The sequence below is a fragment of the Meriones unguiculatus genome, chromosome 19, assembly GCF_030254825.1.
Source record: "Meriones unguiculatus strain TT.TT164.6M chromosome 19, Bangor_MerUng_6.1, whole genome shotgun sequence".
Taxonomy (NCBI): Eukaryota; Metazoa; Chordata; class Mammalia; order Rodentia; family Muridae; genus Meriones; species Meriones unguiculatus.
In genome coordinates this window covers 4,195,835-4,340,013 of record NC_083366.1, presented here as the reverse complement: position 1 = coordinate 4,340,013, position 144,179 = coordinate 4,195,835, and the positions used below count along the sequence as shown (strand labels likewise).

At 43.4% G+C, this 144,179-nt stretch overlaps 2 protein-coding genes across 2 annotated transcripts; one reads left to right on the top strand and one right to left on the bottom strand.

Annotated features, from left to right (window-relative positions):
• The first annotated feature begins 66,893 nt into the window (after nucleotides 1-66,893).
• On the top strand, nucleotides 66,894-85,304 carry LOC132649163 (neurocalcin-delta-like). The gene is made up of 3 exons (XM_060372358.1): nucleotides 66,894-67,286; nucleotides 81,835-81,940; nucleotides 85,144-85,304. The coding sequence occupies exons 1-3, from the start codon at nucleotides 66,909-66,911 to the stop codon at nucleotides 85,239-85,241; spliced, it is 582 nt and encodes a 193-aa protein (XP_060228341.1). The 5' UTR covers nucleotides 66,894-66,908; the 3' UTR covers nucleotides 85,242-85,304.
• A 7,775-nt stretch (nucleotides 85,305-93,079) lies between these two features.
• LOC132649324 (grainyhead-like protein 2 homolog) lies at nucleotides 93,080-140,517 on the bottom strand. The gene is made up of 10 exons (XM_060372991.1): nucleotides 140,496-140,517; nucleotides 139,966-140,060; nucleotides 121,548-121,706; nucleotides 116,818-116,905; nucleotides 116,302-116,441; nucleotides 114,055-114,086; nucleotides 107,738-107,832; nucleotides 104,619-104,704; nucleotides 94,908-94,972; nucleotides 93,080-93,194 (listed from the first exon to the last, which is right to left on the bottom strand). Exons 1-10 carry the CDS (start codon nucleotides 140,515-140,517, stop codon nucleotides 93,080-93,082), a joined length of 897 nt encoding a protein of 298 aa, XP_060228974.1.
• Between the last annotated feature and the right edge of the window lie 3,662 nt (nucleotides 140,518-144,179).

Genomic DNA, 144,179 nt, shown 5'->3' with positions numbered 1-144,179 from the left:
AGAAGATGGAAATTTTTTTTTGCAGACAAAATCCTTTTGAAACTCATTTAACACTGTGTGTATTTCCCTGCAATTGTATCAAGGGAGCCTTTCACTTTGTACCTGATTCAAGTTCATCATCGGGAGAGCACCAGCTTCCATTCTCACACTGTGAGGAGGGCAGACCAGAGAAAATGCGTACACTTCTTAAACTCTCTGGCAGAACAAATATCTTGCACCCATGCCACTCAGACATTTAGGGAGAGGTAAGCCACATTGGATCTGAGCATTAGAATGTGTGTTTCATGACATTTACAGAGAATTCCAGGCATGCTCTGTATCTCTGAACTTCTTAGTGCTTTATGTACCTTCCGATTGCCTTGACATTATCTCAGCTACAATTACCTGCCTATCAAAATCAAATATTGGCTCATGGCTTATAATTACAAGAATAAGCCTAAGGCAGCAGAGCTTAAAATTAAGTTGAAATAGATGATTTGCCAATTTCAGAAACCAGAAATGGCATCTTAAAAAAAAAAATCAGGTCTCGGAGCTGGGAAAAGCCGACTCCCTCTGATTGTCACACCTCATACACCAGTGATAATAACATAATACTGAGGCCATCTTTAATGCTAAGCTAAAGCACAGGAGAAAGCTCTGCAAAAATAATGAGAGATACACCTCTTGAAATCCTTTACACAGGGTGTAATCACTTCCAGAAGAGATCTCTGCTTATTGAGGTCCAGAAATTGGTGGATTTGGAGGAATTAAATAGGTAAATGAACAACTGGACTTCAACGTCCTCAAATTCATGAGCGCCTCAAGATGACATTTGCTGAGGCTATGCATTACTGAAATACAGCTGTAATAACCATTGACACAACCCTGAAAAAACGCTGACAAAATATGCCCTCAAAAACAAATCATGGAGAGAGGGACAGAGCCAAGATGGCTACTAGCACACACAGTTTCTGAGCGGTGGAATACCTGAACTTCTGAGTTGGTGAATGGAAGGACCTCTAACCCAGGAAAACAACGGTGAGGCTTTCTAAACAACAGGGAACATCGCAGGAGGTGAAAACGTTGGTCTCGGGTCACCCGGGGGACTTGTTTGGGGAAGGAGAGAAACGACCCTTTGATCTCACTGCACTCTCCTCCCCCAGACCTCCTTCCTCCTCGGCACAGCGGCACAGCGGCACAACAGCACAGCGGCACAGCGGCACAACGGACTCGTCTTTCTCAGCGAAGACCTAACTGCCTGGGGTATACAGCCGCTGAGGCGGAGCTCCAAGCCCTTTAGTGGCAGGCAAAGGCCAAAAGTACGTGTCCTGGAGTCCCAGATTCGCAGGGCGGCTGCACCATCCTCCCAGGGCCCGAGTCTGCTAGACTCCATACTAGCTCTGCAGGATTGCCATCACTGACGGTACGGCCCGCCCAATCCCACAGTGACAGAGAATACGCTATATACTCACCAAAACCAAGCAGAAACGTCATACAACCTGGACACACCAGGCGCTGGGCCTCCCAAGCTTGGAGAGCACAGTGAAGAGACCCCAGGACTTCCCAGAAAGCATCGGGACTAGCGACCCAGTCTCCAGTTACAGCGGGACTTGGCGGCAGAGCAGCACTGAGCTGGCGGGGCACAACAGCCCTCCAGTTTAAGACTAACCAGGGCCAAACCAGAGAACTGAGAGCCTGATTACCCCATCCCTGCTGATGTGACCACCCTGAAATCTCCAGCTGCAGCAAGACCTCAGAACCTGGCAGTGACAGCAGAACAGAACTGGTGGAGCACATCAAAGAAGCAGGGCCAAACCAGAGAGCAGAGAGCCTGGATACCATGATTTCTGCCAAGTGACCTGCCTGTAAGTGAGTGCACCCTTGAGAATCTGCAGATCCCCAGATCCTGGGTCCTTCTAAAACAGAAGCCAGGCATTGAACCCCCTCCCACCCACATACCCACTTTGGGAAACAGAGGGGCACTAGGGACATTGAAGTTCCTGCTCTGTGGGTCTACTTGAGGAGTTAAGGCAGTTAATGCCAGAAATTGCGCTGCGATCATCACTAGCGCCTGCAACATATACAGTGCAGAGCCCCTCCCACACACTCAAGGGTTCAACATTAGCCATCACTCTGTCCCTCGAGACACATGTCCACACACACTTACACACACACACACACACTTACACACACACACACACACACACACACACATGCATGCTTCCATTTACCCCGTTTGTGCCTGCGTACTTTCCTCCCACAGGTACAGCTAGTCCTCAGCACACTCTGAGAGTTCTCAGCTTCCTGAAGAACTCTCCAGACGCCAGAGAGAGACAGTACCAGTCTGATCTGCAGAATCCAAAAACAAACAGGGAAGGTTTCAGATAAGCCAATGGCCAGGGGTAGGTGAAAGAACACTTCCAACATAAATCAGGACAGCATGACTTCACCAGCAAACCCCAAAATCGATGGATACTCCAATCCAGCAGAAGAACAGGAAAATGATTTTAAAGCCATGATTGCCCAATTATTTGAGGCTCATAAGGAGGAAATGAACAAGTCTTTCAAAGAGTTGGCCAGTCAATTGGAGGTAAAGAAAGAAGAAATAGACAAAATCCTTAAAGAAACACAGGCAAACATAGCCAAACAAATAGATACACAAGTAGAGAAAAAATTTGTGGCATATAAAAAGGAAATTGAACAAAGAAATAGAGGCCATCGTAGAGAGACAGGAATCCAAATTCAAACACATGAAAGAAATGGTGCAAGGCATGAATAACAGAATTAGAATCAATAAAGAAAACACAAAATGAGAAAACCCTTGAGCTGGAGAACTTGGAGAAAAGATCAGGAACCACAAAAGTAAGCATCACCAACAGAATACAAGAGATAGAAGAGAGAATCTCTGGAGCTGAAGACACACTTGCAGAAATTGATACTTCTCTCAAAGAAAAAGTAAAGTCAGAAAAGTTCCAATAACAAAATATCCAAGAAATCAAGGATGCTATGAAAAGACAAAATCTAAGAATAATAGGAATTCATGAAAAACAAGACTCCAAACTCCAAGGTCCAGAAAATATTTTCAAGAAAATCATAGAAGAAAATTTTCCCAACTTAAAGAAAGAGATGTCCATAAATATACAAGAGGCCTACAGAACTCCAAATAGACTAGACCAGAAAAGAAACACATCACATCACTTCATAGTCAAAACACTAAATCTACAGAACAAAGAAAAGATATTAAAAGCAGCAAGGGAAAAAGGCCAAGTAACATATGAAGGTAGACCTATCGGAATCACACTGGACTTCTCATCAGAAACTATGAAAGCCAGAAGGGCCTGGGCAAGTATCATGGAGACTCTAAGAGATCACAAATGTCAACCCAGACTACTATACCCTGCAAAGCTTTCAATCAACATAGATGGAAAAAACAAAATTTTCCATGACAAAACTAAATTTATGCAATATCTACACAGCAAACCAACCCTACAGAAGATCCTAGAAGAAAAACTCCAATCCAATGAAAACAAATTCACCCAAGAAAACAGGGCATACAGATAATATCCCAACAAAAATGAAAAGAAAACAAGCAATGAAACAGGGTTAGATCACCGACTCCATTCCAAAAGGAACTAACATGCATTGGTCATTATTATCTATCAATATCAATGGACTCAACTCACCAATAAAAAGACACAGGCTAACAGAATGGTTACGGAAACAGAATCCAACATTCTGTTGCATCCAAGAAACACACCTATGCAACAAAGATAAATACTACCTCAGAGTAAAGGGCTGGAAAACTGTTTTTCAAGCAAATGGTTCCAGAAAACAAGCTGGAGTAGCCATCCTAATATCTAATAAAATAGACTTTCAACCCAAGTTAATGAAAAAATAAGGAGGGCCACTATATTCTCATCAAAGGAAAAATCCAAGAGGACATCACAATCTTGAATATCTATGCCCCAAATACAAGAGCACCAACATTCGCAAATGAAACATTATTAAAGCTTAAATCATGCACTGATCCTAATACCTTAATAATGGGAGACTTCAACACTCCACTCTCACCAAGGGACAGATCAACTAGACAGACACCAAATAGGGAAATAAAAGCACTCACAGAATCCCTAAATCAAATGGACCTAATAGACGTCTACAAATCGTTTCACCCAAACTCAAAAGAGTACACCTTTTCAGCACCACATGGAACCTTTTCCAAAATAGACCATATAGTGGGTCACAAAGCAAGCCTCAACAGATGCAAAAGGATTGAAATAATCCCTTGTATTCTATCTGACCACCATGGACTAAAGCTAGACATCAACAACAACAGAAACAACAAAAAGCCAACACGCACATGGAAACTGAACAACTTACTACTCAATGAAGCTGGGTTAAGGAAGAAATAAAGAAAGAAATTAAAGACTTCCTAGAATTCAACGAAAATGAAGGCACAACATACCCAAATTTATGGGACACATTGAAAGCAGTGCTCAGAGGAAAATTTATAGCACTAAGTGCCTGCAAGAAGAAATTTGTAACATCACATACAAACAACTTAATGGCCCAACTGAAAAACCTAGAAAAAAAAGAAGCAGATACACCCAGGAGGAGCAGACGGATGGAAATAATCAAACTAAGGGCTGAAATCAATCAATTAGAAACAAATAAAACTATCCAAAGAATCAATGAAACAAAAAGCTGGTTCTTTGAGAAAATCAACAAGATAGACAAACCCTTAGCCAAACTAACTAAAAAGCAGAGAGAAACTATCCAAATCAGCAAAATCAGAAATGAAACTAATTCAAGATCAGGTAGAAAGACTGAATAGCCCTATATCTCCCATGGAAATTGAAGCAGTCATAAACAGTCTCCCCTCCAAAAAAAAAAACCTGGACCACATGGCTTCAGCACAGAATTCTACAAGACCTTCAAAGAAGTGCTAACTCCAATTCTCCTCAAGCTATTCCACAAAATAGAAACAGAAGGAACACTACCAAACTCATTCTATGAAGCCACAGTCACCTTGATACCTAAACCACACAAAGATCCAACAAAAAAAAAGAGAACTTCAGGCCTATCTCTCTTATGAACATTGACGCAAAAATACTCAATAAAATACTTGCAAACCGAATCCAAGAACATATCAAAGATATGTTTCACCATGACCAAGTAGGCTTCATCCCAGGCATGCAAGGGTGCTTCAACATAAGGAAATCCATCAATGTAATCCACCACATAAACAAATTGAAAGGAGAAAAACCACATGATCATCTCCTTAGATGCCGAAAAAGCATTTGACAAAGTCCAACACCCATTCATGTTTAAAGTCTTGGAGAGATCAGGGATACAAGGCACATACCTAAACATAGTAAAGGCAATATACAGCAAGCCTATATCTAACATCAAACTCAGTGGAGAGAAACTTAAATCAATCCCACTGAAATCAGGGACAAGACAAGGCTGCCCATTGTCTCCATATTTCTTCAACATAGTACTTGAAGTCCTAGCCAGAGCAATAAGACAACTAAAGGAGATCAACGGGATACTAATCAGAAAGGAAGAGGTCAAAGTGTCACTATTTGCAGATGATATGATAGTATACATGAGCGACCCCAAAAATTCAACCAGAGAACTCCTTCAGCTGATAAACACCTTCAGCAAAGTGGCAGGATACAAAATCAACTCAAAAAAATCAGAAGCCCTCCTGTATACCAAAGACAAAAAGGCTGAGAAAGAAATTAGGGAAACAACACCCTTCACAATAGCCACTAATAACATAAAGTACCTTGGTGTGACTCTAACCAAGCAAGTGAAAGACCTGTTTGAGAAAAACTTCAAGTCTCTGAAGAAAGAAATCAAAGAAGATATCAGAAGATGGAAAGATCTCCCGTGCTCATGGATTGGTAGGATTAACATTGTGAAAATGGCATTCTCCCCAAGCATGGTTGGATACCATAAAAAGCTAAAATGATACACTCAGGATGCGAGGCTAAGCACTGCACTCAGGGTCAGCCGCTTTGGACCCAGAGAAGAGCATGTCTGATTGCATGCGGGTTGATGCCCCAGGTCCCGCCTCTGAGAAAAAGGTATCGGACGGTCTGATGCTCTTTGGGTGGACGACACCTAAATGAACATCTGTACAAAGTCCCAATTTATTTCTAATATCAGAGATCTGACCTCTACTCTTGCCTGATGCGTCTAAAACAAAAAGGGGGAACTGTAGAGAGCTGCGGAATGCTATGCCTTAAAGATGGAGCTGGTTTCCGCCTTCCACCTTCCTGATGGTGAGTGCTCTCTGTCACGAACAACTCCACATTTGGCTAAGGCCGAGGATCTGGCTTGCTTCCATGTATGTGGACCTATCTGCATTGCCCCCGTGGCACGCCTGGGTTGGCTACCCAGAGGCTATTTAAGCTGTGGGCTGGCTTTCCCCGGGGTCCGAGGATTGTTCAATGTTCCTGAATAAACTGCATTGAAAAAAAAAAAGAAAAAAAAAAAAAAGAAATGGCCATCCTGCCAAAAGCAATCTAAAGATTCAATGCAATTCCCATCAAAATACCAACTCAATTCTTTACAGACCTTGAAAAAAAGATTCTCAGCTTCATATGGAGAAACAAAAAACCCAGAATCTCCAAAACGATCCTGTATAACAACAGATCATCTGGAGGTATCTCCATCCTTGATCTCAAGCTGTACTACAGGGCAATAGTAATAATAATTGCATGGTATTGGCATAGAAACAGAAAGGAGGATCAATGGAACCGCATAGAAGACCCAGAAATAAACCCACACACCTATGAATACTCGATATTCGACAAAGAAGCCAATTCCATTCAATGGAAAAAAGACAGCATCTTCAACAAATGGTGCTGGACCAACTGGATGTCTACATGCAGAAAAATGAAAATAGATCCATATTTATCACCCTGCACAAAACTAAAGTCAAAGTGGATCAAGGACCTCAACATAAAACCAGATACTCTAAATCAATTGGAAAAAAAGTGGGGAACAGCCTAGAACACATTGGGACAGGAGACAACTTCCTGAAGAGAACACCAACAGCACAGGCTCTAAGAGCAACAATCAATAAATGGGACCTCATGAAACTGAAAAGCTTCTGTAAAGCAAAGGACACCATCATCAAAACAAAATGACTCCCTACAGATTGGGAAAGAATCTTCACTAACCCTTTATCTGACAGAGGACTAATATCCAGTATATACAAAGAACTAAAGAAGCTGAAAAGCAGCAAGCCAAGTAATCCAATTAAAAAATGGGGAACAGAGCTAAACAGAGAATTCTCGACAGAGGAATATCGAATGCAGAGAAACACTTAAAGAAATGCTCATCCTCATTAGCCATTAGGGAAATGCAAATCAAAACGACCCTGAGATATCACCTTACACCCATCAGAATGGCCAAGATGAAAAACTCAAGCGACAATACATGCTGGAGAGGATGTGGAGAAAGGGGAACCCTCCTCCACTGCTGGTTGGAATGTAAACTGGTACAACCATTCTGGAAAGCTATCTGGCGCTTTCTAAGACAAATAGGAATAGTGCTTCCTCCAGACCCAGCTATACCACTGCTAGGTATATACAAAAAGTTTGCTCAAGTACACAAAAGGGATACTTGCTCAACCATGTTTATAGCAGCTTTATTTGTAATAGCCAGAACCTGGAAACAACCCAGATGTCCATCAACAGAAGAATGGGTACAGAAATTGTGGTATTTTTCCACAATGGAATACTACTCAGAAATCAAAAAGGAGGAAATCATGAAATTTGCAGGCAAATGGTGGGATCTAGAAAAGATCGTTCTGAGTGAAATATCCCAGAAGGAGAAAGACAAACATGGGATATACTCACTTATATAGACCTATAAGATATGATAAACATAATGAAATCTATACACCTAAAAAAGATAATCAATTGATCAATCCTCATTTAGAAAGACAGATGGGATGTGCATTGAACGTATGACAGGAGTCTACTGAGCGCATCTGAAAGACTCTAACTAGCAGTGTTTTCAAAGCAAAGACTCATGACCAAACCTTTGGCAGAGTACAGGGAATCATAAGAAAGAAGGGGAGTTAGTCTGATGGGGAAAGGATAGGAGCTCCACAAGGACCAAATATATCTGGGCACAGGGTCTTTTCTGAGACTGACATTCAACCAAGGACCATGTATGGATATAACCTAGAACCTCCACTCAGATGTAGCCTGTGGTAGCTCAGTAACCAATTGGTTTCCCAAAGTGAGGGGAACAGGGACTATTTCTAACAGGAACTCAATGACTGGCTCTTTGGCCTCCCCACCCCCCAAGGGAGGAGCAGTCCTGTTAGGCCACAGAGGAGGGCTTTGCAGCCAGTCCTGAAGATACCTGATAAAACAGGATCAGATGAATGTGGAGGAGGTCCCTCCCCCATCAGTGGACTTGGAAAGGGGCATGGTGGAGATGAGGGAGGGAGGGATGAACTGGGAGGGAATGAGGGATCGGGACACGGCTGGGATACAGAGTTAATAAAATGTAACTGATAAGAAAAATTTAAATTAAAAAAAAAGAAATCCAATATAAACATATCTGGCATATGGTAGGTATTCAATAAAGGTTATTTAAATCTAAAAAAACAAAAACAAAAACAAAACAAATAAAAAACCGAATCATGCCTCAAAAACTTCTCCTCAGGGGATCAAATACATCAATACTGCCTTCACTAGCTTCTCAGTCTATCTTAACAGTGACAAACACTTGAGAAATGTGTCCATTCTGTTAAGTTCAGAAAACTCCTAGAAAAATTTTGGGGTAAATGCCAAGTGTGTTGGTAGCTTACTTTAGTAGGACAATAATGACTGAAAGTCATTAAGCAAGAAGAGAAACGGACATTCTGTGGGTGTAATCGGATTTGGGTACTTGTGTTTTTCTCATACTCCTGCCTAAGAAACATGTAAATTCTGTTATGTGGTTTTGTAGCTGTTCTCTGAACTTTGAACTTGAAGGAGTGAAAAGTGGGTCTTCTGAGCCTTTTACATTGGAAAATCCTTCCTGTCTCAGTGATGGTGAGAAACATCCTTCCACTAGGAACTGCTAAGAATCAGGTGAATCTTCCTTTTCCTTTGAGAAGTTATTTCACTCATTTTATTCTGGCTATGTGTGATCTATGCTTGGTGAGAGACCAAGAATATAAGACACAACCTCTCACTATTAGTCTTTCACACCAGAGCTGCTGGAATGATTCCCATGATGTTTGCATGCAAACTGGGAGCTCGGTGTCTAGCTGCATGATTCTCATGAAGTTTGCCTGGAACCAGGAGCTCTGTCTTCCTTCATGATTCTCATGAAATTAGCACACAACCTTGGAGATCTCTCGGCTTCATGAGTCTCATGAAGTTATTGTGAAACCAGGAGCTCTGTCTTTCTTCATGATTCTCATGAAATTAACATTCAGCTTGGGAGGTCTGTATTCCTGCATGGTTCCCGTGCAGTCATCAAGCAATCCAGGAGCTCAGTGTCATTCTGCATGATTCCTGTGAAGTTAGCATGCAATCTAGAAGTTCAGTGCCAGAAACTGGAATTAGCTTTTGTGAAAATTCTTCTTACCCACAACCATCTGCTTGAAACAATTTCCAACAATAACAGTATCCTGAGGACCTTCAAATTAAGCACAGGTCAATTAGACTTAGTGTAAGTTTTAAAAATACTTTATTATTCTTTGAAAAATTAATCATACATACAATGCATCTTGATCATATCTATCTCACACTCCCCTCCAGCTCTGCATAGTCACACCTACCTCACAACTTCATCTCTTCTTTTTTGTTGTTGTTATATAAAGCACTGTATCCAATTAGTTTTGACTATGTGTGCATGGTTATTGGACCGCCAACTGGAATATGAACAACTTTCCAAGAATGATGCTTCATCCCCCCACAGCCACCAACTATCAGTAGCTTCTCAGCTAGGAGTGGGGTCTCAGGAGTGCAAACCAGTTCATGTTAAAATTTTAATTGGCCTCGTCTTTTGCAGGTAACCACAGCTGCTATATGTTGCTTCATGAGTATAGCAGCCATATCTAGAGAAGAACATTTCACAACATTTCTCTATATCCTCTGGCTTTTACATTCTTTCCACAACCCCTCTTCTATAATATTTCATGAGTCTTTTGGTAGAAGAGGCTATATAAGTGCCCCATTTATGGCTGAGTAACCATAGTTGGTTATTCTCTGCACTTAGACTGGTTATGAGTCTGCACTAACCCCTGCCCATTACACAAAAGCAGCACCTTTTACTATGGCTGCAAGCAACATGAATCTATGTGTAGAAGCATAAATATAAATACATAACAAACCAATAACAACAGGCTTCCTCCCTAGAGGGTATACCTCCCCAGCTGTGGGCCATGTCTACAGTACCAAGCATGAATTCCTTTCTGTAGAATGGGCATCAAATCTAATCATAAAGTTATTGGTTAGAACCATAATACTCATGACAGTATTGCACCAGTGGGATCATCATTCCTGGAAGGCTGGAATTGTAGCATACAGGCTGAGATGCTGAGTATGACCACTGATGCCTTTTCATGTTCAGCAGCCTGCATAGCAATTTTTAACACTGTGAGAACTGTCAAGAAGGGAAGGAGTTTCTGTTCATTTCTAGCTTGATTTCTCTATGTCCTATAACCAAAGTATGTGGTGTCTTCAGTAATGGGGTATTACCATATGGTTGACAACCAAGAGCAATGGCAAGAGCCTGTGTTGTTTTAGAGGCTTCCTTGACTAGGAACTCATAGGGAGATAACCTATGCCCAGCAGTAATATTCACATTTAATAACTCACATATTCTTAGAGAAGCATTGTCTACCTATATAGGTACCTTTGTTCAAACTCCTTTTTATAATTATTTTTTTTTCATTTTTCTTATTTTTATTTGATTTTTTTATTTTTTATTAATTACACTTTATTCACTTTGTATCCCCTCCTCCCCTCCCGGTCCCACCCTCCCTCCGCCTTCTGCACGCATGCCCCTCCTCAAGCCCACTGATAGGGGAGGTCCTCTTCTTCTTCCTTCTGATCTTAGTCTATCAGATCACTTCAGGAGTGGCTGCATTGTCATCTTCTGTGACCTGGTAAGTCTGCTCCCCTCTCAGGGGTTGGTGATCAAAGAGCAGGGAACTTCCCAGAGACTCATACTCCAACCAAGGACTATTCGTGGAGATAACCTAGAACCCCTGCACAGATGTAGCACATGGCAGTTCAGTGCCCAAGTGGGTTACATAGTAATGGGAAGAGGGACTGCCTCTGACATAATTTGATTGGCCTGCTCTTTGATTTTTTATTTTAATTTTTATTAATTACACTTTATTCACTTTGTAGCCCCTCATAAACCCTTCCCTCTTCCCCTTCCAGTCCCATCCTCCCTCCCCTTTCTCCACACATGCCCCTCCCCAAGACCACTGATGGGGAGGTCTTCCTCTACTTCCTTCATAACCTTGTCTATCAGGTCTCATCAGGAGTGGCTGCATTGTCTTCTTCTATGGCCTGGCAAGGCTGCTCCCCCCTCAGGGGGAAGTGATCAAAGAGTAGGCCAATCAGTTCATGTCCGGGACAGTCCCTGTTCCCATTACTATGGAACCCACTTGGACACTGAGATGTCATGGGCTACATCTGTGCAGAGGTTATCTCCATGAATGGTTCTTGGTTGGAGTATTGGTCTCAGAAAAGACCCTGTGCCCAGAATTTTTGGTTTTGTCCTTCTCCTTGTGGAGCTCCTGTCCTCTTCAGGACTTACTTCTTTCATAAGATTCCCTGCACTCTGTCCAAAGGTTGGCCGTAAGTCTCAGCATCTGCTTTGATACCCTACAGGGTAGAGCCTTTCAGAGGCCCTCTGTGGTAGGCTCATTTCCCCCTTCTTCTGATGTTCATCCTCTTAGTCTTTTTGAATGGGGATTGAGCCTTTTAGCTATAATTATTTTAAAATTGTTGTGTACACTGGTAAATTTTGTAGGCTTCTTCATATACCCTTAGTTTTCTTAGCCTGCTCCCTTCCTTAGTACTGGACATTGGAAGTAATGTTAATTTTCATTGAGCTGGAGTAAAGAGATCCATCAGTTTCATGATTAAACCTTGGTTTTGGAGATTGTCTTTTGTTGCCAGCCATATACATTAGTAATTATGAAATGGCCTCTCTCCCCATGGCAGGATCTGATTATTGAAAACAATTAAGATTGAATGAAAGCTAGTAGGTCAGAAGATGTGCCCATACACCTCTTAAAAGTATGGCAACCATCACTAAGGGTACATTTACAGATGAATGAATCATACATAAAGATGCTATTTTGAAAAATATAGAGAGAGACAATTGATACCAAATGCTGGGGGTGGGGTGTGAAACTACAGGCAGGATGTTCTAAAAGTGCAAGAGATGACTGGCTTGAATTGCTTTAGGGTCATGCTCCAGCAATGGCAGGCCAAAGAGGAAGAAACAACAGGTTCCTGATCATAACCTGCTATGCTCATCTTCTTATTCCCTGATTGTGTGAGGATTTTCATTTCTTCCACCAACACTCAAATAACCCGGCTGGTGGCAAGTGGTCTCTGGTTGGAAGCGTACTTTGCACTGTTCTTGAGAACTTTTACTTCCTTTATGAACCAACCTACCATTTTCCAGTTAGAGTTCCCAGTTTGAATTTGTTGCTTCATGCATCACTTCCCTTCCAAACCCAAATCCCAGGAGAACCCAAAGATCGTCACAGTCAGAACTCTCAACTAAAGTAGAATGGCATAGAAAATACCTTTGGCTAGATCTACACTGCTAATGGCTCTATGTCCACACCCGTGTGTGTGTGTGTGTGTGTGCGCGTGTGTGTGCGCGTGTGTGTCTATGTGTATGATGTGTGTGTACATATAATGTGCCTGTGGACATGTTGCACACGTGTACAGACATTTGAGTACAGATGCATCATATGCATGGAGGTCAGATGACAAGTTTGCGTCTTCATCTTCTACACACACACGCACACACACACCTCTATCTATCTATCTATATCTGTCTATCTATCTGTCTATCTATCATCTCTGTCTCTTTCTCTGCCTCTTTTTCAATGTTTCTCTTTTTCTCTGTGAGTGTCTCATGTTTATGTATGTGTGAGCACTGTTGTTGTTATTCCTATTCAGGATTCTGTTGCCTCTGTCTTCTATGTACCTTTTGCAGATTGCAGACCTGTGCTACTATACCTGGTTTACATGGGTTCTGGAGATTCAAACCCAAGTTTTCATGTTTGAAAAAGGATCACTTCACCTACTAAGAGATTTTGCTGGCCCAAGGCCCTCTTCTTCAACACTAACATCCTAACCACAGCCAAGTGGATCCTGCCTGCCTCATCTAGACATCAGAAAACCTTTTTGTGGTGAGTAGGGAAATATGGAAAAGACAATTTCATTCTCTTAGCCATATATTTCTATAACACTTTTTGCGATTTTAGTAAATAATGCACCTTAATTTTGAGATCAAATAGGTTTACCTTTGAGATTCTTCTTTTCTCTACAGGGTTTGGGACCAGTCTTCGGCGCAAGATCTATGCTGTTATGATACTGCAATCTACTGGTATAAAAATAACTTATGATGTCAAACCTTCAGCCCAGGAGAGCTGCCCTCAAGAGATGAGCATCTGAGAGCCCAGAGACCTGGAGGCAGAGAGGACCAGGGCCAGAGCTCCACAGAGGCAAAAATAGAGCACTAATAGCCTGCAGTGACATGGTCAAGAGTGGGAAGCAGACAGCTATATTTATAAAGAAAACCGGCTGTGATCATCTACTAGGTTTCCATTCTTTTCTCTTTTTTTCTCCCAGATCTATTTCTGGCTCTTTCCCCAGCCTCTTCAAATGAAGAGCCTTTTCCTTGCCTGCCCTGACATCCAGCTGAGCTCTGAGAGGCCAGCACCCACTGAGTCTGGAGTTCTAGTTGAACACCACCACCCGTCGTCCACCTACCCCGCCCCTCAAGGAAAGACCCATGGAGGGAGTGTTGTCATCTGATCTTTGCCAAAGGTCTGTATTGTGTATGCACTGCAGAACTCTGTACTGCAGCGTCACCTAGTGTCAGTAGTATAGATATGCAAGGGAACTTGGGCTGCGATTTTTAAAGCTTGGAAAGTTTAAAAGAGGCCAAACTTTTAGCGTAAGCCTCTCTCCTCAAGGTAGATGAAACTAGCCTTTTGTGCCTTTCTCTTAGCCAACAGTTGTCAGAATACTAGGAGTCATGGGGTGACATAATTTAAGTGCCCCATGACATGATAAATATCCACCAAAGGATTTAATACTGACCATGATTTTGTAACTTCCATCCAGAAGTAGAAAAATCAAAAGAAAACAGTATTGCTAAACTTTTAAAAATCAGCCCAGGCTCCATTTTTTTTTTCAAGAGTGTCTTATTAAGTGGTTCAGGCTAGCCTTGAACTTACCTGCACCACATGACCCAGGTCAAGAAAGGGTTTTACAAATCAAACTTTATCTGAAAAATATGCTTATGTGATGATTCTGTATTCACAGTGCATGACTGTGATTACACTTACTAATCATTACTCTCAAGGTCTCAGAGTAAACTCATTGATCAGAATTCAAGATTTTCTCATTCTTCAATTAAACTTTGTACAAATAAATATGAGACCACAGAAACAAATACTTGACTGTGAATCTGCTGGTTGTGGTTGAGAAGCTAAATATGCTTGACTCTCTTCATTCATGTTCTTATTCTAAATCTTTATACAGCCAGAAAAAAAGGAGGCTTGTTTCTTCTCCTAATACACAAATGACAAACCTATCTCAGACCTATGCATTACAACCTATGATCTTTTCTGGAGAAGACAGAGACTGAGATACAATCCAGAGCTCCAAATGTGCACAGGAAAACAGAGACTGCAGGGAATGGCTCCATTCATAGCAGAGTAAGCCAGGAGACATAACACTAAGTCTAAACCCACTTCTACAGAGTCTAGCCAAAAAAGTCTCAGTCTTCCAGAAAAATAAACATCTTTCTGTGTTTTGTGCATGAAAATCAGAATACCCAACAATGAGCAGGTTACTTATTTTTAAGGAATTATTATTCTTTATTATTATTATTATTATTATTGGTTTTTTTTAATTTAGGTTTTTTTTTTTTCTGTGTAGCCTTGGTTGTTTTAGACTCACTTTGTAGACCAGGCTGACATTGAACTCAGAGATATGCATGCCTCCCTGACTTCTGGGATTACAGGTGTGTGCCACCACTCCAGGCTTATTTTATTTTTTAAAACCATGTGTGTATGTGTGTCTATGGGAGTGCTTGCCACTTGTGTGATCAGGTGCACTTATGGTTGTGTTGAAGCTGGAACAACAGGCAGTGTGAGCTACCTGGCATGGGTGCTGAGAATCAAAGTCACTTCCTCTGAGAGAAGAATACAGGCTCCTAACCACTGAGCAATATCTCCAGCCACAACTGGGCCATTGATGATTAAAAGAAATTTGTTAGCTCACAGTTGAAGAGGCTAGGAAGTCCAATGCATGTCACTGTATGGCTGAAAGGAGAACACTGAGAGAAGGGAAGAGAAGACAAAAACCCATTTTGTGAAGGTCAGTCCCATCCGTGAGCATAAGGCCCTCCTGGTCCAACTACCTCTTAAATGTCCAAATTGTAGTCATTACCTGGAAAATTAAATTTTAGTATGAGATTTGAAGGAGACAATCTTTCAAAGTAGCAATAAGGAGGGGGACATTTACAATTCATGCTCTCAACTCTTCCAGTTCAAATCAAAGCATTGAACTTCTTGCTGATTAAAGAATGAACTAAGAGAGAACCTACAAAGGAGATTCCAAACTAGGCCTCTCCTGAGACATCGTATATGCTTCAAAAATATCCCAGCCTGTCAGATGTTAATCCTATAAATCCAGCAATTGAGAGGGTGATGTAGGAAACCATGAGTTCTACCCAACCTGAGCTACATAGCAAATTATGGGCCAGCCTTAGTAAAGCTTCAAAATTCTGACTCAAAAACACAGTGTGTGTATGAGTACACATATCGCACAGATCACATGCATACAGCATGTGATTGTGTGTGTAATTGTATGCATATGCCTGCATGTATATGGATCTGTGTATTCTTGAATGTAGCTAGTTTTCCTGGGTTGTATTTTCCCTTCTAGTGTCTTCTGTAATACTGGATTTGTTTGTAGGTATTGTTGAAATTTATTTTTGTCATATAATATATTGTTTTCTCCATCTATGAGGACTGAGAGTTTTGCAGGGTATAGTAGCCTGGGCTGATATCCGTGTTTTCTTAGGGTCTGCATGATATCCGTCCAGGCCCTTCTGGCTTTCATAGTCTCTGTTGAAAAGTCAGGTGTGATTCTAATGGGTTTGCCATTATATGTTACTTGGCCTTTTTCCCTTGCAGCTTTTAGTATTTTTTCTTTGTTCTGTATACTTACTGTTGTGATTATTATGTGGCAGGAGGATTTTCTTTTCTGGTCAAATTTGTTGGGTGTTCTGTAGGCCTCATGTATTCTAATTGGCCTCTCCTTTAGCTTGGGGAAATTTTCTTCAATGATTTTGTTGAAAATATTTTCTGGGCCTTGGAGAAGGGAGTCTTCTTTTTCCTCTATACCTATTATTCTTAGGTTTTGTCCTTTCATATTGTCTTGGATTTCTTGGAAGGTCTGTGTCAGGAATTTTTCGGATTTAACATTTTCTTTGACAGATACATCAATTTCTTCCATTGTATCCTCTACACCTGAGATTCTTTCTTCCATCTCTTGTAGTCTGTTGGTTATGCTTACCTCTGTAGTTCCTGTTTTCTTCCCTAGATTCTTCCTTTCCATTATTTCCTCCATTTGTGTTTTCTTTAAATTTTCCAATTCTATCTTCAGGTCTTGACTTGTTTTGTTTACTTCCTTCACCTGTCTGATTGTACTTTCCTGTTTTTCTTTTAGTTCCTTCAACTCTGTTTCTTTTATTTCATTCAGTGCTTTAAGCATTTCCTTTTTAAAGGCCATAAACTGTTTGGCTGCAGCTTCCTCTATTTCTTTACGGATGGCAATATTCTGTTTGAGTTTATCTTCCTCTATGTCTTTACGTATCTTATTTGTTTCCTCTCTTATCATCTTCATGAGCATAGTTGTTAGGTCATCTTCTTGGATTTCAGTTATGCTGGTTTTGTCCAGGGCTACTTGCCCCTGGGTAACTGGGTTCTGGAGATGCCATATTGCTCTGTCTTTTGTTGCTTGAGCTTTTACGCTGGCCTCTACCCATTGTGCTATCTTAGGTGTTTGGGGTTATTTTCTGGTGGTTCCTGGGGATCCTGTGGTGGAGAGAATCCCCTTTGCAGAAAGCTGGTTTTTCCTGAAGGATGTCTTCTCAGCTTTTTGGGTATAGTCCCTGGATGGCTGGCATTTTTTTCAGGAGTTGCTCACCTCAGGGATATAGACCTGAGTGGTAACTGTGGTCTTTGTTAGTCGAGAGGGTTCTCCTCTCACCCAGGGAAGTCCTGAGGGCAGCTGCCCTGTTTCTGGGTTTCTTGCTGTAAATTTAATGATCAGCTGCTGTGACCCAGTTGGACATCAGGCACGCAGCAACTGTTTGTGCCTGTGTCTGGAGCACAGCTGAGTGGTGGTGCCTCCGCCCCACTGGTCTGCTAGACTTTTTCTAGGGAAGGATTGGGTGATTTAAGTCAGTACAGTTTTCTTCCTTCCCTGTGGATTCTCTGGAGACACAGACTCCCAGTGTCTTTTTTTGCCCTGGTGCACACTGCTCAGTGTCCGCCAGCTGGCTGGCAGCAGAAACTGCCTAAGCCTGGAGCACAGCTGAGTGATGGCGGCTCAGTCTCTGCCAGCTGTCTGGTGCGCAGAAACTGGTGTCTGCCTTTGTGGCCTTTGGGAGCCTGGGTGCCTCCCTAAGCTGGGTACTTTTCTAGGGACCTTTTCAGGCTGGGGGTGTTGGCTGAGTGCTCTGAGATCAGACCACCCGTTTCCCTCCCTGTGTGTTTGCACCGGACAGTGAAACTCATTCGCTGGTGCCCTGGTGCCCACAGTTCTATCTGAGGCGGTGAATCAGGCACGCAGGCAGGGAGGCAGGCAGGCAGGGCTCTGTGCTGGAGCCTGGGTCCCCGGCTCTGGCTCCGGGCTGACTCCAGGGGTGCCCATGGAACCTGAGTATTTTCCAGGGGATGTCTGGGTGACCTAAGGCCAGTCCCAATCTTTCCTATACCCTGGGGTTATCTCTCGACTGAAAATTCCAGTCTCTGATAGTGTGGTGCACTCGGTTCAGTCTGGGACCGTGACTGGAGACACTGGCTTGTGGCTCTGGGCTGGGTCTGGGGCTGGCGGCCGGCATCCAAGTGTCTGGCAGAACCGGGATCTCTTCCGAGGTTTAGCCAGGTGAGTTAAAAACTGACTGAATATCCCACTGTGGGGTAGCCTCTAACCTGGGAAAAACAATGACTGTGTTTTATGGCTGGGAGTTCTGATTACTGGTCACTGTACTGACCCTGCTGCTGCTGCTCAGAATGAGAGTCCTCTCGGCGCCGCCATCTTGCCCCTCTACATATCACTTTTAATTTTTGGTGTTCCAAATTAAATGGGCGACACAAAAGTGATGTAGTTTAAAAAGTTGTGCTTTATGTTTCTGTTCTTTCATGGGAAACTTGTTTCTGTGTACTACAGTGCAAGATATCACTTTTCAGTTTTCCTGTATTCCTAATTGAGCGGGCAACACAAATGTGATCTTGTTTACAAAGTTGTGTTTGAGTTTCTGTTCTTTCCTTGGAAACTTGTTTCTCTGTGGTACAGTGCAATATATCACTTTTTAGTGTTCCTGTATTCCTAATTGAACGGGCGACACAAATGTGATGTAGTTTACAAAGTTGTGCTTTACGTTTCTATTCTTTCATTGGAAACTTGTTTCTGTGCACTACAGTGCAAGATATCACTTTTCAGTTTTCCTGTATTCCTAATTGACCGGAAACACAAATGTGATTTACTTTACAAAGCTGTGCTTTGTGTTTCTGTTCTTTCATTGGAAACTTGTTTCTGTGCACTACAGTGTGAGATATCACTTTTCAGTGTTCCTGTAGTCCTAATTGAGCGGGCGACACACATGTGATTTAGTTTGCCAAGTTTTGCTTTGCGTTTCTGTTCTTTCCTTGGAAACTTGTTCTGTGCACGACAGTGCAAGATATAACTTTTCAGTTTTCCTGTATTCCTAATTGAGCACCGGACAAAATGTGATGTAGTTTACAAAGTAGAATTTTACATTTCTGTTCTTTTATTGGAAACTTGTTTCTGTGTGGTACAGTGCGATATATCACTTTTCAGTGTTCTTGTTCATAATTGAACAGGCGACACAAATGTGATGTAGTGTACAAAGTTGTGCTTTACCTTTCTCTTCTTTTGTTGAAAACTTGTTTCTGTGTGGTACAGAGCGAGATATCACTTTTCAGTTTTCCTGTATTTCTAATTGAACGGAAACACAAATATGATTTACTTTACAAAGTTGTGCTTTGTGTTTCTGTTCTTTCATTGGAAACTTGTTTTGTGCGGACCTGTGCGATATATCACTTTTCAGTGTTCCTGAATTCCTAATTGAATGGCCGACACAAATGTGATGTAGTTTACAAAGTTGACCTTTAGTTACTGTTCTTTCAATGGAAATTTGTTTCTGTGCACTACTGTGCGAGATATCACTTTTCAGTGTTCCTGTATTCCTAATTGAACGGGCGACACAAATGTGATGTAGTTTACAAAGTTGTGCTTTACATTTCTGTTCTTTTTTGAAAAATTATTTCTGTGCAGTACAGAGCGAGATATCACTTTTCAGTTTTCCTGTATTCCTAATTGAACGGAAACACAAATATGATTTACTTTACAAAGTTGTGCTTTGTGTTTCTGTTCTTTCATTGGAAACTTGTTTTGTGTGGACCTGTGTGATATATCACTTTTCAGTGTTCCTGAATTCCTAATTGAACGGGTGACACAAATGTGATGCAGTTTACAAAGTTGACCTTTAGGTACTGTTCTTTCAATGGAAATTTGTTTCTGTGCACTACTGTGCGAGATATCACTTTTCAGTGTTCCTGTATTCCTAATTGAACGGGCGACAAAAATGTGATGTAGTTTACAAAGTTGTGCTTCACATTTCTGTTCTTTTGTTGTAAACTTGTTTCTATGTGGTACAGTGCAAGATATCACTTTTCAGTATTCCTGTATTCCTAATGGAGTGTGGGACACAAATGTGATGTAGTTTACAAAGTTGTATTTTACATTACTGTTCTTTTGTTGGAAACTTGTTTCTGTTCAGTACAATGCTATATATCACTTTTCAGTGCTCCTGTATTCTTAACTGAAGGGCTACACAAATGTGATATATTTTACAAAGTTGTGCTTTACGTTTCTGTTCTTTCATTTGAAAGTTGTCTGTGCACTACAGTGCGAGATATCACTTTTCAGTGTTCCTGTATTCCTAATTGAACGGGCGACACAAATGTGATGTAGTTTACAATGTTGTGGTTTACGTTTCTGTGCTTTCATTGGAAACTTGTTTCTGTGCACTACAGTGCAATATATCACTTTTCAGTTTTCCTGTATTCCTAATTGACCAGGCGAGACAAATGTGATTTAGTTTACAAAGTTGTGCTTTGCTTTTCTGTTCTTTCATTGGAAACTTGTTTCTGTGCACTACATTGCAATATAACACTTTTCAGTTTTCCTGCATTCCTAATTGAGTGGGCGACACAAATGTGATGTTGTTTACAAAGTTGTGCTTTACATTTCTGTTCTTAGGTTGGAAACTTGTTTCTGTGCGGTACAGTCTTATAAATCACTTTTCAGAGTTCTGGTATTCCTAATGAGCAGGCGACACAAATGTGATGTAGTTTACAAACTTGTGCTTTATATTCCTGTTATTTCAATGGAAACTTGTTTCTGTGCACTACAGTGCAATATATCACTTCTCAGTTTTCCTGCATTCCTAATTGAGCGGGACACACAAATGTGATGTAGTTTACAAAGTTGTGCTTTACATTTCTGTTCTTTAGATGGAAACTTGTTTCTGTGTGGTACAGTGTGATATATCACTTTTCAGTGTTCTTGTATTCCAAATTGAGGGAGGGACACCAATGTTATGTAGTTTATAAAGTTGTGCTTTACATTCATTTCTTTAGATGGAAACTTGTTTCTGTGCACTACAGTGTGATATATCACTTTTCAGGGTTCCTGTATTCCTAATTGTGCGGGCCACACAAATGTGATGTAGTTTACAAAGTTGTGCTTTACTTTCCTGTTCGTTCATTTGAAACTTGATTCTGGGTACTACAGTAAAATATATCACTTTTCTGTTTTCCTGCATTCCTAATTGAGCGGGCGACACAAATGTTTACAAAATTGTGCTTCAAATTTCTGTTCTTTAGTTGGAAACATGTTTCTGTGCGGTACAGTGTGATATATCACTTTTCAGTGTAACTGCATTGGTAACTGAGCAGGCGACACAAATGTGATCTTGTTTACAAAGTTGTGCTTTACATTTCTGTTCTTTACATGGAAACTTGTTTCTGTGCGGTACAGTGCGATATATCACTTTTCATTGTTCCTGTATTCCTAATTGACGACACAAATGTGATGCAATTTACAAAGTTGTGCTTTACTTTACTGTTCTTTCATTGGAAACTTGTTTCTGTGCACTACAGTGCAATATATCACTTTTCAGTTTTCCTGCATTCCTAATTGAGAGGGCGACACAAATGTCATGTAGTTTACAAAGTTGTGCTTTACATTTCTGTTCTTCAGATGGAAACTTGTTTCTGTGCGGTACAGTGTGATATATCACTTTTCAGTGTTCCTGCATTCCTACTTGAGCGGGCAACACAAATGTGATGTTGTTTACAAAGTTGTGCTTTACATTTCTGTTCTTTAGTTGGAAAATTGTTTATGTGCGTTATAGTCTGATAAATCACTTTTCAGTGTTCCGGTATTCCTGATTGTGCAGACGACACAAATATGGTGTAGTTTACAAAGTTGTGCTTTACATTTTTGTTCTTTAGATGAAAACTTGTTTCTGTGCGGTACAGTGTGATATATCACTTTTCAGTGTTCCTGCATTCCTAATTCAGTGGGCGACACAAATGTGATGTTGTTTACAAAGTTGTGCTTTACATTTCTGGTCTTAGGTTGGAAACTTGTTTCTGTGCGTTATAGTCTGATAAATCACTTTTCAGTGTTCCGGTATTCCTAATAAGCGGGTGACACAAATGTGATGTAATTTACAAATTGTGCTTTACTTTCCTGTTCTTTCATTGGAAACTTGTTTATGTGCACTACAGTGCAATATATCACTTTTCAGTTTTCCTGCATTCCTAATTGAGCAGGACACACAAATGTGAAGTAGTTTACCAAGTTGTGCTTTACATTTCTGCTCTTTAGATGGAAACTTGTTTCTGTCCACTACAGTGCGATATATCACTTTTCAGTGTTCCTGTATTCCTAATTGAGCGGGCAACACAAATATGATGTAATTTACAAAGTTGTGCTTTTCTTTCCTGTTCTTTCATTGGAAACTTGTTTCTGTGCGGTACAGTGCGATATATCACTTTTCAGTTTTCCTGCATTCCTAATTGAGCGGGCGACACAATTGTCATGTAGGTTGCAAAGTTGTGCTTTACATTTCTGCTATTTAGATGGAAACTTGTTTCTGTGCGGTACAGTGTGATATATCACTTTTCAGTTTTCCTGCATTCCTAAATGAGCGAGCGTCACAAATGTGATGTAGTTTACAAAGTTGTGCTTTCCATTTCTGTTCTTTAGATGGAAACTTGTTTCTGTGCGATATAGTGTGATATATCACTTTTCAGTGTTCCTGAATTCCTAATAGAGCGGGTGACACATATGTGATGCTGTTTACAAAGTTGTGCTTTACATTTCTGTTCTTTAGATAGAAACTTGTTTCTGTGCGGTACAGTGTGATATATCACTTTTCAGTGTTCTTGTATTCCAAATTGAGGGAGCGACACTAATGTTATGTAGTTTATAAAGTTGTGCTTTACATTTCTTTTCTTTAGATGGAAATTTGTTTCTGTGCACTACAGTGCGATATATCACTTTTCAGTGTTCCTGTCTTCCTAATTGTGCGAGCAACACAAATGTGATGTAGTTTACAAAGTTGTGCTTTACTTTCCTTTTCTTTCATTGGCAACTTGTTTCTGTGCACTACAGGGTAATATATAATTTTTCAGTTTTTCTGCATTCCTAATTAAGTGGGCGACACAAATGTGATGTTGTTTACAAAGTTGCGCTTTACATTTCTGTTCTTAGGTTGGAAACTTGTTTCTGTGCGGTACAGTCTTATAAATCACTTTTCAGTGTTCCGGTATTCCTAATGAGCGGGCGACACAAATGTGATGTAGTTTACAAACTTGTGCTTTATATTCCTGTTATTTCAATGGAAACTTGTTTCTGTGCACTACAGTGCAATATATCACTTTTCAGTTTTCCTGCATTCCTAATTGAGCGGGACACACAAATGTGATGTAGTTTACAAAGTTGTGCTTTACATTTCTGTTCTTTAGATGGAAACTTGTTTCTGTGTGGTACAGTGTGATATATCACTTTTCAGTGTTCTTGTATTCCAAATTGAGGGAGGGACACCAATGTTATGTAGTTTATAAAGTTGTGCTTTACATTTCATTTCTTTAGATGGAAACTTGTTTCTGTGCACTACAGTGTGATATATCACTTTTCAGGGTTCCTGTATTCCTAATTGTGCGGGCCACACAAATGTGATGTAGTTTACAAAGTTGTGCTTTACTTTCCTGTTCGTTCATTTGAAACTTGATTCTGGGTACTACAGTAAAATATATCACTTTTCTGTTTTCCTGCATTCCTAATTGAGTGGGCGACACAAATGTGATGTAGTTTACAAAATTGTGCTTCAAATTTCTGTTCTTTAGTTGGAAACATGTTTCTGTGCGGTACAGTGTGATATATCACTTTTCAGTGTAACTGCATTGGTAATTGAGCAGGCGACACAAATGTGATCTTGTTTACAAAGTTGTGCTTTACATTTCTGTTCTTTACATGGAAACTTGTTTCTGTGCGGTACAGTGTGATATATCACTTTTCATTGTTCCTGTATTCCTAATTGACGACACAAATGTGATGCAATTTACAAAGTTGTGCTTTACTTTACTGTTCTTTCATTGGAAACTTGTTTCTGTGCACTACAGTGCAATATATCACTTTTCAGTTTTCCTGCATTCCTAATGGAGAGGGCGACACAAATGTCATGTAGTTTACAAAGTTGTGCTTTACATTTCTGTTCTTTAGATGGAAACTTGTTTCTGTGCAGTACAGTGTGATATATCACTTTTCAGTGTTCCTGCATTCCTACTTGAGCGGGCAACACAAATGTGATGTTGTTTACAAAGTTGTGCTTTACTTTCCTTTTCTTTCATTGGAAACTTGCATCTGTGCTGTACAGTGCGATATATCACTTTTCAGTTTTCCTGCATTCCTAATTGAGCGGGCTACACAAATGTGATGTAGTTTATAAAGTTGTGCTTACATTTCTGCTCTTTAGATGGAAACTTGTTTCTGTGCGGTACAGTGTGATATATCAGTTTTCATTGGTGTTGTATTCCAAATTGAGCGGGTAACACAATTTGATGTAGTTTACAAAGTCGTGCTTTCCTGTTCTTTCATTGGAAACTTGTTTATGTGCGGTAGAGTGTGATATATCACTTTTCAGTTTCAATTCATTCCTAATTGAGGGGGCGACTCAAATGTCATGTAGTTGACAAAGTTCTGCTTTACAATTCTCTTCTTTAGATGGAAACTTGTTGCTTTGCGGTACAGTGTGATATATCACTTTCCAGTGTTCCTGCATTCCTAATTGATCGGCGAAACAAGTGTGATGTAGTTTACAAAGTTGTGCTTCAAATTTCTGTTCTTTAGTTAGAAATATGTTTCTGTGCAGTATAGTCTCATATATCACTTTTCAGTGTTCCTGCATTGAAAATTGAGTGGGCGACACAAATGTGATGTTGTTTACAAAGTTGTGCTTTACATTTCTGTTCTTTAGATGGAAACTTGTTTCTGTGCGGTACAGTGCGATATATCACTATTCAGTTTTCCTGTATTACTAATTGAGCAGGCAACACAAATTTGATGTAGTTTATAAAGTTGTGCTTACTTTCCTGTTCTTTCATTGGAAACTTGTTTCTGTGCACTACAGTGCGATTAATCACATTTCAGTGTTCCTATATTCCTAATTGAGCGGGAGACACAAATGTGATGTAATTTACAAAGTTGTACTTTACCTTCCTGTACTTTCATTGGAAACTTGTTTCTGTGCACTACAATGCAATGCATCACTTTTCAGTTTTCCTGCATTTCTAATTGAGCGAGCGACACAAATGTGATGTAGTTTACAAAGTACTGCTTTGCTTTTCTGTTCTTTTATTGGAAACTTGTTCCTGTGCTGTACAGTGTGACATATCACTTTTCAGTTTTCCTGTATTCCTAATTGAGCGAGTGACACAGATGTGATTTAGTTTACATAGTAGTGCTTTGCTTTTCTGTTCTTTCGTTTGAAAATTCTTCCCGTTCTGTACAGTGCTATATATCACTTTTCAGTTTTCCTGTTATAATAATTGAACGGGCGACACGTATGTGAATTAGAATACAAAGTTGTGCTTTGTGTTTCTGTTCTTTTGATGGAAACTGGTTTCTGTGCCATACAGTGCGAGATAACACTTTTCAGTTTTCGTGTATTCCTAATTGAGCGAGCGACACACATATGATTTGGTTTACAAAGTAGTGCTTTGCTTTTCTGTTCTTTCGTTCGAAACTTGTTCCTGTGCTGTACAGTACGTTATATTTCAGTTTTCCTGTTATAATAATTGAACGGGCGACACGTATGTGAATTAGTTTACAAAGTTGTGCTTTGTGTTTCTTTCCTTTCGATGGAAACTTGTTTCTGTGCTGTCCAGTGCAAGATAACACTTTTCAGTTTTCCTGTATTCCTAATTGAGCAAGCGACACAAATGTGATTCAGTTTACAAAGTGGTGCTTTGCTTTTCTGTTCTTGCGTTAGAAACTTGTTCTGTGCTGTACAGTGCAATATATCACTTTTCAGTTTTTCTGTATTCCTAATTGAGTGAGCAACACACATGTGATTTAGTTTACAAAGTATTGCTTTGAGTTTATGTTCTTTCCTTGGAAACTTGTTCCTGTTAGGAACAAGTTAGGGTTAGGGTTAAGGTTAGGGTTAGCGTTAGGGTTCGGGTTAGGGGAGGGTTAGGGTTAGGGTTTGGGTAGGGTTAGAATTAGGGTTTGGGTTAGGGTCAGGGTCAGGGTCAGGGTCAGGGTCAGGGTTAGTGTTAGGGTTATATCACTTTTCAGTTTTCCTGTTATAAGAATTGAACAGGCGACACGTGTGTAAAATAGTTTACAAAGTAGTGTTTTGCGTTTATGTTCTTTCATTGGAAACTTGTTTCTGTGCTGTAGAGTGGGAGATAACACTCTTCAGTTTTCCAGTATTCCTAATTGAGCGAGCAACACACATGTGATTCAGTTTACAATGTAGTGCTTTGCTTTTCTGTTCTTTCTTTGGAAACATGTTCCTGTGCTGTACAGTGGGATATATCACTTTTCAGTTTACCTGTTTTCTTAATTGAGCGAGCGACACACATGTGATATAGTTTACAAAGTAGTGCTTTGCATTTCTGTTCTTTTATTGGAAACTTTTTTCTGTGCTGTACAGTGTGATATATTACTTTTCAATTTTCCTGTTATAATAATTGAACGGGCGACAACTATGTGAATTATTCTACAAAGTTGTTCTTTGCGGTTTTGTTCTTTCGATGGAATCTTGTTTCTGTGCCGTATACTGCGAGATAACACTTTTCAGTTTTCCTGTATTCCTAATTGAGCGAGTGACACAGATGTGATTTAGTTTACAAAGTTGTGCTTTACTTTCCTGTTCTTTCATTGGAAACTTTTTTCTGTGCACTACAGTGCAATATATCACTTTTCGTTTTTCCTGCATTCCTAATTGAGCGGGTGACACAAATGTGATGTAGTTTACAAAGTTGTGCTTTACATTTCTGTTTTTTAGTTGGAAACTTGTTTCTGTGCGATATGTCACATTGCAGTTTTCCTGTATTCCTAATTGAGCGGGTGACACACATGTGATTTAGTTTACAAAGTTGTGCTTTGCCTTTCTTTTCTTTTGTTTGAAACAAGTTTCTGTGCACTACAGTGGGAGATATCACTTTTCAGTTTTCCTGTATTCCTAATTGAGCTGGAGACACACATGTTACTTAGTTCGCAAAGTTGTGCTTTGTCTTTCTATTCTTTTGTTGGAAACTTGTTTCTGTGCACTACAGTGAGAGATATCACTTTTCAGTTTCCCTGTATTCCTAATTGAGCAAGCGACACAAATGTGATTCAGTTTATACAAAGTAGTGCTTTGCTCCTCTGTTTATCTTTGGAAACTTGTTCCTGTGCTGTACAGTGCGTTATATTACTTTTCAGTTTTCCTGTATTCCTAATTGAGCGAGAAACACACATGTGATTTAGTTTACAAAGTAGTGTTTTGCTTTTCTGTTCTTTCGTTTGAAACTTGTTCCTGTGCTGTACAGTGCGATATATCACTTTTCAGTTTTCCTGTTATAATAATTGAACGGGCAACACGTATGTGAATTAGTTTACAATGTTGTGCTTTGCGTTTCTGTTCTTTAGATGGAAACTTGTGTCTGTGCCATACAGTGCGAGATAACACTTTTCAGTTTTCCTGTTATAATAATTGAACGGGCGACACGTATGTGAATTAGTTTACAAAGTTGTGCTTTGTGTTTCTGTTCTTTCGATGGAAACTTGTTTCTGTGCCATACAGTGGGAGATGAGGGGCATCAACGGGCACAGGCACCCAGTGAGGCATGCGAGTAACCAGGGCATACCTAAATTCACTAGCATTCCAGCATTGGGCAAAAAAGCAAGTATCATCACCACAATTACTTGGCTCTATCTGGCTAATAATGAATAAAAATGGGGGATATAAACAAACAGGTGTGGTCTTATAGGAAATATTATGAGAAGCCTTTACCCCCTTGTTGGAACATCTTGCATTAGTTCTAGAACTAGCAGTGGATGTGTCCGAGGTCTGAGTAGGTTCAGGAGACCATTGCCCCCAGGGGTAAGACATGCTCCATGTAAATTGACTAACTCCATGTTTTCCTCCACTTTTGAAAGTCATTTAAGGTTCTTAAATTATTTTCCCCTTTTTTTAATTTTTCCTCAATTACACTTTATTCATTCGGCATCCCCCTATAAGTCCCTCCCTTTTCCCCTACCTATCCCACCCTCCCTCCTCCCTCTGCATGCATGCCACTCCCTAAGTCCACTGGCAGGGGAGCTTCTCCTCTCCTTTCTGATTTTAGTCCATCAGTTCACATCAAAAGTGGCTGCATTGTCCTCTACTATGGCCTGGAAAGGCTGCTCCCCTCCAGGGGGAGGTGATCAAAGAGCAGGCCAATCAGATTATGTCAGAGGCTGTCCCTCTTCACATTACTATGTAACCCAATTGGACTCTGAACTGCCATGGGCTACATCTGTGCAGGGGTTCTGGGTTATCTCTATGAATCGTCCTTGGTTGGAGTATGAGTCTCTGGGAAGTTCCCTGTGTTCAAATTTTCTTGTTCTGTTGCTCTCCTTGTGGAGACCCTGTCCTCTCCAGCTCTTACTATTTCCCAGTTCTTACATAAATTTCCATTCACTCTGCCCAACACTTGCCCATCAGGCTCAGCATCTGCTTTGATAGTCTGTAGGGCAGAGGGTTTCAGAGGCCCTCTGTGGTAGGTTCCTAGGTTGTTTCCTGTTTTCTTCTTCTTCTGATGTCCATCCTCTTTGCCTTTCCGGATGGGGATTGGACATTTTAGTTAGGGTCCTCTCTCTTGCTTAGTTTCTTTAGATGCACAGGTTTTAGTGGGTTTGTCCTATGTTGTATGTCTATATGAGTGAGTATATACCATGTGTGTCTTTCTGCTTCTAGGACAACTCACTCAGGATGATCCTTTCCAGATCCCACCATTTACCTGCAAATTTCATGATTTCCTTAATTTTCATTGCTGAGTAATATTCCATTGTGTAGATGTACCACAATTTCTGCATCCATTCTTCAGTTGAGGGGCATCTGGGTTGTTTCCAGCTTCTGGCTTTTACAAATAATAATAATAATAATAATAATGTTTGGCTGCTACAAACATGGTTGAGCAAATGTCCTTTTTGTGTACTTGAGCCTCTTTTGGATATATTCCTAGGAGTGGTATGGCTGGATCACGGGGAAGCACTATTCCTAGTTGTCTGAGAAAGCGCCAGATTGATTTCCAGAGTGGTTGTACAAGTTTACATTCCCACCAGCATTGGAGAAGGGTTCCCCTTTCTCCACAACCTCTCCAGCATGTGTTGTCACTTGAGTTTTTGATCTTGGCCATTCTCATGGGTGTGGCTGCATTGTCCTCTACTTTGGGGTCACTCACGTATACTATCATATCTCAGGGTTGTTTTGATTTGCATTTCTCTAATGGCTAGTGAGGTTGAGCATTTCTTTAAGTACTTCTCTGCCATTTGGTATTCCTCTACAGAGAATTCTCTGTTTAGCTCTGTTCCCCATTTTTTAAGTGGATTACTTGGTTTGCTGCTTTCCAGCTTCTTTAGTTCTTTATATATACTGGATATGAGTCCTATGTCAGATAAAGGGTTGGTGAAGGTTCTTTCCCAATCTGTAGGCAGTCGCTTTGTTTTGGTGATGGTCTCCTTTGCTTTGCAGAAGCTCTTCAGTTTCATGAGGTCCCATTTATTGATTGTTGCTCTTAGAGCCTGTGCTGTTGCTGTTCTGTTCAGGAAGTTGTCTCCTGTACCCGTGAGTTCTAGGGTATTCCCCACTTTTTTTTCTAGCCGAATTAATGTGTCAGGTTTTATGTTGAGGTCTTTGATCCACTTGGACTTCAGTTTTGTGCAGGGTGATAAGTATGGATCTATTTTCATTTTTCTACATGTAGACATCCAGTTGGACCAGCACCATTTGTTGAAGATGCTATCTTTTTTCCATTGTATGGTTTTGGTGCCTTTGTCAAAGATCAGGTGTCCATAAGTGTGTGGGTTTATTTCTGGGGACTCTGTTCGGTTCCATTGATCCACTATTCTGTTATTATACCAGTACCATGCAGTTTTTAAAACTGTTGCTCTATAGTACAACTTAAGATCAGGGATGGAGATACCTCCCGAAGATCTTTTATTGTAGAGGATTGTTTTAGCAATTCTGGGTTTCTTGTTATTCCATATGAAGTTGAGAATTTTTCTTTCCAGGTCTGTAAAGAATTGTGTTGGTAATTTGATGGGCATTACATTGAATCTGTAGATTGCTTTTGGTAAAATGGCCATTTTTACTATGTTAATCCTGCCAAGTCATGAACATGGGAGATCTTTCCATCTTCTCATATCTTCTTCTAATTCTTTCTTCAGAGACTTGATATTTTTTTTTCATACAAGTCTTTGACTTCCTTGGTTAGGGTTACTCCAAGGTACCTTATGTCATTTGTGGCTATTGTGAAGGGTGTTGTTTCCCTAATTTCTTTCTCAGCCCTTTTGTCTTTTGTATATAGGCGGGCTACTGATTTTTTGAGTTAATTTTGTATCCGGCCAATTTGCTGAAGGTGTTTATCTGCTGTAGGAGTACCCTGGTAGAGTTTTTGGGGTCACTCACATATACTATCATATCATCTGCAAATAGTGATAATTTGACTTCTTCCTTTCCAATTTGTATCCACTTGATCTCCTTCAACTGTCTTATTGCTCTAGCAAGGACTTCCAGAACTATGTTGAAGAGATATGGAGAGAGTGGGCAGCCTTGTCTTGTCCCTGATTTCAGTGTGATTTAAGTTTCTCTCCATTCAGTTTGATGTTGGCTATAGGCTTGCTGTATAGTGCCTTTAGTATGTTTAGGTTTGTGCCTTGTATCCCTGATCTCTCCAATACTTTAAACATGAATGGATGTTGGATTTTGTCAAATGCGTTTTCAGCATCTAGGGAGATTATCATGTGGTTTTTTTTTTTCTTTCAGTTTGTTAATATGGTGGATCACATTGATGGATTTCTGTATATTGAACCACCCCTGCATACCTGGGATGAAGCCTACTTGGTCATGGTGGATGATATCTTTGATGTGTTCTTGAATTCGGTTTGCGAGTATTTTGTTGAGTATTTTTGCATCAATGTTCATAAGGGAGATTGGCCGGAAATTCTCTTTCTTTGTTGAGTCTTTGTGAGGTTTAGGTACCAAGGTGACTGTGGCTTCATAGAATGAGTTTGGTAATGTTGCTTCTGTTTCGATTTTGTGGAATAGTTTGAAGAGAACTGGTGTTAGCTCTTTTTTGAATGTTTGGTAGAATTCTGCGCTGAAACCATCAGGTTCTGGGCTTTTTTTGGATGGGAGACTTTCGATGACTGCTTCTATTTCCTTGGGGGATATACAACTATTTAATGGATTTACCTGGCCCTGATTTAGCTTTGGTAAGTGGAATCGATCAAGAAAATTGTCCTTTTCATTTAAATTTTCAAATTTTGTTTCATATAGACAAGTAAGTCCTAATGATTGCTTGGATTTCCTCAGTGTCTGTAGTTATGTCCCCCTTTTCATTTCTGATTTTGTTGATTTGGATGGTGTCTCACTGCCTTTTAGTTAGCTTGGCTAAGGGTTTGTCTATCTTGTTGATTTTCTCAAAGAACCAGCTCTTAGTTTCATTGATTCTTTCAATTGTTTTATTTGTTTCTAATTGATTGATTTCAGCTCTGAGTTTGATTATTTCCAGCCAACTGCTCCTTCTTGGTGTGTCTGCTTCTTCTTTTTCTAGGGTTTTTAAGTGAGCCATTAAGTTGCTTGAATGATCTGTCTCAAATTTCTTCTTGAAGGCACTTAGTGCTATGAACTTTCCTCTTAGCACTGCTTTCATTGTGTCCCACACGTTTGGGTATGTTGTGTCTTCATTTTCATTGAGTTCTAGGAAGATTTTAATTTCTTTCTTTATTTCTTCCCTGACCCCGCTGTCTTTTAGTAGCAAGTTGTTCAGTTTCCATGTATATGTAGGCTTTTTGCTATTTTTGTTGTTACCGAGGTCCAGCTTTATTCCATGGTGATCAGACAAGATACAAGGGATTATTTCAATCTTCTTGTATCTGTTGAGGCTTGCTTTGTGACCAACTATGTGGTCTATTTTGGAGAAGGTTCCATGAGGTGCTGAGAAGAAGGTAAATTTTTTTGTGTTTGGGTGTAAGGTTCTGTAAATGTCTGTTAGGTCCATTTGATTCATGACCTCTGTTAGAGATATTGTTTCTTTATTTAATTTCTGTTTAGTTGACCTGTCCTTTTTTGAGAGTGGGTTGTTGAAGTCTCCCACTATTAGTGTGTCGGGATCTATGTGTGATTTAAGTTTTATCAGTGTTTCTTTCACAAATGTGGGTGCCCTTGTATTTGGGGCATAGATGTTCAGGATTGTGATGTCTTCTTGGTGGAATTTTCCCTTGATGAGTATGAAGTGTCCTTCCCCATCTCTTTTGATTAATTTTGGTTGAAAGACTATTTTATCAGATATTAGAATGGCTACTCCTGCTTGCTTCTTGTGTCCATTTGCTTGAAAAGCCGTCTTCCAACCCTTTACCCTCAGGTAATGTCTATCTTTGTGACTTAGGTGTGTTTCTTGTATACAACCGAATGCTGGGTTTTGTTTACGCATCCATTCTGTTAGTCTGTGTCTTTTTGTTGGAGAATTAAGTCCATTGACATTGAGAGAGAGTAATGTCCAGTGGCTGTTAGATCCTTTGAATTTGATGTTGACTGTGGTCATACGGTTGTGTGCTTGGTTGCTTTTTGTTTTACTGTAGTGGGGTTATTTATTTCCTGTGTTTTCTTGTAGCTAGCTTTCTTGGGTTGTATTTTCCCTTCCAGTGTCTTCTGTAATGCTGGATTTGTTTGTAGGTATTGTTGAAATTTGTTTTTGTCATTGAATATCTTGTTTTCTCTGTCTATGAGGACTGAGAGTTTTGCAGGGTATAGTAGCCTGGGCTGACATCTGTGTTCTCTTAGGGTCTGCATGATATCAGTCCTGGCCCTTCTGGCTTTCATAGTCTCTGTTGAAAAGTCAGGTGTGATTCTAATGGGTTTGCCATTATATGTTACTTGGCCTTTTTCTCTTGCAGCTTTTAGTATTTTTTCTTTGTTCTGTATACTTACGGTTTTGATTATTATGTGGCGGGAGGATTTTCTTTTCTGGTCTAATTTATTGGGTGTTCTATAGGCTTCTTGTATTCTTATTGGTCTCTCCTTTAAGTTGGGAAATTTTCTTCAATGATGTTGTTGAAAATATTTTCTGGGCCTTGGTGCAGGAAATCTTTTTCCTCTATTCCTATTATTCTTAGGTTTTGTCTTTTTATGTTGTCTTGAATTTCTTGGATGGTCTGTGTCAGGAATTTTTTAGATTTAACATTTTCTTTGACAGATACATCGATTTCTTCCATTGTATCTTCCACACCTGAGATTCTTTCTTCCATTTCTTGTAGCCTATTGGTTATGCTAACCTCTGTAGTTCCTGCTTTCTTCCCTAAGTTCTTTCTCTCCACAATTTCTTCCATTTGTGTTTTTTTTAATTTTTCCAATTCTATCTTCAGGTCTTGAGCTATTTTGTTGGTTTCCTTCCCCTGTCTGACTGTATTTTCATGTTTTTCCGTCAATTCCTTCAGCTGTTTGTTTGAACAATCCACTGTTTCTTTTATTTCATTCAGTGATTTAAGCATTTCCTCTCTAAAGGCCACAGACTGTTTGGCTGCAGCTTCCCGTATTTCTTCACGGATGGCCATAATCTCCTTGTCTTTAATTTCCTCCATTTCTTTACGGATAGCCATGATCTGTTTGTTTTTATCTTCCTCTAATTCTTTTCGTATTTTATTTGTTTCCTCTGTTATCTTCTTCATGAGCATAGATGTTAGGTCATCTCCTTGAATTTCATTTATGCTGGGGTGTCTAGGACTATTTGCCCCTGGATAACTGGGTTCTGGAGATGCCATATTGCTCTGGCTTTTGTTGGTTGGAATTTTTCGCTGTCCTCTACCCATTGGGCTATCTTAGTTGTTTGAATTTAGTTTCTGGTTGTTCCTGTACTCTTGAAGTGGAGAGAATCCCTTTGGCAGGAAGATGGTTTTTCCGAAGGAAGCCTTTCCAGCTTTTTGGGTATAGTCACTGGATGTCCGGTGTTTTTCAGGAGTTGCTACAGCTCACCTCAGGCGTAGAGACCTGGGTAGTAACTGTGGTCCTGATTATTTGAGAGGGCTTTCCTCTCACTGGGAGAAGTCCTGGAGACAGTTGCCCTCCTTCTGGGTTTCTTGCTGTAAATTTAGTGATCAACTGCTGTAACCTGTGTGTCAAGTGGTTTGGTCAGTTTTGTTAGGGATAACTGGTTGCCCCTTGGAGCAGTATCTGGGGGGTTGATCTCAGGGTTCCCGGTCTTTTGTAGGTCTGAGGTTGGGGCTCTGTGCCCCAGAACCCAAGAGGTAATTTGTGGCGGGTGAGTACTGCTCTAGTGTCTTGGGGCGCACAGTTCTGCCTGTAAGGTGTATTTGGTACAATGCAGGCCTCTGGGCTGGTGGAGTGTGCGCCCGCCTGCTAGTCTGCAGAAGCTGAGTTTCCAATCACTCTGTGCTCCCTGTTTGGGCCCAGATCTGTGATGGCTGGGTGTACTCACCTGCCTGCGATCTGCAGGCTGCTAGACTTTCCCTAGGTGACCCCAGCAGCACGGTTTCTTCCTTCCCTGTGGGGTCCTCTCTGGACAGGGGTTCCCAGTCCCTGTTGTACTGGGGCGCGCAGCTTGTCTGTACTGCTGAGCTGAGCGCGCAGCTCTCTGCGCGGCAGGAGCTCAGTTGTGTTGGTGGTGGGTACCTGCCATCCTAGCGACCTTCCGGGGATAGACTGGGTGACCCGTGATCAGTCTGGCAAGATTGCTTCCCAGTGGGGTCCCCCCACGGCTGGGACTCCCAGCCTCAGGCACCCTTGTGCTCACGGATCAGCCTGGGAAAGTGATTGGGGCACGGACGCTTGTGGCTCCAGCCCAGAGACACAAAGCCTGCGTTACCCGGGATTTCTTCCGGGTTCTGGCTGGGTAGCCGTGAGTGGACCCAACCGATTCCCACACCGTAGGAGCCTCCCCTCACCTGGGAAACACGATTGATGTAGTTTCAGGGCCCAGAGTTCAGTCTCCTGGTCTCTCCACAGCGAGTGCTGTCCTGCTTCTCAAACGCTGTGCTCTCCCGGCACCGCCATCTTGGCTCCCCATACTTATAATTTTTGTACATCTGATTTTTTTTTCACTTTTTTAAAAATAAGCCAACAAGGTGGTAGCCAGGCTCCCCTTGAGCTCAAGCCTTTGGGATGTTTTCTAAAGTAAGCAAAGCTTGTGTAGTCATGGTGGGAAGGGGTGAGTGGGTGGTGGCAAGTGGCTCAGAGAGGCACTCTCTGCACAACGTGGTTCACATGGAACTGTCATTCTCCTGGGCTCTGCACAGAAGAGCAACTCTGGTAAGCTGAGGGGAAGGATGGGCTGCATGGCTGGGGAACCATGGCAGTTGCCATGATTCCCTTGTTGGAATGTTTTCAAGCACAAGCCTCAAAAACTGCACCCCTGGCCTGCACCATTGAGTTCTTTCACACCACTGAAGCTGTGGGAGGAACCCGCAGGCACCTTAATGTCAGCAGCCATTCTCCTGTCTCTCTCTCTCTTTAAAGATTTACTTTTATGTGCATTGATGTTTTGCATGCATGTATGTCTGTATGAGGGCTCCAGATCCTCTGGAACTAAAGTTATTGACAGTTGTGAGTAGCTATGTGAGTGCTGGGAATCGAACCCAGGTCCTCTGCAACAAATACCCTTAACCACTGAGCCATCTCTCTGGCTCCCTCCTGTCTCTCTTGTCATGTGCTCAGTGGCAATGCAAATCAGACCTGTGGCCACCAGATCATCTCTGTTTGTGAGCATTGTCTGCTTTTCTTGGATGACAATCTGAAAATTACTGGGAACTTGAAAAATTCAATTTAGTAGTTTATGAATAAAAGGTTTAGGATGCACCAAGTATTTCTTATCTTTTAAAAATTTAAGTATGACAAAAAGAAGTGTCAGAATACCATTTTATTGAGAAAAATGAGATTAAATGAAAGGATTCTGTTGGAAACAAAGATCCTTCAATGATTTTTGAGAAGAAATATAAAGACTGAAAAAATATGAATGTATCTTTATTTCCTTCATTCTTTTGTTTCTCTTTCATTATTTCTCGTTTTTATTTATTTGGTCTCTTTTTTTCCCTACTACCAGGGATTAAATGCAGGGACTCCCACTCATTAGGTCACCACCTTACCACTGAGCTACACATCCAGACCTTTTGGGGACCAGGGGCAGTCAGGGTCTTACTAAGATGTCATGCTGGAAGTGAGCTCTGCATCCCACACTGGCTGTGGCAAATTCACAGGTCTCCTGCATAGCTCTTAAATACAATCCTTTGTTGCCTGTTTTTATTAGCAATGAGAACATCTCTCTTGGCTTCTTGTAGTCTTCTTTTTGTGATTTACTGCCCAGACTGGGGCTCCTACCTTCCTCACCCAAGTTCCTGGCAAGGGAGACACAGTCCTCAGCACTGGCTGAGCCCCATTACAACTTCTCTGCATCATGAGAGAAGACAACAAGATGATGTCAGAGTTCTGTGGATGTCAGTGTGAACAGGGAAATCGCTGTTGGGTGTGCATTTGGCATGTGCTGCGTCGACTTTCAGAGGCAGTGGGTATTTGGACTGGGTTTCCTGGTCGAGTCACTGTGACTGAACAGGGTACAGTTCAATCTCTGGGGTGTAGTGTCAGTACTAGACCTATTGAGAGAACGCCTGTCGGTTCCTCAGCTGTTCATGTTGTCTTCAGTCAGCTTTCTCCTAGCACCGGAAATGAAGAGGATCATCTAGATCGCACGCCACTTAGCAGTCATGGAGTCTTCCTGGTAGAGTTTTACAAGAAAAGTGAGTCTTTAGCTAGCTACAAAGTCATGTTCTTCAAGGATTTAGTCAATTAAAAGTTATATCAGGAATTAGCGGGAGGGGGGAGGGGCAAGATGGCGGCGCCAGGAGGACTCTCATTCTGAGCAGCAGCAGCAGTATCAGCACAGTGACCAGTAATCAGAACTCGTGGCCATAAAACACAGTCATTGTGTTTCCCAGGTGAGAGGATACCCCACGTTGGGGGATTCAATCAGCTTTTAACTCACCCGGCTAAACCACCAAAGAGATCCCGGTTCCGCCAGACGCTTGGCTGCCGGCTGCCAGCCGCCAGCCCCAGTCCCAGCCCAGAGCCACAAGCCAGTGTCTCCAGTCACGGTCCCAGACTGAACCGTGCACACCACACTATCAGAGACTGGAATTTTCAGTCGAGAGATAACCCCAGGGTACAGGAAATGACTGGGACCGGCCTTAGGTCACCCAGACATCCCCTGGAAAAGACTAGGGTTCCACGGGCACCCCAGGAGCCAGCCCGGAGACAGAGCCTGGGACCCAGGCTCCAGCAAAGAGCCCTGCCTGCCTGTGCCCCTGACTCGCCGCCTGAGATAGAACTGTGGGCACCAGGGCAACAGCGAATGAGTTTCACTGTCCGGTGCAAACACAAAGGGAGGGAAATGGCTGGTCTGATCTCAGAGCACTCAGCCAACACCCCCAGCCTGAAAAGGCCCCCGGAAAATTACCCAGCTTAGGGATGCACCCAGACTCCCAAAGGCTGCAAAGGCAGACACAGGCAGTCTCTGCGCACCAGACAGCTGGCAGAGACTGAGCCGCCATCACTCAGCTGTGCTCCAAGCACAGGCAGTTTCTGCGGCCAGCCAGCTGGCGGACACTGAGCAGTGTGCACCAGGGCAAAAAAAGACACTGGGGGTCCCTGTCTTCAGAGAATCCACAGGGAAGGAAGGAAACTGTACTGACATAAATCACCCAATCCTTCCCTAGAAAAAGTCTAGCAAACTAGTGGGGCCAAGGCGCCATCACTCAGCTGTGCTCCAGACACAGGCACAAACAGTTGCTGCGCGCCTGATGTCCAACTGGGTCACAGCAGCTGATCATTAAATATACAACAAGAAACCCAGAAACAGGGCAGCTGCCCTCAGGACTTCCCTGAGTGAGAGGAGAACCCTCTTGACTAACAAAGACCACAGTTACCACTCAGGTCTATATCCCTGAGGTGAGCAACTCCTGAAAAAATGCCAGCCATCCAGGGACTATACCCAAAAAGCTGAGAAGACATCCTTCAGGAAAAACCAGCTTTCTGCAAAGGGGATTCTCTCCACCACAGGATCCCCAGGAACCACCAGAAAATAACCCCAAACACCTAAGATAGCACAATGGGTAGAGGCCAGCGTAAAAGCTCAAGCAACAAAAGACAGAGCAATATGGCATCTCCAGAACCCAGTTACCCAGGGGCAAGTAGCCCTGGACAAAACCAGCATAACTGAAATCCAAGAAGATGACCTAACAACTTTGCTCATGAATGATAACAGAGGAAACAAATAAGATACGTAAAGACGTAGAGGAAGATAAACTCAAACAGAATATTGCCATCCGTAAAGAAATAGAGGAAGCTGCAGCCAAACAGTTTATGGCCATTAGAAAGGAAATGCTTAAAGCACTGAATGAAATAAAAGAAACAGAGCTGAAGGAACTAAAAGAAAAACAGGAAAGTACAATCAGACAGGTGAAGGAAGTAAACAAAACAACTCAAGACCTGAAGATAGAATTGGAAAAATTAAAGAAAACACAAATGGAAGAAATAATGGAAAGGAAGAATCTAGGGAAGAAAACAGGAACTACAGAGGTAAGCATAACCAACAGACTACAAGAGATGGAAGAAAGAATCTCAGGTGTAGAAGATACAATGGAAGAAATCGATGTATCTGTCAAAGAAAATGTTAAGTCCGAAAAATTCCTGTCACAGACCATCCAGGAAATGCAAGACAATATGAAAAGACAAAACCTAAGAATAATAGGTATAGAGGAAAAAGAAGATTCCCTTCTCCAAGGCCCAGAAAATATTTTCAACAAAATCATTGAAGAAAATTTCCCCAAGCTAAAGGAGAGGCCAATTAGAATACATGAGGCCTACAGAACACCCAACAAATTTGACCAGAAAAGAAAATTCTCCCGCCACATAATAATCAAAACCGTAAGTATACAGAACAAAGAAAAAATACTAAAAGCTGCAAGGGAAAAAGGCCAAGTAACATATAATGGCAAACCCATTAGAATCACACCTGACTTTTCAACAGAGACTATGAAAGCCAGAAGGGCCTGGACTGATATCATGCAGACCCTAAGAGAACACAGATGTCAGCCAAGGCTACTATACCCCGCAAAACTCTCAGTCCTCATAGATGGAGAAAACAAGATATTCAATGACAAAAACAAATTTCAACAACACCTACAAACAAATCCAGCATTACAGAAGATACTAGAAGGGAAAATACAACCCAGGAAAACTAGCTATATCCAAGAAAACACAGGAAATAAATAACCTCACTTCAGTAAAACAAAAAGCAACCAAGCACACAACCTGATGACCACAGCCAACATCAAAATCAAGGGATCTAACAGCCACTGGTCATTAATCTCTCTCAACATCAATGGACTCAACTCTCCAATGAAAAGACACAGATTAACAGAATGGATATGTAAACAAAACCCAGAAATCTGTTGCATACAAGAAACACACCTAAGACACAAAGATAGACATTACCTGAGGGTAAAGGGTTGGAAGACATCTTTCCAAGCAAACGGACCCAAGAAGCAAGCAGGAGTAGCCATTCTAATATCTGATAAAATAGTCTTTCAACCAAAATTAATCAAAAGAGATGGGGAAGGACACTTCATACTCATCAAGAGAAAATTCCACCAGGAAGACATCACAATCCTGAACATCTATGCCCCAAATACAAGGGCACACACATTTGTGAAAGAAACATTAATAACATTTAAAGCACATATAGATCCCCACACATTAATAGTGGGAGATTTCAACACCCCACTCTCAACAAAGGACAGGTCAACAAAACAGAAATTAAACAAAGAAACAATGTCTCTCACAGAGGTCATGAATCAAATGGACCTAACAGACATTTACAGAACTTTACATCCAAACACAAAAAAATTTACCTTCTTCTCAGCACCTCATGGAACCTTCTCCAAAATAGACCATATAGTGGGCCACAAAGCAAGCCTCAACAGATACAAGAAGATTGAAATAATCCCTTGTATCTTGTCTGATCACCACGGAATAAAGCTGGACCTCAACAATAACAGAAACAACAGAAAGCCTACACACACATGGAAACTGAACAACTTGTTACTAAATAATAGCTGGGTCAGGGAAGAAATAAAGAAAGAAATTAAAGTCTTTCTAGAAATCAATGAAAATGAAGACACAACATACCCAAACTTGTGGGACACAATGAAAGCAGTGCTAAGAGGAAAGTTCATAGCACTAAGTGCCTTCAAGAAGAAATTCAAGACAGCTCATTCAAGCACCCTAATGGCTCACTTAAAAACCCTAGAAAAAGAAGAAGCAGACACACCAAGAAGGAGTAGACGGCTGGAAATAATCAAACTCAGGGCTGAAATCAATCAATTAGAAACAAATAAAACAATTGAAAGAATCAATGAAACCAAGAGCTGGTTCTTTGAGAAAATCAACAAGATCGACAAACCCTTAGCCAAGCTAACTAAAAGGCAGAGAGACACCACCCAAATCAACAAAATCAGAAACGAAAAGAGGGATATAACTACAGACACTGAGGAAATCCAAACAATCATTAGGACTTACTTCAAAAGTCTATATGCCACAAAATTTGAAAATCTAAATGAAATGGACAATTTTCTTTATCGATTTGACTTACCAAAGCAGAATCAGGACCAGGTAAATCAACTAAATAGACCTATATCCCCCAAAGAAATAGAAGCGGTCATCAAAAGTCTCCCATCCAAAAAAAGCCCAGGACCTGATGGCTTCAGCGCAGAATTCTACCAAACATTCAAAAAAGAGCTAACACCAATTCTCTTCAAACTATTCCACAAAATAGAAACAGAAGGAACATTACCAAACTCATTCTATGAAGCCACAGTCACCTTGGTACCTAAACCTCACAAAGACTCAACAAAGAAAGAGAATTTCCGGCCAATCTCCCTTATGAACATTGATGCAAAAATACTTAATAAAATACTTGCAAACCGAATCCAAGAACACATCAAAGATATTATCCACTATGACCAAGTAGGCTTCATCCCAGGTATGCAGGGGTTCAATATACAGAAATCCATCAATGTGATACACCATATTAACAAATTGAAAGAAAAAAACCACATGATAATCTCCCTAGATGCTGAAAAAGCATTTGACACAATCCAACATCCATTCATGTTCAAAGTATTGGAGAGATCAGAGATACAAGGCACATATCTAAACATAGTAAAGGTGATATACAGCAAGCCTATAGCCAACATCAAACTGAATGGAGAGAAACTTAAAGCAATCACACTGAAATCAGGGACAAGACAAGGCTGCCCACTCTCTCCATATCTCTTCAACATAGTTCTGGAAGTCCTTGCTAGAGCAATAAGACAGTTGAAGGAGATCAAGGGGATACAAATTGGAAAGGAAGAAGTCAAATTATCACTATTTGCAGATGATATGATAGTATATGTGAGTGACCCCAAAAACTCTACCAGGGTACTCCTACAGCAGATAAACACCTTCAGCAAATTGGCTGGATACAAAATTAACTCAAAAAATCAGTAGCCCACCTATATACAAAAGACAAAAGGGCTGAGAAAGAAATTAGGGAAACAACACCCTTCACAATAGCCACAAATGACATAAGGTACCTTGGAGTAACCCTAACCAAGGAAGTCAAAGACTTGTATGAAAAAAAAAATTTCAAGTCTCTGAAGAAAGAATTAGAAGAAGATATGAGAAGATGGAAAGATCTCCCATGTTTATGACTTGGCAGGATTAACATAGTAAAAATGGCCATTTTACCAAAAGCAATCTACAGATTCAATGCAATGCCCATCAAATTACCAACACAATTCTTTACAGACCTGGAAAGAAAAATTCTCAACTTCATATAGAATAACAAGAAACCCAGAATTGCTAAAACAATCCTCTACAATAAAAGATCTTCGGGAGGTATCTCCATCCCTGATCTTAAGTTGTACTATAGAGCAACAGTTTTAAAAACTGCATAATCTGATTGGCCTGCTCTTTGATCACCTCCCTCTGGGGGGGAGCAGCCTTACCAGGCCATAGTAGAGGACAATGCAGCCACTTTTGATGTGAACTGATAGACTAAGATCAGAAAGGAGAGGAGAACCTCCCCTATTAGTGGACTTGGGGAGTGGCATGCAAGCAGAGGGAGGAGGGAGGGTGGGATTGGGAGGGGAGGAGGGAGGCGCTTATGGGGGGATGCAGAATGAATAAAGTGTAATTGATGAAAACTTTAAAAAAAAGGGAAAAAATAATTTAAGAACCTTAAAGTTCTTTCAAAAGTGGAGGAAAACATGGACTTAGTCAATTGGCATGGAGCACGTCTCACCCCTGGGGGCAATGGTCTCCTGAACCTACTCAGACCTCAGACACCACCACTGCTAGTTCTAGAACTGACGCAGAATGTTCCAACGAGGGGGTTAAGGCTTCTCATAATATTTCCTATAAGCCCACACCTGTTTGTCTATATCCCCCATTTTTATTCATTATTAGCCAGAGAGAGCCAAGTAATTGTGGTAATGATACTTCCTTTTTTGCCCAATGCTGGAATGCTAGTAAATTTAGGTATGCCCTGGTTACTTGCATGCCTCGCTGGGTGCCTGTGCCCATTGATGCCCCTCACGCTATGACTCTCTTCAGACAGAAAAGGGATCTTGGAACTACAGCCACCATTGTTACTGCCATCTCATTGGTGGCTGTTGGAGCTACCACCACGGCATTAACCATGAGTCATACTGGGCAGACTGCTCAGACCCTGAACAAACATTTAGCCAATGTAGCTCATGCCTTAGTTGTACATAAAGGAATTAATGCTCAACTAAAAGGAAGCTTGATGGTGTTCAATCAGAGGATTGACCTCGTGCAGGAGCAAATTGATACCCTATGGCAAATCGCTCAACTTGGCTGTCAATGAAAATATGCTGGACTTTGAGTCACTAGCATATAACATGAGAATTTTTCCTGTGCTGCAAATCTGTATAAACAATTGTTGAGCTCTATTTTAGGTAATTGGACTGGAGAATTCGATACTACGATGGAGCAGCTGAGAGTGGCCATTGTCACAGTAAATTCTACCAGAGTGGACGCAGGACTAGCCACAGTATTATCATCATCGATTGCTGCAGCCATGAATCATCTGAAGGAATGGGCGGGCATGGGAGCATTAGCAGGCCTTCTGGTGTTGGTCTCCTTGGTTTGCCTGTCGTATATATGCAAGATTAGAGTCTCACAACAGTGTGATGCAGCCATGACCATTCAGGCCTTTACAGCCATTGAAGCAGGACATTCTCCCCAAGCATGGTTGGATACCATAAAAAGCTAAAATGTTATGCTCAGGATGCGAGGCTAAGCACTGCACTCAGGGTCAGCTGCTTTGGACCCAGAGAAGAGCATGTCTGATTGCATGCGGGTTGATGCCCCAGGTCCCGCCTCTGAGAAAAAGGTATTGGACGGGTCTGATGCTCTTTGGGTGGATGACACAAAAAATGAACATCGGTACAAAGTCCCAATTTATTTCTAATATCGGAGATCAGACCTATACTCTTGCCTGATGCGTCTAAAACAAAAAGGGGGAACTGTAGAGAGCTGCAGAATGCTATGCCTTAAAGATGGAGCTGGTTTCTGCCTTCCACCTTCCCGATGGTGAGTGCTCTCTGTCACGAACAATTCCACATTTGGCTAAGGCTGAGGATCTGGCTTGCTTCCATGTATGTGGACCTATCTGCATTGCCCACGTGGCACGCCTGGGTTGGCTACCCAGAGGCTATTTAAGCTGTGGGCTGGCTTTCCCCAGGGTCCGAGGATTGTTCAAGTTTCCTGAATAAACTGCATTGAAAAAAAAAAAAACTGCATGGTACTGGCATAGAAACAGAATGGTGGATCAGTGGAACCGAACAGAGGACCCAGAAATAAACCCACACACTTACGGACACCTGATCTTTGACAAAGACGCCAAAAACATTCAATGGAAAAAAGATAGCATCTTCAACAAATGGTGCTGGTCCAACTGGATGTCTACATGTAGAAAAATGAAAATAGATCCATACTTATCACCCTGCACAAAACTGATGTCTAAGTGGATCAAAGACCTCAACATAAAACCTGACACATTAAATCGGCATGAAAAAAAAGTGGGTAATACCCTAGAACTCATTGGTACAGGAGAAAACTTCCTGAACAGAACACCAACAGCACAGGCTCTAAGAGCAACAATCAATAAATGGGACCTCATGAAACTGAAAAGCTTCTGTAAAGCAAAGGATACCGTCATCAAAACAAAGCGACCGCCTACAGATTGGGAAAGAATCTTCATCAACCCTTTATCTGACAGAGGACTCATATCCAGTATATATAAAGAACTAAAGAAGCTGGAAAGCAGCAAACCAAGTAATCCACTTAAAAAATGGAGAACAGAGCTAAACAGAGAATTCTCTGTAGAGGAATACCAAATGGCAGAGAAGCACTTAAAGAAATGCTCAACCTCACTAGCCATTAGGGAAATGCAAATCAAAGCAACCCTGAGATTTCACCTTACACCCATGAGAATGGCCAAGATCAAAAACTCAAGTGACAAAACATGCTGGAGAGGTTGTGGAGAAAGGGGAACCCTTCTCCACTGCTGGTGGGAATGTAAACTTGGACAACCACTCTGGAAATCAATCTGGTGCTTTCTCAGACAACTAGGAATAGTGCTTCCCCGTGATCCAGCCATACCACTCCTAGGCATATATCCAAAGAGGCTCAAGTACACAAAAAGGACATTTGCTCAACCATGTTTGTAGCAGCTTTATTTGTAATAGCCAGAAGCTGGAAACATCCCAGATGCCCCTCAACTGAAGAATGGATGCAGAAATTGTGGTACATCTACACAATGGAATATTACTCAGCAATGAAAATTAAGGAAATCATGAAATTTGCAGGTAAATGGTGGGATCTGGAAAGGATCATCCTGAGTGAGTTGTCCCAGAAGCAAAAAGACACACATGGTATATACTCACTCATATAGACATACAACATAGGACAAACCCACTAAAACCTGTGCATCTAAAGAAACTAAGCAAGAGAGAGAACCCTAACTAAAACGTCCAATCCCCATCCGGAAAGGCAAAGAGGATGGACATCAGAAGAAGAAGAAAACAGGAAACAACCTAGGAACCTACCACAGAGGGCCTCTGAAACCCTCTGCCCTACAGACTATCAAAGCAGATGCTGAGCCTGATGGGCAAGTGTTGGGCAGAGTGAATGGAATAGAACTGGGAAATAGTAAGAGCTGGAGAGGACAGGGTCTCCACAAGGAGAGCAACAGAACAAGAAAATTTGAACACAGGGAACTACCCAGAGACTCATACTCCAACCAAGGATGATTCATAGAGATAACCCAGAACCCCTGCACAGATGTAGCCCATGGCAGTTCAGAGTCCAATTGGGTTACATAGTAATGTGAAGAGGGACAGCTTCTGACATAATCTGATTGGCCTGCTCTTTGATCACCTCCCCCTGGAGGGGAGCAGCCTTACCAGGCCATAGTAGAGGACAATGCAGCCACTTTTGATGTGAACTGATAGACTAAGATCAGAAAGGAGAGGAGAAGCTCCCCTATCAGTGGACTTGGGGAGTGGCATGCATGCAGAGGGAGGAGGGAGGGTGGGATTAGAAGGGGAGGAGGGAGGGGCTTTTGGGGGATGCAGAATGAATAAAGTGTAATTGATGAAAAATTTTTTAAAAAAAAGGGAAAAAATAATTTAAGAACCTTAAAGTTCTTTCAAAAGTGGAGGAAAACATGGAGTTAGTCAATTGGCATGGAGCATGTCTCTCCCCTGGGGGCAATGGTCTCCTGAACCTACTCAGACCTCAGACACCACCACTGCTAGTTCTAGAACTGACGCAGAATGTTCCAACTAGGGGGTTAAGGCTTCTCATAATATTTCCTATAAACCCACACCTGTTTGTTTATATCCCCCATTTTTATTCATTATTAGCCAGATAGAGCCAAGTAATTGTGGTAATGATACTTGCTTTTTTGCCCAATGCTGGAATGCTAGTAAATTTACTAGCTGGTTACTCGCATGCCTCACTGGGTGCCTGTGCCCGTTGATGCCCCTCACGCTATGACTCTCTTCAGACAGAAAAGGGATCTTGGAACTACAACCACCATTGTTACTGCCATCTCATTGGTGGCTGTTGGAGCTACCACCGTGGCATTAGCCATGAGTCATACTGTGCAGACTGCTCAGACCCTGAATAATCTTTTAGCCAATGTAGCTCATGCCTTAGATGTACAAAAAGGAATTAATGCTCAACTAAAAGGAGGTTTGATGGTGTTCAATCATGCAGGAGCAAATTGATACCCTATGGCAAATCGCTCAACTTGGCTGTCAATGGAAGTATGCTGGACTTTGTGTCACTAGCATACAATATGAGAATTTTTCCCATGCTGCAAATCTGTCTAAACAATTGTCTAGCTATATTTTAGGTAATTGGACTGGAGAATTCGATACTACGATGGAGCAGCTGTGAGTGGCCATTGTCACGGTAAATTCTACCAGAGTGGACGCAGGACTAGCCACCATATATTGCTGCAGCCATGAATCATCTGAAGGAATGGGCGGGCATGGGAGCGTTAGCAGGCCTTCTGGTGTTGGTCTCCTTGGTTTGCCTGTGGTATATATGCAAGATTAGAGTCTCACAACAGTGTGATGCAGCCATGACCATTCAGGCCTTTACAGCCTTCGAAGCAGGACAGTCTCCCCAAGCATGGTTGGATACCATAAAAAAGTTAAAATGTTATGCTCAGGATGCGAGGCTAAGCACTGCACTCAGGGTCAGCTGCTGACCCAGAGAAGAGCATGTCTGATTGCATGCGGGTTGATGCCCCAGGTCCCGCCTCTGAGAAAAAGGTATTGGACGGGTCGGATGCTCTTTGGGTGGATGACACCTAAATGAACATCAGTACAAAGTCCCAATTTATTTCTAATATCAGAGATCACACCTCTACTCTTGCCTGATGCGTCTAAAACAAAAAGGGGGAACTGTAGAGAGCTGCGGAATTCTGTGCCTTAAAGATGGAGCTGGTTTCCACCTTCCACCTTCCCGATGGTCAGTGCTCTCTGTCACGAACAATTCCACATTTGGCTAAGGCTGAAGATCTGGCTTGCTTCCATGTATGTGGACCTATCTGCATGTCCCACATGGCACGCTGGGGTTGGCTACCCAGAGGCTATTTAAGCTGTGGGCTGGCTTTCCCCAGGGTCAGATGATTGTACAAGGTTCCTGAATACACTGCATTGAAAAAAAAAAAGTTATATCATTATATGCCAAAAACTATGTTTAAAGGTATGTGGTAACCATGTGGGTGACATAGGTGGGTAGAAGGAAAAATAACTCAGAAGTCCAGCCAGCAAAAGTGAGGGAAAGCAGTTTGCTTTGCACTGAAAGCCTTGAAACTCTAATCTCATCACCAGACTGAGTCAGCATGAGCTGCTCTGTGCCTGCCTCTGCGGCTTGCATCCTGTGAGGTCTGAAGTGGACGTGAAATAAAGACACAGATCCTTGGACCATAACTGTCATTGTCAATGCTGTTGCTTGATCGTGTTTGGGGCAGTTTTCAGCCTCACCACACACCTCATCTGACCCATACTGCATAAGGTATTGTTTTACATACGTGAATTTGTGGCCCAATCAGCTAAACGACATGCTCAGGGGATCAAGTGAGTATATGACAGTAGAGGGACTACTACACCTGATGACCTGAGCTTGACCCCCAGGATTAACATGACAGGAGAGAAACAGCTCCCACAAATTGTCTCTGACCTCCACAGGCACACTGTGGCTTGTATATACACAGTAAATGAATACATTTAATTAGAAAAAAATAAAGAACAAGAATTAAAACTTACACCTTTAACCTCAAAACCCATATCTTTTGCTCACCACCAACCACCCTTCTTGACTCTTAGTATTTCTGAATTTTGTGTTTTCACCAGAAACCAAAATCCTCCTCAATGATGTTCCCTCTCTGAGCATCAGTTTCTTTGCTGTAACATGAGATAAGTAGGTCACAGACTCAGGGAGGTTAGCTAAAAGGTGGGTGTGGGGATTCTTGATAAATTGCACAGGATTACAAAGATTCTCGAGTTCCATTCATTTCACTTATATGTGGCATGGTGTGCCATAGTGAACAAAGCAGGAACTTCAAGTTCCCTGTGACTGGAATTCAACTCTGCCCTCAGCTCATACTCTGTCCAGTCTTGAAGAAATTATCTCATTTCCCTAAGCCTTGGTACCCTGTCTGTGTAGTGAGGTGCGCTATTCTTTCCCCGCAGGGTTGTCATGAGGATTAAATGACACAGTGTACAGAAAACATTTAGCAGTTGCCAGGACGTTGAACGGTGACGAAGCGAGAGTGACTCTTAGGCTTGGCGTCATAGAGATGCATTGCACAGCAGGTCACGCTGGTAAGGGCAGGTAGCCAAGAAAGAATAGGCTGTACCACTCCCCACTGCCCTCATCCCCCTCCCACTCCTGTGGACCCTTTCTCCCAACAAGTCTTCTTCTGCTTTCTCTCTCTATCTCTCTTTCTCTTTCTTTCTTTCTTTCTTTCTTTCTTTCTTTCTTTCTTTCTTTCTTTCTTCTTCTTTTTTTTTGGTTTCAGTATATTTACATCCCAAGGGTGCCCATCCCTCCTCTCCTCCCAGCCCCACCTTCCCTCCTTTCCCTTTCCCCTCTCCCTTCCCTTCAAAAAAGGGGAGCCCCTTCCTCCACATCAATACTCCCAGCACACCAGTCCTCTTCTTGTTTGTGACCCACTTGAGCTTCTTGGGATTATTTATAGGCGTGTGAAGGTTACTTACTAGATTATGAGCACTTACCACTGTCTGCATCACTGAAGACATCACTGTCCCTCCTTCAGCAACCATTAACTTCAGAAAACCATTCAGGGAGCAGTGAGGCCTCGTGAGCGCCCCACATCTGTGATGGGCAGTTGATGGTGCCTGGCTTTTTTTAGTGTAGGTTCTGGGGATTGAACTCCGGTCCTCAAGCTTGTAAGGCTGATGGGACCATCTTTCCAAATCCTAATTTTGTATTAAAAAAATCTTTGCAGAGTTTGTATAAACTGTGTTGGAAAGAAAGTGTTGGCTGATTCTCCTCACTTGAGTCTCAGCTGCCAGTTTCAGTACCCATTTCCACACCGTCAGAAACTGCCTGGGCCCTTTTCAGTCAAGGCTTATGTATATTTTAAGCAAGAGATGTGTATTAGGGTTCTCTAAAGGAATAGAACTAATAAAATAAATGTGTGTATGTGTGTGTAGAGATAAAATGAATATACATGTGTATTTTCATTTTAATATTTAACAAATGATTTCAACTTAATATTTAATGAATATGGTCATTTTAATATATAATTTCTTAGAGTGTCTTAAACTCTAAGACCCAGCTAGTTCCATAATGGCCGTCTCCTGACAGGAAGGCTGAGAATACAGGGGTTGTTCAGTCCCCAAGGCTGTTTGTCTTGGCGGTCTGATCTGGTGCTGGAGTCCTAGAGGAGTCCTACAAGTATTCCTAAGGAGTTGTGGGTCTTCAGTCTCTTCTGGAACCCAGATGAGCTAGGTTCTAACACAGTGGAGGAGTGCCTGCCTCAGCAACAGGCAGATGAACTCGCCACAGAGGGTAGGATGAGCATGCAAACAAGCAAAGCTTTCTTTTTTCCATGTCCTTTACGTGGGCTGTCACCAGAAGGTGTGACCTAGGTCGGCAGTCCCACCTCAAATGATCCCTCAGGAATGTCCCTCACAGAGCTGATTCCAGATGTGGTCTCATGGACAGGTGACAGGTTGAAATAGTGAAGTGCATCTTTATGCAAAAGAGAAAACATAAACTATTCTGAATTGATGGAGGAGCGTGAATAATAAATTTGAGGTATTTTCTCCTCTTTTAATTACTAAATTTTCTCCTTTTCAGATTTATTTTTATTATTTTTTATTATGTGCCTGTGATGGTGTGTGTGCACATGAGTGCAGGTGTCCCCTGGGACTCACAGGTGTCATTACCCCCTGGATCTTAGTCACATGGGGTTATGATCCACCCAATCTGGGTGCTCGGAAAGGAGGGTCCTTCCTAGGAGCGGTGTTTGTTCACTACCAACTGCTGAGCTGTTTCCTCTTTTGGTGCTTCTAGTCAGGTCTTCTCATCGTGCTGGTGAGGACTCCTAGTGATCTGGGAGTGAGCTGTGTCCCTCCGTTTCCCTGGGCAGCCAGGAAGGCCTGGCTTTCTCAAGCCCCTCCCGACCCCCTCCACTTACCCCAGGGTACTGCATAAACAGAGCCCCTTTCCTCTCTATAAAAAAGGCAGGAGGCCTAGCTGTGGATTCCGGGTGAGTCTGATTGTTTCCTGCTCCCACGGTGGGGATACAAGTTAGTGGACATTCTCATAGGCTGTTTCCTGACTGAGTTTGACCTTGACAGTGAAGACACACGGCAGATAAACTAACATCAAATCAGGATGCCCGGCCTACCCAAAGTTCCGAATGGAAAGATGTTTTCAAGCTTCAGCAGCAGAAGCTTTAAACCACGCACCAGGGCTGAGGACGAGACCCTGTGGGCAGGGGCCAACCCATAGAATGTGGCTGATCTTGGGCTAAGCATGCCTAGGCCCAGGGCTCAGTCCCAGCACCCAAAAACAAAGTCAGGGAGAAGGAAAATCCACTGAAAGTTCTGCCTAGGCTAACTGCCTGTTAGCTGGGGAGAGAGACTTCTTGGTTATGTTGCGGTTATTCCCAAGTGAACTTTGAATTACCTGATGTGAAGCTTTGGTTTTCTTTGAAAACAGAGTTATTTAAGGTTTGATCATATTTACCCCCAACTCTTCCCAAATTCCGTTCCCACTACCATTCAAGTTAATGTCCTTTAAAAAATGTTCACACACACACACACACACACACAAACACACACACTGCAATAAATATAAAACTCTCCAAATCCAATTTGTGCCGTCTGTAACTCATAGGTGTGGGGTGATCCAGTGGAACGTGGTTTACCTACCAGGAGCCATATCCTTAAAGAAAACCAATTCTCCCTTCCCCAGAAGCCGGCAACTGCCTTTGCTAAGGGTGGAGGCTCATAATCACCCCCTCCCCATTTGACTTAGCTTAATCTAATAATTGACAACCTTAAGCTACAAAAACATCTTTAAATGCTTCAGAATCTTTGTAAACTAATGAGGACTAAGACAAGGACCAGGTTATTGTACTAAGTGAATATCACTGTTGAAATACAGTTTTTAATATTTTGAAAAATGGATCCAACTCACTTTTAATCCATGGCACCTGCTCACACGTAATTTGTACTGGGCTTCGATATCCTTTTATTACCAATTTCTCTTTGAATACAATCAAATCTTCCTTTTGCATAACTTTATGATGATGGAAAGTGCTACCCTTAAAGAAACAAGCAACTGGCCTGGAAAATTGGAGCTATGTTTTCTATTATTTCATGCACCGTCACACATCCCCAGGGGCAGGGGAATATTGGCAAATCCATGCCCCATTACTCAAACAGAGTCACTGCTCACCATACCACACCCTGCCTTTACTGCTTTCTCCTTCAACAAAATTGTTCACATTAATTTCACATTGCCTTCTGGTATTCTTTAGTTGTAATCATCCTCAAAGTCTGAATTTGGCTGTGAGAGCAAGCGTATTGGAGTCTTCAGAAGAATTAGGCCATCACTTTTACCCATTTGCATTATGGTTTTATTTGTGCTTCTGAGTATGTGCTCTGCTTACCTCATAAATTTAAGGTGTTTGCTGGTTATGCATGGCAAATGCACCACTCTAATGTCACTTCTGCTTAATTCATCTTTGCAGCTTGCCACAGAGGCTGTACTTGCTGGTGCCATGGCTGCTGAGATGCACCTGCTACTAAACTCTATTCAAGCAAGATTAAGCTTGAATGACCAGAAGTTACATTGATCTAGAAAAGACAGAACATGGTTTTCTTTGCACTTGCCTTTAATGAGGTCAGTACATTTCCAGGACCTGCAATTCAGACATTTTTAAGTGTGTGACTACCTATATGTGGGGGCCAAAGGCAACAGGGTGTTTCTGCTTGGCCAGGCCTGGTTAGCAGAGGGGCAGGTGTTAGGGTTCATCTGTGCATCCCACATGCTCATGTGCTTGACCACTTGCTCCCAGATCGTGGTGATAACTGTAGAACCTTATGGACATGGTTCCTACCTGGCAAGCTAAGCCACTGCAGGGGGCTCTAAGGGCATTAGCTTCTGGTTTCTGCCTGAGATCTTTATTTCTAATTGGCCTCCATGAAGTGACCAGTCACCAGCTCCACCACCACAGACTGAGCCGCTCCACCATGACAGGTCGTCCCTTTGAACCATGAGCCAAAATAAATCCTGCTCAAGTTGCCTCTGTCAAATATTCTGCCACCACTATGAAAACAGTAACTAATGCTGTAAGTCTGATACTGCCTTAGCTGTCCTCAGCTCAGGTGTGAGGGACAAGAGAAGCACGGAACCTTGTTTGACCTACTTACAGACACTTGGAAACCTTTCTTTCTTCCTTCATTCCTTCCTTCCTTTCTTCCTTCCCTTTTTGATTGAAGGCTTGATTGATTTATTCTAGTGCTGTGCCCTATCTGATGGCATTTGCTGTAACATGAGGACTGGAGACATCCATGGGAGTTCAGGCAGACTCTTATTAGCATCTAGAAAGAACAGGAAGCATTTTTGAGCTCTCTGGTGTGACAGTGATGAGGTGGGCTCACACGATGATCTCTGAGTAAGCCCACCCAGACATACCAGAGATGCCCTAAAAATAATGCTAGTTTGTCCTGGTTGCACCCACAGATTGTCCTTCAGATGCTGGAGCCTTCACTTGGATGCATTCTAATTACTTTGTGGCTATACATTCAGCATGGATTCCTTTAGATTTTACTTTCTCTGAATATGGAATAAAAATAGCAACCAGAGAGTACACAAACAAACAGAAAGATGTGTGCGCGCACACACACACACACACACGCACACACACCATCCTCCCTAAGCCTCTACTCTGATTTCTTCCAGTCCCTGTGCTGACAAAGGAGAGTGCAAAGCATTCTGCCTCTGCCACTGACCCTCGGCTACCTAACCTTAGGCTAATACTTAAATCTTTACTCTGATTCTTTAATATGGAGATTCTCTTTCACACAATATTTCAATGATCTACTGAAAAAATAGTGTGAACATTCTGTAAATGTATACAAGAAGGTACTATATTTCACTTGAGTTTGTTACGCAGGGCACTGATAGGCATGTGCTCTGAGTCAGTCAATGTTGGTGGTAAGAATGAGTGTATTTAAAACATCAGCTGGTTTGATTGTAAAAGTAGTATTCTCTGTTTTACTAAGAATTTTTATAAGCTGAACAGAAGGCTGAGAAGCAAAAAAAAGAATAAAATGAAAACTGAGCAAACTGAGTTATAAGTCAATCAATAGGTTTTTATTGAGTAACTAGTTTGTTCTGAATCTTGTCCCTCAGTATTGGGATTGTGGGGACTGTGAACAAAACAAAACCAAATCTGTGACTTCATGAAGCCTCCATTTTAGTAGAGAAAGATAAGCAATAAACATAATAAAGCTGTTAGTGTGCTGGAGGTTGAAAGATCAAGGAAGATCTGGCGTTACGATTTTAACCAGGGATCTCAGGAGAAACACCGCTGGAAAGGTGATATTGGGGTTATCGTGAAAGAGGCGAGGCATGGGTGGTGAAGATGGGTTCTCTTCTAGCTGCTTTGAACTGAGAGCAAACTCACGATGGGACATGTAACCAATATCAAGTCTCCTCGGAGAAGACCGTAAAGGATAAGATTAGAAACACTATGTATTTTTCTTGTCATGTGAGTAGAAGAGCTGTGGTGTGGTATTGCCTGTACAGTGTTGGTTCCTGAAGCAGAGTTCCTTGTTAGTATGGACTGGGTTCTTCAAGGAATGCATCTCTTGTTCCATAGCTATGTAAGAACAGAGTACTGTATGCCTTTGTCCAGGTGGGCAAAGAGCCCAACCTTGAGTGGAATAAGGGAGCCACAGCAGAAGAAATGCCTGTCCATGACAACAGTCATCAGCTTGTCAGTGACAGCAGATACCTCCTAAGCAGGCATCATCTTCTTGTCTCTTCAAAGAAAGACTTCAGCTGAGAGACACATGGTTTAAGCAAAGCAAATTACACAAGTGAGTTCTCCAGTGTGGACATTTAAGAAGTTTCTTATAGGCCCCTACCTCCTTTGACATCAGTGCTTAGTTCTTCCTCTTGGGTACCACCTTCATTTCACCCCATTGCACTCAGCATGCTCTGGAGCTAAGATGTTGCTTGCTGTGGCTTTTCCTCCCTTGGTTGTTGGGATCTTCTCTGGTGGGCCTATGTGGGCCACAAGAAAGTGCCCTATCGTTTCCATTTCTAAGATGGTGGCACAAAACTACTTCACCTCAAGATGTCAAGCCACAAAGCAGTATTTTACCTACCAGGAGACAGTAGTTTCCCTGGTTACCTTGTGTGTTATTCTCTGCCCGCCTAGTCAGGATGTACTGAACAACAAAAAGGACCTATCTACATGACACCCCTTCCCTCCTGCTCATCATGCCTGCCTCACTACTTCCTCTCACAGTATGAGAAAGAAAACACAAAACAAGACAGACTCTCCTGCAATTGGTTTAACATCTGGCTGGAGAAGCTGATCTGGAACAAAATGTAAATAACTAATTCCAGATGTAGCTAAATGCAAGATGTGACTGCAGTGTGTAAAGGAAGCCCTCTGAATGACCAGAGGTCTCTGAAGAAAGAGCTGTTCTATTTGGGTTGAGTATGTGTGAGTTGGGTCAGTGGGCATTTAGAAAATGGAGGCGACTAGGTAGAAAGAGCAGCCTTTTGGGGTACAGAACATGGCTACCATATATAAAGGAGATCTGATGGAACAGGAGCATCCAGGAAAGCCAGTGGGGGGCACCACTGGTGTCAGGGAGCTAAAGGCTCTGCCTGCAGAAGGTATTCAGCACCACTTTTGCTCTGTAACTCCAGAGTCACATGGCTAAAGTCATTGTTTTGTGGTGCTCATCCAGCATCCATGGTATCTTGCTACAGAGCCATAGCCTCCCCAGAACCAGAGGGGAGGGCAGGATGAAATCCAGAGCCCTTCTCATCAGCTACAACTCCCATGCGCTTCATTTCTGGTTGTCATAATGACCACCACATGGAAAACATTGACCTAGGGGCTAGCCTCCTGGAGTACAGACCCACAAAGATTTTTCATAGCTGGGTAATGACCCAAATGGGAGTCAGGCTAGAGAGAAATGTCTCCTGCTCCTTTTCTTTGTGCATCACCTTCCTGGACACTGGGCAAGAGGGAGAATGCCTTCACACCCTTGGAGCACTTGTTTTTATAAGTATGCCAATGGGACAGTACCCTTATCTTACTTAGGTTAATGGTGTTTATTGAACATCTGCTGGAGCCAGGCATGATGTTGATTTTTTTTTTCCATCGCTCAGCAGCAGGAGGTTCTTTTCTCTCATTCAGTCCTCTGGACAGCATGAGGGCATAGGTGTCAATTGTGCTTAATTACTGTATAGTAACTAAGAGGAGGAGACGTGTCCCCAGGGCCACATGATACACTGCTATAATAGTGACTCTGATTTAGTTGTCACCTACCCTGCAGGAGCATCACATAAGGCACTCCATAACTTCTCCTATCTGGTCAATGGGTGTCTCGTGCTCTACATCCAAAACACAACTGTTGCACGTGTTTTGTAGATAGATAGCATATCCTGCCACGCTAGTCAGGATGAGGAATCCCAGGATACATTTTAGCATAATCAGCCATTCAAACAACAGAAACCTCCCAGCCAGGGGAAACAGCAGGGGTGGAGGTGGGAGGAGATAGGTCACCCTCCCCTGGGACCACAGCTGCATGTCACGGCTGTTCATTGCTTCATAACTCTCATCCTTGGAGTGAAATCACAGACTGTCAAAGAAAAATATTAATAAAACTTCTATGAACTATGTCCCAAACCGCAGACTCTTGCTACTTCCTTACCCCATGTAGGAGTATTTTTATAGAACTATCCCTTCTAAGCCCGGAAGCCATATGCCAAATAAATTTTAAAAATTATGAACTATTCTTGGACTCTATGGGGCCTGGAGCCATTTACTAAATGCATTTGTGGCCCCCAGAGGAAGTCTAAAATTGGGGACATGAGCCTCTGGTCCTCCAGCTGCTGGTAAGCAAATTGGCCTGGATGGCTGAAACTGATCTGTTTGCTCCCCTGGTCTAGGAAGCTCCGTGCCCTGTCTGCTGTCACAGTGATTACTGTTAAGCCATAGTTTGTGATTAAAAATAAGAATATTTAGTGCCTTAAGCTGAGCAGACATTGCTTGAGATCAGAATTCCAAGCAACTCCATCTGGTTGGACTGCGGCAACCCTGAGAGACTATTGAGGCCACAGTGTACCCCCAGCCTTACCCCATAATGTGGCTGTAGTCAAGTCTGCCACAGCAGTCAAGTGCCATGGACATAGGGACTTTCTCCAAAGCTCTTGACTTCTGACACTCACACGGTCTCTGTGCTGGGTCAGCTGTATAGTACGAATAGGCCTGGACAGTGACCATCTCATGGGGCCTGTCCACTAACTCATGGCTCATTTACATGGACAGGGTAAATAAGCCTCCAAATGCTGACCATGGATTATGCAGGAAGGGTAGAACCAGACATGAGCTGGATGACCAGCTGACGGCAGAAGGGATGCCTGAGAAGCTGGCTGTTTTCTCTAACGTGCTTTCAGACTAGTTGGTTTCTCATTTTTTTACAGCCTCTTATTCCTTAGATTTTTTTTTCAAAGAAAGTTATTCACCATATGACTCCAGCTGGCCGAGAATGCACTAGTAGACCAAGCTGGTCTGAGCTTGCAGAGCCCTCCCCCCCCACCTCCTGAGTGCTGGTTAAGGCATGAGCCACCAAGCACAGGTTGTGAAATGTTTTACAGCCAGTCACATTGTTCCTCCACCTCACCTGCTGGCAGTGTCTGTTACCCATGCCCACCTACATCCAAAACTGCTTCATGGAAAACTCTAGCAACAAACAATTCAATGGCCTTTATTGCAGTACAATTGCCTTATTTTCTTGTAAGTTTTTATTAATCTCTTGTTTCCAACTTATAAATTAAACTTTATCATTGATATATATGTATATGAAAACCAGCATAGCTATGAATAGGATTGGTACTCTCTTTGGATTTAGGCATCCACACAGGATCTCAGAATGTATCCCATGCAGATAGCAAGAAACTACCAAAATGATGCAGTCTTTGGTGATGAGCTTAGTTAAAAGTAATGTTTCTATATTTTAAGAGGAGGTTAGAATATTGTTAGACAATGCTTTATTTAGATTTTTTATCAAAATACATGTTTTATTGACATTAATGTAAAAAACAAAACTTTGGAAAGAGCCAAAGGCCAATCCTTGCCTAGCCTAAAATGCAAGGTCTCCAATGCCTTAGAAACTGTTACCCCTGAGCTCACCCAGAGCAAACCTGGGCCTCATCTCATGCCTCAGGGGACATAAAAAAAAACTATCAATCAAGTCTCCAGGGCAAGAGCATTTTCTGTGCCAGTTCAGCTGATGTCCTTTTGCAGGGAAAGTGGGCGCAGGCGTGTGACATCACTCAAGACATATGGGCCATTCTCCTGGGAAAGAGACTTCACTGTAAGCAGTGGCATTGTACATTTGTTCAAATGACTTCAGCAAGCCACATAAGTTTTCTTTTTCTTTATCATTTTTGTGTGCCAGCCTGTGTGAATCTATGTGTATCACCTGTGTACACGGGTCCAAAAAGGCCAGAAGAGGTCCCCTAAAACTGTAGCTGTGAGCTGCCATTTGGGTGTGGAAACTGAATGGTCCTCTTTTCAGTGAAAACTGAAATGGTCCTCTGCAAGAGCAGCAAGCTCATTTAACTGTGGTGCCATCTCGCCAACCTCTTCAGCAAGCTGCGAGTCCTATGCCCATACCACAGGCTGGAGGAGAAAAATGTGGTCGAGGGCTATCACACAGCTCCCCAGTCCTCCTTTCATACCTCACCTCTTCCTTGAGGCATCACTGTTTAATTTCCTAATCTGCCTGTGTCCTTGTGTTGGTTTGGGTGGCCTCCTGTCACACTCCGCTGAGTTTATTGAAGGGAAGTTCTGAGGGAACAGAGGTCCCTCGGCTTCTTGCCCAGTCATGCTTTTCTCCACTGAGAACCATAGACAGACAGCCTAGAAATGAATTTGAGGATTTTAACCATCAGTCAGATGGCATCTAAAACAAGTCATAAAAAACAGCACACCTCTCCATTCATCCATAGCGTTTATAATTTTCCTGACATTTTTCTAGTTGTGTTTTTGTAGTTGAAACAGAAGAGTCAAAACCATGCTTAGTGGACAGGATGAAGCTTCCACAGGGGACAGACATTTTAATCACCCTGCTCTTTTCTGGGGATTCTTTGTTTTTGATGCAGCAGACTTGACTTCAGCCGCTAGCACCTTACAAATGCCATTTTAGGAGACCACAGTGCAGCTTACATTGAGACTTCCCCTCCAAAGTTAGCCAGGCTGTCTAGGGTAAGTTATGGGCTTTTCCCTGGAAAATCTAATTGTGGGAGCTGAGGAATGAAGCTACAGAGTTTTCAAAACCTTTTGGGGAATCACAGAAGTGCAAGGCTTCCTCCTTCCCTGCACAGATGCAGAAGGGAAGAAGGGAGGTCTTGCTCTTGAAAGAACATCGGCTAGTCGCCATTGCCTTTAGTGGAGGAGGGGTGGGGTTTTTGTTTATTTTGTTTGGGGTTGTGATTTCTTTTCTTCTTTGATGGAAAAACTGGCTTCACATGTTTTTCTTTTCCATCTCTGACCAAACTCTACACTTTTTTCTTTCTTCCTTCTTCTTCCTTCCCTCCCTTCCTTCCTCCCTCCTTCCTTCCTTCCTTCTTTCTTCCTCTCTTTCTCTTCCCCCTGGAAGATTGGGTGTAGCCCAAAATAAGTTAAGAAATTCCACACTACCCTTCTTGGAGGAAACTATTGAAAATAGGATGTCAGTGTTTAATGAAGCACCTGCGGGACATGGACCCACCTGGGGAAAAGCGGAACTGAAACAAAGATCATTAAGTGAGCCAGGCGTCTGCAGTGGAAAGACTGCAGGAGTCTACTCAGGATCTGCACAGCTTGTGGGCAAGCAGAGGGAGTACAGACCACACAATCTGAGGGTAATAGGGAGCCCTGTAGGATTTTGAGAAGACAGGCATGTGGCACAGAGAACATTTCAAATTTGAAGCCAACTTCTGCTCCTACACCCTATCTCGAAATCCAAAGCAAGCAAGAGAACGTAGCAGTGGTATGACATAGTATGGCTTGTGTTTTTAGAAAGTCATCGTAGGCGCTGAGTGGAAAATAGATGAGAACTGGGATAAGAAGAAAGGAAATTAGATGAAAACAGCTCAGGCAAGGAAGGTCTTAGAGGACCAGTGAGGACCACTGTTGTCTTCACTGGGGTGGTGATGAAGATGGTAGGCAAGGTGGATTTGAAATTTTGATTAGAAAATCAATGTCCCATGCCAATGGAATTAAAGTGAAAGAAGTCACAGGCGATCCTTGAGTCCTGGGGTGAGCAACTGGAGGCAAGGGGGAGGCCTTTACTGAGATGGAGCAGATGGGAATCTGGGAAAGCTGACAAGATTCAGTAGGAAGCCAGGAGCTTTCAGGGCAGCCTTGAACTAGGGTTGATGGTCAGAACTGGGTGTGAAGCATGCCCACTGAAGGGTAGGACTCCGACTCTTTGTATGTTCCCACTAGCTCTGCCTCCTCACTCTCCTTTGCCGGTTCCATCCCATTGTTTAAGGTCCGAATGTCACAGTGATAAGGACCCAGTCTTCAGGAGAATTGGCTTCCGAGACTGAGTGTGTTGTAAGCTCTGTCTGCTGCTGGCTCCATGGACTCCTGACTCCAGACTTCTGGGCTCTCAGCAGCTCGTCTTCTGCAGCTGCACTTTTAGTAGACATTTCGGGATTACCATGTGCCCTGACTCACCGAAAAGCCCTATTTCTGTATTTTCCCCAACTTTGTGTCAATCCTTGGAGCTACTGAGGCCAGACACTCAGCATCCAGCTGAAGTTCTGTTTGTTGCTATTGTTCTCTACCTTACAACCCAAGGCCTCTGCCTGGAATCCAGCTACATGTCCCTTCTCCTGCTGTAACCACCCTTCCAGCCAGCACAGCCTGTGTCTAGGTCACTGAAGGGCTATAGGACTTCCTCCAACCCACCAGCGGTAAATAATGACACAGAGACTTTTATAAGTCTAAAGTTGAGGACTTCACCTGGGCAGATTCTCAGCTACCATCTAGACTTGACCCAACTATTCTTGCCTATGACCTCTGCTCCACTCTGCCCTTCTGCTCTCTTCTGTGTCTGTTCCAAAACCTTCATATTTGCCTTCTTATCCCAGACTTCCTCTCTCTCTCTCTCTCTAGAAGCTCTGTCCTCTACTTCCTGCTCCAGATATTGCTCATTAACTCTTTATTATAACCAAACAGCAGTAAGAGAACACTTGAACATCTTTTAGAGTGCCTCTAGGTAAATGAGGAAAGGCAAACATTCACAAACTAGAACACCCAGTGGTGGGACACAGAATTGACAATAGCAGTATCCTGCCAGCACTGAGTTCTCTGTCAGAACAGTCCAGAGACGTTTCCTCACACAATGTGAAGGAAGGTTACTCCAACACAGGGCCTTCCTCACTGGCCCCCCTCGGTTTTTCTCTTTTTAGTCTGTCTCAGCACAATGTCCACAGCACTGGCCCAATGGCCCCACTGTTCTCAATTCTCATGTTTCCACTCTGCCACATTCTGGGTCATGCTAAGACCCTGTTCAGAACAATTTAGCTAGCTGCTATCACTACCCACGTGACCTTCTCACTGCTCTGCTCTGGCCATGGCACATTCTCAGTGAGGTCTTCTCTGACTTCTTATTTGAAATTCTAACCCTCCGGGCACTCCCCCCTCTACTCTTTACCTTCTCCACTGCACATGTACACCCAACACTTCTCTTACTGTTTTTTCTTTCTGTATGTCTCTTGCCACCAACTATAAACTCCATAAAAGGCTCTTTGCCTACCTGTCCCCTGTCTTGTGTCTCTCCCGACAGATACTCAGTACCTATTTGTGGTGTAAAGGGGTTACAACAGGAGACTGTCTGCTCCTTTTCATCTGCTTCCTTCTAACTTTTTATTAAACTGTTGTAATTTCTGCATGTTCATATAGGATATAGGGCAGAGTGAAAGCCAATGGACAGCAGTCTAGGCTCATGGCTTCTCCACAAGCTGTTTGACCTAGGTCATGTCAATTAGTTTTTCTGAGTTTTGATCTCTTTGCTAATAAAATGGAGAAAGCCTGCCCTGCCTATCACAGGTGGCTAAGATGCTACAGAGTAATGTGTGAGGGACAATTGTCTTAGTCTCTTATTTTGCGAAAACAAATATCTGGGGCTGTATTCACACAGAAAGGACATTTACTTCATAGTTTTAGAGGTTGGAAGACTATGATTAGGTGGTAAATAATGACACAGAGACTTTTATAAGTCTAGAGTTGAGGACTTCACCTGGGCAGATTCTCAGATTCTGTCTGTTTGACCTCTGGTTAGAGCCTTCAGATCATATTACAACATGGTAGAAACACATATGACAGAGAGGGAGGTCACATGGCAAGGTGAGAAACCAGGATCTGGGAAAGAGGCCAGGCCAGCTCTTTTGTAATAACCCATTGTCTCAGGAAGTAATCCATGGGATTCACCCTCTCTCCTTCAAAGGAGCATTACATCATTTGTGATGGAGGAATACCATTACCTACCTACCTTCTACTGGACCTCACTTTTAACAGCTCTTTCATTTCAATACCACTGGGGACCAAACTCGCAACACACCAGTCTTTATGGTTACGATGAAAACCATTCCTAATTCAATACTATAACGTAATATGTGTGACCACCTCGTTGAATTCTCATATCAAGTCAGTGAAATTGCAGTATTGAATTCATTTCACTGAGATGCACCCCCAAATTAAATGGTTTGTTCAACCATTAAACAACAGAACTAGCCTTTGAACCTAAATGTTTTCTTTTTAAAAGAATCTTATTTTGTTTATGTCTATATATGTGCATGTGTGTGCCGTTGTTCATGGCAGATATCCTAGGAATGGAGGTACAGGCAATTGGAGCCTCCTAATGTGGACTGTGGGTGGTGGGAACGGAACTCACATCCTCTGAAAGGGGAGTGCTTCTTCCTAATGAACTCTCTCCAGTCCCTGAACACAAGCACTTCACTTCTATGTCCTGAGCAGTTGTCCCATTATGCTCAAAGTCAGTTAATGACTGTGTGCAGAGATGAAGAGGATTTGACCCAAGGTGAAACTGTTGCTTCTGCAGTTTTTTTCCCCGACTGTTATTTAATGTAGTATTTCCCTGACAGTATTCTCTGTGCCCTTCTTTGGATTCAAATAGGCACACAGTCCTGTTTCCCACAGGCAAACAACCTTCAGGCCTCTCTACCCAGTGAACGAAAGCCTGTCATGGGTCTCTCAGGCTTTTGTCGTGTGTCCGACTAAGCAAGGGTAGATGGCTTCCTCAGGTTGAGACAACAGTCCTCAGTCAAGTATTTGTTTACAACTACAGAGATGAAGACTGGACTAAGCTGCAAACACCTGCTTCCCAAACAGCCAAGCTATGCTCTTTTCTTTGTGTTACGGTCTTTCTGTGTTAATGAGTTTGTTAATGTGCTTTAATTAGTGTTTACTGAAAAATAGCTGCACACAAATTAGTCTTGTGAGAGATTTAGCCAAAATTTTGAGGCAATTTGTTCCTTGTATAAAGCAGCTAATAAGTGAGAAGTACTCTGTAAAGGTTGGAAAAGGACATTAAGTTGGTTTTTAAGAAATAGAACTTTGTTTCTACAGGAAAAGAAATTATTTATTTAAATAGGTAGATTGAAATATTAAAATAGCAATCCCCTCCTAACTCAGGTACCGGATGATTTGCATATAACAAAACTGGATAGTGGCAATCTGATTGGAAGCCATGACATCCACCAAGAGGGGAGGTCTACAGAAATCCTGAAAGAGAGGGGAGGTCTACAGAAATCCTGAAAGAACTTGAAATCACTTGTAAATTTCATTAAGTGTTTTGGTTCCCTTCAAACCTATGCTTTATGTATCAATTTTTGTTTCTGAATTCTGGCCTCAGGCAAATTGCCAATGTCACAACCAAATGAGGGTTTTAAAATTCTCATAAACCACTCCCTCTTCATTTGGGAGGATTTTCACTTCCAGAGGAGGAAAGTGAACGTTATTGGATTGTTATTCAATCTGGGCTTCATCTGTAAGTTAATTTTTCTCTGTATAAATGTAGGGACCTGGATGAGGTCTCCTTGCAGCTGTTGTAGGTTGAAGGAACATCCTCTTCAACCTACCCCTCAGAGGTAGCCTGTATGTGAGCTGAGTCGGATTCCACCTCAATGCAGAACTCAGATTCTAGAAAGGAGTGAGATAGGGTGTGGCACAGCTCGATGGGGGGCTTAGGCTCCGGTGTTCTGCAAAGTAGGGGGTATCATTAATGTATTGTGTTTTCAAATAGCTAGGAAGGAAGATGAATGCTCTCATCACAATGACATGGTGAGTGTTTGCGAGGCTGAATATGCGTATGCCCAATTTAATCATCACATTAGGCATGTCTCTATAAAAACTTCACATTGGAAGCCACATATGTTCAATTTTATGTATCAGTTACAAGTACCTAAAGTCAAAACTAACCAATCAGGTGCTTGATAACAATCCCTATTTCCTGATCTATGGATTTTACAAACGAAATTTGAGCCCTGTGAGCCACACAAATGCTGCCCGGTAGGAATTTCGCGAATGAGGGCCTCAGAAACAGTTTGGTATCAGAGTCCCTGAGACCAAGGTGTAACTCCAAGTACCTGGTGCTTTCCAGCACGATGAATAGTACCAGAAAGCCAGCCTGCTTCCAGGAGACTAGTCTTCCAAGTCTAGCATCTGTGTCCATCTAGTAATTAGTCATCCTTCTGATTACCCATGATGCTTTTCCTACTTGTTCTTTAGTTTTGTTTTTTGTTTGTTTGTTTGTTTGCCTTTAGTTCACAGTGTGTTTTGTGATGGACCTTGGAGAGGCAAAGCCTAACAGCCATTAAGATCTGCCTGCAGAGTAGACAGCAGCAGGAGAGACATATACAAATGACAAGTATCCCAAAACAAAAAATCAGAGGTCAGGTTGTTGTCCTTCAGGTCGCCTGAAGTGAAAGGGCAGAGCCGCTTCTGTGTGAAGGGGTATATACAGACTACAAGTCCTACTGAGCACTGCCTGTCACCCAAGCATCCTAGAGGCAATTGGGAGAGGAATTGCCTAGAGCAGACTGGCTTATGGGTATATTTTTGGAGAATTGTCTTGATTGCTAATTGATATAGAAGGCCTTACACCACTGTGGGCAGCACCATTCTCTAAGATGGTTTGAGCCTTCAAGGAAGCCAGCAAGCAGCAGTCTGTCAGGGTCCCTGCCTCAAGTTCCTGCTTATGTTCCTTCCCTGGCTTCCCTCAGTGGAGGAGTGTGGCCTGCAAGCTGAAACAAACCCTTCTTCCACTAAGTTGATTTTCGTTAGAGAATTTTATCATTCACAGAAAGGAAACTAGAACACTACACAACAGTCCAAAAGCTCGTGACTAAAGTCAGGCATTACCCCCTCTGAGCAATGTCCTGTGATGGCACCTCTGCCCCTTTCTAGCCTCCCCCAGAGTGTCCCTCCTCCATGTACCACCGCACCGTACCCAGTCTTCTGCCTCCATGGGTCCCCTCACTGCCACCACCACCCCCTGTGTACCGACGGCTGAGTGTCCTAAGGAAAAGGTCACATCTCACTCTTGGCATCCACATCTCTGGAAGTCTGAGAAAGGCTGAATGAACACTAACTGGATATGTGAGTGGAAGCCAGTATTGAGAGCGACACCTCCACCCCCATGGAAGGCACTTCCTCCCCCACACCGTGCCAAGAACGAGTAACACGGGAGTGTATACTTCTACTTTACAAATGGAAACATGGTGCTAGGGAGACAGCTCAGCAGTTAAGCCCTTGCTGTATACCCATGAGGTTCCCAGCTCAGATCCAAGCACCACGCAATCAGTGGACATAGAGTACAGATCTGTAACCCCATCTCTGGGAGAGGCGGAGACAGGAGGATTACTGGAACTTGCTGGCTGGTTTCCAGCCTAGCCTAAAAAAAACCTGCCCCCACCCTTTCTTAAAGAAATAGGTGAAGGGTAGCAGCAAAGACCATGTGATACCCTCATTTGGCCTCTGTATATTCAAACATATACATACACATAAGTGAATAAACCTTTTTCTATGAAAAAAATATTTAAAAATACAAACACTCCTTAATGTACAGTGGAGATAAATCCTGCTAAACCCATGCATGCTGTGAGACTGTGATTTGTGTGGAAAATGCATCAAATACATCTCACCTGCCCAGCATCCCGGCCTCCCGGGCCACTGTAGGGCAAAGCTCTCTGCTGTAGGTCAGGACTCCACGGAAGATCCCACCAGGGAATATGGAGGATGTGAGCAATTGGCAATATTAATTCCAGGTCTGGAGAGGTGGCTCAGGGCTTAAGAGTACTTGCTGCTCTTCCAGAGGACCCCAGTTCAGTTCCCTGGATAGTCTGCTCACAACTATCCATAATTCCACTTCTAGGGGATCTCTCTTCTAACCTCAGGCACTAACCACAGGAGGATGAAATCATAAACATTATGCAGACTAAACTCTCAAGCACATAAACAAGTAAATCTAAAAATAGTTTTCAATTAACTCAAAATCAAACACATAGTGAATCTGAGATGTTCCTGGTGGAGCTTGCTTGAGTTGCATCATGGGACTCCACTGTAGCATTGGCTCCGGAGGCGCCATGTGCGCACTTTGCACCACACAGGCTGCCACACACCGCACACACACACACACACACATGCTGCCACACACACACACATGCTGACACATGCTGCCACACACACACACACACACACACACACACACACACGCTGCCCCCCACACACACATGCTGCCCCCCACACGCACACACACACACATGCTACCTCACACACACACACACACACACATGCTGCCACACACACACACACACACACACACACATGCTGCCTCACACACACACACACACATGCTGCCACACACACATACACACACACACACACACACACACACACACACATGCTGCTATACACACATACACACACACACACACACACACATGCTGCCTCACCGCACACAGTCAGGGAAGGCTGCATGAAAACGCTCTTTTCCCTCTTCCCAAGGAACAACACCTGATAATCACGTAGGACAGCTCTACAAACTATGATGTGTATTTTCTTTTCTCTCTGCAGTTGAATTTTCGTGGCCAGAATGGGGAAGCAGAACAGCAAGCTGCGCCCTGAAGTCATGCAGGACTTACTGGAGAGCACGGACTTCACGGAGCATGAGATCCAGGAGTGGTACAAAGGCTTCTTGAGAGACTGCCCCAGTGGACACTTATCAATGGAAGAGTTTAAGAAAATATATGGGAACTTTTTCCCTTATGGGGATGCTTCCAAATTTGCAGAGCATGTCTTTCATACCTTTGATGCAAATGGAGACGGGACAATAGACTTTAGAGAGTTCATCATAGCCCTGAGTGTGACCTCGAGGGGCAAGCTGGAACAGAAGCTGAAGTGGGCCTTCAGCATGTACGACCTGGACGGTAACGGCTACATCAGCAAGGCAGAAATGCTGGAGATCGTGCAGGTAGGGGCCTTGGCATGTTAGAGGGAGAAGCATGTGTCACAAGAAAGACCCAAGAGGCACTGGGAGAATTGGGACTGAGTGTGTAATCTGGTGTGTTTCTGAGGCAGTTAACTTTTTGAAAAGTTTGAATTTGCATGCCCAAAAATGGCATAAAAATCTCCACTGGTCAGAATTTCCTGCAAACCCAGGAGCTGCAACTCTGCTGCCTGCACATGCTCTCCTGTCAGCAGTCACCTGGGCTTTGGGGTGGCTCCCACACTGCAGAGAGACAGGGCTCTCCCTGGTGGCCACCCTTGTTATAGTCTTCCCATTGGTCAATATAACGACCTGCTCAGTCGTAGAGTTTGTGGTCACGTCTTCTGAAGTTGCGTGAGTAACAAAGCCCTGGCTTGGGTCCCCACCTGCGTTTTTCAGGGACCACCTCTGTGGCTTTGATCAGCAGTCAACTCAAGCAGTGTCTCCACCTGTGAAGTGGGACTGCCTGTCATGGGGCTCGTTTAAGTTTAGATTTACCTCCCCATGTGAAATGCTGTCTTAGTTACCGTTCTGTTGTGAAGAGATACTGTGACCAAGACAACTCTCATAAAAGAAAGCATTTAATTGGGGGTTTGCTTACAGTTCTGGAAGGTTAGTCCATGATCATCAAGGTAGGAAGCAAGCAGACAGGCATGGCGCTAGAGCAGTAGCTGAGAGCTTTGCATCCTGATCCATAGGCATCAGGAAGAGAGAGACTGGACCTGGTATGGGCTTTTGTACCCTCAGAGCCCAACAAGACCACACCTCTTAAACCTCTCTAAACAGTTCCACTGTGGACCAAGATTTCAAACATATGAACCTATGGGTGCCATTCTTATTCAAACCACCACAAATGCCCAGGACCAAACACATAGTCAAGATCACTGTTCTTAATTTACAGCTTTGTAGGGTCTGGACTCTTTATCCTATCCAGGATGCAAATACAGAGAGCTTCTTCATTTTACTAAGAAACGCTGAGTTTGGCCTCCCCAAACCACTCAGTTTGAGTAAATTCACTGAAGCAAACAGGAGAAGGTGGTGCTGGTAGGCTCGTGGTAATGGCAGCTTGCTGAGCAGTGGGTGGGGTCTGGGGACAAAGCTAAGGAGATTCACTGAGGGCTCAGGAGAGACTTGGAGAGCTTCTGCTACCGCCATTACTAAGAACTAGATGATGACAGAGACCACGGGAGCTGGCTGCCGTTCACCTCTAGGTAGGTGAGGGAAGCTCGGTAGAGAACCACGTGGTGGAGGTGGGTCAAGGGCGTGGGTTTTGGATTCTTGGAGGGCTCAGCTCAGAGGTCACATTCATTGCAGGGCTTCTGGGCAAATGTCCTATTGAGATAGAGCTGCTGCCCTGGGAAAATGGTAGCGTTGGGTAGGAAGGGATGGAACAAGGAGATGAAAGAAGTCAGCTGCTGTAGGAATGGGGTTAGGATAGAGGATGGCTAGCTTGCGGAGAATGTTGGGAACCATGACAAGGGAAACTGGACAGAGCTGAAAAGACTACAATAGAGCTGTGACTGAACAGTAGTCATGTTCAGGTGGAGCCTGCATGAGCAGTTACAGCACAAACGTTAGGAAGATGCAAGATGAGGGTTTCTGGTGACACTGCCTCAACCAGGAATCTCTCTCCAAGCACTTCTCTCTTCTGAATGGCCACCAGTGGCTCTCCTTCCACCAGAGGGTAACAGGCCATACCAAAATAATCACTCAGTGATATAGATCTTAAGCATTTCCCCTCCTCTGCAGAGGGGGACAGCTAATATAAAAGATGGACAGATAAAGGGGTGGGCTTGAGAGATAGTTTAGTGGCTAAGACCACTGACTGCTCTTCCAGAGGACCAGGGTTCAATTCCCAGCATGGTGGTTCCCAACAGTCTGTCACCAGAGTCTCAGGAGATACACTGTCCTCCTCTAGCGTCCACAGGTACTGCAAGCACAGGACATACATGCACCCAAAGCACCCATATTGTACAATAAAGCAGAATATTAAGAGAAAAGTATTCATTATTCCATCCTACCCTCAATTTTTTTTTTATTTTTAAAAAATTTTTGTGGGTAGGACAGTTTCTTAAATGATATATTTCTTGATAATTTTTAATATGATGATTTTTAAATTATATATTTCCTGGTCCTCTTACCATGCATTAAAAATATTCAGTTACTTCTGTAAAGTGTATGTTATTTTCTACCTTGCCATTTTCATCTTGCAGAGTAACACAAGTATTTCTGTGTTTATAATGATGTCTTATAAAAATATTTAATAAAATGCATAATAATCCTACAGTATATTAAAATTACTTAATTTTCTACTGTTGGATATTTAGGTTACCTCCAGTTTTCATTATAAATGATTTATCCTTTAAAAATAAAATAAATCTGCCAGGTACAGTGGTGCATACCTGTGATCATTTCAGGCCAGTCTGATCTACAAAGTGAGTCCAGGACAGCCAAGGCTACACAGAGAAATCATGTCTTAAAAAAAAAGTCAATCTTTCTATATAAAGTTTTTCTATATAAAGTTTTTCTTTCCATTCTTAGGATGGAATCCCAAAAGCTGGGTCAATATTTCTAAGATCTCTTGATACATCTTATCAAAGTAGTTTTTCTAATGCCCCCACAAGTGGAGGTAGGACAACTGCTTATCATTTTGCATCTTAGATTTTCCTTATTTTTTGATAGTTACACAAAAATTAAAATTCCAAGGTTTGATTTCTGTAACTATAATGAATGCCTGAAACAATCGACTTACAAGGAGGTTTGTTTTGACTTACAGTTTTGTAGATTTCGTCCGCTCTGTGAGTCTGGGCCTGTGGCAAAACATTACATCAGGGTCGGGAGTGTGAAGCAGAGAAAAACCATTCACCTCATGGCCAGCAAGCAGTGAAAGAGAAAAAGACTGAGGTGCCGCAGTCACCTTTGAAGACTCACTCAGACTACCTGAAGATGAGCCCAGCAGGCCCCCTCTTAGAGAGTCTACCACTTCTCAGCAGGGCCAGACCTTCAGGCGCAGAGCTTCGGGAACACATGACATTCAGTTGTAGCTTTCATCCTAACTAGGCTTTTTTGCTATTATGTGTTGTTTTACTATTTGGTATTTACTATTCTGTACTGGGAACAGAACCAGGGGCTTCATGAGTACTAGGCAAACTCCCACACACCCCAGCGCGGACTTTGCTGCATTCCAGGCCTTTCTATCTCAGAGCGCTGGGCTCTGCCCTTGGAAGAGTGGAAAGGGCTATTCTCATTTTGGACAAAACTTCTTCCTAACTGGAATCTGAAACAGAAATGCCCAAGAGCCATGGTGTTATCTTCTAATGTTTTGTTTTTTGTTTTGGTTTGGTTTTTGCCCAATTTTCCTGGTGGTTTTTGCAGCCATTGTTGATGAACCAGTAGATAGCAAGACTGTAAGGAACATGAGCTTACGAGAATGGAGATGCAGCTATGCACTCATCTGCTATCCATAGCTCAGAAAAGGCCCTGGCAAGGGGAACAGTGTTCAGGAAGGTCACATTGCCCTGTGCTTTGGAATGTGGCTTGGAAGAGCAGGTAGGAGAACGCTGGGACATGCAGAACATGACAGCAGACCCCAGACCCTGAAGGGTCTTCCACCATGTTCAAGCCTGGTGAGAAACATGAAGGTGTGCTCAACCTGATGGAGGCCTGCCCCTCACTGTAAAGTGCCCTAGGCCACTCCCAGGCCTTCATAAGTGTCCAGACCTGAACTTCAGACATGTGTGTGTAAGGCTGAGGTTCTTAAGAAGCCTGTCAATAGAAGACTCAAATTCTTCAACCGTTGGACACCCCCATGCCTTTGATGGTTAATACTCATGGCTGCGAACACCACAAGCACCTGAAGTGACTTTAGATCATCGAAGAGATTAAATTAAATCTCAAACCATTTTCATACCCAGGGCTATTTTGCAAGCTGACAGTCCACACAGTCCATCACATTCTTAGGCTGATCCCTATCATCAGTTATTTGGGATGAACTGGAATTCAGTGTAGGACCTCACTGAGCTCCACGGTCTGGTTTTGTTTTTGTTTCTGTTTTTTGTTTTTTAATCTTTTATTCCTTCCCTTTTTGAAAGCCTACATTCTCTAAGCCCTGTCACAGGAAGCTATTTGTGGGGATATTCTTGTCTTTGTCCTAGCTGGTCTGCACCACTTAGGAAAACATCGATTTACTTCAAAGCAGTCACTGTCTGCTGAGTGTCTGTGGTAAGCTGGGCAAACAGCTGTTCGGAAGCAGGGAGGCGGGGCCAGCTATGCTAGGGAGCACCATAAACAGACTAAGGGTCTCATTGTTGAAGGAACACTTGTAGCTTAATAACAATCTCTGAAAGCAACTTCCTAGCTGAATCACCATCCCTTCAAGACTCAGCAATTCAAGCCATTTAATGGGGAATGAGGGGAGGAAAATTTATGATCATTTACCAACAAATGCTGACAGGGTCAGGGCGTAGACCAGGATGAAAATGAGTCTTTAATTAGGCTTTGCATAGAGATGGAGGGACGTACGCTGTTCAGAAATCATCCATTTGTTGTACTTAGATCTTTCCCTCGACTTAGTTTTGGAATAGCATTAGTGACAAAAAGGCTAGAATTCATTTCCTGATATTGGTATGAAAGACTAGAATTTACCACACTACCATGAATTCTGTGCTGAAGCCAGCTGAATTAGTCTTTATGGCTGCTACAGCAAGGAGCCCCAAAGCTCATCGCTTACAAGCCCACAAATATATTATCTTATAGTTCTGAAAGTCTGACCTCAGTTTCACTGGACTAAAATTAAAGTGTGCTTATGGTTGTGTCCCCTTCTGGAGCTATTTGGAGAAAAGATTTCTCATCTGCCCCAGTTCTTAGAAGAAGTTTACATTCCCAGGCCTGCTCATTCACCTTCAAATCCAGCTGCACAGATGCTGGCTCCCTGGGACTGCAACCCTGATCGTCTCTTCTGTTCATGCATGCATTTGTGTAGTTATGAATGTTAATCATTGGTTCCTGTGTTTTCCGGGGCCATGTGTGGAATCCAGGTGTACCCTCCCATCTCCAGATCTGTGATTGATTCATCCAGTTTTGAGAAGTCTCTTTGCTATGTAAGGTAAGACAGCTCCAGGCTTCAAGAGTCAGGACACGGACATCCACGGGGGGGGGGGGGGGGTTCATTACTCAGTCTACCACATATGCTGGAGGACAGTTGTGGCTCTTTTTAAAGAAAACTATTTATTTTCACTATTTTTTGATGTACCATCATCTGGATGAATAAATTAAAACATCTGTGAATTTGGTTTAGAGCCTTAAATGAACACTTCTTTTTTACAGTTATGTGTCTGATTTCCTGTTAGTTACAAATTTAGGATCCTGATTTAGGCTGGTTTTTAGTATTGTACCGAAGCACTTCCTGCAGCTTAAAGCAGGCTGAAACGGGGACCTTTCCCCACCATACTCTGGATTCTCTGCTCTCCATGGGAACAGCTGCCTGTCACTTTATGAGGAAGGAAATTCCTTTCTTCCTCTCATAGTTCCAGCTCCCTTCCCTGCTTGGGGGCAGTCTAAATGCCCACACACCCGCCATGGCACAGGCTGAGTCTACGGAAAGGGCCAAGTGATACCTGAAAGACATCACCAGTTCTCCTGTGGCCTAGAACTTCCTGGAGCTGTCAGAGACAGAAGCTGGGATGGGAATACAGCATCCAGTGTAAGAGATGGGGTGACGCTTGCCTCCCGTCTATTCGCACGTAGTCACTGAGCAAGGCCGATGTGACGGCAGGACTGTCATTGGTTACAGGGACAGGTGTCAGCCTCATAACTCAACGTGAGCAACAAGTGCAGGCAACAGCCACCTTTACCCAAAGTAAAGATGATGGCTAGGCATCTTGAGGAAAGCAGGCCAATGTCCCCTTCTTTTTAAAACTTCAGGTTCCCCTATCCTCCTTTTGCATCTATTATGTGCTCCTTGCAGGTCCCTTAAGAAGAAATTTAACCGTGAGTCTACTTTCTTGACTAGACAGTGGAATGCACAAACCATCTAGTTCCTTCTGGATGCTATGTTTTTGTCTATCAAAGTTTTGGTCTGTAGACTTATGGTTTTTATCAAATTTGGAATGTTTTTAGTAGTTATGTTTTTGGCTCTCTTTCTTCCCTCCTTCAGTCTTTAATTATGGACATACTGTACAGCCTGAAGCCCACACACAATCCACCAGTGTGCTGCATTGCAGATGCTAACTGTTCTCCCTTTGATCTTGGGTAACTTAGCCTCATGTCTACATGAGTACTTGTTTTACTAGTAGTTCTGATTTGCCATCAATCTCACTCTGTGCATTTTCCACCTCAAACATTGTAAAATTCATTGCTAAAAATTCAAGTTGGGTTCTTTTTAATGTCTTCTCCCATCTCTTTTGGGGAAAGATGGAGCACATTTTTGTATGGGTTTAAATGGCCTTCTGCTAATTATAACATCTGTGGCAGTTCTGGGCCACTGGATGGAGTTACTCCTCCTTCTGTGTGGATGATACTGCTTCCTTAGGAGACTGATAGCTTTGGGTGGGAGGGCACAAGACATTGTGAATTTTACCCATTGAGAGGTATATTTTGAAATATAAATTCTGTCCAGCTTTTTAATGTCCTTATGCTTTGTTCTGAGAAGTAGTTAAGTTACTTGGAAATGGCTCGAACTTTCCAGATCTTGGTTTTAAAATTTGAGCAGGGATCACTGGGACTAACTATTTCCCAGTAGACAGACCCCACAAATCAGGAGGTTTTCCATGGATGGTGACATTCTTCCTGACCACAGCTGACGGTCAGGCTCTCCTCATCCATCTTCCCATTTGATTCTTTCAACCCTGTTTTTTGCTAGTTCTCATTCCTCTGCACAGGAACTCAGCCAGACATGCATGGGGAGTCTCAACAGTGCTCTGGACTCCTGCCTGTGTGGTTTTCTCCTTTACACTGTCTTTGAATGACTAAACACCTTGGTCTGTCCACCTGCCAGTGAGTCTATAAAGCTCCTTCCATAAGGGTGAGTCAGTCACTGTCACAGCATCACAGTGGAGATGTCCAGGGCTTGCTTCTTCTGGTTCTAGTTTCTCAGGAATCACTGTCATTGGCTGCCTAATTTACAGATCTTATAAGCTTATATATCAGGTTCGATGTATTTCTTCTTTGTCAAATCAAAATATTCTTCAACCATTTCTTGTGTGTATATGAACCATTCTGATTACTCACACCTCGATCTCTATTACCTCCTTCCTGTCCTCATACCTACCCTCCCCCCATGTAAGTTGTTTTCCCATTTTCATGGTTTTTTTGCTTTGTGACCCGTTGGCTTTAATCAGTGCCATCTATGGAACATGTATTGCCTTTGGTTTCTGTTGGTGATGGCTTTAACTGGGAGGGTAGTCCAGTCCCTGAGAATCCTGGTTGGAAGTAACCTTCTCTGTTTCCATTTTCACATTCAGTCTGAATGCCTGTCTCTCTGCCACCTGTGAGTTTCTTGACCTGGACCATGCTTTCCTTTTCTAAATCTGAAAGATATTGTGCGGTCCCTGTGCTTATCACAAAGCCAGTATGCATTCATCAACCAAAGCAAGTACTAAGCCACAAAACATACACAGATGAATAAACATCCTATATTGAAGCAATGTAGATTCCACTGGGAAGAGAAAACTCATGGAGGAGCATCATGGGTCTTGGATCATTAGTTCTGCCAAGAAGAAGAGGGAAAAGAACAGAGGATTCCAGGAGAAGGTGTTAGCATCAGACTTGGTCTTGGCTCAGAGAGACTCTTCTTGGGGTGCTGATTTTACCAATGCTTTGTAACAAAAGGATTGGTCAAACCAGTTTGGGAAGTGCTGGATTCAACTTAGTGGGCATCTTCAGTGCAGAGATTCTAAGGGCCTTTTTAACATTTGCGCTGTGGTATTCTTACCCTTCTTTAATACTTGTAAGCTTCATTTTCACAGATCTCTCTTCATTTCTATTTCATTCATTTGTTCACATTTTATAATATATTAATTTTACAAAAAAAATTGACTCTGGTCAAGTCAGAGACTTTCTCATTATTCTTCTATTAAAACTTGATTTTATTTAAAGTATAAGAAATATACATTGTTCAATCTCTGTAATCAGAAGTGGAAAGGTAGCCTATCTCTGCACTTGAGCCCCTAAGTACTCTACTTTCTACATGAACTAAAAGTCAGTGTTGTCTGCTATTATATTTGAAAAGCTACAGATAGGTAGAATTGAAGTATTTCAACATAAATATGAGCTATGGACTCAGTCAAAACTAGCACACAGTGCATCGAAGGGTGCTGGCACAGAAGCCCCTGGGGTGGTGCTAGGGACCACCAGCACTCAGTAATTTTCCAGTTAATTCTCTCTGTCTTAATACATTTCAGTCAGCATAAACCAGTGTTTCTCACCTTGTTTGGGTGATGGTGGTCTTAGGGCATCTTGAAAGACACATTTCTTAAAAAGGGCTGTAGGGGCACATTGGCACTGGCTCACACCTTAATCCCAGGGCTCGGAGGGAAGAGGCAAGAAGATCTCAGAGTCTGAGGCCAGCCTGATTTACAGAGAAGATTCCAGGACAGCTAGGGCTCCACAGAGAAATACGATCTTGGGAGAGAAGAAAAAACAAAACAAAACAAAACAAAAAACTTTAGTGAAAGCACTGTATCGCAGAGTTTGTCCCGCTTATGTGTGTATAGCTTTAATTTCCACACACTTGGTTCTATAGATTATCTAATGTCTATCTCCTTTAAATGATAAAAAGGCATCGTGCTGGCCTTTTAAATAGTAAGCTGTTGTGTAGGAAGCAAGAGTCATTTTATAAATCTGTACTTAAGATCTTCAAAGTTCTCAGGCTTGTATGGGGAAAAATATGCAAAGTGGACAGACCCTATTTTGAACAGGAAAAACTGATAGTTTATTTTTTCCTAAGTAAAAACCTTCATGAAATGTAGTATAAGAATGAGATGTCATTTATGGAGAGGGAGCAAGAGGGGCTGAAGAAATGACTGACTGGTTAAGATCACTGCTCTTCAGAGGGTAGAGATGGAGTCCCAGCCCACATGGCAGCTCACAGCATTCTCTAACTCTACTTCCAATGGATCTGATGCCCTCTTCTGGCCTTCGTGGTCACCAGGCAAACACTCATGCACATAAATAAAAAATGTTTCAAATAATAAAATAAAAGAGGAGATGGGAATGCTGTTCTCTTGTCAGAAATGGTACTCAAATACCTCAGCAGGACATGGTGACGGACACTGATGTAGTTTACCTTTCCAGCTGAATGACTTATATCATTCCAGCATGTAGACACCGACTGCAGTTTAAAATTATTACCAGAAAAGGTTTTCAGGGTCTCTTATCCTGGTGTAGAAATTCTTTCTAAGTAGGATGCTGTTCCTTATCTGCAATCCACAGACAGCACTGCTCAGCTAACCTCCGCTGCCATCAGAGAGCACTGAATGTCTGGTGCTTTATAGGAAGACTCTAAATTCTCTGGTGAAAAGAGTCGCTTTGGTGTCTTTCAGAGAAAACGCCTCGATTCTTAAAATTGTGCCTGGCCTTGGTTGATCCACAGCCCTGTCAATCCAGATGTGACTGTTTCTAAGAGTTTGTTCCTTCAGGATGGAAGAAGGAATGGAGGGAGGGAGGAAGGAGGGAAAGTAAGGAGAAGTGAGGAAAGACCACAAAGAGGAAGGCCACAGTGAGCCTAACAGGGAACAACCTTACTGGGCTTCTGAGTGTCCCAAAGGTCCACATATACCCAGGGACAAGAGGGACATGTTTTCCTTCTAACATGACTTAAAAATAGGCTACCTCTGCCAAGTCTTCACTGACATTGCTAAAACTAACATGCGGAAGCAGCTTGGTTTCTCTATGGCTTAATCCCATTAAGTTTGGGGAAAATGGTGATAATAAAAGACATGGTTTGCCTCAGAGCACTGGTTGAGACTGTGTCTTTTCTCTTGAGGCTCTAGAGCCCTAGACTGAAGCTCAACAGTAGTCAGTTTTGGTTGTTCCTGCTCTGGGGAACAGAAGGAAGCCATCATCCCTCCAAGCTAAGCTTGTGAGACTGACACCACTGGGGCCTGAAGCCCCACCCGCCCTATCTTCTCTGTCCTGGGGCCTGAAGTCCCCCCCACACCACTGTCTGTGCACTGCCCTGGGGCCTGAAGCCACCCCTGTCTGCTCTGCCCTGGGGCCAACCACATTATAAACTTGGTTTGGGGAATCACTGCATTCATCCTATTGGCTAATTGATGCACAAAGAACAAATCTAATCTAATTGCCATAACAAAGCCATTATGCTTGGCCAAAGACCAGCCTCTTAAAGGAAACCTAACCATCCAGACATCCAGGTGCCCAGTTTGCAACTGCTACTTATGCATCGTCTTGTGGAGGATTCAGTGACTCTGTTCTTTGTGGGCTGGTGATGTGGCGAGGGAGCTGTTTGTAGAGCCCTCATTTCTCTGAGCCAGTTCTATTCCTTCCTAACAGTTCAGGACCCTGTTGGCTGTTCTCAGCTGTTCTCACAAGCCTCCATCTGTGTCATCACCTGTGTTGTGGTTTAGAACCACAGGCCAACCTGTTGGCCGTAGAGGTAGTCTCCTCTTATGCCCTGTGTTTGCGTCAGCTTTCACGCCTCCACTCTAGCAGAAGTGTTGAAGGACTGACCTCCATACTGCTACTGCTCGTTGTCATCAAAGTCCCAAGAAGGAGGATTCCATTTAGCCCTAGCCTTCCAGGCCCAGGGTTCTTAAAGGGTCAGTGGGTTTCTAAGGGAGCACTAGGGACTGAGAAGAACAGAAGTGAAGGCTTTCATGACAACTACTAAGGCGTTGCCGGTGTGCCTAAGCCCATCTAAACGGTGGTCCCTGGAAAGTGGGATACTTTTGGCAGTGTGGTATCATCCAAGCTCTTTCTAAACGGCAGATGAGATGTGAGAGGACAAACCCCGCCAACTGCTTTTCTTTGGAAGGCCTGTGCTCTTTTCATGTCTTGCTTCATAGTCAGCCTTCAGGGCGGCCTGCCCTAGCCTCCTTTCAGACCCAGAGTCCCACACCTCTTGTCATCATGCCACACAGTCCCTTTGCCCGTCCCACAGTGGGCATCTCATCCTTCTGCCTGCTTCCTGGTAAACCCCTCAGGACAAAGGCAGGGCTGGGCGCAGTATCCTGGTGTGTCAGACTCAAGACAGAAAATGACAGTTGAATGAGTGGGTTGGGAAAATGAATGGTAACTGAGACCTGTGGAGGGGATAGTCAGGAGCAGAGGCTTACAGGATTGGGGTGTCGGTAGATATGCTCCTAAATCCGCAGGTCTGCATAGTTGTCTGCAGTGATAGATATGTATCCACAAACATTTGCACCAAAGGGGGAGGCTGCAGCTGTTGGCAGACTCCAAGAGTGTAGGGAGCTTACAAGAATTAGATTTTATGTATAAATACACATTTACAGAGGGAGAGAGACATGGGAAACAAAGGGTGGGAAACAAAAATTGTGAGACAAAGAGGGAACCTTATATAGAGAAGCAGAGTAAAGGAGAAGAGAGGAAGAATATGAGAGCGGGGCTGGAGAGATGGCTCAGTGGCAAAGATTCTCTCTGCTCTTCCAAAAGTTCTGAGTTCAGTTCTCAGCACCCACATGGCAGCTTTCACCTGTCTGATCCCTCTTCTGGTGTACTCATATACATAAAATACACAAATAAATAAATCTTAAAAATGTATATATGAAAGAAGGCAAGTGAGGTGGGGCTCTCACTCTGGAACAAATTCTTTACACTGGTGCTATACAAGACCTTGCAGTAGCCACTGCAAGGTGGCTGCCTGATGAGTAGCCAGGCATGATCGCCCGTCACAAAAGGAGGGTGTCCTGGCCAACTGTAATTTAGGGTAAGTGGAATGAAATACTCCCAGAGACGTTGCAATAGAGCCATTTGTTTGTGCAGAGGAAGGGAGAGTGCTCGCTGAAGAGGAAGGAAGGGAAGGCATAGGTGGCTTCCTGTGGTAGGGTCCCATTTTCTTTTATCCTTAGTACATGGGCCAGGCTTGGGGGTGAGCAGGTGAACACTCAGATAAGAAATGAGTGCGAGTGAAGCCACTGATCTAGGAAAACAGGAGAGCACCTGACTGCTCACAAACACAAACCAGGAAGGAGCCCCCAAGAGGCAAAAAGACTCAGTAGAGAAACAACTGGGTCCAAAAGAGATTGGGGAAAGACAATCACAGTATGCTGAAGTCTTGAGGCAAAAAATAAATGCCTCTGTTGTCTGTAAATATTCCTCAGCTGACACCTCTACGCATGCTGACAGAGCAGTGCTTGCCCTGGACAGAGGCTGTGCTGGGGTGAACTGGTGGGGTCCAGACACTGCACTGCTGTTGCTGTTCTGAGATCCCTGAGATTATGAACTCACAGAACACAAAGAAGCTCGAAGTGTGTGTGTGTGTGTGTGTGTGTGTGTGTGTGTTGCCTGGTCCCATCTTGCCTTGTTCTGGAGTTAGCAGGAAAGCTTTCCCACTTTTAAAAAGAGCACTACCTCTATGGCCAACAGGTTGGCCTGTGGTTCTAAACCCATAGCACAGGTGGAGACACAGATGGAGGCTTGCGAGAACAGCCGAGAACAGCTGACAGGGTCTGGGAGAAGAACTAATTACAGCCCTATTCTTGCCTGCAGGAACTCTTTAGCAAGCACTTTTCAGGAAAGCTGGATGTGGCTGAGTTTATCCAGTGTTGGCCATCACTCTAAACTGGGCCATGGTGCTGGCCTTGACTGTCTTCCTAGAGTGACTGACCATGGGGTGTCCCTGGAGTTCAGCAAGGGACATGGAAGTCTGCCGCAGGGGTCTCTGAGGGATGGTATCTGCCCAAGGGGACCTCTACTGGGTGAATCCACCTTCATTCTTATTTTGTTGGCTGGGATTAGAACATTTCTACAATATTTTAGGTATTTCTGATAGGATTGATCCTAAACAAGAATGTAAAGCAGGGAAATTTAACCCTTACTATCACCTTCACCTGGCATTTCCTCTTCTCTTTAGTTGTCTTTATTTCCCTGTTTTTCCCAGTTACACTGATGTACCTAGAACTCCAGAAAGTTCCAGAACTTTCTGACAAAATCTATTTTTTTAAACGTTTTCACCATGCTGAAGTGCCCAAAGTAAAATTGATTAACAATGTCATGATCTAAACAATGACTTCATCTTGCTCTTCCTAAATACAAAGTACCTTTGATGAGTGAGGCCCTCGAACCTTTCCTGTGCATCTTCACTTCCACTTACTCAGTCCTTCAGTCAAATCTCTTTTTCTTCTATCATATTTCACAGAAGTCTATCTCAGCCTGAGATTGCAAAGTTATTATAATCCAAAACTCTAACAGCACCTGCCTTCCCTCTCAGAGCTACTTGAATCTTCAGAGAATGAGTGAGCCCATAGCCACGCACTGTGGAGAAAACAGTGCTGCACAGGTTGAGAGGACTGATAGGGTCTGCCAGGGGGAAGATAATGACATACACATGGCCACCCTCACCCCAGTTCCTGAAATAATGACTCTGAGACCTTATTATTTATGAACAAATGCTTAGACCAAAAGTTTGGGCTCAATCCTGACCAGCTCAGAACTTATAACTTATTTTACCCATTTATTTTTTCTTTTCTTTTCTTTTTTTTTTTTTTTTTTTTTTTTTTTTTTTTTGGTTTGTCAAGACAGATTTTGCTGTGTAGCCCTGGCTGTCTTATACTCACTTTGTAGACCAGGCTGGCTTCAAGCTCACAGAGATTCACCGGCTTCTGCCTCCTCAAGAACTGGGATACAGCAGGGGCAAAGGCCACTGTGCCCAGCTTGTTTATGCTATTATATGTGTGCAGCATGGCTGGTTACCTCACCTTACAGTCCAGGACGAATCTACCTCTGACTCTATCCTAGCATTCATCTCTCTCTGACAGAACTCCAACTTCCTGTTTCCTACCTCAGCTTTTTATAGCCAGGCAATGCTTTCATGCAGTACATAAGAGATTCTCTCTCCATGTGCATTCACAGGCTGGCGGGTGTCTGTCTTCCTCGAGGGGCCAGGGTTGTAACCACAATAGGCCCTACTTGTCTCTGAGCCTAGGGGTGGTCAGTCATCTAATGTGTGAGAGGTCCTGAGAATAGCAACCATTCCTGGCATGTTAGGAATACAACCTCAGTCCTGCCCCTCCCCCAAGCATGGCTCAAATATTAACACAACTGCTGAGAGCTCCTTTACACATCAGAGTTATATATATAACTGATGTATAACACATCAGAGGCAGCAGGATGGGCTTTTCTGCCAGTTGGCACTACCGAGGGTGTCGTTGGTGGAGAGCAAGTTCGAGGGCCTGGCTTCTACCACGGACTTCACATCCTGTCCTGTAAAAGGCTCAGGGACAGACAGCGCTCCAGCAGAGCAAAGGGCCCTTCCCCTTACTACAGCATCTGACTCTTGATAGAGCTACTGTTGGCTTGAACTGTTTCCATATCACAACCTGGCTGCTTCTTTCCCTAGGCTATCTACAAAATGGTTTCCTCTGTCATGAAAATGCCTGAAGATGAATCAACCCCAGAAAAAAGGACAGAGAAGATCTTCCGCCAGATGGACACCAATAGAGATGGTAAGAGGCTAAAGGACTTTGCTTGGGTCAAGCTTCTGGTGGAGTCCGGGCAGGGTGGCTCTATAAAAGGACCAAATGTCAACCACAGGGACCTTATGCACAGTGATATGTGACAACCACCTATGCTGGGCGGGGAGGAATAGAAGTGGGTAGACCCTGGAGCTGGTCCCAGTCTAGAGCAAAGGCCTTATTTTCTAGGCCCTTCTAGCTTTCTCCTAAGTTAGCCTTCCCCAGAATAGAATGGGTCCTGTGGAGCAGAAATAAAAGGACCCAAGAAGCCACTGAGGTAGGATGGGCCTTTTCTAGAAGTCTGGATCCTTGTGGCCAATAGGCCAGAGTATGGGGATGTGCCTGCTGTTTCTTAAAGACCCCAACAGCTTTTATCCCAGCCTGCCTGAGTGATCTTATGAGCAGACTCTACCATGCTGCGTCCAAGTGAAAGCTCAGGTAGTGGGAAGCAGGTTGGAGTGGTCTGCTGGTTCCACTGGGTGAGGGTGCTGCCTGGATGCAGTCAGCAGGTGCACAAACCAAAGAGCGCTTGGTGACACAGAGGACCACAAGTCTGAAGCTATCTGCAAAATCAAATAAATAGATATGGTTTCTGCATGTTGGGCTACCAAGTAAGATACAGGATCCCCAGGCAATTGAGAAATAATGACTTCTTTATAGCATCTCTCTCTGTGCAATATTTGGGACATACGTATGCTAAGTAATTGATCGTTATTCAACTGAAATTTAAAGTTATTTTAGAATCATTATTTTTATTGCCAAATCTTGAAATGCTATTCAGAAATAGTTCCTGAGTTTACAGTGCTAAGTCAAGGCCTACCATTGATGACCCAATGCTGCCAAAAGCTTCACAGCTCTTTAAGCAAACATGTATTTCTTTATTATTTACATGCATGTATGTTTGTACCTGCACACATGTGTGAGTTTATATGCATCACACGCATGCAGAAATCTGCAGAGATCATAAGAGGATATACAGTTCCCTGGAACTCGAGCTGCAGGTGGTTGTGATCTACTCAACATGAATGCTGGAAATCAAACTGGTCCTCTGCTCTTGACTGCAGAGCCATCTCTCCAGCCAACTCATCTTTAAAACATAAAACTCATTTTAATATTACAGTGTAGAATTTTGCAAGTATTATTACATGACATGTATGAGTGTGCCATGGTGCACACATGCAGAAGAAATGTTTATGAAGTTCGTTTTCCCCCACTTTCCTTTACATAGTTTCCAGGAATCAAATTCAGGTCATCAGGTTTACGCATCACATACTTCTATTCCCTGAGACAGCTCACTGGCCCCAGATCCTCACACCTGAGGTTTAATAATTCTAGTGAGCTGTGTACAAATAGACCAGGTCCTTCGTGGTGTGTATGATAGCATGTTCTGTATAGAATAAGCCTCCTTTTCCCCCCATACGTGGGGCGCCAGCTCCCTGAGAATCTTGGTTTGGTGGCACAGCCAGCTTGTTCACTGCTAGAAGTTGCCTCCATGAAGCTGCCTGACATCCTCTGAGAGCTGTTTTCCCTCATGTGCCCTGATTCACAGCACATAGTTTGTTTCACAAGTTTAAACAAACATGGGATTGTTTTTATGATATTGAACCACAGGTTTTGGTCATCTGGGGAACATGATGGCTTTAAGACCCAGCCTCTTCCTTAGAGGAGGACAAAATGATGGGGGGAAAGACACTTCTGGATATCTGGCTCAAGGCAATGGCAGAGCCTCTCCACTGGGACTGTTTCTACGGGATCAAAGAGCTCTGCCTGGGCCCTTGCCCAATGCACAGCCGACTACTACTGCCCTGGGCTTTGATAAGGAAAGATTTGTTTAAACAAGGAAAGCTATGGGGATGGAGGCAGTGAGGGCAGGAGGGCAGGGACTGCTGAGCACCCGAAAAACACACTGCTTCAGCTCAGGGCTTGGCTTCAGTGCTTAGGGCATGAGCCTCCTGTCCTTCCTCACTTGGAGCAAAGCCAGCGTGGTGTGAAGCCTGCTGCCACCAGAGTCTCCTTAGATAAGGGTCTTTGCATCCCACTGCTGGCCTCTGCCATGAAAAGTCTGCACCTACAAGCAAGTCAATCTGGGAGTCTGTGCAAGAGGCAGAGTTCATATGGGGTACCAAATGCTCTACAGCTTGTGGTGCCCGATGCCTGTGCTTGTGCCTGCAGCTTTAAAGTGTTTAGATGCTGCTTCCAATCCCATCCCCTCATTCTCATCCTGCAGGGGCTGAGCAGGTAGCACGGAAGAGCAGCTAAGGAGGTACTGGAGTGCACAGGCCTGGAGGAGCCTGGCAGCCTCGTATCTGTCTTTGGAAAAACAGATGGGGCTAAGTCTGCAGGGAAGGAGAGAGGGCAAAGTTAGGTAGTTAGGTAACGGCTCCCAACAGTTCTATTTCCAACTATCAGTCAATGAGTCACTTCAATCAAACGGTCACCACAGAAGTGCCAGGAATGAGGAAAGCCACCCCCACCCCCATTTCTCCAAAGTGACAGTGATAGAGACCTTTACTGGCGGAAAGTTGAGGAGGAAGGATACTGAAGATCCAGGAAATTGAGGAGCCTGAGGTAAAAAAAGGAAGCTTGGGCTACACAGTAGAGTCCATATCAAAAAAAAGAAAGAAAGCCGTCTGGTGAGAGATCCAGGTTTTTGGCTTCCTTCTCAAGCCGCCTGGGTTGACAGAAGTGTATCACCTTCTGTCTAGAACACACTCCTTTATCCTCCCGACTTTGGATGATGGTGGTGCTATCCTCAAAAGTTGTTAAAAAGAACCTACACTCCTGCTCTGCCCACTGGGAGCGGGGTGGGGGGAGGAGTCTTCTGCAAACCAGAATACAGCAGTACACAGGGGCTGAAGGGCCTGAGCCTGGCACACGCAAACGAGCTAGGGCTACTCAGTCCTCAGAAGCTGAGCATGAGCACAGGGGCTCGAGGAGTGGGGTGAGGCACTAGGGCAAAGATTCAGGTCAGGGTAAGCCAGTACCCTCCCCAGGCCCTGGGTCCTGTCCTGGAGGTCTTGTTAAATGGCCCTGTGCACTGAGCGAGGTGGGGGAATGCCACGGTAAACAGAGAATTGGGGTCCCTGCCTCATGGTCTCCTGGCTTCTGGTGGGTGAAGCTGTGGGCTTCTGCTGTGCCCCGTGTGCAGTGCAAAGAACCACAGGCCGTCACTCACTGGTCCTCTTGCCTTCTAGGAAAACTCTCCCTGGAAGAATTCATCCGAGGGGCCAAAAGCGATCCATCCATAGTGCGTCTCCTGCAGTGTGACCCCAGCAGCGCCAGCCAGTTCTGAGTCCCGCACCCTAAGGACGCTACAGCTGCCTGGGTCTCTCCCAGTTGGCTTTTAAACTTATTTTATTTGTATATTTTGCCAAACAATATTGATGGTGAAGCTGTCCCCTCTTCAGTCAGACATGCTCTGCTGTGACACCCTTGCCCCTTGCTTCTTTCGTCGTGGACGTGAATGCCCAGAGCGCTTGTGGAGAGCATGAACAGACTTCGTGGTGTTCCCTGTTGGATGACTTTTTAATCATCATTACTTTTTTCCCTTTGATTCTAATGTGTCTGTCTTAAAACCCAAGACTGGTGGGGCCAGAGAAAAGAATTCCATTCTGCCCCTGAGATCCTTCAGCAAGCTTTGAGGGGCTTCATTTGAAAGACAAAACTCCTAATCTGGGTGTGTGGTCATGCATGCCCTCAGGGCTATGGCAGGCACCCGAGGCTAGGTTTTCTAAGAGCAGGTTACCCTCTGGGGTAAAGCTATTAAAGCCAGCTGGGACATTCCCCTCCACCCCAGCAGGCTGTAGTTTCCAAGCTGTGAACATTACAAGGTAAATTACAGAGATGGGGAAAGATGACTCAGCGGTTCTCCCACCCCACAGGTTTACAGAGGTGAGCTAATATGAGGCCCTTTGAAAAATCAAACACAGATGGTAACATTCTAAAACCAGACCCATCTTGCTACCTACTTGTGATTTATAAAAAGACTGCTGTATATAAAATATTGGGTATTGCAGACCAAATTAAGTGTTTTGCCTTGTAAATGCATGTTTAGTGAGCTCTAATGCAATCTTACTACAGAAGACTTGTTTTAGCAGTTTATTATGAAGCCAACTACAACGAATGTCAGTGTCTTGTTTTAAAGTCCTGTCTTTGCACAAATGTACCAGTCAACAAGTGTATTTTATATACTCCATAAAATTACAAAAGAATGATGACAAGGGCCCAGCTTTGATTTCGAATGGTTTTACAGAGTCAAGGTGGCCAGAGGAAGGCAGTTTCCAAGCATCTTGTCCACCAGCAGCTCTGAGAAGGGGCCATGGTCCAGCAGCACACCAGCAGGTGCAGGTGTGCTGTCTTTCTAAGCAGATGAATGTTCCATAGACTCGGAAAAGCAGATTGGTCCTAACAGTGTAACCTACATCCTCAGTGGGGGAGCCACGCCTAGAATCTTCTTTTTCTGCCCCCAGGTATCTTTCATGTAGTAAGGTGTGGGCCAGCCAGGCAGTTCACCCACCCACTGTAGGTGCCCGCTAGGGAGCCTGCAGTGTCTGAGGCCACCGTGGGTCCCAACAGCACTCCCTTTCACCGTGTTATTTGAATCTAGCAAAGCTGAGTTGTTGCTTGGGCTGGTCACCTCATATACACTACTTTGAAATAAGGGTTGGAAGCAAAAACTTCTGGCTACAGGCAACCAAAGCCTCACACACAGTGGCATCAACAAGGCCCAGACACTCAAGGATGTTGGTGGCAGAGCCTGCCTAAGAGGAGTCAGGAAGGTCTCTGCTGCCTGTAGCCACTTCCTGTAGAACAAAGCCGCAAAAAGTTAAACACAGCTATAAGAAATGATGCCCAGGCAATTCTTGCTGGCCGAAGGTTCCCCCCCCCCATGGCGATACTCTTAACTGGCAGAAGTTCAAACTTTAATGGTGTCTCCATAGGTTGAAATTTTGTGACCTAGATTTTGTAATCTTAATATTTCCTAGTGTCATTTCCTTACCTTTTGTAGCAAGGCTTGCCAAATCCTGTGAGCCAAATGATAAAGTCTGTTTTTGGAAAGCAAAATTAACCCAAGTTGGGATGGAAACCAGAGGTGGCCTCCAGCTCTTCAGAATTCAAGAGCACAGGTTATGAACCCTGTGGTCCCCAGAAGGCCTGGAGAGCTCCAGACCAGCTAGACACACAGACATAACAGACCTATCTGTATGTTTCCTCCTCTTCTCCACCTCTCTCAGGAAGGCATTGGGTGTCATTTTATGCATGCATGTTTGACCAATGAACTTCACAGCATCAGGAGGGCCGAGTGCCTGAAGACATCTGTCACTCCTGTGGCCAGGCAGTGTTTGTGCTGTGTTCAGGGGCCTCTGGTGGAGGTAGAGCCTGTTTTGTTCCAAGTAAAGGAAGTCTGTGCTGTCCACAGGACTGGAGGACGTTTCAGAGTGCTTGACTGTTCATACCTCGCTCAGGATGGAGAAGGGGCGGTGTGGTACTCCCCAGGGGGACTTTCTGGAAATGGATTTAATTATATATATGTCATATTATGTGAAGTGGTCCCATTCTCAGTTGATTGTATAGCTCTTGCCTGGCATTAAAGCATGTTTATTATTTAATATCATTGTCTGGAGCATGAGATTTTCTTTCTTACTAAGCTGCCTCAGCTGACAGTGTCTTGTGTCTTTCAGGTTTGAGGGTGGAAGAGTTTGAAAGCAGTTCTGGTCCATGTGTGGCTTCCTTACTTCCTTCTCAGCTTGGCCTTCACTCCCTCCCACTTTGTGCTTCTCCAAACATGAAGCACCAAAGCAAAACTCAGAAAAACTCCTCAGTAGGATCAGGGAAGCACTCAGGAAGCAAAGCAGGCAGATCTGTAAGTTCAAGGCCAGGCTGGTCTATGTAGTGAGTTCTAGAACACCCAAGGGTACACAAAGAAATCCTGTCTCAAAAACCAACCAAACTAAAAATACAACAGCAATATAATCCTTTCCCTTCCCACTCTGCTGGAGATTTAGTGGGAGAGATAACTAAATGTTCCCCCAAAGCCATCACATCAAGCTTTTCTCGTCTTGTTCCTATCACTGGCCTTGACTACAGCCCCAAAGGCTAATGCTGTATGAACAAGAGCTACTAACTGGCTCCCTAGATTATGAGGTACAATAGGCTCCTCACAGGCCAGCTAGACCTTTGGGGTACAGATGTGGAGGAGACTCTTTTCCTCCTCCACAGTTAGTCTCTGTGTGTAAGCAATATCTGAAACACAACACGTGATGATGAGGTGATGATGGGAATGTGGCCAGAGCCCTGAGGAGCCTGTATACCTACAACTCAACCATTTCCCCACTTTTGTAGCATCAATATGCCTGTTGCCTAGGACTTTCTGTACTGAGTGTTAACGTGTGGTGCATAGTTCCAGACCTTCCTCGGGTGCAGAGATAGTGACCATCAGGAGCTAACTAGAGGGCAGCTTGGAGCACCCAGGCCATGGGAAGGCTTAGCTCTATGAATTTCCAGGGAATATTTGATATTTTAGTATTTCTCTGTGACAAACAGTAAAAACACTCTAAGGTACAATGCAGCTGGACTTGCCAACCCCACTTAGTTAAATATTCCCTCCTATGCCCAAGATTGGGCCCATGGACATTCTAACACGGGTGGGGTTTGGGGTAGGGGGTAGGGACAGGGAAGAGACTCCACCCCTCCCTGAGGAGGAAGGGGAGACATTTTCCTTAGCGGTGTAACTTGGTGTAACAGTGATACTAAGTTGTCCATGCCCATGCTCTAAATAACTTTCTCCCCATGCTCACATAAGCAACTCTAAACTCATTGAGTCTACACACACACACACACACACACACACACACACACACACACGGTGCACATGGAAACGTGGGAGACATGTGAAAGGAGCCTGGTTAGGAAAAATGAAGGGATCAGCAAGAGTGGAAGGGGAACAAACCAGAGTAATGAGGTATGAAAATGACCAAATCATACATGTGTGTAAATATCTAAATTATATATGCTAATATATAATTTAATATGCTAATAAAAATCCTCACCAGTACACACCACCTCCAGGAAGACAGGCAAATGGCCAGTCAGACCTCTCGCTGAACCTCAATAGCAACATCTCATCATTTGGCTGGATTCATACTGAGTGTTTGATGGGGCCGCCAGTCAGCATAAGTGTGGCAGGCTTGGAAGTGTATGTGTGAGCTAGAGAGGCCTTGTTAGCAAAGGAGATGGCTGGAGGGGAATACCTAACTCAGGATCAAATACCACTATAAACACTTCATGGCGAATGGGAAATGTTCTTTCCCAAGTACCACGTGATAGATACTGATGCCCAATGAACATGGGTGGTGCTCACCCTTGGTGTCTTTTCACATTTCTCTTCTCTGCCTCTGGCTCATCAGAGGCCCCCACCGTCTTTCCTCAAATTCTTGACTTCCCAGTATTAACCATGGACCCATTTAGAGTTGCTTAGGAGTACAGAGCTGAAGAACCCTTTGGAATAGATGGAATATGTCACCAAAAATCTCCCCCAGTTTGGGGAGCTTGGGGAGGAGGGAGGAGGGGATAAGCACAGTTCACTGATGTCCACAGGGAAAGGAAGATGTGATAACACTCACATCCCCCCAAATGACCCATTCAGGCAGGTATGAAGAACAATCAGACCCAAAGATGAGGAAGGACATGGGTAGCAATAAAAAAAGACCATGGCCCATTTCTAATTACATGATCTTTCCAGAACTTTCCATAATAAAGACTCTCCATCCACCCCAGGCCTGTTTTTCCCTAGCACTGATCTGAGCACAAAGGGCAGGGATCCCATTGGGGGTGAGGCCAGGGAAGGCTTTTTTGAGGCAAGATTTTAGTACTGTGCCTTAGAGAAGGGTGCTGTAGAAAATGCTAGCATTCTGCCTCTTGGAATGGCTGCTCCTGGAGATCATTGATAATACCAGCTGGAGCAGTGTGAATGCTGCATAATGAGGTGGCTAGCACAGGAGCCCCAGTATGGGTTTTCAAGGGTCAGAGAGTGTGGAGACGGAACTGAAGTAGGAGCCGTGCGGTTTCAGCCTCTCCGTAGTGGTTGGCACAGATCTAATGAAGCAGAAATAACCACAAAGTGCCAGAGAGAAGGGAGTGGAAAGAACCCACCTGAGAGGCCAGTCAAGGTCAGCTATGCTGGCAGCCACCCTGGAGGCCTCTTGTTGCTCTTTGGCCCTCTTCTTTTGCAAGCCTGGTGTAAGGAGGAGGGAGAGCACTGGTAGGCAAGTCTCCACTGTATGAAGGACTGAAGGGGCAGGGACAGCCAAGACCCCAGGCTGGTGACTCTTCCCCACACCAGCAGCCACTGCCCAGAAAGCAGCAGACACAGCTGTTTGACTCATATTGTGAATATTTATTTTTTTCTTCTTAAAAATGTACAAAAAATAAAATAACATATTTATAGTTTATAGATTCCCCTCTCCCATTTACAAAACTATTAAGTTACATTTACTCTTTTTTTATGTGGGAGTAGATTGTATACAAATCAGTCTCCCCTTGTTTGTCTTTCAGAAAGGGCCATTCTTAGAATTTGGCACAAACCCTCTTTTCCTGTTGCATGAAAAATAAATGTTTTAACTCATTTCATGCTTCCCAGGTTTCTGCTTTGGGACATGCCTTAGTCTTTTAGGAACTGATTTCAAGATGGCAGCCCATTGTATATTTTTGTTGTTGTTGGTTCCAATTTCTAAACACTGAGGAAGTTTCAGTGGGGACGTAGAATGAAAACACCTGCTTCATGTGTTCCCCAACCTTTTATGGATTACAAAAAAAAAAAAAGTTTGGGTGCGGTTAATTCGGGGACAAAGGAAAGACAAGCTTTTCTATCTTGCTATTTTTGTTCAGGAAATGATGCTCAGCAAAGCTCTGCTAATGCAGCGAGGGATGGATGCAGAGAAGTCCACCAACAGACACTCCTGGACCTGCCGCTGTACCCCTATTTGTGGTCCTGGCTTCATGTCCCTTGTTCTGGCTACCACAAGGACTGTAGTGACTCAGGACAAAGGCAAAGCCATCTCCAGCTGGTCCTCTGCCTCGGGGGAGATGGGCAGTTTTCCAGAAACCGGAGAGAAGAGCTGGGAGCCTGTCAGATCACTACAGATCTGTCTCCCTGGAATCCTGAGCCACCCTAAGGTCTGCCATTCATGTTTGGAGCTAACCCCAAGTGCTGTAGCATGGGAAGCGCATAGAGCATATATTTCCAACACTGAGTTTGTCTGCCTTAGATCAGAGCCCTGCTAGTACCCTAGAGGGTCCCCAAGCTGCTGGTTCAGCAAGTGATGTGGGGTGGAGCAGAGGACTAAGCAGAGCCGAGCCCAGGATACAAACCTTTGGCAACACAGAGGGATTCGGAGCCCAGTGGGCTCTCAGAAAGGTGCCCCTGCTATTCTTTGGCTCCTCTTGGTCATAGCACCTACTCTCCAGCCCATTCCTCTGCAGCTTTGGGTAGCTAGGCTAGAGTCAGCCTCGGCTGCTCAGGCTCTCAGGGGAAGGTGGGGCAAGAAGGCAGGAGCTGGAGAACAGAGCCTCCAGGTAATACATCAAAGTGCTTCATAGACAAATTTGGACCTTTCCATGGAAGCTGCCCCATTATCCAGGCTTTGGGATGGGATGTGCCTGACTATCCGAACTAGTGCTCAGCCCACAGTGTAACAAAAAAATCCCCAAACTACCAACCTGTCCTCTCAAAGAGAACTGAGGCCCACCATGGGGCATGCTGTTCAGGAAAGCCATTTTCTCTTGCCCTCCCAAGGGCCAGGAGAGGAGGAAACAGCCTTAGCTCTCCAGTGTGCCTCTCAAAGCCAGTCTCAGAAGTTCCAGAAATCCCACGCTTTCCACAGCCAGGGTGGACAGCCTCACCTCTTCCCATCTTCAGAAGCCAGAGGAAGCAATGTCTGCTGGTCACAGCCCAGCCGAGCTGCTGGCTCGCTTCGCAAAGCTGCAGCTGGGTTTGCAAAGGGGCCACTTGAGATGAAGGACATGCTTGTAAACTATGAGCCACTACTGTGTCCATCCCTTGTAAGCCAAGCAGTTCTGCAGCAGGCCCCAGGGATAGGACCCCAGTGCAAAACCTTGCGGAAACTTTGCATAAGCTTCAAGGTGTCTCACTCCAGTGCTAAAGAAGGCGCTGACAGCATGATCTTTCCTGAACAGCTCAAAGGACACTCTTAGACAACAGATCACCATGAGACAAAATGTGATGGCCTCAAGGGAGAGTCATGTCTGACGGGAGAGGGCTCCATTTGGGGAAACAAGTCCTCAGCATGGCTCAGTGGAGAGTCCATCTTGGCATTCACCAGTCACATGATACCTTAAAGGCCTCTTTCCTAGCCTCCTCTCAGATAGAGCAGAATGCTCTGAGTCTCCAGACATGTCCCCTCCAGGGCAATGGCAGTAAACATGCCTACACACCACAGGTAAAATATATTATTGCAATATTAGGTACAAATTATGTACATGGCTGTCAATCATACTTTGTGCTCCTTATTACTGACATGGTAGCGGAATGTCTTCCTGAACAAGGCCCAGTGGCTATTTGCTGAGATCCCCTGGAGGTATTTAAGCAAAATGACCTTCCTCAGAGCAACCTGAAGGTTCCAGGCCAGAAAATGGGTGTCCTCTTTACCCCACCCATGACGACTGTGCCAAGAAGCAGCTCATCTTGTCCATCCACTCAAGAAATGTGGAGAGGTAAGAAAAAAGGCATCGCAGTTCCCCAGGCTCTTCGAGATGAATGGACTATCTGTGTTTCCCTTGAAGGGGGAACTCTGGAGGTCTCAGGTGGAGCTATCAGTAACTTGTAGAGTCCTGGAGGGCCTGGACTCCAGGCTCTTGGGGAAAAAATGGACAATAAATAAGGGCCTGACAGGCTTAAAGAACTTAGCCGAGGGATACAGGTTCAGCTCCAAGCAAGTAGAAGAGTTGACTGTTGGTCTGTTCGTGGGCCTTGGGCCCTGCCCCCTTCCAAGCAGTCTTGTAACAGTCACTTGAGATGGGTGAGATGGGTCTCCAGGTTGTAGGGCAGCGAGCCCACCTCTCCCAGGAAGGAGTGCACCGGAAGCTCCTGTCAAGGGGACTTGGGCACAGCGCTCAGATCTTCATAAGCGTGATCTTGAAGCCTTCCACCATGCTCTCCATGTTGAGGATGAAGGTGTCCTCATTTGAATAGTGTTCAATGATGTTGTCATCCATGTTCACCAGGATGCTGCCGAAATTGGGTGAGATGGGGTGGGGTAAGAAACAAAGCCAGTGAACAGAGGGCTTTATGCAAGAGCAGCCTTCAAGCTACTGACTAATCACATTCTTAGGCCCCTCTGTATTTTCATTACAAACCTCAACTGCCCTTGGCTGAACACACATGTACAGTAAAAGTTACATATGACTCTACAGCAACTATAAAGGCAAGTTTTATCAGCAGCGCTTTGCAAGTAAGAAACAACTCAGTAAGGTCAATGGCTCTCCAACTTCACCCAGCCAATGAACGCCTGAGCTGGGTCTAAAGCTGGCTTTGCCTCACCCCAAGCTACTTCACCTCTTCCTGGCTGCCTACTCCATGGCGGTTTGGTTTCAAGAAAACCAACTTCCAGAGTCTATCTGTGATTTTTTTATATAAATTTTGTTTTTGTCTTATATTTGAGTGTTTTGCCTGAATGCATCTCTGTGTACGGTATGTGTGCATGGTACCCTCAGAGTTCTGAAGACCAATTTAATCCCCTGGACTAGAATTGCAGGTAGTTGTGAGATGCCATGTAGGTGCTGAGAATGAAACCAGGGTCCTGTGGAAGAGCCACACATGCTCTTAACCAGTAAAGTGTCCCTCCAGCACCTCTATCTGTGACTGAGAAGTGCCTGAGCCTGTCTCACTCTTGTTAGCCAAAGAGACTTCCATTTGAGAAAGAATGACTCCCTGAATCACTTTATAGTGGTGTCATCAGGGATGCTGCCATACCTTCAGTTTGTTCTTTTACAGAATTAAAAGGCACCCACGCTTAGTGGGCTGATGTTGGGATAAAAGCCTTATGCATAGGCCTTCACAGGCCCAGTGCTGAAAGGCAGTGCTATCAGCAGTGTGTTTGTCCACACTGAAGCTCTCTAGCCAGCAAGACTTGAGGCTTCACTCAAAGTGGTATCCCCAGCCTACTGCACTGATCTTGGAAAGAACTGCAGCACACATTCACCGAGTGTCTAACAGGAGTTCAAGTTTGATGCTCCGTCAGCCAAAGACTGCAAAATCAGAAAGCCCGAGAACCCAGGTCACATTTTCTTTATGAAAAGGGTCCAGAAGAGTTTTATGGTACCTACTCCCAAAGAGGAAGCCTTAGAAAGGTCTTAAGAGGGGCAGAGGAGAGGGAAGCACTTGATCCTTGAGGCCATTGAAGCGGCCCACCTCCCTGCAGGCATTGAATATGCTTTCTGTTTACTGAAAGTGAGACCTGGGGCAAATACTTAAGCAGGCCCTGGGCTTCATTCCTCCTCAGTGAGCCTGTGAGGAGGAAATGGAGCAGGGAACCCAGAGGCTCCTCACCACCCAACCAGGAAGGACTAACTGTTCACTGTTTCTTACCATGTGGGCGAGCAGCCTGACGCCCATTTGAGATTTCATTAATGATTACCTTGAAATAATTTCCGTTAGCCTCAGCTAATTTTTGTCCGTACTGTGTCACTCAGAAGTCAATGTAAAGAGCTACATGTAGTTCTGCAACGTCATTTTCCCCGATGTCCCACCACCTCTAGACTACTCCCGCCCATGTGAGGCTGTCAGTAGATGAAAGCACCTCGGGTGACATGTTAGAAATGCATTGTAGGTCTCCCTGCCTGAACTGCTAGCATCGTGGGCCACGGATATGACAACAGGTAAAGCTATATTAAAAATGTACCTTGCAGACAGGGCAGCTAGCTGAGTTAGTGTTTTTCTTACCCCTTTTTGCTCTTCTGATAAAGCTTTGTGATTTTCTCCACTGGCAGCCCATACTTCTCAGACAGCTGAAACATGAATAACAGGAAAGTGGTCAGCAGAGAGCAGGGACACACTGGGAAGCACAGCATTCCAGCTCAGACCTCACATCTGAGCACAGCACAGTCCCCTAATGAGACACGTCAGGAAATCTCATGATGAACACTTTCCCTGCACTAACTGCTGAGACCATTCAGCCCAAGCCACTGGCTTTATAAATTAGCAAAATGAGGTGTAGAGAAGTGAATGGAGCCCCAATCCACGTTAGCAGCCATAGGGTCACAGCTCACTAACTATGGCCCTGACTAGTTTCACCAAGTCATTATTTCCTCTGCCCTTAGAAGGAAGAGAAATGCAGCTCATGCTTCGCAGTGTGTCAGAGCCCATGTCTAGTGCCATCCCAATTTTGATTCTCCCTTTGGATAGATCTTAAATCACTCAGCAAAACAATCTTGATAAAAGTGGCATTTCAGATCCCTTGGAAAAAAAAAAAAAAAACATCTACTCACAATGTTGGATTAAATAGGTAGCCATGCATCAAAACACATTTCAACTGAGCCACTTGCAGTGGTTCACCCCTGTGAGCCCAGCCCTGAGGTCAGCATGAGCGATGGAATGCTCTCCAGACCAACCTCAAGAGGTAGTGAGAGAAAAAGTTCAGGTGGATAAAAGATTTATATATGAAAGATGAGACCACTGAGACCATGAAAGCACAGGAAAAGATAAACATGAGTTCATTCTTCAGATAGCCATCATCCTAAGTACAGTTTTTCCGGGAGACATGACACCTGCAAAACAAGCCTGAATAGTAATAACTGTGGAATTCTGAAATATCAGTAGCTCAAACATACCACAAAGAAAAATAATATGCTGGGAAGCATTTTAAAATACAAACAATATATACAGAGCAAACTGCTTCGTTAAAAAGAACTCGATGGAGAACAGGGCAGAGAAGAAAGAAAAAAAACAGAAAAATTATATACAAGAAGAATATAATCAGGCAATAAGCGTATGAAAACTGCACTGAACTTTTATTTAAAAATTTCAAATGAAAATAATGATAGGATAGTACTTTTAATTTAACTATCAAAAATGCAAATGAGCCAGGTGCCATGGCACACCCCTATAATCCCAGCACTCTGGAAGGCAGAGGCAGGTGGATCTGTGAGTTGGATGCCAGCCTGGTCTACAAAGTGAGTCCAGGACAGAAATCTTGTCTTGGAAAACCAAGCGGGGGGCGGGGGGAAGGAGGGGAATGAGAGATCCAGCAGGTTTAAACATTTTCTGCTTTTGGTTTACAGCTCTGATGGATCTGATGCCCTCTTTTGGCCTCCATATGTACCTGCACACATGGCAGACAAATGACACATTAAAAATTAATCTAAAAAATCTAAAACGAAACAAAACTGAAGTCATAATCTAATGTTGGTCAGAGCATGAGGAAACAGCAGTGTTCAGATTCTATATAAGGAATAGTGACCCTCAGCCTCCTGGAAAAGAAGTTTGACAGAAGCATAGTTTTTAAAAGTGAATATGAGCCATTGACATCATGTCTAGTAATTGGACATACAGAAATACTCTCATGCTCAAACATGTTTGGAACATACCTGTTCATAACAGAGGAAAGTCATAACAAATATGCATTAAATATCTTGACATTTTCTTCACTTACACTTTAAAAATTGCTAGCATATTAGAGGGGAAAATAAGTGAAAATTTGTCAATATAGTATAATCTTGTCTGAATTTTTAACGTTTACATATATTTAAATGTATATAAAATATTTAAATGACATAGCAATCTATTAATGATAGCTACATTGATAAATGGTCAGATTCAAGCTCCCTTTTACTTTGTATAATTCCACAGTGCTTATTTTTATGATTGTGTCATTTTTGTAAGTACAAAGTGGCAAGATGTATTTGAGAAAGATCTACTCCAAATATGTGCCATGCCCTCGCTAGTGGGACCCAGACTTAGGAAGTGCAGCACAGGCTAGAAAAGGGCTGCAGAACCCTAGGGGAGAGCTGAGATCTTGAGAAAAGTTTGTTCCAGAGAACCCTAGGTTCCTGCCTTTCCATCCCTACCACAGGGCAGAAAGACCTCTTCACCATATGTACACTCAGAAGCAAGACAGAGAGGCAGGGTGATAAAGACAGACTAGACAAGTATCCTCTTGCCTGCGTGGGGCACATCACTGGTGGTCCTGATGAGGTTTCCCCACAGCCACAATAAGGCCCAATGAACAAAAGTTAACAAAACAAAACAACACACTTGTTGGCCAGTGGGATGGCTCAGTGGGTAAAGGCCCTCACCACCAAGGCTGGCCAGGTGAGTTCAACTCCAGAAACACAAGGTGGAAGGCAAGAACCTTGACTCTTGCAAGTTGTTTACTGACTTCCACATGAACGTGCAAATAAATAGAAAAGGCAACATTTCTCACAAGAGCCTGGAGGCAGCAAAGAAAACAGGCCCTTGTGTTAGAAGGGCCTGTTTGCAGAAAATGTAAACAAACAAATAGGCAGATAAAATGAGAAGCAGATGAGTAGCAGCTGGAGAGGCAAAAGCTAAGGGAAATGAATGGACACAGGAAGTCTCAAAAACACACAGGCATGGTGGAAGACTTAATTCAGAATTGGAGAAATTTAGCAGATAAATTACAATGACACGGTTGGTCTAGTTTATATAATAGTAAATGCATAGACACATACATACTGAATTTCCCAAAGATACTCTGTCATATAATGTGTAACAAAGACAATTGAACCATAATTCAATAAAATGAGAAATAAAAAGTTGAGAAGTTAATAAAAAATGTTAAGCCTCTCAGGAATACTTTGCATTGCCTCTACTCTCTTCTCTCTTCCTCCCATTGAGGCCCCTACACTATTTGGCAAGCCCCTTGGTGTCCTATTTGCATATGCAAATAAAAGGGAGCCACTTCCATTTTAGACAGGTTGATAAGAGTGCTTTCCTAGTATACACAAGGCTAGGTTTGAGCCCCAAGACCACATAAACTGGGTGTGAAGGGTATCTGTACAATCTCAGCACTGCAGGTGGAGCATATGTTCAAGGTCAACCTCCCCTGCATAGCAAGTTTTGAAGGCAGCCTGGGACACATGAGACCCAGAAAGAGATGGAAGAAGGGAGAGGGAGGAGGGAGAAAGAGAGGAACCCAGTATGGTGAGCTAGCTCTGTCTTTTGAGCTCTGAAATGAATTCAGTTCTTGCTGAAATGGCAAGGCTCTCAAGAGTGACCTCACTTCCTTACTCATTCCCTGGGGATCTAGAACCACTCAGTGAACAGAACTAGTTCTCAGAAACTCCTTGAGAGCAGCCTGCTTCCACATTATTTCCTGATTACTTCCTCAGCATAGCTGGCCAGAGCCACAGCAAGACGATGCACAGAACTCGGATAGGACAACATACATACACCCATACTTAAATTAGCCTCAAACCAGAACCTTTCTATGCCTTTCCCACACAGCAACTAGCTTGTTTTTTGGTGGTGGGGATCACGGATATTTTGTGGTGCATTAGCATTCAGCCTGCAGGGTGGAAAGCTGGCTCAGCGGCCAAGAGCACTTGTTCTTCTTGCAAAGGACTCGGGTTCTATTTCCACAAGGATGTTCACTACTTCCTCATCAGTAGGGACAGATGTGCACAGACATACACACAAAATAATGAATCTTTAAAAATTTCTGTATGCATTTCACAGTATGGGCTGCACTCACCCACCGCACTGGGTGCTACTCATCTTATCCCTGCATCATATCTGATGCACTATCCTACATCACAGACACTTTCTACCATCTTGGTGACTGCCTTTCATAATGCCATTGCTTTTCTTTGTAATTCTGTTTTAGTTTAGATACTTAAAAGCACTCTCAAAGAGTCAATGGATTTGAAATTGCAAAAGGCACCCATGGCACAAAAAAGTAGGAAGCCCTGGATAGCATTCCTTTCTGTGCATAGTGCTTGCTGCATGTGTACGTGTGCTGGGGGTAGGGGGAGGGGGAGGATGGAGTCCCCAGTATTTTCACCTAATTATTCTCACTCAGTTGCCTTCTAAGATTTGGCTTTGGTTAGTGTCACTTGCAATTTCTTTTTAATTTTCAAGTGAAAAAGTTTGCTTACTCAACAGCAGTAGTCTCATGTCTGTTCATTCGCCCTTTTTACTAAAAGAAAAAGGAATCCATTCCTGGCTCCTCTTTTCAGTAATTAGGCTCTCCACTCTCCAAAGCATGTACTTGGCAAAGGGCTGATCAATCAACTGTCTATCCCGCCTCTTTCCCAGATGCTTATTATCGATTCTTGCTTTCCCTTTACTCTTTGTGTGACTGGCATTGTTTATTCTTCTTTTAGGTAAACATATGGACATCTGCCTACCTAGACATGAGTTGATGGAGAGCTTAGGGTGGTGCCACCATTTGGGGTAGAGCTTGGTAAAAGAGGCACCTATGTCTTCCAGCCTCATTTTCCCTATCTGTAAAATGGTGATGATGCTATTTCCATGCCATGTTCATAGGAGTATGACAATAATTAAAAGGAGCCTGTAGCACTCAGCATGGTGGGACATACTCTGCGAATAGCAAACATTTGCAACAAACATTGTGCCCAAGGCCTGAGGATATGCAACTGACAGCAAGAGACAAACCCCTCGGTACTGCATATTCTACTGGAGAAAAGAAGGAAGGAACACCCAACCAATATTAGGTATGCCAGGTGGTCTGGCTTCTTTCCTCTTGCAGTAGCAAAACATTCTGACCATCAGCAACTTGAGGACAAAGTTTATTTCCTCTTATACCTCAAATACCAGTCTGTTACTGAGAAGCTAAAAAACTCAAGCAGGAAGTAAAGCAGAAAGGCAGAAAGGAAAGCTGCTTACTGGTTTTCTGACTGGCTCTTGATCAGCCGTCTAGAGACAGTGCTGACTCAGCAGGCTGGGTCTTCCCATACCATTCATCAGTCAAGACAATTTTTCACAGAAATGGCCAAAAGCCAGTCTGTCTCAGGCAATTCTTCAACTGAGGGTCCCTTGTCCTGGGTGACTCTAGGTCGTGTCAAGTTGACAATAACAACGGATCAAGACACCAGGTTGAAATAAAATAAAGCAGGTGGAGGCACACAGAGAAGAGGTGTTATTTATGTGAGTGGTCTGACAGGCCCCACGAGCTGGGGGTGAGCAGCCCCAACATCGTGATATGAAAGAAGAGCATCCTGGCAGAGGGGACAGCATGTGCAAGAGCCCTGAGGTCTGAGTGGCTTCACTGACCTCCAGAACAAGCTCCGAGGTTCCGTGGTCAAAGTTCACTCTTCATAAGGTTACTGTGTGGTGGTTTCAGGAATGGCCCCCCTAGACTAGTGTGTGCGAATGCTTGGCCCACAGGAAGTAGCACAGTTAGGAGGTATGATCTTTTGCTTGCTGCTGTGTATGCTTGTGGTAAGAGCCAGGCAAGCTCTGAAACAGTCTCAAGAAACAGCAAGCCCACACACCTCAGTGGTTAAGTGGTTAAAGTGCCTGCCACACAGCATGGGGACCTGAGTCTGGATGTCCAAACTGCACGTTTAGCCAGATGCTGCAGTGCACACCTGCAATGGCCGAGCTCCCATGGACTTGCAGCAGGTGCTACAGCAGAGACTGAGCCTGTCTCAATCAGGGGGAAGCTGAAGTGACCTCAGTGTTGTCCTCTGACCTCCACACATGACACAGCCCATGCTCACTGATGAAAACACATGTGCACACACATACACACAAACACCAGTTTTTTTAAAGTGAGCATACCACCTTCTAGCTAACCGAGCTACTGCACCCATCATGTGGCCTGGCTCACAGGCTGTAGGACATCCATGTGGGCTACAGAAAGTCACCACCTCGGAACTGTTCATGAATCTGTCTGATATGGTACCTTCTGATTCAAATACCAGTTCACACCTGAAGGAAGGGTGGAAACACAGTTGTATTTTTTTTAAGTGACAGAGTCACATTTCATCACTGTCAATAATTATTTTCTTTTTTTAAAAAGTAAAAGACTACTTTAAAAACAAAACCAGAAAAAACGAGGGCACGTATGACATGAAAGAAGAAAAGAGACTGAAGGAGGTTGCCAGAGGTTGGGGAAAAGAGGTGGGAAGACTGAGGGAGGAGAGTGTACTAAAACTCACTTCGTTCAAAAATGTTTTAATCTAATGTTTTGTATGCTAATGACAAAACTGCAATAAAATAAGTAAAAGGGAACATATATCCAAGTAACAGAGTCATGGCTGAAGACAGGGAATACTGACCACTCCACTGTACTTTTGACACGTTTACATATGTGGATTCATTTCACACAAGCACATATCACCCATATTTTTGCCACTAACAATACGGACATCTATACAGTCTGCCCTCGATAACTGCAGCCAGCACCCACAGGGTTAAGTGACTAAAGATCAAAAGTATTTTATAAAAGTTGTGCTTGTGCTGAATATGTATAGACATTTTTTGCCATTACTTCTTAAACAATGCTATCTACATAGCTTTTACATTCATCAGGTAGTGTAACTAGGGATGGTTTAAAGCAGATGGAGGATTGCCGAAGTTGCGTAGAAATATGCTATTTTATATAAAATACATGGACTTGAGTACTCATGAAGTTTAGTATTATGGAAAGTTGTGAAACAAATTCTAGATATGGAGAGATGATGTATAAATTTATGTATTCATTTTATGCATACATATTACAATATATAGGAATACACATACATTACACATGCATATTATATACCCATGTACATATTTATTATAACATACAAACATGTACTGGTAAATGTGAGTATAATAAAATATCTTGGTTCTCGGCGGATCCACATTCCAGTCAGTGTTTTCCTACCTCACACAGAGACACAAATCAACTCAGGATAGAATTACATTAGCTGGAGAAATGGCTCAGTGGTTAAAAGCACTGCCTGTTCTTCCAGAGGACCTGAGTTCAATTCCCAACACCCACATGGCAGTTTACAACTGACTGTAATCCAGCTCCAAGTGACTTACACAGACATATATGCAGGCAAAACACCAATGCACATAAAACAAATAAATCATTTTTAAAAAGAGAACTACATTAGTAAGCTCTAGTGTTCTTCAAAAGACACCACCTCCATCACACGCTGATGATCCCCTTCGACAGAGCCTGTGGTCTTGACACCCCTAAGGTCAATGAACTTGGTTTGTAGATCACTACCAGCCCACTTGTGGACCCTGAAAAGGCTCTTCTTGACCACCTTTCCCACTTGTAACACTCCAGAAGCAAGCAGGTAGTTTGTGTTAAACGTTAAGGAAACTTTTTGTTCCAGAGTTGAAAGGAAGATGAAGCCAGAATTGCCTGAAGACTATGACTAAAGCCATGGAGGGAACCTGAAGTTTCCAAGGCTTGCAGCTCTCTCTACCCATTCCCCTGCCTCACCCCCATTTACCATCTACCAAAACAACACAGGAGTTGAAGGGAGGCTGAAAAGTTAGAAAAGTTGCTGTTGAGTAGGTGAAGTGACCTTTTGTTCCACAGTGGTCCAGTGTGAACACATCTTCAGGGTACTTATGAAAGTAGACAGAGGTTACAGAAGGAAAAAAAGACACCAAGGACCAAAGCAGGATCCCAGCATAGCACAGCAGTTCAAACCTGTTCTAGATCTGTGGTATCCATCCCTCTGGCTGTTCTAGGAGTTGGTTAAATATGGATTCCTACAAGGCCTCGTGGTATATGCTTACAGTCCCATAATCCCTGTGCTCAGAAAGGTGAGGCAAGAATCCAAGTCAGCCTGAATCTTCAGCAACATTGCCTCTTCAGCAGGAAGGACTAAGAATGTGCATTGAAATAACCTCTAGATACTCCTATAAACAATTATTTTATCTGCTCTTCAAAACCAGACTAAGGTATGGAAGTGGACAATGATGTTCAGAGAAATCTGACTATTTTACATTATTTTGTAGACCATTTATCCATCCTTCAGCAATTTCAAGGTCATTAAAAAAATCTTGGTTCATCCCTTCTAGGCCTTTTGTAGTATCTGTTCTTTCTAATCAGTTTAAAATTCAGAGCCCATGATGGTGGTGACACAGCCTTTAGTCCTGGCACTACCGGGGCAGAAGCAGGTGGATCTCTGAATAGGCCAGCTTTGCTTATACAGTCAGTGAATTGCAGGTCAGCTGGGGCTACACAGTAAGACCCTGTCTCAAAACAAAACAAACAACAACAAAAATCATAGTTCATTAGAAGTTCCATAGTCTTTCTTGCATTTGCTTCTGGATTTGTTTCTGCTCTGAGTAGAATAGAAATCAATAGTCCCCACAAGTCACGACAAATAAAAAGCTGCCAAGCCTCCTCCTGCGCTTTCTGGAGAGTGACAGTGCTGCTCTGCTCAGAATGACCAGGGTCATGAAATGCCAGAGTGGGAGCAGTATGAAACCCACTGTGGCCACATTCTTCTAATTTTTTTCTGATTGCTACTCAGAACTGTAGATAGACACTCACAATACATTCACAATATCACACAGCTGTTCTCTCAAGTTCCAAAACATTCTCATCACTTCCACAGGAAATGCACTAGTGTAGATCTTCCTTCTGCTCCCCAACCCATGGCAAACTTGCCTGCTTTCTCTCTCCCAGAAGTCATTGATTCTGGACATTACTGATAAATTGAATCGTGTAATAGAGAGCATTTTGTGTCTTCCTGCCAGTTTTACTCTGTATATACTCCTAAAGAATTGGAAACAGATGTCCAAACAGAAAGTAGCCCATGAGCATTCACAGCAGGGCATTCTCAGGAGCACCCCAAGAAGGAAAAGCACATGGACCTGTCAGCTGAATGAATGAAAAAAAAAATGAAGTATGTTGTGTTCATACAGTGAATGATTACTCTGCCAGTAAAGAGAAGGAAGCACTGGTTTGTAGCATGTTCTAGCATGGACACACACCAGGGAAAAGTACAAATGAAAGTGATCTCAGGCCACTGTGTTGTGCGGTCTACACATAGGAACTTCCTCACGTACTGCAGTGTTCAGCCATAGCCCAAATATCCCATCCGATGCATTTCTCAGACCAGCAGCCCCCAGGAGAGGTGAGAGGCAGCGCTGGTCCCCATCACTGTCACAGCCTATCCCCTACTGCACAGCTGTCTCTGAAACTGCTCATACTGAGGCACAGTCAAAGCTAGGTGAACAGCGTGTGAATAAAACACAGCTTTCCCTAGGTCGTGCTGCTAACCCTGGCCTAGGGCAGCGGAGAGAAGGGGAGAATCATCTCAAACCACTGCAGTTCTGCAGCAGATCTTTCCCCATAACCAACATGTCCTCTCTCCACTTTGGAATACGCTACCCAAGCCAACAAGGCACCATACATTTTTTGGTTTGTGTTTATTTGGACACTATATGCACCTAATTTGGTTTTATTAAAACAGATAAACAAAAGCCCCATGTTATCCTTCCTCCAAAGCATCTGACTGGGATGATTAGTCTGGAACCAATAGGAATTTGGCTGTTATTCCAAAAGTCTGTCTTAACACACTGATAGGCTGACACAGACATGGATATTTACAAAGAACTCGACTCTTCACTTTCTTTCTGATTCTGGAGCCACCTAAGTTCTGCCCAGGTGGCAGGGCAGGGACTCTGGAGGCTGAGGGGGCTGTGGCTTACCACTTCCATCAGGCCCTTCACTGTGGGCGATCTCAGCATCAGGGCGTCGAACAGGTCATCACTCTCCTTCCGCACGTACAAAAGCACTGCAAGAGAAGGGGACAGCCAGCGTGACTCCTGTCACATGGGAGTCTCAAGCTGACACCACCTGCTCTGCCAACAGGCCAATGACTATTGGGATGTACCAGCTCTGACACCTAGATCCACACTTTAGTTTCTCAAGAAAGGCACACAGTCTCCTCATGACTACTGTTCCCTGTGCTCATTCAGTGAATACCACTACAGGCTCCTGGGTGCCATAGGCTGTATATACCAAGAGCTGAGGTTGAGGCAGAGAGCTAATAGACCCCATTCTCTGCCTTTAGGGAGCTTATGGTCCATTAGGAGAGACAGGCAGGTACCAGATGACCTAGACACCATTGTGAGAGTCAGAAAGAAAGAGCCAAAAAGAGGATGCTTTCCAGACAGCTCCTACCATGGTGAGGTGAGGGAGAAGGCTAAGATACTCAAGTATCTCTGAGTTGTGAAGAGCATAGAAGCACCAAATCTAGAAAGGAATGACACCAGGAGAAGAGAAGGTCAGGCAGACATTCTCCTGCACAGGCTTGGAAGGGTACCAGGGTAGCACCTAGGACAGTCCAGGAAGAACTTAGGATGCAGAGAATCACAGATTTGGGTGCAAGTCCAGCTCAGCCCCTGCTGTGACCCTAATGACTTAATCTTTCCCTGTCTGGATAATCTGTGAAATAGGACACTAGCATCCAGCACATAGGTGCCTGCTGCCAGTTCTGGGAAATAAGGTCCATGTGGTAGGCTTCATCTAGGCCCAGCACACAGAGAGGCTCAGTCTTCAACCTACAGAAGCAACCAGGAAGTAGGTGTGGCCCCTGTGCCCTCCAGCGAGGGCATAGCTTTTCCTTTCACTTCTCTGTAAGAGCTCTGAACTGGGGAGTGTGCAGGCTAAGATGGGCAGGCACTGCCGATCTCAGCAATGTAAATGGACCTCGGGAGGCTAAGATGCACCTGTGGGGTCCCACAAACATGGTCACCCTTGCTTCTGCTTCCCCTGACCACTGAGTCCTCCTCCTGTGCCCACCACTCCAGCAATCATGCTGAAAGGGCAGCTCCCAGAAAACAAAAACAAACAAAACAAACAAACAAACAAACAAACAAAAACCTGGCCACTGTCATTCAGGTGCAGTCCGGCATTCCAGAGGGCTACTCTTTTTATCCTCTGGCAGCAGCATAACTTTCCACCCAAGGGAAGAAAAAGCTGAAACCCCTCATCTGTCCACACTAGGGAAAACTGCCCCAGGCAAAAACAATAACAGCAAAACACTGGTGAGCCTACATCTCAACTATCATCTTAAATCCACCTAGCTACCATCACCATCAGCAGAAAAACAAAGGCAGGACTGGGAAATGAAATCAGCCAAATCCAAACTCCATGTCTCCCCTCTCCCTCCATCCCAAAGGCTTTCTTAAAGCTGTGCATATACAGGCCACATTGACAGGGGTTCTGCCCAAACTCCCTTCTGTGGCCTGTGAATGTTCAGGTAGATTGCGGTGACTGTGGTAACGGGAGGAGAGGCAGAGGAAGGAGAGAGGCAGACTTGGGCACTGGTGCCTTCTTTATCAAACATCAAAACAGAAGTGCCGAGTAAATATGCAGACTGACTGCATTTCCTACAAGTTTACAACTTTAGTCCCTTGAAGCAATCCTGCATCACTTCCATGTCAGTTAAGCTGCCCAGAACCCAAAGGCTATCAGAAAAGGAGGCAATGTGAACAGTGTGAAAAAAATACTTAGAATGCAGACCCTGGCTACATCCAGATAAGTAAGAGTAAACTCAAGAGGAAGACATACTGGCAGCTATTACTTGATGGAAATTCTGTAACTTCTTGAAGCTCTCAACAACAGAAAGAGAGGGAAAGAGCAACTTCCATCAGGATGACCCTAGAGAGATTACATTCTATTAAAATTAGCACTACTAATAAATAGCCTCAGCTTGAACCATTGCTTTTCCTGTTGCTCAGGGGTGGCTGGTAAGAGCTCAGGTGCTTCATTTTGTTCTGTTTTGTTGAGCAGGTGGGGCAGTCTCAGCCTTCCCCTGTCAGGCTTGCTGACAGCTAGTCTAGAGGCCATACTGGGCTCCAGACCGTTAGAGGGCTTGCCCACAGAGCCAGTTTTCATTAGATTTATTCTGGGGTGTACCAATGGCAACAATCCTGCCAACCACAACAGGAACCAGCACTGAACATCCCAGACATCACACAGCCAAAGGCAGGCAGCCTCTTGTGGAGCCCCAAAATGACTCTGACCCAGTTACCCTGACAAGTGGCTGCAAAGGAAAAACAACCTGTAAGGATGGCTTTGCTGTTAACTGTCACCATTCTTCTTGAGCGACTTCTGACAAGTAGGAGCTGCCACTAACCCTCAATACCCGAGCCAAGCACCTGCTCAGAGCAAGGGGCCCAGTGATGTCTCCATTCTTCTCCAAAGAGAAGCTCTTGGAGGTAGCGTGGAGGTGGTTCTTACCACTGGTAGGTTACAGCGCCCTCTGTGTCTGAATTCAAAGTTTCAGAAGCCATACCTTAACTTTTACTTATAGGCCAATACAATTTGTAGTGGCAATTTTGGTGGCAGTTTCACAAGCTTTGAAAAATAGTTATTGGACCAGCTACCAGGCTGTAAATATAATTCCACACACCAGTGTGACTCCTGGTTTCCCTATGACTCTGCCCTATTCCTAAGTAAAGTCAGGGAGGAAAAGACACCAAGGAATGGAGGTGAAAACAAGTGATGGTGAACTGGGAGCCACCATCTCATATGGGCGTGCCCAACCTGTTGTTGTTAATTGTTTTATCTATTGAATATCTCTGAATCACTGGTTCATGAGACGCACTCACAGAGCCAATGTCCTCTGAACTATGTATTTCCCTGCTGGAGGAGTTGGGAGCCACATAACTGTTCCTCCAAGGCCTGTAATGGAAAAGCCTGTAACCTCCCACATGAGGGAAACCCCACCAGGATTGGGAATGGTTCAGTCTCAGGGAGTGAGTTCTTGACAAGACACTCCCTAACCTTCACACCAGTGGCACACAGGAAGGAGAGATACCTCGCTTTACGTTTTCTTCTTTAATCTGCTTAGACGGTGTCGGACCAAACTCCTCTTCCATGGGCCTGAACATCCGTTTAACAAGGACGCTGCTGCTGGAGAAGACAGGCAGAAATGGTTAAATACATCAGAGAGTGTCACACCACAGGGTACTGACCTGTCCTCCCCTGCAGGCTCTACACCACCATCCCCACTGAGGGAGAAAGATGGAGCCACAAAAGGGAGGTTGCTGAGCCTGCCTCTCCTTTTCTGTTCAGAAGGTCAGGACCACAGAAAAGCTGATGGCACCCAAGTTGCAGCAGCCTCTCACATCCACGGTGAGCTCCCGACAGGAGACAACACAGGCCACTTCAACAGACCTCTCTTGAAGACTGTCCTGGCTTCCTACAGTTCTCCCTTTCCTGGTTGCCACAGTGAAGGTTCAACCCACTCCACTGAGACCAGAACATTCTCTCTGGAGTCAGTTCTGCATTTGCTTTCAAAGTTCTTATGCTTTCCAGACAGACTAAGGGAATTAGAAGAGAAATCAGAAAAGTGGAGATTTACAATTCTTTAGTCTCAGGCGTAGATGCAGACTTGTAGAAAATGATCATTTCTCTGAAGACTAGCCCATGAGGCAGTGTCTAGCAATCACTTAGCAGAATGGTTAGGACAGGACTTCAGCAGTCAGACCACCTCGATGGATTTAAAATCCCTGCTTTGTAGTTTATTACTGTACAAATTTGGCATGTTGCTCAACTTCCCTGCTCCTCAGTCTCCCAAAAGGAGGCTGTTGACTTAGAAATGATAATATTTGAGGAACTAGAAGTATTAATTACACCAAATTGATCAGTATACACTATTTACACTGTCAAGTGATCGTACCACACCAGATAAATAAGTACAAATATTATGTGCAAATAAAAATTAATTACTTTAATACAATTTAAAAGGAGGCTGGGGAGGTGGTTCAGCAATAAAGGCTGTACACTGCTCTTGCAGAGGACCAGAGTTAGGTTCCTAGCACCATGGCAGGGGGCTAAGCTTTCTGTCCTCCAGCTCCGAGGGATCCAATGCATCTGACCTCCACTAACACCTGCACATGCATGTACATACCCACATACAATGCACACATGGTTTAAAAAATAATAAAAATGCTAAATTTACAGGAGGCTCTCTACAGGAGGCTCCCAGGAGAATTCCATGAGTGTCAGGGACTGAGGGGAAGCACCACCAAAGTACTAGATGAAGACAATGAAGATGCTGATGATCACAGGCTGAGGGCAAGAACAGAGAAGACTAGATTTTCCACCTAGAGCAAACAGCTCGCTACCTCCTGGTCTCACATAGGAGATGGACACAGTAATTAACCCCAGTCCTGCGGGTAACACAAAACTGTGACTCCTGCCTGAGTGAGCTTCCTGCCACCAGAGAGCCATTCAACACTTCCCAAGTCGGTTTGGTAGGGACCCAGCTTATAAAAGCACATGCACACTACCTGGGACAGTCTGAAAACATTCCTATCCATGTTGGAAGCTTATATCACTAAAACCAACGGTACTTAATTTACCTCCAAAGGGAGCATCAGCCAACTGAGTTTCTTAACACACATCTCCGCCTTGCTCACTTACGTCCCGAGCATTCTGAGGCAGCTGAATAAGAACAATCTTAGCCCTTGTGTCCACAATGACAGAAGGCTCAAATGTGTTATCAGCCTTCCACACTGTGATTCAGCTAATAGGAAAAAAGGCTATTCGCATGTGCCACCATGTGCCACCAAGGGAACCATCTCATGAAAGAGCTACCCAAGAAATCTGAGATGCTTTTGAGGATAGCCTATCAAGAGCCATCTTATTTTATTTCCTCTATGTCAAACAGTAGAAACAGCTAAGGAAGAAACTACGACTCAGGTCTCACCTGAAGGCAGTAAAGAACTTTTAGGACACTGCTGCCTCTGCCTTGCCCTTGCTGCTTTGTCATAAAAGCAGGCATGATACTGTCTCCTCTTGGAACTGACCAAGAACTTAGAACTGTAATAGTAGTGACCATGAACTAGTGACCATGAACTTAGAACTAGAAGATTAAAAAAAAATCCATACACATAGCAGGCAGGCACCATTAGGTTAATAACTGGTAAATTGCCTGAAATGTTATCAGATACCTTCTCATGCTGTGTGAGTCAAGCTGCTTCACAAAGTAAGATTCATTTATATTTTTCCAGTTCAGTTGACTTTTGAGAACAACTTAATCCAAGCCACAGCAGGCTTTGTCATTAAAATAGTATCTCAGATAAACCACATTTCTCATGGGAGGCCAAACACTTTCAAATCTATAAACCCAGTAGGAGTCAGTAAGTTTTATATGTTATGAATCCAGTAGTTTCATTTAGTTTTCAAAGCAAAACCAACCAAGGCAGCTATGACTTGCCCGCATTCTAATGAGAAGAATGCAGGCTGAAGGCCTTCTTGTGCTCAGCTCAGTGACACTATATAATCATTTTGAAAGGATCAGAGAGCAACAGAGCAGAGCTTTCCCTGACATCATCTCCATCACGAGGCCATCAGTTAGAAAAACCCAGGGCCAGCAGCACACTCAGCCATAGGCTTGTGGGGTTAATCACAAGGAAAACAAGACCCTTGGAAGCAACAAACAATATTAAGATTCATCCAAAAAATCCTGAGAAATGTTAGGTCTGATGCAAGAGCAAGGATGGAGAGGGCTACAAAGCTACCAGGACTTATGGTGAAACTTCTGGAGAGCACAAGGCACAGACACGCTCTGCGGGGTATTCTCCAGCCTCTTTAAATACCGCAAACAGTGAAGCTAACTCAAAATCACAAGCTTGGCCTGATCCATCGTCCTGATGGCTGCTGTGACAATGCCACTGAAGTCAGTACCTCCTCAGGGCTAGATGAGCACACACGGTGTCCTCAGAGCTCTGAGATCTGTCTGCCCTGCCAGGAGAGCTCATGAGATGAAACAAGGTTAGGCCTTGGTAAAGACCAGAAAGCTTCCACAATAGGATATGCCCAGCCCCCACCCCTGTGCCTTCCCCTCAGCCATGCATGGGTCTAGAATTGAGGAAACGGGGCAATGGAGGCACATTGGTGAGTGCTGGGAATTATGGGTAGGCACTGGCTCAACCTGTGCTTCTATCATGTACCAGCTAGACAACTTTGAAGAAGTTTCCAAATTTCTCAAGGCCTTTTTCCTCACTGTTAATGGCAGATAATAGGAAATCTGGGAGATAATAGGAAATCTTCCAGATTTCCTATTATGAAAAGAATACACATAAAAGCATTCAGAACCTAGCCAAGGTATCCAGGGAGTGCTATTACTTTAACATATAGCAATAGCCAAGGACCCAGCATGCATTAACACAGAGGCACTAACCTGCCCACATTGCTCAATCAGAGATGTATGGAAGTACAGGACATGGCTGTCCTTGGAATGGATGACTACGCAACAACACAGGCAAGTCTTATGGAGAGACCAGTGGAGTTACAGGTAGGTCACTGGCCACTTAGCTTGCAAAAGACAGGCTGATGGGTCTGCACAATCACTTCACACTCTCCTAAAGTTCCCCTTTATAACACTCCCTGTGAACTTTATCTCAGGAATACCACTAAGCAAAATGCCAAATGCTGGGGATGTAAGAGAGAGAGCCTTCTACAGCACCCTCAGTATAGACCTGAGGACATGGAGGTTAGGGACAGGAAGGCTGGATGAGGCTTCATGTGGATAAACAACAGTCCAGAGGATGGACTTGGCTTCCTGAGCTCAAGCCAACATTCTTTTCATGACGCCATGCTGTCTCTTTATAAAATATGTGATTTAAAGATTAGAATTCATAGGTCTAATCACTTGTTTGTTCCAACCAACTGAAATTTGATTATTTCTGTCCCAAGATAAAAAGAACAAACTACCCATTTCTGTTTTTGAAATGGGAGTTTTTATTTTCTAGACAGACTGGGCTAGCCAAAACGTTTGATCCTCCTGCCTCAGATCCCTGATTTCTGGGACTAGAGGCATGAGCCACTATGCTTGTCTTTCTAATCAATACTTAAAGGATTTTAGAGATTTGGTCCTGGACAAGTTCCAGTCCTAAGCAGCCTGGGGGTTATTTAATTTAATTCCTTTGAGAGTGTCTTCCTCTGAGATGGAAGGTGGCAAACTTTGTCTGAAAAGGGCCCAGCAGCAAAGGTTTTTCAGATTCTTACTGTAACACTCAATTCTGCTGCTGAAACCATAGAGAACACATGAAGGAACTAATACAGCTGTGTTCCAGAAAAACATTCCTTGCAGAGGCTCGGGTGTACTTCATATCACTGATCATGTAATGCCAGTCTTCACTGGAGGTTTTTAAACTATTGAAACCATCTTAGTCTGTAGACCATTCAAAATGGGTGATTGAGGCTGTGTGGCGTACACACCTTTAATCCCAGCACTCAGGAGGAAGATCTCTGTGAGCTCAAGGCCAGCCTGGCCTACATGGTGTGTTCCAGGAAGCTAGGGCTACAGACTGAGACCCTGCCCACCCCCACCACCACCAAAAGAAGATCTGGCCCTTGGTCTGTCACTTGAAAACTTCTGCTTCAGGAATAAAGCCAGCAATATCAGCTATACTTCCTTCACCAATTATGAAGTGTCTTACATAGGAATGGGAAAGTTTGACTATGGTTTGTAGGAAATTTATCTTGGGATGTTAGGTATACACAACTAATGCAAACAATAAGCATAAAATACGTATTAAGGAATGAATGTGGTTTTAGCCTGCTTTAAGAGAAAAATATAGCATTCGGCTTATAAGAGAGTCCCCAACATAATCTGCAATTCAGAAGGTTCTAAACACATGTATTCAGAAAACAAAAGCAAATAAAAAGAAAACAAAACCAACTTAGTGGTCAGGCTGGAGAACTATGAGGTTAAAAGCACTGGCTGCTCTTCCAGAGGACCTGGGTTTAATTCCCAGCATTCATAGCACAGTTCATAATCATCTGTAACTCCAGTTCCAGGGATTCAATGCCATTTTCTGGCCTTCATGGGCAATAGGCATGCAACTGGTACACAAACCTACACAGAGGCAAAATGCTCCTTTTTTTGCTGTTGTTGTATAAATTTAGTAGTCTCCCATGAGAGAAATTAAGATATTAAAAGATAAAATTATATTTTACTAAGAACAGTTTCAGGGAAGAATAGAAGTTTGAATGTTGAGGGTGGAAAAGGCTTATCCAGAGAACAGAGCAGGAGTGAATGGACAGAAGTTGAACACTGTTATCAGAGAGAACGTGCTATGATAATCTCAACTGTTAACCAATATGAAATGAGAGACCCTAAGAAGATTTGTAAAACACACTCTTGGGTATGTTTGTCAGGATGTTTCCAAAAAGAATTAATTAACCAGAGAAGATCATACTAAACATAGGCAGTGTCATTCAAGAGACTGGAAGCCTAAATGACATTCTCTAACTGGCAGAGGCCACAGAGGAACAGCTCTGGCATCTGCCCCTGCCTCTGCCCTATGTTGTTCCAAAAGAATAAGCCAAAGTACAGTTTTCCTCCTTTAAACTCTAAAAGCTGAAACCACCCAGCTCTTAGAAATAATATAATGAGCTTCCTCATATTCAGAGAGCATTCGTCACTGGCAATATTCAAATAGAAGGCATCTTAACACCTACCCCGTGAGAATGTGCTACCAACATTACTGTGTCCTAGAAGAGTCATCTCGTGACCTTAAAACAGCCCTTTCATACCTGCAAGCTTCTGAGTATATAAAATGAGTTAAGGAAAGAAACTACACTGAAGAGTTAGCTGCCCCTAAACATTTATAGGTGGGCATATATTCTCTGCAAAGATGGGGCCAGAGAGACACATCTGGAAGATACAGAAGACAACTTCCTACCCCAAACCCACAGGGCAGTGAACAGGTTCTCAACCTACTCAGGCCCCATTCAACACCTTGAGTAAGGCTTCAGGAGCTGTTTGTGTCTCGGGCAGTTTTGAAAGGAGGAAAGGCTTTTACATTCTCAACCAGATCTTGTGCTGAGATGAAACGATGGGAAGCAAGAGCTATCAGAAAGATTTCAACAAACAATGCACTAGAAGGGATGGGCCACATTTGCAAAATTACCATTTAGTCAAAGGCAGATCACAGGGAGAAAGGGAAGGCACAGAAGATGGGCTTGCAGGAAAAGATGACCACCTGTTGCCCCTCTCTCCGTTCTAGGTCACAACACACAGGAAGGTCCCATCTCCTGCCCAGGGCGGCCCAGGCTGGGAAGGTGCATTGCCACCCCACAAACAAACATTATGTGCTTAGAATGAAGGACTGCTCTTACCCTTCTCGTTTGTCATCTGTGTTGTAATACACCTGTGGGGAAAACAAGAGGCTCATTCAGAAATCTGAATGAGTTGTCTGACTGTACAAACTATCTGTGAAGAGGAAAAAAGATACATTTGATTAGCAATGGTGTGTGTGTTAGATTTTATAAAGTAAATTCAGAAATGTGACTATTTCTAGCTTAAGCTGGTCTGATCTGATCAGGTTACTCTGGCTCTCTGCCAAATGTTGCTCCTGACAATAAGAAAATCTGTTGGTAAGATCTAAACACATTCTTTAGAAAGGCTGTGCTGGCTCCTGCGTGTTTGTTCGTCAAAGGGGGCTTACCCTGGTTTCCCATCACCACAGAAATGTAAGGGTAAACTGTCAGCAAAGAAACTGGTGGACAAATATTTAACTGGGATGCCTATTTCACATATCAAATCGGGCCAGCATCCCTCAGGACCTGTGGCTCCTCTCAACATACCTCACCCCAACCCCTCCCCTACACTCCTCTCTTGGCTGGACTTCCTGTTCCAACAGCATGTAATTCAGCCATTTTGGCTTTCTTTGCCTCTTGAACCTGGTGGCAGCTCTTGGCTTCTCTCTTACTTCTCTCTCCTTGCCTGTTTAGTCAGCTGGCCATGTTCAGCCTGGACTCCTCCCTCTGCCTGCTTTGTCCTTTACATATACAATAAAAATCTCCACACTTTAAGGGGAGCCACATCTTCCTCTTTTTATTTCAGTTTTTCATTCATTAACTCTCTTCATGCTCTAAAGGTCATGTGGCAAAAGGAAGATCTCCAAGGACAAGTGTCATTAGGAACGAGCAGTGGCAAGCACAATCAGAATTAGAGAAACTGAAGTATCCTGCAGACAGTGCCAGACAGTGGTGCCACATGCAGGCAACCATCTCTCTTTCTCACACACAGCCTTGCTGGCTGTCTTTTCTGGACAAGATACAATATTCATATTCTTTCCTCTTATATATTGGTTCCTATGTAATAAGACAAGATAGAAATGTTAAAATGAATTTTAGTAAAAATGTACTCCATGCAAAAAGTATGAATATATTTATTATCATATTATATCATGAACCGAGAAACAAATAAACACACACACGCATGCATATGCACACATGCAACCCCCCCCCCACACCATGATCCTCTGCTTGTACAGCTGCCTTGTCACTATATAGAACATTCTCCAGAAAAAGGAGAAGCTGCAAGATTGAGAAATCAGGCTGATGTCAAGTCCCAGCACTTAGAATGCGAGGGGACTTGAATTTGTCATAATGCTCCTATTTCTCAAAACAATCCTTTCAGCTACGGATTCTGGATTCAAAAGAAAACAAAACGAGGCAAAATTAAAGTCCCAATTAGTATGGCCAAAACAAACTCGGGCTGATGCTAAGAAACATCTTTTCTTTCTTCTCCAGTTTTCATTTCTCCCTTGGGAGAAGTAACCTTAAAGAGTAAAGGAAATAACATCAGCATCACCTGAGAATTCTGTAAACCTTCCCTTATAGAGGACCAGTCTTCAGTTAGCACAGGAAAAACCCTGAGCAAGCTCCAGTTCAGCTCCGTCAGCACTGGAGTGCTAGACCCAGCACACCAGTACCCTACTTTTAGTTTTTATTGAACAAAATCATAATTAATTCTCCTGTGGATGCATAGTTTTCATCATTAAATTTCAGTGTCTGCATAATCTTCCACAAAACTAAGCTGTCATAATGATTTAATTATTGAATATTTATTTGATTTCCAATCCTTCATTTCATTTGTAGATATAACCATAGGACTTGGCTATTGTGTTTTTGAAGGAAGATCTAACACTCTTTTTCCCTCAGATGACTAATGATTTATCCACTCAATGAGAACTACTAATTTGCTAAGGAAAAAAATGTTGACAAGATCTTAATTTCTCTCCTCTGGGCAAATGTATGTATGAAATGTATGAAACAGTTTTACCTCTCACCACTAGGTGGCGGTATGTGCACTGACCGAGTCTGCTTCACAGACACCACAACTTGAACAGGCAGATGAGGAGCTTTCTCCTGTCCTGTTGTCAACAATGTTCTAATAACAGCTCACACCTTTCTTTGCCTTAGCATGCCAGTATTTCCTCCCAAGACAATGTTTTCTGTAAAAACCTACTTTTTGTGTTGCCATTCCCCTGCTGCTTGAGTTTATTTTTGTGGCCTGTTCTGCGTACACACCAGCACACCCTGAGGAGGGCAGTAGGAGGCTGTGAGCAAAAGTAGTACCTGTCCAGTCCTCTGCAGGTTGGCAAAGTGAACATCTGGTATGAAGAGCACGGACTGCGAGTGCAGGTCAGGCATGGTTTTGAAGTACGTGATGTCACTTTTCTTCTGTAAAGGTATGGCGGCCAGCTTCCCGTCAGAGGCTGCACGAAACCACAACAACCACAGAACAGGGCTATGCACACATGAACACTGTCAGCCAAGTCCATGATCCTCCCCCAAAGCTTTCCCAGCAGCCTAGATTATGCTTCAAATGCCCTTCCCCAGGCCCAAATAAACAAAAAGAGCATGGGATTCTGGGAAGTACAATGAGGGTAGAAGGCTCCTCCACTTCCAGCTGTCCTGTGTGTACCGCGGAGGACTTCTGTTTGCTTTCCATATCAACGCTGCCCCTGTCTGCACTGTAGGGGCAAAGCAGGCCACACCTGGAGCCTTCGTACCTTCCCCTGTAGCCAGCTTCTTCTGTCTCTTCAAAGGACCCTGCTGGCTACAATCAGCATTGGGGAGGGGTTGACTTACAGTTGTTGCACTGGGTTTGGGAGGCCTGGCCCTTCCCTTTCTTCCTATTCTGCTTTCTCTCTTCATCTCGGATTTTTCTTTCTGCTCCCTGATGGGGAAAACAGAGACCAAGCAAGGTATGTTTTCAGAGAATAAAAGAATATTCTCATTTTCTTTCTCTCTCTCACACACAGCATGAAGATGGGAAGAGGAAGCCAGGAAGCCTCCCGCCTCAGCGAAATGAGAACACTCACAGATCTTCATGCTGCATTCTGACCTGTAAGGCCAGCTCATCGGATTGCTGCCTCTTCCTGTCTCATGCCTACTCCATGAACTTGGCTTTTGAATCCATGGGGAGAGTCCTAAGACTCTTCTTCATGTGAGTTTCTTGACATTCCCCAGTCCTTAACACTGCAATATACAGAAACCTATGTTATCACTCACTGCTTGAAAAAAATGCCAATCCATCATGCTTCATTAGGGCATTTAAAACAGGAACTATTAGGAATGTGACCTTTCTTATTGGCAAAGCGTACACGAGAGTGATCCATTCTGGGTTTTCAATGTTTAAAATCATAGCCATACAAGTAAACGGTTTTTCCAACCACCTTTTCCTAGCCTAAGGCCCCGCCATGTGACTTCAAAAACAAAGCTTTGGGGCAGGTAGGGAACGTACACATTCCCCTTCTCTTCCTTTCTCACTGAAAGGAAAAATAACTGAATGAAAATAGGTTTGTTTTTTTTTTTTTAATTGGCAAACAACTGGTATAATGAGCCCATTTTATCCCTTAAAGCTTCTTTTCCTCTAGGACATAGGCTCACAACCACAGTGCAATACTCTCCTCCCTACAAGTTTGGGGTTTTGTGTGTGTGTTTGTTTAGTTTTGGGTTTTTTGAATGATCAGTAGTCACTCTCACATTCAGTGTATAAAGTTAGCTATTGATTCAAGGAGTCTGAACTGAGACAGATCTATGTCTGGACCCAGCTCCTCTGCTGCGTGAGTCCAGCCAAGTGTCTTTGACCCATGTGTATGTACTCACTGAGTGTTGCGTCAAATGGCCTCTGGGCTCTGGAGGCTACCTAACTGTCCCTCGGTTCTATAAGGGCTATACAGCTGTGCCTACAGTGCAATTCCAGTGGCTTTTATTATCTTCTCTTAACCATTTCCTCTCTGCTGTCACTTCTCTTGGCTCACAGGGACGCATTCCTCCCTGTGCTATTTCATTGCTATAACAGGCAATTTAAAACAGACTGGTGTAGCTTTAAGAATGAAGGGTAGCATGGAATTAGCTACGGGCCTCTTTTCATTTCTCTTCTCCATCATCTAATCTGAAGTAGTCACCAGTGCATACCTATAAGCAGCCAGTGAGATTACACCGTCTTTGTTACCTCACTTGTATGTATGTGTGTTGTGTGCAAGTGTTCTTCAGTGTGTTCTGAGGCCAGAGAAGCATTTGGAATGTCCTCCTCTATTATGCCCTGACTTATTGCCTTGAGACAGGTCTCTCATTGAACCTAAAGTTTGACATTTAAGCTACAGTGAGTGGCTGGACACCCACATGCTTCAGAAACAATCCCAATGTTACAGGCACATGCAATACGCCCAGATTTTTATACTAGTGGTAAGGATTCAAATTTAGGGCCTTGTGCTTACATAAAAAGTACTCTTATCCACTGAGCCATTTCCCTGCAGTTTATTGAGCTTTTCAGTAGTCATCCTATGGCCACACTGATGGCTACATGATGGCTACATGTCTGCACTCTCCGATTTACAGATAACTGTGTGCCCTCCATCAGCATATCACCTGTGCTTTCACATTCCATGTCTAGAGTTTATTCTCTACTAGATTTACGGAGAAGGAATATTCACCAGAATTGGGATGTTATATTGTCATTTATGTTTTATTTGAAGTTTGTGTTTTTCTATATTCTTTACATTGGAGTTAATTGGGTAGAAAAAAAGTCCTTGGTTTACTTTATTCTATTCAGATAACTATTTTCTCCTGATATAGTATTACTGTTGAAATTTTTGATGATAAAAATATCCCTATTCACTTCTAATTATTTATTTTCCTTTAATTAAATGCCCAAAGAATAGTTTTCATCTTTTCAAAGTCTGATAGCTATGCTTTCTTTTTTTAACCCCCTGTGACAGAGTCTCACTGGCTGTCTTGGAACACACTACATAGACACGGCTGGTCAAACTTACAGACACACACCTGCCTCTGCCTCCCTAGGGCTGGGTTAAAAGGTGTGTGCCACTCTGCCCATCTGATAGCTGTTGTTTCATATTGTTTTCCTGAGCCAGTTCCCCCAGCACGGTATAAACACTCTCCCATGGTTCTGATGTACCATTTTTGCATTTGTTGTATTCTGTTGCTTGAGAGTTTATTGTTTTTTTTCTTGGTTTGTTCTTCTCAATGACCACTGTTCTACAAATATTCAGTCATCTCTAGCTCTTGTCTGTGGTATGTTCACTCCTCTCTTTCATAATTTCCTTCTATTCTGTGCTGTTTTCCCACCTGCACCTCCTTATGACCTGTCACTGGCCTAGCCACTAGCTGCTTCTCTTACATTATGGAATACTTCTGCTTCTATTGCAAGTTCTTGCCTGAGCTCAAGCATAGGTCTATTCTTCATATACATGGTTTTCAAGCTTCCTGTTAGTGAGATTCATTGGCTCACTTTGAGATATTGGGCTGTTTTTCATCTGCTGGGTGGTAGTAGCTTCATGATGTTCATTCACTGTTCATAAGGAAGTTGGTCTGACCTTAATCTTGTTTTTAATGAAATGCGGTTTTTTTTGGGGGGGGCTATTTTCTGAGTCACTTTGGGCAACATGAGAAGCCAGGACAGTTCTCCCCTGAGGCTTGTACCTACAATCCCTCTTCTTAAATGTTCACACAGTAATACAAAGAAGCGCACTGTTATTGTTGCTTTAAGGTTTATTCATTTTATTTTGGGGAGTGTTTTGTTTGCACGTGTGCACATGCACCACATGAGTACCTGGTGCCCACAGAGGCCAGAAGAGGGTACCAGATCCCTTGGAACTGGAGTTGCCAATGGCTGTAAAGCTCTCAGTTACTGGAAACTGAATCTGAGTCCTTTTCAAGAGCAGCAAGTGTTCTTTAGGACTGAGCCAGCCCCTAGTCTTCTGTTTTATAAGATGGCCTACTCTGTATATAAATACAGAGTATAGATAGACATTTCTGTGTGCTTTCTATTGTTACAATAAAGACCACGGCAAAAGCAACCTGGAGAGCAAAGGGCTTACTTCCTCTTACAGGTGCAGGCCATCACTGAGGGAGAAAAACTCAAGGAGGAACCTGGAGGCAGGAACAGAATCAGAGACCATGAAGAAATGTCTCGTACTGGCTTGCTCTTCAAGATTTGCTCAGTTTGCTTTCTTATATACCCAGGATCTCCTGCCCAGGGCTAGCAAGCTAAGCCTTTAGTAAGCTAAGCCCTTCCACATCACCCATCAATCAAGAAAATGCTCCTTAGACTTACACACATGCTAATCTGCTAGAGGAATTTTCTCGGTTGGCCCTTCTCTTATGAGAAAACTCTCCAGCTGTGTGGCAAAAACTAACCAGGAGAGTGTCCCTTCCTATCTTAATTTTCTTTTGTGCTTTTCTTTCCCGGCCACCTGTTTGCCCACTCCAGCAGCTGATTTTACTCTTACCAGTTTTGCCCAGAACAGGGTTTTCCCCTTAGATCAGGGCTTTACATTGTAACTTCTCATGCAAAACAACATAGCAATGTCAGTCCCTTTGCACACACCAGCCAGCTAGGGTCTTTAGAATTTTTTCCCTCAGCCCACCTCACACCCTGTCCTCAGAAGGCCCCTTGGTGCTTTCCAACGAGTACCTTAGGCTCCGTTACTTGCCCTCACAGAGGCTGACCTCACACAGGCTGTCAAATGATCAGTACACGTGCTCACACCTGTGACTATCTCTTGTACCTGACCTTCAGGGTTGAAGCTTTCTTATTCTAACTATTCTGTTAAAGTTTATAGTAGCAATCATGGAGATGAAAGCACTGTGTGCTGTGTAAGAAATGATGAACTTATTTTGTAGGCAAGGTTTCTAGTCCTGAAAGTTCTAGGTGAGGCCCCCCCATGCAACTCAACAAATGGCCAAGATTGCAATGTGTGTTCTACAGTAGTGTCTACACCTAGCGGATATTCCAGATCTGTCATCTCAGCTGCACGCTCGGACCAAAGCACAGTATGCTACAAACTGAAGGTTCCCTCACTTCACCCGACATGTGTTGAAGCGAAGCCCTTAACGCTGGTGAGGTGATGAGGCTGATCCCTGATGTGACAGTGTCCCGTGAAAAGACACAGAAGAGCTCTTCTCTTTTTCTTCCATGTGAGCACAAGGAAAGAACATGCCTACCGGCAGCCAGGAAGTCCCTCACAGGGACTGAACTCATGGCGCTGAGGTTTCCGTAGAAAGTACATTTCTATTGCTCACACCACCTAGCCTCAGGTATTTTGTTTTATCAGCCTGAGAGAACTAAGCCCCAGGGCAATGCCAGTCATTAAATTAATGGTAAAAATACTGAAAACAGCAAGAGCCAAGACAAAGGACAGTGGATTGGTGACTCCCTAAATATCTAACAGGACTTGAGAATAAAAGACTGCCATGTCTCTGTGGTTGGCCGAGAACAGCGACAAGGGAGAAATGTCATTAAAAAGAACATCTAGCCATAACAGAACCTTTCTGACAAATTTGTCTTTACTCACCTTGTCGCAGAAGACCTTGATCTGGCAGTATGCTCTGTGGACGGGTTTATTGCTGCGGTTATTGTAACTGTATGTGTCAATCTGAATCATCAAAGGAAGTCCTTTCACGCCCTTCTGGGAGGAGAAATCTGTACTCAAGCAATTCACTGTGATGAAAATCTGAAGGAGGCAGAAAAAGAAGAAAGTTCACAAACTGCCATGCAGAGGACCTTCAAAGAGGGAGGCAGGCAGGCATGTGAAGTGAAAATCCTACACAAACCTATAAGGACAACTGATAACTGTTCAATACTCTCCCATAGAATCCTGCCAGATGCACAAAACATTATATGGCTGTAAACTTCTAAACAATTTGCTTTGATATTTGAACTTGAAATAGACAATTTAAATGACTGTCTAGAAAGCACATCACTATAAATGAGTTAACTAGGTTATTTTCTTGGTATATTAAAATCGCCACTTCTGGGGCTACGGAAATGTGTCAGCAGTTAAGAGCACTTGCTACTCTTGCAGAGGACTAGGGTTTGATTTCCAGGACCCACACGGTGGTGCACAACTGTTGTAACTCCAGTTCCAGCCGATCTGAGACCGTCTTCTGGCTTCTATATGCTCCTGGATGCACGTGGCACACATACATACACTCAGGCACACCCACATACTAAATTAGTCAATTAATCTAAGAAGTTGACACTTCTAGTTATAACTTTCCCTAACCTCTGACCTGCAGGATAAAAAAATAATAATAATTAGATAACTATTCTTTTTTAATAGAATAGCATTGAAACCCAGTTATGTTTTGTAAAACTTCCTTCCTTGACTGTGGAGCGTGAGGTCTGTCTGGAATAATTTCTTATTATTTAATATGACCTGGCACCTAATACAATGCCTAGCAAAGAACTCACTAAGCATTAGATAACTGAACTTACAGGAATCCCACTAGATTGCAAGTCAAAAGCCCCGACTTCAGCCTCTAGTTGCATTAACCAGCTAAGGGGCCTCATACATGTCACTCAATACTTGCCATGTTCAATGGTCCCGTTAAAGTGCCTGCAAGCCCTCTCCCTGAAAAAGAAAATCTAAATGCTAACCTACTCCACATTAGTGAAGAAGAGGAGCTGGCAAAGGCAAGAAACGAAACAGGAGGGATTAAATAACAGCATAAACCTCCTCCTGTTAACAGGAAGTGGTGGCACACACCGGTAATCCAGCAGTCAGGGAGCTGAGTCAGGAGGATCATGAGGACCAGTGCAACCTGGGAATTATAGCAAGATTCTGAACAAACTAAATCCTCATCTTATAACATGTGGCATCAGGAAATGCAATAGAAAAACTTTTAAAACCTTCAAGCTAAAAAACAAACAAACAAACAAAAAATATACAATAGAAATGACATGATGCCAACAGGACAGAAACTCTAATCAGTTTTTGAGAGTTCTATTTGATTAACAGAATAAAAAACAAGTTTCACTGTAAAGGATTGGTAAAGACAGAGGATGAGTGTAAATGAGCTAAAAATGACCCTGTTCTACATAATGGTGGGTCACAGCCAAAAGATGGCATTTTCATAGTTTGCATCTACAATTCCCCCAGAGATGAGTGCTGTTAGAGGCTATGAAAGCTTTAGGAAGTGGCCTGGCTGGGAACTCTGTCTCTGGGTCCTATGTTATATAGCCAGCCCCTGGCTCTTGGCATGCTCTCTGCCTTCAGGTCCACCTTGATCTGAACAGCCTCTGCCACACACTCCTACCATGATGCCTCCCACCCACAATGCACTGGGACCTTCTGAAACTCTGGGAAAAGAAAGAAAAACAAAACACCTTTCTTCCACTAAGCTGTTTCTAACAGGTGCTCTGGTCATTGTGACACAAACTAATATAGACACTATGTAATAGTGATTTTTATTGGAATGAGCAAAGAACACTGACAAGAACTAGGAGGAAGGGTATCAGGGACAGGGGTGGACCGGGACATATATAATTATGTGTAACACAAAGTTTCAAAAGTGTTATCCCATCAAAAGCCCACTTTTGATGGATGTCAAAACCTTTGTGCCTCTGTGAAAGTGTCTAGATTTGCCCTGAAGGAAAATGAAGGCCACAGAGTTCTTCCTAGGTACCGGGCTGATCTGTTTGATACCCTGTAGACTTTTAGTAATTTATACCACCAGGCATCTAATTGTCAGTGCTTCACCTCTTCACACATCCTTTTACCTGTGAGCTCCTCCTTATGCCCATCAGGGGTGTCTAAGGACATTTGACAAGTTTCAATGATGTGCTAATTACAACAACTTTGCCAGCTGTGCCACTAGCTCCCACCTTTCTAGCCAAAACCCGAAAATAAATACTAAAGGTACTCTGTCTCACAGTACGTCTAGAGATCTAATGTGTGGGTACTCTGAGAGACATTGGATTTGTGTTAAAGAAATGTTTTCCCATCTGTTTGTCTTTGAGACAGGGTCCCCTTGGCAGCTCAAGGTCACCTGAAACTTGAAGCTCCCTCTTTAGCCCAGGCTAGTATTAAACTTGTGGTGATCCTCCTGATTAAGGCTCTCTAGAGCTGGAATTACAGGCATGGTGTACAATAAATTTTAGCGGCTTTGTACACAGACACAGGCATAGGTGCGTGCGCACAGGAAGGGAAAGAATAACTGTATAATACATAGTTTAATTTCCCTACTTTGCTCTTTATATACCCTGTAATATCATGTTATATATTATAAAAATAAAGAAAAGATACTTTTAAATATATACATTCATTTCACTCATTCATTCTTTTCATTCATTTATTCAGTCTATAAGTATCCATGGAAGCACACAGTGAAGCACACAATGCATTAAATGGTGTAGGATCTTAGAAAGAGACAGAAGCTAACAATTCAAGGAGAATGCAACCAGTGCTCAGCAATGACCATCATACAGTGGTCGAGTACAAGAGAGGTGTGAGCAGAGGTCCCGCAGAACAAAGTCCTCATCCTGGAGGAAACTAGTGAAACATAAGCCACAGATACTCTAGATTTGAGCAGGGGCCTCACAGAATCTAAAGAAGCCTGGGGGCAGGGGGGTGAGATCAACTGAAGATGCAAATGCCTGAGTAATGAAGACTATGGCAGGCAGGATGCATCTTCCAAACTTCCAGCGTAGAAATATTCTGTCCATAACAGTCACAGTAACAGAAAATGCTACCTTGGAGAGTCCCTAAATGACAGAGAAATTTTATTTAACATTCACTTAAGCAGCAAATGTTTTCAAACATCTTAAGTTTCCTGAGGCTGCAGCAACACAAATATGCAAGCTCTGTGCCCTGCAACCACAGAAGGCAGGGGTGAGATGGGGTGAGAGATACGTGCTGGTGTCTTAAAGATTACAGTAGCAACGTGACCACTGATGTGATGGTCAGGAAGGAGGCGTCCTTTTCTAGGCACACTTGACTTGTTCTATTGCTGCCAATGGGATGATCTAGGCCAGAATGCAGTTTTGTATCAGCAAACAAAATGCTCACTCTGCTGAACTAGTGGTTGTCCCTAATTCTGGCCCTGCATTTCACAAAGATCTCCCTGATGTAATCCACCATCACTCCAGACTCCATCTATAGGTCTGCCTAGTAGAAGAGAAGACAATGTTCTGGTGGATATTTCCTACATGACTGGCTTACTAATTTGCATGTCATTCACTGAGGGTCAATGATAGCTAGGAAGAAAAGCTAATTATGGTCTGTCATCTCCAAGTCTGACCTAAGAGAGCTAGAGCAACAGATCATGACTATTTACAAGGACCACTTAAGTAGCCTAGTCATCTAGAGCCAATGAGATAACGGATGCTCACTGGCAATAAATAGACTCAGTCATCCTTGGAGGAGCCATAAAAGTCAATCACCCTGTACACAAGGTCCTTAAAAGCCAATAGAGTTCAACAGGGAGATATTTAGATTTAATGCTCTTAAAAAAGAAAGGTCTCCACAGAAGGCCCAGAGTGGCTCAGACTCAAGGCAGCCTGATCCCATAAAAGGTAAACCTCAGGAGCCTGCCTTCTGTGCTGGCATCTCTCGGGTCAGCCCAACATGCAGGGTGCTGTGCTGGGCTCAGCAGCGCTTCCTTCTCCTGGCCACCTCCTGGAAAGCAGTTTCAGGGTCTGATGGCATCAATCACAGCCTGGCTGTGCCACACTCAAAATCCAAATGGTTGAACTTTAATGGAAGTGAGGGTGGGGCGGCACAGAAGGCTGTTAACTGAAACCTTGGCCGAGGAGCTGATAAGCATTTGCTTCTTTTTGCAAACCCAACCATGTCCCACAGCTCCACCAGCAGTAGGCAAACACAAGAGCAACTTTCCCCTAAGTTGACCTACAAAGAACCCAACGTAAATGTGTTGCAGAGCTGAGGACAAAGCATGATTTCACCCCCTGAATGTTCATCTAAATGTCAAGCACAGAAAGTTATTTCTAGCTTCAACAGGAGCTCAGGCTATGCAAAGAGCAGATGGACCCGGTACATAGCTGACCTGTCCCTGAGTTACACACAATTGTGCGGCCTCTGCTTACATCCTTCCCAAACCTCAGGTGGATTCCTCTAATTCTAGAAGCACACTTTTCCTTCTTCAGGAAGACTAATTAAATCTTGTGCAGTCAGGCAAATAATAGACACCATTTCAATTTCCTCACATGTTCAGAGTGAAGCAGATAATTTTTTAGACACCTTCCCCAGAAAAAGCAGTCTAAAGCATGTGACTTTTTAAAAATAAAATCACTTGTTACATGTGAGTGACAATTCCCCTTTTGTGGCTTCGAACATAAAAGTGACTTTGCTGAGGTCTCAACCCCAGCTGCACACCAGGCAAATAAGACAGTTTATTAAAATAAACACAGCAGGGAGCTTCAGAGCCAACCCATGATCTCATTGTTAATTTCCACTGTTTCTTGGGCTTTCCAATAGAAACAGTCAACCTTATCTTTAATTGATTTAATTTATAAAGCAATTTAAGATTTAAAACTAAATCCTCACAACCATCATTCAGTGTCATGGATTTATTTGACTTCATACAAATTGAATTTTGTACTTGTACTATCTTTCTGGCTAAAGGCTATTTATATATTAATGTATTTCCTAATATTCAGGATCCTAAAGAACTCATCTAAAGAATCACACAGGTTTATTGCAATAACCACAGGTAGGGTGTGCACCAAGAAATAAGTTTAACACTAGAACCCATTCTCCCTTCATAAATATTATATAAATAAGTAAGTGTGTTGGTGCCAATTTCTCTCCTCTTTTTTCTTCTTCCTCTCTCTCCTCCCCCTCCTTCTTTCCCTTTCTCCCTCTCTCCTCCTCCCACCCCTCCTCCTTCTTCTCTCCCCTTCTCCTTCCTTAGACAGGATCTCACTATGTGGCTCTAGCTGTCCTGGAACACACTAGATAGATAGTTCTCTGTCCTGAACTCAGAGATCCTCCTGCCTCTGCCTCTGCCTCCCAGGTGCTGGGATTAGTTCTTGGTTCTTATTAAAGACCTTTAGATAGCTTCCTTACATTTTGTCATTTTTCTTCCACATGAGTGCAGATGGAATGACAAATGAAACAGGCAAAAAAGTAAGAGTAAACTCTAGCCAAGCAAGAACATAATAAAATGTGAGGTATCGCTCACTTCATGCTGTGACTCACCCAGCAGTGACAAGCATCCTCCTGTGCTGGCAGTGTGCTCAGAGGTGAGGATAGCAAGGCAAGACCAGCCCCCACACCTGCTCTCAGGCCCCTTTGCTGTTTTGTTCAGGATTTCCTGAAGCCTCCGATTATACAGCACTTGTAGATATGATTACTGTATTTCTTTTTTTTGTTTTATCTTTCATTCTTACAATGTATTTATTTTTTACACATGCTACAAGTGTGTCTGAATACACACAGATGAACATTTGAGTTGCTCTCACATTCTACCCTGCCATGGTTTTTCTGTTTTTCCACCACCAGTGTGTTTTCTGTTGTTGTTTTCAGAGCACGTCAAATCTGGTCCATTTCAGGGCACTTCGGTCTGCTGTCTCTGCAGATCCACACTGGACGACTGGACGACTACCCCGCCCCCTTTGAGACTTCAGTTCAATACTAACTCTTCAGACACACAAGCCAGAGTTACTTTTCTCTCCTTCCCATCCAGAGGCATACTTGACTGCATTTCTCTTTTCTGTTTTCTTCATACACTGAATAGTATTTGAATTTAATGTGTTTAGTTACCTGTTCCATGAGGGCAAAAGCCCAAAAGGCCATTTCTCTGTCTCAGGTCAGCTTCATTCTGCCAGGCTTAGGTTCCTCATCAAGTATTTACTCAATGAGTTAAGAAACATAATTTTTTTCCAAATATGCATTTTTCCTTTATGCACAATCGTGCTTTCATAATAGTACCTAGAAGCTGAGACTGACAGAGTAGTTGAAGTTGTCAAGACCACACAGTGGGTCACTGCTGACCGGATATACCCTCTGAAGCTACCTGACAGTGCGTCTGCGTGCCCATTTACCTACCTAGTGACTGAGGTAGCAGTATAGCTACGATAAGACCAACAACATACTCAGCATACTTAGCTGTCCGTCCAGCTAACCGCCTCCCTATCCACACATGCTCACACCCTTGGAAGGGCTACAGATGAGAAGCACAGAGGCTCTCTAACAGCAGGCCCTGCTCCCGGGACAAGAGCACTGCTCATGCCCAGTTCTAGTCAGTGTTGTGGAACAAGCATAATTAGTTGAACAATACAAACCATACTTGCTATGAGAACTTGCAAAGAAGAGCTTAACTGGGAAGGCTTCCTGTAGGAATCAGGGGTGAGAACAAAGGCTGCGGGATGCGGAGATCCCTGGAATCAGCGCTGAAGCTGCCCTGGGGCCCTTGTGTCATGGGTCAAGTGGGACAAGTAGGTGTGGGCCACAGTACCCAGTAAGAGGCCCAGTGAGACCTGAGAAAAGCAGTGGGGCTCCGGAGTGGCAGGGTTCACACCCTTCCAGAGTAGGTGAGAGAAACATTAAAAATGTAAGACGAACCTGGGCCAGGCAGGCTGGTAGTGAAAGGGCACAGGGCTCCCCAGGGAGCTGGAGGCTTCGGCTACAGCCTCCAAAGCAGGTGGTAAGTGGGGTCACCTGCAGTGAGGGGGTTAGAAGATGCCAGCTTTCTCTACAGCTGAGAGCAGGGTGAAAGTCTTGAACAAAAACCGAGAGAGAGAATGAAAGAATGAAAAAAAGAAAGAAAGAGAAGGGGAGAGGGAGGGAAGGAAGGAAGGAAGGAAGGAAGGAAGGAAGGAAGGAAGGAGCAGAAAGAAGCTCCTTCAGCCAGCCCTCCTTCTTGCAGACCCTGTCTTTTGAGAAGCTCTAATAATCCCCACTTTGGTGCTATGGTATTTAAATGAGGCCATACTTTTCAACCGGAAAGGAGCCATGCAAGCAAAAGTAAGGAGCTTCCCCAACCTCGCCACCCACCACACAGCCCACAGCCAACCTCCATGATGCTCATCTTTGTAACTGTTCTTCCTCAGAGCCAGAGCAGTCAAGCAGGCCACCCCTGTGCACTGCTCAGGTAGCTCTACTGCACCACAGGGGCCCCCAACCCTGCTCTTTCAGGGGGACACTACCTTATCCTGGCCAGATTTTTCCTCAGGGAGTTTGTAAAGCCAACCTCAGATGACTCCAGTTTATAAGCCTCAATGATTAAACAAACATTAAATCAAGGTAAATTTATTTTTAAAATATCAAATCGGCTGACTGGTGGTGCATGCCTTTAATCCCAGCACTGGGATGAACAGGAAGGTGGGATTTTTAGTTCAAGGACATCCCAGTCTAAATAGTGAGTTCCAAGACAGCCAGAACAACACAGAGAAACCCTGTCTCACCAAAAAAAAAAAAAATCATTAAGTCTACTTCTCCACAGAACTTAGCAGGAGGGATGTCTAGGCCAGAGACTCCATTCATCTCCAATTTTCACTGTTCAGCTCTGCCACCCCATTGGATCTTACACAGCAGCATACTAGGATGAGGAGGGCCTTGGACTCTGCCTAACAGTGACTGCTTCACACATTGACAAGCTCCCTGTTGTGGGAATTTAAGTGTAAATTCAGTCAACTTTTTGGTGGTTTTGCTTTCTTGTCCTCTCTTTCTCTCTATCACACCCTCTCTGGATAGGGCCTCATATATCCCTGGTATGTGTGTGGCTGGTGATCAAAACCTGGGCTTTGCACATACTAGGTGAGCAGCCTAGCAACTTAGCCACATCCCCAGATCTAAAAACTTTGTAATGCTCTAATCCAATACAAAACTCAAAAGGCACCAAAAGCAAAACTGCAAACACTCTCCCGCCCTTGCTCCCCAGTCAAGTACCTTAGTGTACTATGCAAATGTGAGTTCTGTCCTATTCTGCAAAGGGCAGAAGAGAACACATATTCCCAATTCTCACTTTTCCCACATAATGATGAAATCTGATAGCTGTGTCTCTTTAAAAATGCTTACATATAGAATGAGAAATCCCCCCCCCAATTAGGCTGTTTCCAGCTTTTAGTTTATAACCAATGCCACTGCGAATGTCTGTGTGGTTTTTGTATACAACTGTACACAGGAACATAAATTTGCTGCTTAAGTTGTTTTCTCCAGCTGAAAGTGGAGAAGAAAAAGCCATGCCTCAGTGGTTCCTGCCTGTGATACCAGTGCTGGGAGGTGGAGGCAAGAGTCTTGGAAGTTCACCTTAGTTCCAGGCCTGTCTTAGCTTCTCTGAGAGCAGGACCTGTGCCTGGCCAGGAATCCCATCTCTCAAAACTGGTATCTCATCTGCTGCCTCAAATACACCCTTGTCTCCCTGGCCGTGAGAGTGGAGATGTCCCTTCACAGTCCTCCCAACATAGACCAGCACTATGGAAGGACTGTGCTCAGCCTAGACTTGCTTGGCTCTGTTGTGCATTTGCTGTGTTACTGAGGTAAGCTACTAACTTCAACTCACTCCTCACATGAAAGCTGTCACCTGCTTAGAAACACGAATAATTGGATAATACGTATAAAGGCCTAGCAGGGTGCCTGATATATAGTAATTGCTGAACAAATATTAGTCATTGTGCACACAGGCACACACCATTATGTCATGAAATCCAAGTGTGTAATCCAATTCTCTGCACAACACAATAGTTTATAGCTGTGAAGTTCAGAGCCGTAAGTAGAATGCAGGGCAGAGACCATGGCTGCTCCACACTAACAAAAGATCAACTGATATCTTCGGTGAGATGCCATCCAAAGATTACTCCTTGTTCACAAGCATTAGCTCCAGTTTTCCTGTCAGCCCTTACCTTATAAAAGAGGAACAAAGGCAAGGCTTTGTTTAAGTTCAATACCACAGACTCCAGCAAATGTTTGTCTTTCCCTTTTAAAGCTCCCTCTGCCCACACCATGCCCCAGCAAACACATAAAAACGCCATTTGCCCTGCTCGGCTGTGTGTAACTCATTCCTTCTGAGACCTCTCCCAGGAGCCTCTCCCAGTGCTCTCTTTACTTTTGAGACCATGGGATGCCCTATAATATTCTCTATCAGATAACCTGCTTAAAATCGGCCTAAGTTAAGCAAAATACTAACTTAGTCTAAGTGAATGGTAACTTCTGCACAAAGGCTTTATCTTTTAACTGCCGTAGAAGCTCCCTAAGAAAAGGCGTCAACTTCCTGTTGATGCTGTGGGGTAGGGAACCAGCAAAGTTATGAACCTTGCTCATCCGGAACTATGGCATCCTTTAGGCAGTCCATTCGCTCTCTCTGTGCATTCTAAAAACCAATGTTTGCACATCTTGTCCCCTCCTCTGGTGTCCAGGAGTTCAAGGAAGAGTTCAAGGGAGAGTCCATTTAGAAGCATGCCCTAGGAAGGTACACCACGACTACCAAATTTAGATTTTTGTAAATTACTTTTCAGATTTATGCATTTTACTCTATGAACAGAAGTGTTTTGCGTGTGTGTGCGTGGTGTGTGTATGTGGTGTGTGTGTGTATGTATGTATGTATACCATTTGCATGGCCCAGGCTCTATGAGTTTAGAAGCATCAGACCCTTCAAAGTTGGAGTCACAGATAGTTGTGAGCCACCATGTGAGTGCTGGAAATAGAACTTGGGTCCTCTACAAGACTAGTGCTCTTAACCACTAAGTCATCTCCAGACCCAGAAGTTTAGCTCTCTAAGAGCACTGTACTTGACACAGAGCACCAATAAAGCAGGGTGTGATTGCACAAGCCTGTAATTCCAGCACTGGGCAATGGTGGCAGGATTATCAAGAGATCACAGCCAGCCTCTGCTACATGAAAGCTTGACTCAACAACAGCACCTGTTAGACATCTCAGATGAAAAAAGAAATACTGGAAAAGAGACAGCTAGATGAGGCTGGAAAAATGATTCAGCAAGTAAGTGCATTCAGTGCTCTTCCAGAGGATCCAAACTTGGTTCCTAGCACCCATGTTTGGAAGTTTACAACTGCCTATAACTCCAGTTCAAGGGGAATCTGACAGCCTCTTTTGGCCTCTATGGGAAATGCATACAAACACACACACCCAAATAAAAATTAAAATGAAAAAGTGAAAGAGGAGGAGGAAGAAAAGAAATAGCAAACCTGAGACATGATAGGTACTGAGTTTAAGGATAGCTTTTAATTAGCATAATCTCACTCACCTAAAGTAACTATAAAGTTGTACAAGATTAAAAAATTCTGTTCTCACCAATTCACTGCTTTCTTGTAGTGAAATGTCACTGCCATCACAGACCTGCTCTGTTAACAAGCTGTCTCTTAAACTCAGAGGGACTGTACTGTCCATTCCTGGGCTTTGCACATACTAGGTGAGCAGCCTAGCAACTTAGCCACATCCCCAGATCTAAAAACTTTAGATCTGGCTATCTAAATGCAGGGACTGGGCGGGGCTTGCTCACCACTAGCTGCACCTTGAGAGAGGAGCACCTGAAGGAAGAAACCAACACACAGGAGGAGAGACAAGGGAAGTTGCTCTACAGGACACAGGTCCTCAGATCTCTACACACTGACTCTGCCTACTTGCCCTATAGTACAGGTGCTGCTAGGCACTGCTTCCCATTGGCTTTTGTCTTCCTCAGAGACAGATTTACAGATGGATGAAGACCTCTTATCTTCAGTTGTCATCAGCCAGCCATCTCAACAACCACTCCTCAAAAAACAGCCTCAGCTTTAGATGACATCTTTTAAATATTAGAGCAAACTCAGATACTTAACATTAATTAGAAGTAGGCTAGTAAGGAAGCAGGGCTCAGGGGAAATGTCAGCACGCCATGGCCACAATCACCTGATGGGTTTCTACAGGTACAAGCTTACAGACAACTTTTTATTCTAAATCCTCTCTCTCTCTCCATTCCTCCTCCTCCTCTCTCTCCTGTGGGGTGTGTGTGAAGGTCAGAACAACTTGCAGTGTGTTTGCTTACTTGATTGCTTAAGTTGCACATACCTTCATCTTCTCTGAAAATAATCTCCATCTTAGTTTTGTTTGTGTGTTACATGCTGGGCCTCTTGCATGGTTTTGAACAAAAGGAAAAGAACAAAAAGTCTCTACTATTCATGACAGGAAAAAAGTATAAAAGAAAAACACAAGCCCATAAATGTGAAAATAAATTTCAGGATACCAGAGAAAGAGCTAGAGAGGTGAGTAGATAGAGAATAAATGTGTAAAGGTAGAAAGAACCCAGTTAAATGCCTCAGAACTGCAGTCTTGGGAAATGCTGCTCTTTAGTGTGTACAGAGTAGAAAGACCCACTAATGTTAGGCTATTCAGAGCACACATGTGTGAGTGGGCACGTACACACACATTCAGCAGAGATTGTTGATGTCAAGTTAGTCTACACAAGCACTCAGCTGAAGAGAGCAAAATATCTGAAGTAGTAGCTACGTCCATTCTGGTCAATGGTTTGGGGTTTTGTTATTGTTGGTGGTGGTAGTTCTTTTTGGTTTTTCAAGACAGGGTTTCTCTGTGTAGTCCTGGCTATCCTGAAACTCACTATGTGGACCAGGCTGGACTCAAACCACAGAGATCCACCTGGCCTCTGCCTCCTGAGTGATGGGATTAACAATGGTTTTTATGATACAAACAAGTAATGCTCCAGGGCATAAGGATAAGGAAAGCTCTGGGCTCTGAAGTGTTAAAACAGCACACCAGCTTTTCTGGGGGCCAGCTGCTGTGGGGCTGAGGATGTTAAACATGGGGCCTGTGTCCAAGCAGGAAGAGTCATTTAATCTGCTTTGCTGAGGAGGCGAAGCTGATGCCCATCTTCCCTCCTGGGCCCATGTAAGTTGCACTCTGCAATTATTGGAAAAGGAAAATTATAGCACTTTTTTTTTGGTCTCATTGTAATGGATGATTTGCTTCCATGAGGATGGGTAGGACAGGAGCCTGAGGGTAGCATCCACCCTTCCATCTACCTAATCTTGCAGGACTGGGATGCAAATTGGAAGTTGAGATGCAAAGAAATGTCCTCTATGACATCTCTTAGCCCTGTACATCCAGTTGCATCCTAAACATCTGTTGATACAGACATGTTTCTGAAACTCTCTTCCTGAGACTGGAAGAACATTCACTGGTAATCTAATAATAAAGGGATGAGTGGGACACATCAAGTCCTTAATTGCAGCTAGTGGAAGGTATTCAGGCAAACAGGACAGACAGCATCAAACAGGAAGCCTTGTTCTACCCTGATAGGCAGAGACGCTAAATCCAAAGGCAGCAAAGAATACCCTACTATGCCAGCTTAATATTACTGAATTATTTTAGGTTGCTTTTGTTTGTTTGTTTCAAGATGGGGTTTCACCATTTAGTCCTGGCTCTCCTGGAACTAGCTCTGTAAACCAGGATGTCCTCAAACTCATAAATATATCGGTCTGCCTCTATCTCCCCAGTACTGGGATTAAAGGCATGTACCACCACAGCCTGGCAGGTTTTTCTTTAAGACTTGTCAAAAGAAAGGCCAACAAGATGTCTTAGTGGGCAAAAGTACTTGCCACACAAGCTTGGCAATCTGAGACCTGTTCCCACAACCTAGATAGGGAATTAGGGATGCTGGTGTGTCTGTAATCCCACAGTCCTCCTGAGAGATGGGACGCAGAGACAGGAAGTTTATGTCCTCCTGCCTGGACTGTGGAGGGTGACAGAGACAAGAGACCCTGACTCAGAGCAAGGTACAAAGAGAGATACAACTCTGGGAAAGTGTCCTCTGAGCTCTACATGCATGTCCTCACTCCTGTGCACCCAGGCTCACACAGAGAGACACATTAATAATAATAATAATAGACAGTAAACAAAAATTTTTCTAAAGAAAGATGTAATAGACTCGTCTTTAGTGGTGGTGAAGGAGAAATATTTTTTAATTCTTTATTAATTACACTTTATTTATTTTGTATCCCCCCTGTGGTTCCCTCCCTCCTTCCGTCCCAATCCTTCCCTTCCTCCCCCCTCTGCATGCATGCCCCTCCCCAAGTCCACTCTTAGGGGAGGTCTTCTTTTCCTTCCTTCTGATCCTATTCTATTAGGTCTCATCAGGAGTGACTGCATTGTCTTCTTCTGTGGCCTGGTAAGGCTGCTCCCCACTCAGGAGGAGATGATCAAAGAGCAGGCCAATCAGTTCATGTCAGAGACAGTCCCTGTTCCTATTACTATGGAACCCCACTTGGACACTGAACTGCCATGGGCTATTATCTGTGTAGGGGTCTTAGGTTATCTCCATGCATGGTCCTTGGTTGGAGTATGTCTCAGGAAAGACCTCTGTGCTCAGATTTTTTGGTTTTGTTGCTCTCCTTGTGGAGCTCCTGTCCTCTCCAGATCTTACTGTCTCCCACTTCCTTCATAAGATTCCCTGCACTCTGCCCAAAGGTTGGCAATAAGTCTCAGTATCTGCTTTGATAGTGTACAGGGCAGAGCCTTTCAAAGGTCTCTTTTCTCCTTCTTCTGATGTTCATCCTCTTTGCCTTTCTGGATAGGGATTGCACTCATATAGACATATAATATAGGATAAACCTACTAAAATCTGTACACCTAAAGGAACTAATCAAGAGGGAGGACTTTTGCTATGCTCAATCCCTATTGAGAAATATTTTTTACTGAATTAAGATTCTTCCAAAATATTGGCTGCAGAGGGATTTTTTTTTAAAGACTGGGGAGGGGTGACCTCCCTCATCCTAGCATTTACTAGAGTAGGAAGGCGCAAACACAAAAGAAAGGGTGTAGTGTGCTGGTCTCCTAATATGGTAACAAGGCAAAGAGTGCAAGGAATTCTGCAGCACTCTAATGTTCACGCTGGTCTCCTGTATGGTCTCCATGACAGACAACCTAGCACTCAGGGACTAGGTTAACCTTGGAATCACTATGGAAGAGAGAGCAACAGTGAAGAGGCATGGGGCATTTGAACTCTCCCTGGAAACCTGAGAAAGAGCTGCAGTTAGGGCTGCACCGTGTGGGTGATGTCACCGTCGCAGAGATGCTCTGAACCAGTACTCCAAGCTCACTACTCTTGAATGACTCAACAGTCTTGTGTGAAAAATCACCATCTTGGAGATTTGTGCTTGGCAAACCTGCTTTCTAGTACCAGTGTTTGACTTTAAAGAGAAACTTAAAATCGGAATGCCCTGCAGGTGAGAGTCATGTGAGAAAGTAAGGCTCAGAAGCTGTCCCATCATAACCCTCTGGGTGGGACCTCAGGCATCTGTGGAGTGTTTACCCTGACTCCCCACCATTCCACAGCTCAGCAAATAAAACTGAGGAAGGGGACATGAGATGCTGGAAGCCGGCAATGCCTGTAATACCAGCATTTGGAAGGCTGAGACAGGAGGATTGCTGTGAGTTCTGAGCCAGTCTGGGCCACACAGCTTGGCTTAAAAACCACCCCTGTCCCCAGAAAAAATAAACACAAATGCTAGAAACTCTGGTGCCAGGTCTAGGCCACAGCTGTACCTCACTGCAGGTGCCTTCTGCTGCACCTGCACCTGCACCCATGCCCACCTGTGGGGACAGTGGGGACACTCAGAACTCCACCATCTACACACCAAGAACCTGAGACAATGCACAGTGCATGGTCCTCCAGACTGCACAGACCCCGAGGGGAACAGGTCCTGTCCAAGACTGTTTAGCCTGCTTGAGTCACCTAACAGAAAGCCACTGTGGCACAACCGGAAAAACCGGCTCTGAGAGGTGGAACCTTGCAGCCACTAGGCCTGAAGCAGGCAGCCAGCTTGGGACCATGGCCAGAGCCTGGGACCACCACAGAACTTGAGCACATTCCTGGCCAAATGTTGTTCATTACTAAAGGAAGCTAAATAACTCAGTGTTGGTGTCCTCTCCTTTCTCCTGCTTGCTCCAGAGGAAAGATAGATGCAGGGCTAAGAGGCAGGGCTGTGTAAGGTCCTCAGAAGCAGAGCACTTGCCTAGCACATGGGAAGTCCTGGGGTCAATTTTAAGGACCACACAGGAGTGTGCGCACACACAAACAATAAACACAACATTAGAAGAGGGGCTAAGGAGAAGGCCCAGTGGGTAAAGTACTTGGCACATACACATGAGAAACATTTTAAATCTCATTGTGTTGCTACCTCCCAACAGTGGTAGCTAGCAAAGACCTGAACCTCGGGTGGATGCCATAGTGCGTAAAAATTCAAATGTATACCCAGGGCTAGGCAGAGAAAGTTCCAGAACAGAATAGCACTAGGATAATGTCACTCATCATGAAAGCCACTTACAACCTTGCAAACTTAGGCCCAGTGCCTCTAGAATTCTTAATTATCAAAATAATTTAAAAACCTGCATCTAATAATAATAATAATAACAATAATAATAATGATAACAACAACAATAGTGATGATGATGATAATGATGAAGCCTGGTATTATAGTTTAGGCATATAATCCCACACCCCAGAAGGTAGCACAGGGAGACCCTATCTCCAAAAAAAATGTTACAAACAAACTAAAAACTCTTTATTTTTAAACATGGGTGAAAATGTTAAAATTTAGAATAATTCATAAATGCACAATATTAACACATGTGCTTTGTGGACCATAGGTCTGTGTTTTCTGGCCACCAAAAAAAAAAATCCCAAACATCCTGTGATATAGACTGAGCTGCTGAGACCCCCTCCTGAAGCCTGCAGATATCTGTTGGGTATAAACGTAACAGCAACCCCCGAAAAGAAAACATTTTCTGTATGATATCACCAATCCTCCCTGTTTAGCTGACAGTCTTTCCCACAACTGCTATCCTAGTGTTTCTTTTGCAGTCTACTTATTTTAACATTAAAAAGCTTACTTATCACTTAAAACAAAAGACATTCACTAAAAATAGGTATTAAGGAAATAAAACAAACACTGCTGCAGGAAGTATCATAAAATATTGTCCAAGACCATTTGCCAATGTCTACAGAAAACCAGTATGTGTGCCTAGAAGTATACCTGTGCACATATGTGCAAACTCACATACAGACAGGCACACATGTGCACACTCATGCACACAGACATACATGTATCCATCCATGCATACATAAAGTGAGCACTTGTATATGGCAAGTGAGTGGTGTAGAGTGAACTGGCTGCAAGATCAGCTAGTGTAGCCCCAAATCAACTATTCCATCAGCTTCCATGGAGCCTGTCTCTTGGGATGTCCACTTCTCTTTCAAAGGTCCCTACTGAAACAGCCCTTAACTCACTTGTCTCTACCATCCATTATAGCAGACTGTAATACTGAAAATACGGAGAGGACTGTGGTGCATATTTAGAGCTAGCTTTAACACTCTAGGACATCTTCTGTGGCAAAATCCCATTTTTCTTCTCAGTAACCATGAAGTGGATATGGCCTCCCCCTGGTCACACTGCTGATTGGTTACTGGATCCCTTGCTGGATCGATATCCCCCAAAGCCTAGTAAGATGCCTGTAGAGACATTTGTTTTGACTGCCAGAGATTCCAGCACATCCCAGTACTGTGCCCTAACACAAACCCCCTTTGTGCAATAGTCTAGCCTCAAAGAGAAACATAAAGAGCAGGGGCCAGCACAGGCTAAAGAAAGATAGGCGGCAGGAGCCGTGGAATGGCGCAGACAACCTCAGTAAGCTGTGACAGTCTCAGGAGTGGGGAGAGAGTTGGAGAGGTCTCAGGCAGCCAAGAGCACATGGTGTGTGCAGGCATGCCAGAGACACATTTTGCCTGAAGTTCTGTGTGAAGCATCTTGTAGTAGGGCCTGTTCCCTTCTCTGGAACATTCTCCAGGCTGCACGGCTGACTTGTCACTGAATGCCCATTTGGGTCAGCTTTCTTGGGCCTAAAGCCAGTTTCACCTACATTGTTTTATACATGAGTGGAATGAGACACTGAGCAATTCATTTTCTTCTGGAAAGCCTGCTTGCAAACTCCCAGCCAGTTTCCTCTCTCACCCAGCCTTCCCGCTGAGGACAATGAAGCATTGACAGCCTTGTTTACATTGACCTCCTCCTGAGATGAAAGACAAAGTCTTCTAACACTCTCCAGCCGGTACACAGGTACACAACTGAAGCAGAAAACAAGCTTAGGTTTTATCTGAAACATCCTTTAAGTGCAAAATGAGGCTGAAGAATAAGACACTGAGACCCAGAATGAGCTTTGGGGCCTTCAAATCAGACCTGTGGCTAGAGAGCAAACAGGGCTATCTGTGGAAACACTTCCTTATCCAAACCAAGGTAGGGCAGGCATCTGTCCTTGATGCCTGTTTGTCAGAGACATTACTTACCCCTGCACGTCTCAGCTACACTTACACCCGAAGAAACAGAAGAGGGTCAGTCAACAAAGAAGTGTTTCAAAGTCATCGTGGTGAAGGTGATTGGAAGCCCTACTTCTGGAGCTCTGTTCCTTCACCTACTGAAGCTGTATGTCGCTACTGTGAAGATGCAAGCTTCCTGATGGTGGCATAGAGAAGCCGGGGGCTTACGAGACTCCAAGTGTTAGATTCAAGTTCTAGACTGGAACATGTGGCCTGAAGAACTGAGGAGGGGCAACATGGCGGCTCATCACATTTTTTTCAGAGCAGAAGCTCACACCCCACAACAAAAGGACAAAGGCATGAATCCTCTAAAAGGGAATATAGCAGGGCCCCAGTGCTTGGGAGGAAGAGGCAGTTGAATCTTTGTGAATTCAAGGCTGGCCTGGTCTACAAAGAGAGTTCCAGGAGAACCAAGGCTGTTACACAGAGAAACTCAGTCTTTAAAAACCAAAATAGACAGACAGATACATACATACATACAGATACATAGATAGATACACAGATGATAGATAAACAAATAACTAAATAAATAAATAAAATAAGAAAGGGACCATGCTCGTTTTCTTCTTTTTGACTCAAGTTTCTAGGAAAACACTACACAGGGTTTTGAACAAGAGTCTTCATTCATTAAGAGCCATGGTAGGTTTCACTAACCTTTGCCTCTTCATTCACATCCCAGGTGAAGGAAACAGCATTGTGCGTGATCTCTTCAATGTTTCCAATGGTGTTGAAGCTCTCCTTGTAGTCAGCTATGACAGTGAAAGAGAAAAAGGGCTTAGCAGGGTGGTAGCCAGGAGGAGAGGCACAGGCCTCTAATCCCTGCACTTGGGAGGTAAAGACAAGAGGATCTAGAGTTCCGGGTCATCCTTGTAACAGAGACCAGCCTTGGCCAGTACATGAGACCCTGGCTCAAAACACTCACACGCCACACACATACATATGCACCCATGCACGCACACGTGCTTGTACACTAAAGTAAGAGTCCCTCGATGACACATTATTTGTCAATGGTAAAGTTTTGGATTTGCCTATTTTGCAGTGTGACAAGCTACATATTTCTGCTTACAGAATTCTACGGCTGAAAAAAAAATTTACTCACGTCTTTTTATTAAGAGTAAATCTATGTGAACCATGTCTTTATCTGATTTGATTATTAGGTCTTTTTTTTCTGTTCACCTTCCTACTTCCCACTTTTTTGACAGCCATCCCCCGCTCCCCCAATACACACACAGGGACAATTTTTAGAAGCAAAATATTCTGCCAGTCAGGTGATGTCACTAAAGGAACTGCAGTAGAGTGAAGGCTTTCCATGAGCAGTGATTTTGATAGAGATCAAACACACACTAAGCACACACTACACTGAGGAACCCCCATGCCAAAGAAGGACATTTCTAAAACTTATCTTAGTACTCCAGAGCGTTGCGTTAATCTCACTTGGCTGTCATCACCTGACCACTTTGGGCTCTGTCCTATGGTCACTCCTTACACAATATGTTATCTATTCCCTTATAGTATGTATCTATTCCCTCATACAATATGTAGTGATTCCCTTATAGAGTAGGTATCTATTCCCTTATGGTATGTAGCTATTCCCTGTCATCCCATTAGACTCCCCATGGAGTCAATAGAGATCAGCATGGGTGCTGTGTACTGTTATGGGCATGTTGGGCTACACAGAAAAGCCCAATTTGCTTATCTCCAATGATGAAACTGGTACCTCAGCACTGCAGGAAGATTCCTTATTGCTGGGAGCAGAATGGTGCAGGAAAACCCACCTCATGCTCGCCAGACTCCCTGGGATAGGCTGGCTGGTCTAGCCTCAGTCTGAATTCTATTTCCCCCTCTTTCTCAGATCACCTCTGCTTTCTATGATCCCTGAGGGGTTCAAAGCAGTTTGCTGAATGCTGTGTCTTCATTTCATCTACCCTACATGCAAATATCTGCCCACATGCACCTAGCCAGCCTAGAATCTTCTTGTGGAGAGTGCTAACTTATTTCCTTTTCACTCACTCCAGTGGTCTTGCCTAGAGAAACCTCAAAGCAAGATGTTTCTTTTCTTTTTTGGCATTGTTTTGTTTCCCTGTGCCTTGAGACACAGTTCCACAAGTATAACCCAAGCTGGTTAAACTTGTCCTGAATGCTGAGATTACAGGTTTGAGCTGTCATATCCAACTCCAAACCTTTATATTTTAAACAAAGCACATAAACTTTTAGCATAAAAGTATGTATATTCAACATAGGAAAGTCAGAGACCATGAATAAATAAAAAAAAATTAAGGACAACCACAGTCTACTAACCCACAATTAACTGCCTTTAAACTTTATCTATGTGCTCTTATCTCTCATCTAGCTCCTTTTCTCCAAACATGTAGATATTTTTATACAGTGATTAATAAACATCTTTTTCATTGCTATATTGTTTTGCTTGGCTCATCTCTGGTGTCTTCCATATGTAAAACCTTCTGTAAAATTATACGATTGTATCAGACCATGTGTCATGGCTTTATTCTTATTGGTCACTCAGCTGACAGCTGACAGTCTGCTGCCCTACCCCAGTGTTTCACTTCTTTTTACAGCTAAATTTCATTTAAATTTAATTATATTTTATTAAAGTAAATTCTCAGGGGCAGAAGTATAGCTTGCTGGTAGAGCAAGGGCTAGGAGAACTTGGGTTCAACAGCTAGCATTAAAACAAAAGACATTTTAAAAAAGCATATTTCCGGAAATAAGTTTTTTTGTTTCTTACTTTGTTTTGTTCTGTTGAAACAAGGTCTCACTGTGTATTCCTGGCTAGCCTGGAACTCACAGAGATTGCCTGCTGCTACCTCTCAAGTGCTGAGGTTAGGGATCTGAGCCACTAGACCCAGCTATAATTTTAAGGCTGATTAATTTTGCCACACTGGTCCAGGGAGGAACAATTTACACTTAGGGCAATTATGTCTTTTCTTCTCAGATTGTCTTTTTTCCAAACTAATATTCAAAACATTATTTTAATCTGAAATTCCTTGATTGCTAAAGGCGTTGAATAGTCATTCTTGTTCTCTGGCTATTTGCATTTCTTCTTATTATTTTTATTTTTGTAAGTTCATTCATTTATTTTGGCTTTTCTAATTTTATTCTTGATACACTTTTCTCTTAGGGTAGTCATGATTTTAAAATAAATACTCAAAGGCAAATGAGGGGGAAAATCAAAAGAAAAGAACATTACCCCTTACAGTTTCTAAAAAGGCTTTATGTTTGGGAGGATCACGAATGCACACCTGTGCTTTCTGCAGGCTTCCTCTATGAGAGAGAGAAGAAAGCCAAATTTAAATTTGAATTCCATGATTTCTTCACTAATCCCTTGCAAGATAATCTTACAGTTGTTTGAGAAAAGAGCAGGTAAGATCAGCTGTAAAGAAGAAATGTCACATCTAGAAGTTAAGACAAGAAAGGTGCTTAGATTGACACTGTGGAGTCCTACATCACAAGGCTTCATTTTTCCAGTTTTAATTTCCCCCAAAAAGGGCTGAAAAAAAGAAAAAGAATTTCATACCACTTGTCATATAGAAACACACCAGAGTCTTCTAATATGGCACTCAACCAATAAATATGGCAACCAAAATGCTCATTCTGTGCCAGGAAATGTCCTCACTAGGCCCCTAGTCTTATAGCTCTTGCAATATAGAAAATAGAACACAACTAAATACATAAACATAAACAAACAAGATAATTATTCTAAATTTGCCTGATTTTTCAAAGAAGTCTTGAATGTTCTTTTCTCTATTTCTTACCCAACAAAAACAGAAAAATAGGATGAAGGCAGTTCTTATTAATTATGATAATTTACACTCAAAAGGACAATCACTAAATGCTCAGCTAGTAAGTCATTTCGAAATAAGTGGAATCACGGGGAGGAGTAATTCTAATGAAACTAATCCCATTGATGCCATGGTGCCAGCCATAAAGCCACATCTCCAGTCTGAGGTTATCATGTCCTGAACATCCAAGTCAGGCCAAGTAGTATGGAAATACACAGCCACAGACATCATCCAGGGTGTGTCAGGATGCCCCAGAGCAGTATGGTAATTCATGGATTCTCGGGGTTTAAAGACTATCTGAGAAGCACATTTTCAAATGTTGGAGGCCAGCATAGGGCTTTGGTGAGACATAGGCCACTGCCAGATATTCTCAGTCATGAGCATGGAGTGAGGCCAAGACTACATTTCTGCCAACTCTCATGTGGGGCTGGTGGGGTTCCTACACTTGAGAAGTCTTGACTCTGTTGTAAAATGGAATGGATCTTTTGGGTACTTCTGGTTTTCACCACCATGCTCTTAGAAAGCACATTAGTTGGTGGTGCATGCCTATAATCCCAGCACTCAGGGAGACAGAAGCAGGTGGATCTCTAGGCGATCAAGCCCAGCCTGGTCTACAAAGAGTCCAGGACAGCCAACGATACACAGCAGAAAAACCCTGTTTGGGAAAAAGTAAAAAGAAAAAAATATATATACATTAGTCTTTATTCATGAGGTCCATGTAATGGTCTATTCTTCCCCACCAAAAAAAAAAAAACAACAACAACAAAAAAAAAACAACTTTTTTTTCTTGATGAACAGACACAAGGCTATACAATGGCAGAGGACTTATCTAACCAGGAACACTTAGACTCACTCCAAGAGGTCTATCCTTGTACCTAGAGTGGACTCAAAGATATTGTTTCCTTCTGATAAAACCACTGTCATCTCTTGGCAGTCAGACCCAAAGACTCCTGGAATGATAACTGTGGTCTAGTTAAGAACATACATGTTCATGCTGGACAGGTCTTGTGCCAATGATGAGGTCTGTTTTTGGAATAATTCCTGAGGTAGCAATCAGTATGTTTTCTC

Bases quoted from the DNA above. Each gene is read 5' to 3' on its own strand.
- LOC132649324 (XM_060372991.1), bottom strand. From the start codon at position 140,517: ATGGCTGTCAAAAAAGTGGGAA. The intron at 116,442-116,817 runs GTAAGTCAACCC...GGTTTCGTGCAG, and splicing joins CCAAACCCAGTGCAACAACT to CCTCTGACGGGAAGCTGGCC. The intron at 93,195-94,907 runs GTAAGAAAAACA...CAATTTCGGCAG, and splicing joins TATCAGAAGAGCAAAAAGGG to CATCCTGGTGAACATGGATG.
- LOC132649163 (XM_060372358.1), top strand. From the start codon at position 66,909: ATGGGGAAGCAGAACAGCAAGCTGCGCCCTGAAGTCATGCAGGACTTA. The intron at 67,287-81,834 runs GTAGGGGCCTTG...TTCTTTCCCTAG, and splicing joins AAATGCTGGAGATCGTGCAG to GCTATCTACAAAATGGTTTC. The intron at 81,941-85,143 runs GTAAGAGGCTAA...CTTGCCTTCTAG, and splicing joins GATGGACACCAATAGAGATG to GAAAACTCTCCCTGGAAGAA.